General features: G+C 37.7%; 3 protein-coding genes and 1 pseudogene across 7 annotated transcripts; all 4 read right to left on the bottom strand.

The window, feature by feature from the left end:
• Positions 1-3,399: 3,399 nt before the first annotated feature.
• Positions 3,400-13,020, bottom strand: LOC118609929 (dynactin-associated protein-like). The gene is made up of 3 exons (XM_036229028.1): positions 12,964-13,020; positions 8,956-9,087; positions 3,400-3,858 (listed from the first exon to the last, which is right to left on the bottom strand). The coding sequence occupies exons 1-3, from the start codon at positions 13,018-13,020 to the stop codon at positions 3,400-3,402; spliced, it is 648 nt and encodes a 215-aa protein (XP_036084921.1).
• A 12,364-nt stretch (positions 13,021-25,384) lies between these two features.
• On the bottom strand, positions 25,385-106,713 carry LOC107502171 (mucin-2). Of its 4 annotated transcripts, XM_036230058.1 has the most exons (6): positions 106,294-106,713; positions 105,268-105,490; positions 43,425-43,626; positions 42,260-42,861; positions 35,335-35,499; positions 25,385-32,700 (listed from the first exon to the last, which is right to left on the bottom strand). In XM_036230058.1, the coding sequence occupies exons 4-6, from the start codon at positions 42,314-42,316 to the stop codon at positions 27,724-27,726; spliced, it is 5,199 nt and encodes a 1,732-aa protein (XP_036085951.1). In that variant the 5' UTR covers positions 42,317-42,861; positions 43,425-43,626; positions 105,268-105,490; positions 106,294-106,713; the 3' UTR covers positions 25,385-27,723. The 4 variants fall into 4 exon arrangements, with proteins under 4 accessions (XP_036085951.1, XP_036085952.1, XP_036085953.1 ...); XM_036230059.1 differs by lacking the exons at positions 105,268-105,490; positions 106,294-106,713 and adding an exon at positions 99,770-100,589; XM_036230060.1 differs by lacking the exons at positions 43,425-43,626; positions 105,268-105,490; positions 106,294-106,713 and having other exon boundaries at positions 42,260-42,943.
• Positions 84,141-84,257, bottom strand: LOC118610383 (annotated as a pseudogene).
• A 5,585-nt stretch (positions 106,714-112,298) lies between the features above and the next one.
• On the bottom strand, positions 112,299-127,221 carry LOC107502173 (legumin J-like). Of its 2 annotated transcripts, none has more exons than XM_016129088.2 (9): positions 127,016-127,221; positions 125,622-125,837; positions 124,919-125,125; positions 121,859-122,089; positions 120,812-120,965; positions 119,175-119,284; positions 118,502-118,615; positions 117,088-117,234; positions 112,299-114,165 (listed from the first exon to the last, which is right to left on the bottom strand). In XM_016129088.2, exons 1-9 carry the CDS (start codon positions 127,097-127,099, stop codon positions 114,031-114,033), a joined length of 1,398 nt encoding a protein of 465 aa, XP_015984574.2. In that variant the 5' UTR covers positions 127,100-127,221; the 3' UTR covers positions 112,299-114,030. The 2 variants fall into 2 exon arrangements, with proteins under 2 accessions (XP_015984574.2, XP_015984576.2); XM_016129090.2 differs by having other exon boundaries at positions 125,622-125,833.
• Positions 127,222-144,179: the final 16,958 nt, after the last annotated feature.

The raw sequence follows: 144,179 nt of genomic DNA, 5'->3' as shown, positions 1-144,179 counted from the left end.
TGGGTATCATGAACTCTGTAACCCTAATATGCATGGTCATGTATTCTTCTCGAAGAACACTCACTTGTTGCGAGGGAGGGTTACAGAAGACAGGTGGTTTGACTAACCCGAATTATGGCTTTCTAGGAGGACAATGGAAGAAAAGGATCCAGCTATGCTTAGAGTGAGGATGCTGGTCTAGAAATAGATAGGCAGGGAAGTGATAATGCCTGAAGGAGGAGGAGTTTTTGGGGAACACAAGGGCATTCATGGTCTTAAGGAAGTCCGGGAACAGGTATAATGGCAATCAGAAAATAGAACATACAGAAAAGGAGGCATCTATGATCAGAATATAAAATTGAAGTTTAAACTTTAGGTGGGGGAGTTGTTTTTGCACATGACAGGGTCTAGGGTGGGCCTATAGATTATTGGAGGCTGACCAACCACTAACTACCCAAAGTTATGGGCACTGCTGTTAAAGCAGTCAAAGAATTATGAGACAGCAGGAATTGAGTAGAAAAAAGGACTGAACAGGTCTCAAATGAGAGTGACCAGGAGCTGAATAATGATGCCACAAGGGAGGGTAGAAGGTAGAATAGCCAAATAGCAAGAGCCTCGAATAGTATGTGTCTTAGCGAGAAAAGTTAAGTACTGGTTTGCCAGCAATGATGGAAAACTAGAATGTTCCCCTTCCCCCTCGCTCCCCACTGCCACTCCCAATCTTTCCAAAACATGCTGCAAATGATGCCGAGTAATGAATAATAGTCACTTAAGAAGACAAAGGGAAGCACTATCCTATGGGAAAAGACAGCATTCATTAAGGCAAAAAGATGGTGGAATTACTGTTGAAAGAGACTGGAAAGGCAGGAGAGTTTTTTTATTTTGTAACAGGGATTCCACAGGGCTCAGCGGGAGAGTTTAGGAAAAAGGAAAGAAAATGAAGAGTGAACGAGGAAAGAGGAAGTAGAGAGCAAGACGGGCATGAAAGTCAGGTCAAGGGTCGGTGGTGAGAAGGGTCTACTTCCCCTTCAGTGATAGGCCAGGCAGAATTTGGAGACCTCATTGTTCCAAGAGGCACTTTGGTTAAAGTGGTTTTAGCACAACACAAGCCAAGGCCTGATGTCTCAGAGTTCCAAATCATGAGACACTGACAGAACGAGTCAAGGGTATAATTCAACACTTTCAGCAAACATTTCTTAACCATGTACTATGAACTTGGCACTACACTTAAGCACTGGGGATTAAACATTTGTACAGCTCAGGTTTAGAACTGTAGGAAATATTAGCTTGTAGTCCCAACATGCTCGCTGAACACAATTGCTGATCTCCCTAAATTTGGTTTTATTCCCAATCTTTAGAAGTTACTCAATTTGCCCAGAGGTGGAATCTCTGAGAAAAAAAAAAAATTAAAGGATCTCATTAAAAAAATAAAAACAAAACCCTTAGACTCTCCCAACCTGCCTGCTTTACAGATTCTCCCTGCCCTGTTGGAAGTTTAGTTCTCATAAACAGGCTGTTGAAAGTGTACAGAGATAGAAGCAAAGGTATGGAGAGCCCACTGATAAAAGATTGAGCGAACTGCATTTCTCACATCATCTTATTTCAACTCTTGAAGAATGAAACTACTTCTACCTCAAGTCCAGGATTTTTCCTAAGTGGTTTATGTGGGGACTGCGAGTTCAAACCCACTCTGCTACTTACATAAAGAAAAATCCAGAAAAAACAGTAGTCTTTTAGAGTGCATATTGCATGTAACACTATTTGTAAGAAACTGGTAATAAACCCATTGTTTCTTGGTAAGTTTTCAGTTTAGGCTATGAAAACTGTGTTTAATTTGAGACAATAGTCTAAGAACTGAGCTAAGTCCTGAAGAGCCATCTAGAAATTGTTCTCCAAAATCATGTATTCTAGCTCCTACCTGGCTATGTTTATACTGTGGCCACCCCCTCTCTAACTGACTTTGTTTCAAGACCACACCTGGTGGATCTGTGATCTTCACTTTTAGATTCGGTTTTACTGGATGCTGCTGTTAACTCTTTTTTCTTCATCTGCTTTGGTACAATTTTCTGGTTTTCTCATTTAGGTTAGTATTTTTGGCAACAGTCTTAGATATTCTTGGAATATCCTTCTTCTATTTCCCCTTCAGATTTGGATTGACTTCTACCCCACTTAATCTTGGCCCATTTCTATTTATTAATTTAAGATGACGTAAATTAAGATGACTTCTCAGCCATTTGACAAAGAAGAGGCAGAACGATCTGGTGGCTCATCACTGAATAAGAGTGATGCTCCTTCTGTTTGCATAAGACAGGAGCCCCCTGTTGTGTATCTTCTACTTCCTCCTCCCCTTCGCATGGCTTTCAGAGTGATAAGATGATAAACCAAGATGACCATTTCCAAATAGTTTAGACAAAAACTTCCAAATAATGTTCATTAAACATGAATGAGAACAAAAACAAATGCTGGGAACAAAAATAAATAGAAGCATTGCACACAGAATATTCTGTAGTTGTGGATGTATTTTGGAATGACGGTGGTACTGCAGCACATGAGAGATTACAAATTTTAAAATAGAGATTCAAATGTACTTACAGTACTATTAATGCAAGTAGAATATGATTGTTTAAAAGGTAATTGTAGTCTAATGAGAAATTGAAAAAACATAACTTAAAGGAAACACTTATTATTATTGATTCTAAAGTTTTCTCTCCATAATTTTTAAAAAAATCTTCCTCATATGAAATTTCTGTTTGCTTGCATGTAATTTGTGTACAGAGGAATACAATATTCTTAACTGAAACCAATAGATATTAAAATCGAAATGGCTAATTTTATTATAAGGTTTATATAAAAATTTTAAAGATTTTCTAAAAGAACAAATTGGGTTACTTTTTCTATATGAAATTGTATTATTTGAAACTATAGAACCAAGAGCAGATTCTTGATAGCTCGAATATTCTGTTCTTTAAGAGTTTTAATACTTTTAGACGTCTTCAGCGTTGATTCAGTGAAAATCAAAATAATTATTCAATTATTCATTGTCTAAGTTATTGTTATTCAGGTGGTATTATAGAAGCTGCAGATAATAGCAATAGACATAGACTCAGCTGCTACAGTTGGGGGAAGAATTAGTTGGGGAGAATGATTGTAGGTGAATTTGTTGTGATAATAACTAAAGGTTAACTTGCCATAGAAGAGAACATTTTGATGATTGATGGTAGTTCTATTACCTAAAGTGATAATGGTGCAGATTATAGATTATTGAAGGAGACTGGTGACCATTGTTATTGTAGCTAAGCAGAAGTTACAGTCATTGTAGGTTGAGTGGCAGGTGGCAGTGGTTGCAGATTCAGTTGAAGTGAATGTAGTTGTGCATTCAGTCAAAGAGATGGTGGGAGTGGTAATTGCTTTGGTTGTCAGCTAATGAAAAGATGTATTAGAATTTACTGTTGAAACTGAAGAAGTTATAGAATCTGTTGAAGTGGGGGCAGCCATGGTTTGACTTGAAGTGGGAGTGGAGGCTGCTCCAGCTGTAAGTTCAGGTGAAGGTGTGGAGGCTGTTCTTGGAGGGGTGATGGTGGCTGTTGTGGCTGGAGGGCCAGTGGATGCCGCAATGGCCGTAGATGCTGCTGAAGTGGCTGTAACTACATTTGATGTGATGGTCACTGTAGGTGGAGAAGTAGTCGTGGTTTCATGAACGGTAACTACAGGCTCCCTATCATTTGAGAGAAGCTTGACAACAATGAAAGAGTCATTGTTTCCTCTATTATTCACCAGGCATATTATGAGGACTCCAAATGCTGCTGTGATCACACAGGCCAAGAGACAAGCCAAAAAGACATTCCATAGAGACCAGTTATAGTAGCCATTTCCTTTCACCTGAGAGTGTCAATGAAAACATCAGTAATGAAAAACAAATTGCTCGCGACTTATCTCTTTTGTGTTGTTTATAACTTAGTGTGTTAACATCATCTGAATCCCTATATGTCTCTGAAGGTACTTAGGCTTAACGTCCCGGTTTTAGGTGGAAGTAATTGCATGCTTTCTCTAACTTTAGAAGAAGTTAAAATCTGCCAATATCTCATCTTCTTTTATTCTATTTTCCAATGATGGATAATGGTTTCTTCATCTCTTCATGTAAACAGAACAGCATTTTAATGGTAAATTCTGTTAAACACCTGATCCTCCACCAGACGTTGTCATTACTAACCCAACTGATCCAATTCCACAATCACTTCCCCCAAGAATCCTGTGCTCTAACCACCTTCTCCTCTCCTTCCATCTTGTTTGTTCAAGTATCCCCGCAACTACCTTTCTTTAGTTTTGTTAAAATCTTCAACTCAGCCGCCCTTGCGTCACTTACATTCCTTCTTATCCACCTTTTTGTTCTATGGCTCATTATTTTAGTAATTCTTCCTAATCCCCCAAAATCTCTTGTAGTTTCCTCTTCTCATTTCCTCCAGCTGGCAAGTATATGATGACCTCCTTTCTCTGGACCTGCCCTTGAGCAGCCACACTTTGGGGGAAGGTCAAGCACCTGGGTTGATGAGGGTCAGTGTAAATGTATGATCACTACCCTTGAATGGATTTTCTGTACTGCTCTACTATCCTCTTATATTCCTCTGAATATAGACAGATATAGATAGATATAGATAGATATAGATATAAATATAGATATAGAGATAGAGATAGATGATATATAGATATAGATATAGATGATATAGATATAGATGATATATAGATATAGATATCTTCTCTCTCCTGTAACCTCCTGTAACCTGTAACCTCCACCCAACCAAAAAAACCCTCACACACAGATTGTCCCTCCTCATTCCTATCAGATGCCTTCACCTCCTTCCCAATGAAACAATTTCATTAGGAAGCTTGAAACCATCTAATGGAAACTCTTTCAAGCCCCCACTAGGTACCAAACCTGCAAACCTCTGTCTTTCTGGGCAATATTTTTCTTTTGATTACTCTTCTCTTAGACCGAATACTTAACTACTTTCTTTTTAAATGGCTTCTTCTTTTTAACATTTAAACACACCTGAATCTCTCTTCATCTTAAACAACAACAATAAAAAAAATCTCCTTTGATAGGGCATCTCCCTCCTATACTTATCTTTCTCTGGAAAATGAAATTTTCTGATAATTTTCTAAATGTAACATCTCTGTTTACACACTCTTCAGTCTAACTCAGTCTGGCTTGGCTTCTGCTTCCATCATGCCATGAAACATCTCTTGATAAAGTCATCAAAGACATTCATTAAAATATAAGTGATAAATTTTAGCCCATGTCTTATTTAATCCCTTGGTAGCATCTGCCACTGGAGACCATTCTTCCTCCTCTTTTGAAAAATCTCATCTCCTTACTTCTGTGATATTCCATTCTCAGTGATTTCCTCCTAACTTCTCAGAATCCTCTCAATTTCTTTTAAAGGCTCACTATCCACTTTTAGGGTGTATTGTTGACATTCTCAGACTCTTGTCTCTTTTCACTGTAGGTCTAGGATCAGCAAACTTTTTCTATAAGGGACCAAAGAGTAAATATTTTCAACTTTGTGAGCTATATAGCTTTTGTCCTAACTATTCCAATTTGCCACTATCATGTTGAAAGCAGCCATAGACAGTAAGTGAACAAATGTACATGACTGTATTCCAATGAAACTATTTGCAAAATAAGTGGTGAACAAGATTTCATCACCATGCTTTTCCTCTAATCTTTTTCATTTATAGCTATTTTTATTACCATCCATATCAGAGTGACTTTCAAGTTTATTTCCAGTCCAGTTCTTCCTTCTAACCTTCAAATCCTTACACGATACCACATCTTGGATCTCAAAGATGCCTCAAACTCACTGTATTCAAACCCAAAGTCATGAGCTTCCCAGTGAACCCTGGCCAGCTCACACATTTTATTGAATAGTATTACCATCCATTCCATTCAGTTCCAAAAGCTGAAACAAAGGAATCATCCTTGAAATCTCCCAACTCATTACCAAGCCCTGTTAACTTTATCTGCTAAATATATCCTAATATTGTTGATTTCTATGTCAGTTGATACCACGCCAGGCCATACTTCTTTTATCCCTGTCTTGTACAAGTGCAATAGACTTGGGCTGCACTGACCTCCACTATGTTTCTTCAGTGTGTCATGCTTACTTCTACAGCAAGATCTTGGGACAAATGGTTCTGTTGGTTGGGAATGCCTTTGCCACCATTAATTCTCACCCAGAAGAAAACATGACTCGTCCTCAACACGGCATAGTCTCTTCAGGCACCTGGTTTCACACCAGGACCTCAGTATTGGTCAGTGATTATGTTATCAGGAGAGGAATGAGACACTATGAGGTTTTCCCACAATTGTTCTTAGCGAATTCCCAATTTTTAAGGTAGTATATCAAGCCTGGTGATGAATTGACTCCTGATAATAGCCCTTTATATTTCATCATTCATCATGTGGGTAGCTGCCTAGGACCTCGTATGACCAGAGGGACCCAGAGAATCCACCTGAGTGCATTTGCTCCTTCCTGGATTTATTACCTGAAAATGCATAATGAATGGAGCTCCCTAGAAGCTTTCCACTGCTTATTTTCTCACTAATCCTTACCATAGATCAGTTTATTTACTACCATGGCTTAAATATATATATATATAATGTGGAATTAGAAACTCTGTGTTAGAATCTACGTCTGCCTAAGTAAATTACTTAACTTCTCTGAGTCCCTATTGTATTGTTTATGAGCTGGTGATAAAATGGTTTCTGACTAATAGGATTACCTTAAGAAAAAACAAAACTGAATTGCTTTGTTATTTCTAAAGTGGTTTTTTTTTTTTTGCAAGTATTTATTGCTAATATTCTTAGACAGCAAAGCAAAATGGAAGAGTGGAGTGTTTTTAATTGAAAAAATGTCTTGAAATTTCAGGGCTATGAAATGAAACAATTTCTTACCTTCTCTGAGCCTCAAACCTCCTTATCTTGAAATACAGGGTTAAAAATATCTATTCTCAATAACAAATTGTTATTGAGAATACTAAAAACAATATACATAAAGTCACTGTTCTCAAAAATATTTTTATTTTGGATGCAGTATAGTGTGGGAATCAAAACCAAGAGCTTTGGAATCCATCAGACCTGGAGTGGAATTGTAGCTCTGTCACTTTATTAGTCATGTAGCATTTGGCAAATTTATCTTTCTAAGCCTCAGTCCCCTCATAAGACTAAAGATACCTACCTAATAAGAATGATGATAACATAATGTTTGTATCACACCTGGCACAATGTTGGGTATGTAAATTTTCAATTTTCCAACATTATTGATTATTTTATCGTCACCTGCATAAGATCAAGACTCTCAAGGAATGGAATACAACACTCATACCTTATAGACAGACTAGAGTAGATCTTAAATATTACAAAATGTGGGCCGTGGTATTTGTTGGAAGGCCAGGGTTTCATGCAAAGTGGGGCAGCACCAAGGTAGCAGGAATAGGATGAAGGCATGGATCACCAAGGCCAAGAAAATGAGGGCCACTAAGTTCAAGTTAGCCCTATAGAACATACCTTCTTTACCTTGACCGGAGACACGATAAAGGAGTCTCAAGAAAAGAAAGTGGCAAAAGGCTTATGCACATCTGGGAGGAGTCCACAACACTGCCTTTAAAAGAAATTATAAAGGAGCAGCTTAATAAAATACAGTGCATGTGATCATATAATAGGACATCTAGGTTTTCCTGTTTTGGTCACCACAGGCAAAAAAACTATGTGAGTTCTGGCAAATTTCTTAGATTTCCTAGACCATATGTGTCCTAACTATTAAATGATGGAATGGGACTAGATCAGTCATTCTCATCACTGGCTGCACATTAGACTCACCTGAAGCTTTTAAAAAATATTGACTCATGGAGCCCACCCTCAGAGTTTCTGATTTTATTGGTCTGGGGTGGGGCTCAGACATTGGTACTTCGCAAACAATCTCTAGGTGACTCTAATTGCAGCTTGGGGTAAGAACTACCAGATTAGATGTTATCTAACACTTCTATCAGATTTATGACTGATATAAATTACTTTGCTTCTTCAAACAAGAAGAAACATTTTCTAACTCCACCCTGTGGAACTCATTCATTCTTTCACATTGCCTCAGCAACAGTATAAACAGTTTATGTTTTTTAACCTAGAATCAAGAAACAAGATCCAGACTCTTTCTACTGAACCTCTACATCAAGATTAAGCAATAGAGGGCAGGAATTCCAGAGTCAGGGGAACCCAACCAAACTTCTAAGCACAATAAGTAATTTATAGTCAAGGTCAAGTTTCTATTCTAAGGCTGGAGATGTAGAGAACAGTCCTGAGGGAAAGTTAATTTAGCCTATGGATAGGATCTATAACCAAGAAGAGCTGGGTCTGGTCTCCAAAGCTAGTGGAGAAAATCTGGAGAACAGAACCAGGTTTCTACATCAAGGTCATATGCATCAGAGGTCAGAACCAAGAGAGCTAAAGAAAGTGCACAGACAGGCTCACAGGCTGAAAAAGTGTAAGAAAATATAGTGATCACCAATAAAGCGAGACCCTCAAAGCTTTAAATGTGACCCAGTCTCCCACTGGGGTGTAATGAAAACCTACATTGCCAACATATTTGCTCCCTTGTCCCTCTCCAACTTTGCATTTGAACTTTACATTTATTCCTTTTATTTTCATATATGTTCTCTCTGTGTGTGAATATTTGAGCCCCAACGAGAATATGAGCTCTTCGAAAGCAGAGACTAGTAAATATTCTTCTCCTTGTGTATTGCTTCACAGTGACTTATAATTATACGGAGAGTACAGCACGTACTTGATATAAATATAGGTGAATGAATTAAATGCTGAAATACATTTCCTGGGGGGAAAAAAATGAATAAATATCTCCCTATACAGAGCACATGCCAACCTGGGGAGAAGCGGTATAGCAACATTACCTATGTATGTGGGTGTGCTGAGTGTGCGAGAACGCCTCGGCTCACACAGACCCCAATTAAGTTGGACGAGACATCATCGATTATGTCATTGGAAGATAGATGCCAGCATGCAGGGCTGTGAGCCTCTTGGTCATTTGAACACGTGATAGGCTATAGAGATAAGACATAAGTGAATAGGGAGCCATGGTGTTGAATTTCTAAAGTTAAAATTTCTATGAAAAAAAAACAAGAGTGTGATTTTTAAAGGGCGTAAAGAAAGACATTTATCTATAAAGATAGATGTACTTTTGTGTTCACTGCAGCATTCTTCACAGTGACCAAAACATGGAAACAACCAGTGTCTTCGATACATAATTGGATAATTGGATAAAGAAGATGTGGTACATATATACAATGCAATATTATTATTCAGCCATAAGAAAAGATGAAATACTTCCATTTGGGACACATGAATATACCTTGAGATTATCATGCTAAGTGAAATAAGTCAGACAGAAAACATTGAGAACCATATGATTTCACTTACGAGTGGGATATAAACTGAAAGCAGTAAACAAACAAGATAAACAAATAAAAACTCATAAACACAGACAACAGTTAAGTGGTTACCAGAGGAAGAGAAGGGTGAGGGTAAATAGAAAAGAGTAAATGGGGTCAGATACATGGTAACAGAAGATTTGACTGTGTGGTGAACACACAATGCAATATACAGATGATGTATTATTGAATTGTACATTTGAAACCTTTATGATTTTAATAACCAATGTCATCCCAATAAATTAATTTAAAAAGAAAAGACTTTAAAAGAATAAATATTCTCTTATCTTCTGAAGACAAAAAAAAATCTAGATGGATTATTATAAATCAATTTATTATAAATCAATTTTAACTAATTTTATGTTACTGATACTCCAAATCAGGAATACTTGTCATCTCATCTTCTCCATCATGCATGTATGAAACACCCCTCATGTTGCAAGCTGCTGTAGGTGGGGCGTATATGTATATTAGGAAGCCTCTATTCATATAAGGAACAGAATGTTAGAGCTGAAAAAGCCCTTGCAGCTTATCAGGTGAAACCTGTTCAGGTCATTTTGGAAATGAGGATATTGAAAGAAAAAGAGTTACAGTTATTATTATTATCATAATTATTAAAATTATTGATATTATTGTTCCATAATGATACAATAGCAAGCCCTGGAGTCCAGATCTTCCAGTGTTAAAGTCAGAGTACTTTCCATTCCTCTATATATGGTATAGTGTTATATTAAACTATGGTAATATACTAAAATAATGCATGCTATACCACACTACACTAATGAAAAATTCTCATACAAAGAGACTTTGCATCTCCATATCATGCTCTATGCAATGGAACTTGCAAGCCATGACAAGGACACAGAAGACAAATCATTTGTCTAGTTCGTGATACATCTTTGCTGCGTTCCTCTTGGACATACAGTAGGATAAAAGCTGTTAACAACAACAGCAAAGGTCTCTACTCTTAGAATTTATATGCAAATAGAACAGGGAGGCAAAACAGATTTGTATATAATTAACAAATAACACAATAATTGCAAAATATTGTTGAGAAAAAAGGGCTGATAAGGGTTGAACATGGGTGAAACCAGTGCAAAAGATTTGAGAGAAGAGGTATGTGAAAAGAGGGGAAAGAACAAGATAAAGTGAAAATGAGAGAGAAATACGTTCAGGAATTTATGGATCTTGGTCAAAAGCTTTGTTACATCTCAAAAATAATGTAGCATCATCTGGGGCTCTTCACCTCATGGGCTGACAATGCTTACGTTTTGGCTGTGAGTTAAGGACTTCTTTGCCACTCCTTGTTCATCTTCTAAAGGAGGACACTAAAATTCCCACTTATAAATTTTCTGTGAGGATTTATGACTAAATAATTGCAAAAGAACTAGAGCAGTGTCTGCATAGAGTGTGCACTCAATAAGTATCAGTATTGTTATTGTTATTGTTAGCATTAGTAGTCATGTTTTTATTCCTGCCGCTATGACTACTAGTTGTCCTTGATCATGTTCATTTAATAACCCATTACTAAATAGCTATAAAAATCACTGTTCCATCAACCAGTGAGTTTTATAAAACTGTCAGACTAAAATTGTATGTGGTCATTGGACCATTAGCGACTATCATTAACAATACAAAAAAAAATGATTGTTATTAAATATAGATAAGATAGAATCCTCTTGCCAGTAATGAGTTTGTGAAATTAGATTTTTCTGTAAGTGTTATTTAAAAGAAATGGAGAAAAAGCCCTATGTTGTATTGAATTAGATTAAATGAAGTCCATTTCATTTGAGCAAAGTTGGACTTACCTTTAATAACCTTGCGTACTTTCCTAAGTGCTCATTCCATTGCTTTAGTTATTACCCAGTCTACCTGCGGCTGGTAATATTTTAATGCACTTTGTAAGCAAAGTAAAATTCACTCACCAGGCCTGTTTCCCAGAATATTTTAGTCATTTTAGAATCCCAACCCTTTTAAAGAATGAAGATGATGGGTAGCATCTACACTAAGGTGGAGAACCTATGATCTAGGCTCAGCTTCTGGGTAATATTTCAGCCCAAGTAATAATATTTACTGTCTTGGGTTGCTCTGGCTCTTACCATAGGTAGAGTCTTTATACAAAATTGGAATCATTGGAGAGCTGTGAATAATGTTTAATCCAATGTTCAGTCTTAGCTAATAAGAGCCATAGGCAACTGAAGTGTATTTATTTGCTGGAATTACCAAAATAGTTCTGTAAGTTTTCCCCTAACTTTATAAAGATTAACTTAAGATATCATATACCCCAATGGGAAAACAAAACACCAACATATATTTTCTTTTTGTTTATAATTTTTCAAATAATTCTTAAATTTCACTTAATTTTGGTCATAAGAGAAAAATATTTTTATAACTGTGCCCTAAATTATCCATAATAAAGTAAAATATTCAGTCAGCTCTCCAGATACATGCTGTAAAAGTAACTTTAGACAGTATGTGTGGACATCTTCAAATTTGCTGTTATCTAGAGAAACTATAAAGATGACGAATACTTGGCTAAAGGGATGTTTTTCTTGCCATCTTCATGTTTTGGCATCCTGAAGATGCCATTTTAGAGTCTTGAACTCAGAAGTGACAAAAAGAACATCCTGAAAAGAGTCCTTTGTTCAATCACTCAAAAAGAGAAACTTCTCTTTTGGTGAACCAAGAATCGTCTGTGGGGTCCTTTTATTCAACACTCACTGAGCAACAGAATTTTCTTCTTTGGCTTATCTTAAAGGTGATTAATATAGGCTGATTGCCAAAGCTCCAACTTGCAAAAGCAAAGTAGTTCATTTGTTCTTCAGGAGATAAATTTTTACTTACTCTTTTAATTTTTAGAACATGCCCACCCTTTGTTCTGATATCAAAGATTATTATTTGAGACATAACCAGATGCATAGAGTACTTATCACTATGTAGTTAAGGCTTGATTCTTGGTGGAAAACATTTTAAAATAGACAAAAAGATAATATTTTTATACAAAGTAGTGATTTTCAGAGGATTTCTTTCTTTGGCCTAAAGACAATATCCAGGGAGCCTAAAGACAATATCCAGGATTAATGTCAGGATTTCTAGCAGGTCTAGAAATCTGAGTTCTGACAGGTTTAGAAATTATACATAAAATCTAAGAAACAAATTGTAAAAATATAACTTCGAAACTAAACCAAAGTTGGTGAATGAAGACAGTAAACGTAAAAAGTCAAATAGATTTAATTTGTATATCATTTAGTCATAGAACTATTTCTAATGCTTTGTCAGTAAGTATATAAAATAATGTCTTAAGTATAATATAGTAGACTCTAGCATGAAAAATTGAAGTAAAAAAAATACATGACTACTTTTCCTTTTAGATGAGAATGCAAAATTATGACATTGACTACAGAGTAGTAAAGAAATGAAGTTGCTTTTACATACTGACAATAAGACTGTCATACAGGTAAAATATTAAAGCAGGGCAACGATACTCACTGGCTGGCTTTCAGAGTGTTCAACATTCACTCCATACTTTCCATGCTTTGTGTCCATTTCTGAGCTTGCAATACCACAAGCTTAACTCTAAGAATAGTTTTCAGTTCATGCCATTTCCTTTTATATCTGCAACTCTGAAAAAATATTTAAAATGACTTTTGGAAAAGCAACTGTGATACGTCAGTGCAGGTGTGGATTAAATGAAATAATAAATAATTACTCACTAAGCTGGGATACACCTTAGAAGGAAGTGAGGTTTTAATTAGAAAGACGCAAGAAAACCCCTACTGTCTTCGAGTGGCACTGCCCTCGAAAACCCTCCTGACAGAAAGGAACTCTGAAAATCTTACATAATTCTCCCTTTTTATTCCTTCGGCAAGGCAAGGATGGTATTGCCACCTGGAATCAGATCTGCCCACAAGGACAAAGACTACTGGAAATCAGGCTCCAAATAGCAACAAGGACCGGACGACTCCCAGGGTGGAGACAGGGCTCATCATCCATGCTGACTCTGAACCTTCCATCCAAGCGTCAGACAAATGGTCAGATGAGAGCATCTTAGAGGGCCACCGAGCAAGAATCAGCAATCAGTCGTGCAGACCCTATATCTCTCTTTGAGGCAAGCAGAGCCCTAAATCTGGGAGCTGAGGTTCACTGAAGAGACTACAATCCAAAGGGATGGGCGCAAAAAGAGTAAGGGCTCCAGGCCTCATTAAGGAATGGCAGCAAATAGACTGGTTACCAGAATGGGAACTCAGAATGGAAATTTAAGAAACTTGCAGGTCTACAAGGGCAGGGCAAAGAGAGAAATAGGAGGTCGTAAGGTCCAGAACCACAACTGGTTTGTCAGAAATAAGGCCCTATGGAGGATTGGGATCAATCTTAAGCCTAGGGTCGAATAAGATACAAGTACCCAGTAGTGGAGCAATGTAGGCCTGCTCGGGCGTACAGTAGACAGTGCAGGACCTAGCAGCCCCGGAGACCAAAGGTTGGGCTTCTCTTATTTCATCAAGTTCACTTGCGGTGGAGGGTGGAGTATAAAAGATGGGGGATATATGGGGTTGAAGCTGCTCATAAAACTTTTATTTAAGTCAAGTTTAAATCTGGGACAATGATGGCACCTGAAGCAGGACGAAAGGAGGTTACAGTGAATTCAGTTTTGAGGAGCAAACGGGGAGAGGACAGCTAGGCTGGGTAATGAGGTGAAACTGAGCATAAACCCACTGGAAGTGATATCCGAAATATCAGGAAAGCCGAGTGCTCTTTGAGGGGTGAAGCTGATCATAGTTTGCAAGAGGCAAGTTTTGATCCGGATCTTAAGTTCCTCAAGCACCAGGATGCATAGAAGGAAAAGGAAGGAGAAATCGTAGAAGACAGCAGTTAAAACAAACGGAGAAGCAGAAAGAGGCAAGGCGTTAGAGGGAAATGATAAAGAGTGATCTGGATGTAGCGAGAGGCTATTGAAAAATAGAGATATTAAATGAGATAGACAAAGGGGAAAGTTAAATGTCAGGATGTGAACTTTAAAATGAGAATTGAGAGTGAACACAACAGTAGTATTTTGTGTAAGAAAGTAAATAAAAATTACATTTGGAATAATTAATCTCATAGCCATTAGCGTCGGTAAAAAAGGAGAGATTACAACTATCCCTGAACTCATTCCAGTTATAATACTATAATTCATATTGTTGGCTGCCTTATATGTCCCCTACTCTGTACTAGATGCTGAAATATGAATAATGATCCTATCATCTTCCTTGAAGAAAACCACACATAACAGATCTCACAACTCTCATGTGTGTGACCCTTCAGTTTATTCTTCACAAGGTGGCCAGATGCTCCTTGCAAAATGTCCATCTGCTTATATCACTGTCCTGCTCACAAACCCTGAATGGCTCCCTATTCCTCTTAGGATAAAACCCCAAATCTTTTCCATGGCCATTGAGTCTCCAAACTTTCTGGCCTTTGCTCACCTCTGAATCTTCCTTCTGCACGATTTCACACATTGCATGCCATGCCCCAGGCACACTGCTTAAAAAATGTTTGCAGTAATATTTCAATTCTATAAAAGGTATAGAGAATAATCTGGTCAATAGCCAAATTCCCATTCTCACCCAGCTTAAGAAATTCAAAGTTGCTTTTTCACCCATAACATTTCTAAAGACAAAAGTGTGAGTGTTTTCCATACCGACCAGTTCTCCAGCTTTTCGGATACCCTCTGAGCGTCCTTAATTTGATTCAATTCTGACACTATCTACCCAGAATTAGCATCAGATCCCACAACTAAAGGGCTCAGTCCCACAAAACTGCTCAACTTCAGACACCAATCTCAAGTCCCAAACCACGTGTACTTCTGACCAACTGACTATAAATCACACGTTCCCCTTCTCAGGTTTGATAATTGGCTAGAATGGCTCACACAGCTCAGGAATACACTTAACTTACATGTACCAGTTTATTATAAAAGCTTTTTAAAACATGCAGATGAACAGCCAGATGGAGAGGTATGTAGGGCGGGGTCTGCAAGTGTCACAATTGCAGGAGCTTTTGTCCCCATGGAGCTGGGTATGCCGTTGTCGCAGCAGATAGGACATATTCGCCAACTCAGAAGCTATTGAAACCCCATTGTTTAGAGGGTTTTACAGAGGTTTCATCACATAGGTGTGTAAGTTATTAACTCAGTTTCCAGTCCCTCTTCACCTCCCCAGAGTTTGGGAAGTAGAGCTGAAAGTTGCAGGCTTCTAATCAAGGTTTGGTCTTTCTGATGACCAGCATCCATCCTGCAGTTATGTAGAACCTGCCAAGAGTCTTATTAAAGCAGAAGACACACCTTTCACCTCTATTACTCAGGAGACTACTAAGGATTTAGGAGCTCTGTCTCAGAAACTGGAAACTAAAATCAAATAGTTATAATATTGCATAGATAAAAAAATTTACATATAATTATGGCCACCTCCATCCTTATTCCTGATCATATTCTCCTTCCTCCCTTCCAACTAGAGGTAACCACTCTCCTCAATTTGATGTTTATATTTCCCATGTGTTTTTTAATACATTCCAAAAATATACAATATGGCTTGCATGTTTTAAAATTTATGTAATATCTATTAGGCTCTATTTTTTCCAAAATATGTTTTAGAAAATTCAACTGCACTGACAGCTGTAACTCTATTTTATTCATTTGCACTGTTTTATAGCATTTAATTGATGGACTACAACATAATTATTAGTCTATTCTCCTATTGATAGAAATTGAATTTGGTTCTATATTTACTATTATAAGCAATAATGTTATGAATATTCTAGTATATGTCTTCTTAAGAATATTAATTAAAATGTTTCTGGATGCATAATTAAGAGTAAAATTCCTGGATCATAAGATGTGTACATTTTCAAATTTACCGTATATCTCCAAAATTGTTTCCAATGTTGTATAATTACTCACTCCAATAACAATATTTCCATTTTTCATAAGTATTAACACATTGCATTGTCAAACATTTAAAATTTTTCTAGCATGTATGGTAGAAAAAATATTCACCTTCCTTTTTCACCCTGCTTACATGTAAATGGGAGCTTATAGGCTTCTTTGTGTTCTACATTACATAATAGATATTTCTTGTGGAATTACATTTTGTTTACTCTTTTGTTCTTTGTATGGGTTTTAGAAATAAATGCAGAGAGATTCAGAAGTAAAGAGCTGTTTTCATGCTACAGGAATTGGAAAACTTTTTGTCATACATCTTTTGAATTGTGATCATGTTATATATACACAAACATATAAGTATATTCTTTTTCATGTACCATTTAAGCATATGCATTTGCCCCAGTAATTTAAAGTCTTCAAAACAACACATTTAATGTCAATGTCAGGGCGACATGCCAGGTATGAATTAGTTGAGCTAACCTTTTAGCTTGTTGTATGCTTTCAATTATGAGTAATACTGGAAGGTGTTATTATCTATATTTCAAGCTATTTTCCAGTGACCAAATCCCAGAGAATGGGATTACGCAGCTAAACAATATTGACAGAAAGACAGGAAATGTGTGTGCAAATATATTCTGAGGGTAATGGTCCAGAGAGAGAGAGAGTCACCACATTGGATTGGGCTAAATGTAATGATGTAGCTATAGCCAGTCAATGTTCTGAATTCAACATACTGGCTTGAGAGGCTTGGAGCTGCATTAACAGAATGCTCATTCGGTTGCATAAAACCAGGACAGTGGTGGATTATGTTTCATGGAGCTAAAATGACACAACTTCCTTGATATAATATAAAAAACAAATGAAAATTCCAAGGCTTAGGAATAGATGTGTTGCACGGGATTTGTCATGTGTTTCTCACCCACACCATGATAGGATCCAGAGGAGAAGGTATTTATCATGCAGTAAAAAGCCGATCAACGAGGGCAGCAACATGATCTCTGGAAAGCTTTGTGGACACTGCCCTCTGGAGGTGGGAAAATACACAAAGATAACATTCTCAAGTGCAAGGCAAGTTGCTTTATCTTTTATGTCTACTACGGTAGTGCATATTGCTGGGTGAGACTTTTAAATTTGGGAGGCAATGTATGCAATTTTTTAATATGTTTCCCTGACTTATTTATCAACCCATTAGTAACCCATCAGGCTGTCATCGAATGGGTGTTACCTGGTCCACCGAGTCACTGAAGTTGGGAGAGCGAAGCAGTGAGCGCACACTTTCAAGGGAAGTTACTGCAGCTGTCCCAAATGGAAAATAGGTATTTGCAGAAGAAGACATGCTATTGTCTAATAACCCTGGGTTTCTGATTGCGGCTTACCAGTCTAGATGCCACATCTGTTTTCTACAATCTCCTGAACCTCTCCTGGATCCGCTGGGTCATAATACCCAAATGGCATATCTTCTTTCAGTGAAGCCTGGGACAGCTGCAGTACCTCCTCTCAAAGGTGTGTACTGCTGCCCATGCCCAACTTCATGATTTGGTAGGTCAGTTCATAACAGAGAGCTAAGGTCATATAGTTACTTGGTGTCCCATGGTCAGACTTTTAGTTTGTTAGGGCCCAGAAACAACTGGGATACCTTATGCAGCTCACAGACATAATACTGAGTTAAAGGAGTCAGACACAAATACGTACTGTATAATTCCATTTATGTGGAGTTTTAAAATAAGCAAATTGAAGCTATGGTAATAGAAGTCAGACAGTTGTGATCCTTGGTGGAATACAGACTTAAGGAAGGCACAAGAGAACCTGTATGGTCTTATTGTTTAATGTTCTAGGTCTTGATCTGGTTGACGTTTATGTGGATTTATAAACAGAAAAAAAAACAATGCATTGAGGCCACACTTAAGTTTTGTATATTTCATTTAATGTAAGTTATACTTCAATTTAAAAAAATATGAAAAAAAGAATTACTATTAATTTAGTGGGGTGTAGTCATAGCATTTTGTTTATGTAAGAAAAATGCCCTTACATTTTGAGATGCACACTGAAGTATTTATAAAGATTAAATGAATACTACTTCGGTTTCATTGTTAGTAATCAGTCTGTTCAGATTCTCTGTTCTTGGAGGGTTATATGTTTCTAGAAATTTATTTCTTCTGGATTGTCCAATTCGTTGGTGTACGACTGTTCTTAGTATTCTTTAATAATCCGTTGTATTTCTGTGGTGTCGGTTGTGAACTCTTGTCTTCCATTTCTGATTTTATTTATTTCTCTCTTTTTTCTTGATGAATCTTGCTAGAGGCTTGTCAATTTCATCCTTTCAAAGAACCAGCTCTTAGTTTCGCTGATCTTTTCTATGTTTTTCTATTCCCTATGTTGTTTACTTCCGCTCTGTTTATGATTTCCTTCCTTCTCTTTACTTCGGGCTTTGTTTGTTCTTCTTTTCCTAGTTCCTTTAGATGTAAATTTAGGATTTTTCTACTTCTTGAGGTAGGCCTATATAGCTATGAACTTTCCTTTTGTAACTGCTTTTGCTACATCTCATAAGTTTTGTGAAGTTATGTTTTAATTTTAATTTGTTTCTGGGTAGTTGCTAATTTTGTTTAATCTCCTTTTTGATCCATTGCTTTTTTACAAAGATGTTGTTTAATCTCCATGTATTTGTGTTTTGTCCAGTTTTCTACCTGTAGTTGATTTCTAGTTTCATATCATGCAGTCAAAAGATTGCTTGGTATAATTTCAATGCTCTTGAACGTATTGAGGCTTGTTTTGTGGCCTAGTGTGTGATCTATCCTGAAAAAAGTTCCGGGTGCCCTTGAGAAAAACATGTAATCTGCAGTTTTTGAATGAAATGCTCTGTAAATGACTACTAAGTCCAACTGATCTCATATGGCATTTAAGGTCATTATTTCCTTATTAATTTTCTGTCTTGAGGATCTATCCATTGAGTTAAGTGGAGTATTAAAGTCCAACTATTATTGCATTACTGTTAATTTCTGCCTTTATGTCCATCAATGTTTGTTTTATATACCTAGGTTCTCCTATGTTGGGTGAATAGATAGTCAACAATTGTCATCCCTTCTTCTACAATTGACCCTTTTAAAATTATGTAATGTCCTTCTTTGACTCTTTTTACATACTTTGTTTTAAAATCTATTTCATCTGACATGAGCGTTGCTACTTCAACTTTCTTTTTGTTTCTCTTTGCATGGGGGTATCTTTTTCCATCCCTTCACTTTGAGTCTGTATGTGTTTTTTGTTCTAATGTGAATGTCTTATAGGCAGCATATAGAAGGTCTTGTTTGTTTTTTAATTCATTCTGCCACTCCATGTCTTTTGATTCGAACATTTAGTCCATTTACAGTTAAAGTAATTATTGATAGGTATGTGTTTACTATTATGCTAATTTTGGGGGGGTTGTTTTGTTCTCTGTTCTTTTTTTCTTCTCTTGATCTCTTTCCTTTTGATTTTTTTTTTTTTTAGTGTTAATTAGATTTCTTTTTCTTTTTTTGTGTGTGTATTAGTATGTTTTTGGTTTATGTTTACCATGAGTTTCACATTTATCTAACAGTATCTAGAGCAGTCTATTTTTAGCTGATAAACATTTAAGTTCAACCACATTCTAAAAGCACTGCATTTTTATTCCCTCTCCACTCTTTGTTTCTGACACCATGTTTTATATCTTTTTATTTTATGTATACTCTGATTATTTATTATAGTTATACCTAATTTTGCCACTTTTATCATTGAACTTTCATATTAGCTTTGTAAGAGATGATTCACGGTGTTTATCGTCTATTTCCTTTACCAGTGAGATTTTTTTCCCCCCAGTATTTTCTTATTTCTGCTTTTGGTCCTTTCTTTTCTGTGAAAAGAAGACCATTTACCATTTCTTGTAAGTCTTGTTTAGTGGTTGTGAACGCCTTTAGTTTTTTAGCTTGTCTGGAAGACTCTATCTTTCCTTCAGTTCTGAATGATAACCTTGCCATACGGTATTTTAGGCTGTAGGTTCTTTTCTTTCAGCACTTCATGTATTTCCTGCCATAGCCTTCTGGCCTATAAAGCTGTTTCTGAGAAAGCAGATGAGGGCTTTATGGAGTTTCCCTTATATGTAAGTTGTTTTATTCTTGCTGCCTTCAAGAATGCCTCTTTATAATTAACTTTTGCCATTTTAATTATAATATGTCTTGGTGTGGGTCTCATCTTACGGAATCGCATTTTGCTAGTTGTTGGGTGATTTCTACTATTCTGTATTCCAGGTCACTAATCTGTACCAACTAATGTCGATTTCTTCTAATGTATTCTTCACTTCGGTTATTGTATTCTTTATCTCTGATTCTTTATTACATTTTTTATCTGTTGAGGTACTGAGTTCCTCTATTCTACTCTCAAGTTGTTGAACATCCTTATACTGTTTCTTTGAATTCCTTATCAGGCAATTATTTATTCCTCTTTCATTATGGTTTTTCTCTGGGGTTTTCTTGTTCCTTCATTTGAGGCATATTCTTCTGTCTCCCCTTTTTTTCTTTATGTGTTCATTCCTGTAGTTATATAGAATAGCCATCTCTCCTCGTCTTGAAAAAGTGGTCTCTGTGTAGACTGCGTGTTGGAGAGTTTTGGCAGGTCAGCTGTAGTAGGGGTAGGCATGTGCAGTGTTTGGTGCTTTGGCTGGCCTGAAGAAGTGGGTTCCAGGTGACACAACCTGGTGTCTGCACTCTTTCTTGCCCCTCTGACCTAGGCGGGGCTGCCTGGTGGGCAGGGTTGCTTGGTTTGCGCTTGGCATTCCCTGTTGCTTTATCTGTTGCCAGAGCAGGGTCTGAACTGGACTGCTTTGAGTGTTAGTGTCTCATCTCCCTTCTAGCTCAGCCCTTCCTCAGGGTGAGGCAGTCTTGTGTGCACGCACAGCCACACTGCCTGGGCAGTGCAGCTCCATGGTATGCATCGGTGCCACACTAACTCTGCATGGGGCAGCCCTGAATATGGGTATCACAAGTTCGCTGGCTCTGCACTCTCCTTGGGAGGGGCAGCCCCATGTGCTCATGCAGCAGTGCCTCACTATCTCTGCACTTTTTCCAGACAGGGCAGTCCTCTGGGCAGGTACCACAGCATTTTACTAACCACACTCTCTCCGGTGGGGAGCCCCATGTGCTTGTACAGCCTAGTGGATGCACAAAAGCATCACACTGCCGTAGCTGCTGGATCAATCTCCTGGTGTAGGAGAACCTTGGACACATGCTATGGCACCCTCCTGTTTCTGTTTGATTTTCTCCAGTAGGGGCAGCTGAGGACATGCTACAGCAGACCTACAGGTCAGCCATAGAATCTCAATGGAGCTCCCTGCTGCTATCCACAAACATGGGAAATGTAAACAATGGAGCTCACCAGTTCCTCAAGTCCCGATTTGTTCCTTCAGCTTCCAGAAAGCTCTCACAGTTCTCCAACCTTCTCTATGTAGTGTCTCTCTCTCTCTTTCTCTTTCTCTCTCTCTCTCTCTCTCTCTCTCTCTCTCTCTCGCTTGTTGTGCAGAAGCTGTTCAATGGGCTCTCAGCTGTCTCTCAGGAGGAACTGCTCTAAATGTAAGTGTAGGTGTTTGATATATTCTGGAGGGGGAGATTAGCTCAGCACCCACCTATACTGCCTTCTTGGACCTGCTTCAAATTGCTTTATTTTTACCAACCCCAACACACATACACACACACACTCCTCCTTTGCTTAAATGTTACTATTGTCTGATGACAATTAAAACAGCCACAGTCCACCAGTTGGCTAGACCAGTATAATAATTCCCCTTCTCTGATTTTTGGCAATTCTTAGGCAAAGGGATTATTTTAGTTCATCATTTTAATTGTTTGATTGACATAGCAACAAGCCAGATAGAAGGTTCAAAAAAATAGTGGTTATTGATAATTGTATTTCTAGTATTATTCAATTAATTTAAATATATAAAAAATCATCATAAAAATACACAGGAGGTACTAAAAAATGTTAAAGCCCTATCAAAACTGATACTCGATTAGTGTTTTGCATAAATTCATTAACTGTATAAGTTCTAAAATAGGAAAATGCTACACATTTTTTCTGTGATCATAAAAAATAAGGATGGTTAAATTTTTACTTCATTCAACTTCCTGTATCTATGAAAGAATATCATTTCAACAAATTAATATTAATAAAGGATTATTATGCAAATTATAAATTGAAGAATAATTAGAATGAAAGATTATTTAGATAACATTTTGGATTAACAATAATTACTCAAAGGGAAAAAAAGCAAGTGTTTGATCATATTGATGATTTTTTTCTAATTCCACATTACACTAGATTCCATTGAGTCTACTTAAAAATGTCAAATGTGTTTTTATTCATAGAATATTGGGGTTTTTAAATCATCGAGTAAATGTTTACAGAGAATAAGACACTTTTACTCTGGGCAATGGGGATTTACAAAGCAATATATAAAACAGACAAGCACTTATTTTGTTGGAGTTGACTTTCTAGTCTTATTACAATTTGTAATACATGTAATATTTGACTTGACTATAATTTCCAAAGTTCATTTAAATAATAGTTGTGTTTTATTGTAAATAATACTCTGCTGTTATAAATTGATAAAATTATTTTTGAGCTAAGAGGACCCTAGACATACATTTAGGTCAAATTCCAATAAATGAAAGTGAATGAACTCTTTTTACTCCAGCTTCTGTGTGCTACTTACAGTGACAGGAAGTTAGTCCATTTTCTGGGGTTCAGTATTCCTTTCTGGGTTGACTCTCTTGCTAGATCACTGTTCTCTATGTGAAGTCAGTGTCTTTCTCTCAGGAACTTCAACCTGTTTACCCTGATTTTGTTTTCTATGAGAGATACTCAAAATCAATCACATTCTCCCTAATAGTAAGTCTTAATTATTTTTTGCACCACCATCATGTTCCTCAATAAGGCTTTTTTAATGCTACTTCGTAAAAGACTTTTACCTAACTCCAATAATTATTTTTAATGGGTGAAGTAAAATAACTGATTAATTAAAAAATATATATATAGCACCATAGCACCATCTGTTGTTACAAAACGCCACTGCAGTCTCCTTAATGGGTGTTAACACCTGAACAGGTGCTACTACATATCCACAAAAATGACTACAGTGAAAAAGGCTGCCAAAACCATGTTGGTGTGAATGTGCTATAACCAGAACTCTCACATAATGCTAGTGGGAGTGTAGGTACTCTGCAATCCTTTTGAAAAACTGTTTGGAAGTCGCTCCTAACATTGACATTGTCTTACTCTATAACTCAACTATTATTTTCTGGTAAAAGCTCGAAGTGTAATATGCAGACCAAAAGATACACACAACAATTTTGCAAAAAGCAACAATTTTAGTAAGATCCAAAACTAAAGATAACCTGAATATCTACCAACAAAATAATGGATAAATAAATCATGCCATAGTAATACAATCAATTAGTATACCATGATCATACTAAAGCACCCCTTAGTGTAAGCAAAAAACATGCAGGAAACTCACAAATCAAAGGCTGAGCTAAAGGTGTCAGACATAAAAGAGTACCATTCCATTTCTACTACATTTACAATTAGAGTGTTTGTGGTGTTAGAAATCTGGGCAGTGTTCACCTGGGGGGAAGAAAAGAGGAGGTAGTAATAGGGTGTGCACATAGGGACTTCTGAAGTGCTGTTACTGTTCTACTTCTTGATTTGGGCATGGGTGTGTACAGTTGGTGATAATTCATTGAGCTGTAACTTATGATCTGAGCATTTTCTGTACATATATTGTACTCGACTAAAAAATTTAGAAAAATAATACTAACTAGAATAAGTTAACATAAAAAGTATATTAGAAGATGATTTAACAGTATAATTCCAATTCTAAAAACTTCAGGTTAGTAATAAATTCTTATAATTGTTGTTTTATTTATGGAATAAATATTTATTACCTACTAGTTGCCAGGTACACATACTGGTTAAACAGAAGACATGTCACTGCAAAGATGTGGAACTGGAAAATAGTAAAAACTGTGTCTTAACAATAGAGAACAGTCCAGTCAGTGATACATTTAATAAATAATGCAAAGTATCACAAAAAAAAATGAAATAGAATTAAAGGGTTTTAATCAAGTTTTATTACATTCATTGTATATAATTACAGTAAGCAAACGAAATATAGGAAAGCATCTCTGTAGAACTGACTTGAAAGAATGTTGAAAATCATTTCTAATTAGCATCATGGCTATTTAAATATTTGTTTAAATTGCATTAAAATACATCTTTTTCTTTTGGATAAGAAAAGCATTTTCCACCCACTCCCAACCACATGCTCATGTGTCTATATACTACACAGCCACCTTTGGTTTACAGGTCAAATTAACACCAACAAATGGCATGGATGTTTGTTAATACTTAAAAATATATTTCCTGATGTCTATCAACCTCGTTAACATCATCCAAAAGATGTAACAACTCATGATGCCCTTCTGGGTTTAATGCTTCATCCTATGGTTTTCAATCCTATGTGCATACTTTTTGAAAAATATTGATTTATGGTCCATCCTTGATGATTCCGATTCAGTGGGACTGCAGTGAGTTGTAAGTACCATAACACTAATTTAAATCTGTCAATTACAAAGAATTCTAAATAACAGAATTCAAATTTGTAGGTTTCTTACTACTTGCGTAGTTATTTCCTTTTTCTGCATATTCTCTAATATTTAGGCAGATAGCAGGCACAAGTAAATGTTTATTGAAGTATTTAATAGAGAGTTTTTATAAGATTACTGTAAAAATAGTAGAAAACTAATTTATTAAATTGAAAATAGAGATAACATATTTAAAATACGACTTTAAAATCAAAATGATTTAAAGAGAAAATGAAATGAAAATCATTTTACACAACATAAAAACATGGTAATAAATATTTAACATACCCTCACCATATAGAATGTCTTTTCTCTAAAACATACAGAATTTGTGTATTAAGACCAAAACTTTGGAATAACAAATGATTTATTCACATTTGGTAACATTTTAATAAATAACAACAGGTTTCCAACATAAATCAATAGATGGATTTACTTTGTATGGAAATTGCATTATTTAAAATCTCACAAAGAATGAGACTCTCCATACAAAACTGTTAAATCTAAATGTTATTTTAGGGGTAAAATTCATTATCATTATAATAGTGGCACAAGTCACTAAGTCATTCTTGATAGTTGTTGCAGTTAAATGTTAGCAGTTATTGGCCATGAAATCATCTATAGTCCCAAGGTAGATATAGATTCTGCTGTGAGAGGAATGATAGTGGATATTAGAATTTAATTTGCAAGCATCCTAACTACAGTTGCAATGGCAGAGGTCATTATGAATTTGCCATTTAGGTCAAGTGTGAGGAATGATGTGACATATTGGATTTACATTTAATAGAGGCGGCATTTGGTTCAAATGAAAGGATGGCACTAAATAGCATGTCAGCAGAAGTTACAGAGCTTACATATTCAGTGAGGAGGTTGAAGGGTTTAGTAAATTTTGTATGTTGCAGTAGTAAATACAGTAGAAATGATGGTGCTGTAAGAATGATGATGCATAGAAATGGTACCATGACTGACGAATCGGTCCCCACTGTAAAATAAAGTACTAGCAATACTTTGTTGATGTAATGCTGTTGTGACAATGGAGTCATTGAAGGGACAGTATAATTGCTACCTGCATTGTGATAATAGATTACTTAGAAGGTGATGTTAATTTTCTAATAATTGGTAATGGCTGTGCATATTATAAATATATTTGAAGTCATTATGGTGTTTGATTGGAAAGTCAGTTGAGTTGGTAGCATCTATGTTGATTTTATTTTTACCTGAGGTGGTGGCAGTGCAGGCTGAAGATGCTTTACTTGTGTAAGAAAACAGACTAGATTCGGTCACTAAGATTATGTACCCACTAAGGGTGATGTATATTAAATGAAAGAATAGCAGTATCTGGAGATTCTGTTAAACTGATGCTATTGTAGGTTCTTTTGAAATAGGAATTTTTCAGATTTGAGTTGAATTTGTTGAATGATTTGATTTATAGTCGTAGCATCATCTGGAGAGAGGGGTTGCCATTGTGGATGAGAAAGAGTTGACCTGGTATTGTAACCTCATAATGAGAGTCATTTAAGTAACTGTAGTTATAGATTCAGTAACATGCACCTGGTATTCCTGGTAAGGTGCAAGAGAAAATATAAGTGCAGTTGTAGTGATGCAGACAGTGGAAAGGACAATGCTTAGACTTTGCAGTAGTAGGTTCACATAAAGATGGTGTCCACAGTTGGGCTTGGGAGTTCAGATGAAGTAGTAGCTGCTATAGTGCTTGCAGATTCAGTAGAAGCAGTTGGGGTAGCTGTGGTGATCGTAGCCTTGATGGTAGTGCTGGTAGCTGTGTTGATAGATGATTCAGTTACTGTAGCTGCTTAAATGGTGGCTGGAGGTTTGGGAGAAGCAGTATTGGTGTCCTTTGTGGTTGTAGCCTCATATGTACTAATGGAAGTTGTAGTAGTTGGTTCTAGTAGCTGCAATTTGTTATGGTAGTTGGTGCTGTTGAAGTTGTGATGGTCGTTGTGGTTGCAGGTTAAGCGGTGGCTACTGTGTGCTTGTATCTTCTGTAGAAGGGCTAGTGAAGTCCATCGTGGCTATAGCAGCAGTGGTAGTACTGGCGGCAGCGGTAGGTGGTTCAATGGAAGTGGTAGCTGCAGCTGTGGTTGTTGCTCCTGTAATAGCCACGTGATAGACGTTGTGTTTGCAGACCTAGTGGTAGTGCTGGCGGTGGTGGTAGGTGGTCCTGTGGAAGTGGTACCTACAGTTGTGGTTGTGGCTCCTGTAGAAGCCACAGTAGTGGGCGTTGTAGTTGCAGACTCAGTGGTAGTATTGGTAGCTGTGGCAGATGGTTCAATGGAAGTGGTGACTGCTGTTGTGGTTGTGGCTCCTGTAGAAGTTACAGTGGTGAACATTATGGCTGCAGGCTCAGTGGTAGTACTGACAGTTGTGGGAAGTGGTTCTGTAAAGTGGCAGCTATAGTTATGGTTGTAGCTACTATAGAAGCTACAGTGGTGGATGTTGTGGCTACAGATTCAGTGGTAGCACTGGCAGCTGTGGTAGGTAGTTTTGTGGAAGTGGTGGCTGCTGCTGTGGTTGTGAATTCTATAGAATCCATGGTGGTAGATGTTGTGGTCGAGGCTCAGTAGCAGGGCTGGCAACAATGGTAGGTGGTTCTGTGAAAGTGGTGGCTGCTATTATGGCTGTGACTGTGGTGGTAGCCTCAGTGGATATGCTGGAAGCTGTGGTAGGGTTTTATGTAGAAGTGGCAGCTGCTTTTCTGGTTGTGGCTCCTGTAGAACCCACAGTAGTAGACACTGTAGTTGCAGGCTCAGTGGTAGTACTGGCAGCTGTGGTAGGTGACTCTGTAGAAGTGGTGGCTGCTGCTGTGGTTGTGGGTTCTGTAGAAACCATGGTGGTAGACGTTGTTGTTGCTGGCTCAGTGGTAGTACTGACAGATGTGGTAGCTGTTTCTGTGGAAGTGGTGGTTCCTGTTGTGGTTGTGGCTACTGTAGAAGCTACAGTGGTGGCTGTCGTGGTCGTAGCCTCAGTGGTCGTACTGGCCTCTGTGGTAGGTGACTCTGTGGAAGTGGTGGCTGCGGTTGTGGTTGTGGCTACTGTGGAAGCTACAGTGGTGGGTGTTGTGGTTGTAGCCTCAGTGGTCGTACTGGCAGCTGTGGTAGGTGATTCTGTGGAAGTGGTGGCTGCGGTTGTGGTTGTGGGTTCTGTAGAAACCACAGTGGTAGACGTTGTTGTTGCGGGCTCAGTGGTAGTACTGACAGATGTGGTAGCTGTTTCTGTGGAAGTGGTGGCTGCGGTTGTGGTTGTGGCTACTGTAGAAGCAACAGTGGTGGCTGTTGTGGTCGTAGCCTCAGTGATCGTACTGGCCTCTGTGGTAGGTGACTCTGTGGAAGTGGTGGCTGCTGCTGTGGTTGTGGCTCCTGTAGAACCAACGGTGGTAGACGTGGTCGTTGCAGGCTCAGTGGTTGTACTGACAGCTGTGGTAGGTGACTCTGTTGAAGTGGTGGCTGCGGTTGTGGTTGTGGCGACTGTAGTAGCTACAGTGGTGGGTGTTGTGGTCGTAGACTCAGTGGTCGTACTGGCAGATGTGGTAGTTGCTGGCTCAATGGTAGTACTGACAGATGTGGTAGCTGTTTCTGTGGAAGTGGTGGTTCCTGTTGTGGTTGTGGCTACTGTAGAAGCTACAGTGGTGGCTGTCGTGGTCGTAGCCTCAGTGGTCGTACTGGGCTCTGTGGTAGGTGATTCTGTGGAAGTGGTGGCTGCAGTTGTGGTTGTGGGTTCTGTAGAAACCACGGTGGTAGACGTTGTTGTTGCTGGCTCAGTGGTAGTACTAACAGCTGTGGTAGGTGACTCTGTTGAAGTGGTGGCTGCGGTTGTGGTTGTGGCTACTGTAGTAGCTACAGTGGTGGGTGTTGTGGTCGTAGCCTCAGTGGTCGTACTGGCAGCTGTGGTAGGTGACTCTGTTGACGTGGTGGCTGTTGCTGTGGTTGTGGATTCTGTAGAAACCACGGTGGAGGACGTTGTAGTTGTAGGCTCAGTGGTAGTACTGACAGATGTGGTAGCTGTTTCTGTGGAAGTGGTGGTTCCTGTTGTGGTTGTGGCTACTGTAGAAGCTACAGTGGTGGCTGTCGTGATCGTAGCCTCAGTGGTCGTACTGGCCTCTGTGGTAGGTGATTCTGTGGAAGTGGTGGCTGCGGTTGTGGTTGTGGCTACTGTGGAAGCTACAGTGGTGGGTGTTGTGGTCGTAGCCTCAGTGGTCGTACTGGCAGCTGTGGTAGGTGATTCTGTGGAAGTGGTGGCTGCGGTTGTGGTTGTGGGTTCTGTAGAAACCACAGTGGTAGACGTTGTTGTTGCTGGCTCAGTGGTAGTACTGACAGATGTGGTAGCTGTTTCTGTGGAAGTGGTGGCTGCGGTTGTGGTTGTGGCTACTGTAGAAGCTACAGTGGTGGCTGTTGTGGTCGTAGCCTCAGTGGTCGTACTGGCAGCTGTGGTAGGTGACTCTGTGGAAGTGGTGGCTGCAGTTGTTGTTGTGGGTTCTGTAGAACCCACGGTGGAGGACGTTGTAGTTGCAGGTTCAGTGGTAGTACTAACAGCTGTGGTAGGTGACTCTGTTGAAGTGGTGGCTGCGGTTGTAGTTGTGGCTACTGTAGTAGCTACAGTGGTGGGTGTTGCGGTCGTAGCCTCACTGGTCGTACTGGCAGCTGTAGTAGGTGACTCTGTTGACGTGGTGGCTGTTGCTGTGGTTGTGGATTCTGTAGAAACCACGGTGGTAGACGTTGTAGTTGCAGGCTCAGTGGTAGTACTGACAGATGTGGTAGCTGTTTCTGTGGAAGTGGTGGTTCCTGTTGTGGTTGTGGCTACTGTAGAAGCTACAGTGGTGGCTGTCGTGATCGTAGCCTCAGTGGTCGTACTGGCCTCTGTGGTAGGTGATTCTGTGGAAGTGGTGGCTGCGGTTGTGGTTGTGGCTACTGTGGAAGCTACAGTGGTGGGTGTTGTGGTCGTAGCCTCAGTGGTCGTACTGGCAGCTGTGGTAGGTGATTCTGTGGAAGTGGTGGCTGCGGTTGTGGTTGTGGGTTCTGTAGAAACCACAGTGGTAGACGTTGTTGTTGCTGGCTCAGTGGTAGTACTGACAGATGTGGTAGCTGTTTCTGTGGAAGTGGTGGCTGCGGTTGTGGTTGTGGCTACTGTAGAAGCTACAGTGGTGGGTGTCGTGGTCGTAGCCTCAGTGGTCGTACTGGCCTCTGTGGTAGGTGACTCTGTGGAAGTGGTGGCTGCTGCTGTGGTTGTGGCTCCTGTAGAACCAACGGTGGTAGACGTGGTCGTTGCAGGCTCAGTGGTTGTACTGACAGCTGTGGTAGGTGACTCTGTGGAAGTGGTGGCTGCGGTTGTGGTTGTGGCGACTGTAGAAGCTACAGTGGTGGATGTTGTGGTCGTAGACTCAGTGGTCGTACTGGCAGATGTGGTAGTTGCTGGTTCAGTGGTAGTACTGACAGATGTGGTAGCTGTTTCTGTGGAAGTGGTGGTTCCTGTTGTGGTTGTGGCTACTGTAGAAGCTACAGTGGTGGCTGTCGTGGTCGTAGCCTCAGTGGTCGTACTGGGCTCTGTGGTAGGTGACTCTGTGGAAGTGGTGGCTGCGGTTGTGGTTGTGGCTACTGTGGAAGCTACAGTGGTGGGTGTTGTGGTCATAGCCTCAGTGGTCGTACTGGCAGCTGTGGTAGGTGATTCTGTGGAAGTGGTGGCTGTGGTTGTGGTTGTGGGTTCTGTAGAAACCACGGTGGTAGACGTTGTTGTTGCTGGCTCAGTGGTAGTACTAACAGCTGTGGTAGGTGACTCTGTTGAAGTGGTGGCTGCGGTTGTGGTTGTGGCTACTGTAGTAGCTACAGTGGTGGGTGTTGTGGTCGTAGCCTCAGTGGTCGTACTGGCAGCTGTGGTAGGTGATTCTGTTGACGTGGTGGCTGTTGCTGTGGTTGTGGATTCTGTAGAAACCACGGTGGAGGACGTTGTAGTTGTAGGCTCAGTGGTAGTACTGACAGATGTGGTAGCTGTTTCTGTGGAAGTGGTGGTTCCTGTTGTGGTTGTGGCTACTGTAGAAGCTACAGTGGTGGCTGTCGTGGTCGTAGCCTCAGTGGTCGTACTGGCCTCTGTGGTAGGTGACTCTGTGGAAGTGGTGGCTGCGGTTGTGGTTGTGGCTACTGTGGAAGCTACAGTGGTGGGTGTTGTGGTCGTAGCCTCAGTGGTCGTACTGGCAGCTGTGGTAGGTGATTCTGTGGAAGTGGTGGCTGCGGTTGTGGTTGTGGGTTCTGTAGAAACCACAGTGGTAGACGTTGTTGTTGCTGGCTCAGTGGTAGTACTGACAGATGTGGTAGCTGTTTCTGTGGAAGTGGTGGCTGCGGTTGTGGTTGTGGCTACTGTAGAAGCTACAGTGGTGGCTGTTGTGGTCGTAGCCTCAGTGGTCGTACTGGCAGCTGTGGTAGGTGACTCTGTGGAAGTGGTGGCTGCAGTTGTTGTTGTGGGTTCTGTAGAACCCACGGTGGAGGACGTTGTAGTTGCAGGTTCACTGGTAGTACTAACAGCTGTAGTAGGTGACTCTGTTGAAGTGGTGGCTGCGGTTGTGGTTGTGGCTACTGTAGTAGCTACAGTGGTGGGTGTTGCGGTTGTAGCCTCACTGGTCGTACTGGCAGCTGTGGTAGGTGACTCTGTTGACGTAGTGGCTGTTGCTGTGGTTGTGGATTCTGTAGAAACCACGGTGGAGGACGTTGTAGTTGTAGGCTCAGTGGTAGTACTGACAGATGTGGTAGCTGTTTCTGTGGAAGTGGTGGTTCCTGTTGTGGTTGTGGCTACTGTAGAAGCTACAGTGGTGGCTGTCGTGGTCGTAGCCTCAGTGGTCGTACTGGCCTCTGTGGTAGGTGATTCTGTGGAAGTGGTGGCTGCAGTTGTGGTTGTGGGTTCTGTAGAAACCATGGTGGTAGATGTTGTTGTTGCTGGCTCAGTGGTAGTACTGACAGATGTGGTAGCTGTTTCTGTGGAAGTGGTGGTTCCTGTTGTGGTTGTGGCTACTGTAGAAGCTACAGTGGTGGCTGTTGTGGTCGTAGCCTCAGTGGTCGTACTGGCCTCTGTGGTAGGTGACTCTGTGGAAGTGGTGGCTGCGGCTGTGGTTGTTGCTCCCGTAATAGCCACTGTGGTGGCCGTTCTGGAGGTAGCCTCAGTGGTCGTACTGGCAGCAGTGGTAGGTGATTCTGTCGAAGTGAAGGCTGTTGTGTTTGTGGCTCCTGTGGAAGGCACTGCGGTTGACTTTGTGTTTGTTACCTCAGTGGTAGTGCTTGCATTTGTGGTAGCTTGTTCTGTTGAAGTGGTCGTGGGATTTTTGGAAGCTGCAGTGGTAGCAATTGTCGTTGTACCCTCAGTGGTAGTCAGGCCAGGTATTATAGTTGGTTCTGCTACAGTGCTAGCAGTGATTTTAGAGATGGTTTTATCAGTGGATGTTGTGGCTGACTCAGTTATGGTAGTGGAAACTGTAGTTTTAGTGCCTGTTGTAGATGAAGTTGTCCCTTGATTTGAGGGAAGTTGTGTGACAACGGATGCATTATTATTTTTCCCATTAAACACCAGACACACTATGAGTACTCCAATTGCTGTTGTTATCACACAGGCTAAGAGACAAGCCAGGAAGATTTTCCACAAAGACCAGTCATTGAAGACATTGCAAGTCTCCTGGAAAGAATGTATATAAAGTTACTTGAGATGAAATAAAAGGTTAAAAAAAATTAGTGCCATTGATAATCCTTTATAAATATATAAAAACATGTATACACATATTACTTCACTGTAAAAAAAAAGTATAAGCATAAAACACTCTCTTAATAGCATCTAATAATAAATATTGACTCAAATGTAAGGTTTCAATTAGAAAGGACTTGGTCCTTGTACTATCTTTAATATAGGAACATAGAAATTTCCACTGACATCTATACTTTCTATTCATATATATGTATCTCAAACTAAAAAAAAAAAAAAAAAAAAAAGTCTTCTTAGAAACTCTTTGTTCCTCCCACTACCATAGAAGTATCTGTACATGTTGGGTGACAGCTGCACACAGTGATCTGAGTGACCCAAAAGATCAGCTGATTAAATTTTCCTCTCCTTCTGGCTTGTCAACTATCAGAAATTTGGCCGCCTTGGAGTCTTCATTCTAACTGGGTTAATTCATGTCTTGTGAAATTTTCTGGCTAACTTTCATACTGGTTACTATTTGGCAGCATGAAATTCAGAGTGTAAAAACATTTGTTAAAATCCAGTTTATCCTCCCAGTGGCTATTTCCACTGGGTAAGATGCTTGCCTCCTTGATCCTATTCTTTCACACACAACATTAGAATAAGGATTAATGTCAGTTAAATTACTTTTTAAACTCTAAAATGTCATATATAAACAAATTACATATATAAGTATCTATGTAATTTATGTACATAAGGTATATATTTATCTATATATATAATTTGTAATTGTAGAGAAAACATTGCATAGTGTAAAATACGTAAGTCTTGAGATCAGAGTCTTGAATTTAAATCCCTTGCCATTAATATTCTGAGAAAATTTCTTAACTTGTCTAATTCTCAACTTGCCTTATATCTAAAGGAGGATAATTGTATCTACCTCTAAGTGTGTGGAGGAGATTAAAATAAGAAACACCCTCCATAATTAGATTCTTGCAGAAGGCAGTGCATTGTAGTAATTAAGAGCACAGGCATGAAGTCTAACAGATTTAGGTTTAAATTTTTACTCCACCTTTCACTAGATGGATGATGACATTAGGAAATTTGCATTATCTTGCACACCCTCAATTCCCTCATGTGGATAACATTACCTATTGCATAGGATTGCTGTAAATAGTGAAAAAGGAAATAATATTGGTAATGTTTCCCTATGCTTACTAAGTATTCAAAAAAACATTTGATTTCAGTAATCACCTCATTATTATCCCTTTTCTTATTACTGAAAATAGATCACTGAAGGAAACACACACACAACAGATGTCTTTGGAGCATGTAGAGTAGCTCTTAAATATCCCCAAATATGGAAGATGATCTTAGTAAGCCTCAGTCTGGGTGTTGAGAGCAGCACCCACTAGGCAATCAGAAGCGGTGCAGAGGCCTTGGGTACTACAGTCAAGGGAATTCAAGGCACCGACTAAGAGAGCCCAAAGACAAATGGCACCTCCTGCCCCATGTTATCCGGGCCTTAGAGAGAAGCCAAAGAGTGGAAGAACCATACTCACATCTCAGATAAGGGAGGTAATTACCCTCATTTTTGGTTTAACTATTAAAAAGAAGAGCAAAATTAATAGAAACACATCATAGCCTGACCTCAGACCTGTGCTCCAGTGCTAATACTGCCACTACCTAGCTGTGTAAATCTTCAAAACAAAAACTTCCTAAACTGCAATGTTTTCCATCTGTCTCTAAGTAAAGACATCTAAAATAACTTTCAGCTCTCTGACTGGTCTGCCTTGTTTGAGGTCATGAGATGTATTCTCTAAATTAGTCCTGTCTATCAAAAGCATCCTTCCACACTGGCTCCTGACGTAAAGGCTCTATCATCTCTATTTTCTCAGTCTCTCCAAACTGTCTCTACAACAGGGGTAACCAGAGTAAGGGTGTGTAGATCAGAGCTAGAAGCATAGAACCAAACCTGTAAGCCAATCAGACAAAATCAAGTTTCCACCTTGGAGGGAAAGACTCAGAGATTAGTACTTAGAGTAAGAAAAACAAAATAATAAGGAAAAATGGTCCTGAATACAGGAAATCTGCTTCTGGGTCCCAAACCATGGTGCTACTAAATGGTTTCTAAGTCAAGGTTGAAAATACATGAGTTCGCAACCAGGAGGGCTAATGGAAGGCCCACAGTTGGCTCAGAGGCAGGAAGGGAAGGAGAGTGAGGCAGATCGCCCATGGACGAGGGCCACAGGACGTAACACATGACGTCATCTTCCACCTGGCAAGGGGTACAATGTCATTCACTGCCGGTGCATTTGCTGTCATCACCCACTCAGTTGTCCTAAAAAAAGGAACCCCAAAACTTATTTCCTTTATCTCTTAAATATGTTTTCCAAATTCTGAATGTTTTTGTCTTTCCATCATTACCATTAACTCCTTAACTAAAAAGCCCCATAACTCTCACTTTCTTGCATTTCCTCTCAGTGTCTTGACATGATCAAAAGATGCTGCATATTTTCAAAAGAACAACGTTAATGTTATTTGACTGAATGTTTTCTTCCAAAATATTAAATCAAGAGCATTTCCACGTGCATTACATCATAACCAGAGAAACAGTGTTGTTCCAAACATTACCTGATGATGTTGTAATTCTCTGTTAGCAAATTCCGAGCATCCAAGGGTCCCTGTATTTGCGCAGACACTGGTTAAATTGCTACCAATATCACTAGTTACATCAGTTGATGGTGGAAACTGACATGCTGAACTGTGAGCTTCATGGTTTCTTGTGCTCAGAAACAGCTTTATATACAAAATAACAAGAAAAAAATGGCTAAAGTAATATAATTCTGATAAACATATATCAGGTTGTGACATATTATGACATATTTGATCAAATAAAGTCCTCTGAAACCTGACTAAAAGAATGAATACATGTATTACATTTCTTCTCCAAACAAGGATTCTAAATAGATCATTATAAGTTACAGTTAATTATGTTACATAATTATTGATGTTAAAATCTAAGAATAAGCATTATCTTTTATATTCATCATATTTAATGCATTTGTTAAATGTCATTATGTGGCAAGCTGGTATAAGGAGATTATAAAAGAAAAAATATCTCACAGTGAAACTTCTAGAGATCTTAAGGCTTATCAAGAATAATTTTGGGGGGTCATATCAAAATGAGAAAAACAAGATCTAAAGAGTTCAAGGAGATTCTGGATATAGTAAATTGCAGTAAGCCACTTCTCCCATTGCAATCAATCAATCAATCAATCAATTAAATATATAATTAAAAATAATTGAAGAGCTGTGAAAGAAATTAAAATTAGGTTACTTAAAATTTAAAAGAGGGAAGAGCTTTACCAAAGTGATCTAACAATCATAGGCCATTTATTGGTTCTGAGCATGAGCTGAAGTTCTGACTACCAAAATAAGTCAGTGAAATTTTGGTTTTCATTTGAGGTGGATAAGACAGATTGGAAAACAGAGAAGCAACAACCACGAGGCCTTTGTAATGTTTGCGGCTAGCTCAGGAGGCTGGAGGCCTGGAAGGGGAAGTCACAGGAAAGTCTCTAGCAGCATCATGTCATTAGGGGATAAAATCCTGCTAGAAAAAAGGGACTTAACACAACATACACCGATTCCACCCTGAGGACATTTGTTGGATTTTGAAGCTGCCTGGCATAGTAAGCTAAAGAGATGAGATTGAAATCTCCTAAAGTCGATCTCCCAAAAACATAGGTACAAACTTTCTAAACAAAGAATAGCAAATTAAAACCAAAAATATATTAAAAGGTTAGAAAAAAATCATGACCAAGTGAGGTCTACCCTAAGAATATAAGTTTGTTTAACATTCAGAACAGTTAATATTTTTCACCACATGATTCCTATAGCCTTCACATCACTGACGCCATCCCTTTGTCAACAGAATTAGGGGTTTGGAGAAACATCGCAGAGTGAGAGATGTCTCCGGATCTCTCCCCTCAAAACAATAGGCTGAACATCTAAAACTCAGCAAAAAAACCACCCACACTGCACACCAGAACGTCTGAGAGTGGGATGTGCACATAAGAGCTACCATAGGCCAGAACCCCCAGTGTCGGGTGGTGACTGGGAGAAAGAAAGAAGCTGCCTTCACAGCCACAGCTCCCTGTAGGAGGAAGGGGAGAGGAGAAGGTGTGGCGACTTCCCTGAACAGTGCTGTGAGTTCCACCCAACCCACGGAAGGGCCAAGGCATCAGGGCAGAAAGCAGAGAAGTGGAACCACACAGAAACAACAGTTGAAGCAGAACCACACAGAAACAACAGTTGATTTTTACCAGCTGCCATTAGAAAACTGAGGCTGAGCCGCAGCCCCCAACTCCTAAAGCAGAGGGGCCCTCCCCCAACACCCTCTGAGACAAACTACATGGAGCCCCAGGGGAATCTGAAGAAACGCTGCTGAGACCGTCGCTGACACTGACAGGGACTGAAACTGAGAGTAGTGAGTGTTATTAAATATTTACCCAAAAATAAAAAGGCATTTTTAAGACTTTATATAAAGCAGGGATCCAAGAGGCTTAGATGCCACCTACTGGAAAGAAACCAAAAGAAAAGCACCTTCTTTGCAGCAGGCTAAAGAGACACCTTTATATAATAAATCTTTCTGGAAAAAAAGCAGAATACACTTCCGTTAATGCCCAGGCAGAAAATAGTCCATTAAACACCATGAACAACCAAAGTGACAAGGCATCTCAGAAAGAAAGAGAAAAATCTTCAGAAAATAAGCCTACAGACATAGAAATATGCAACTTAAATGGCAGAGAATTCAGGATGGTATTTCTCGAAGAACTCAGTAAGTTCCCAAATGAGTCATATCAACAATTTCAGGAACTGAAAAAACAACAAGATGTGCAGAGCAAGGAGACTGAAACCCTAAAAAAAGAACCAAATAGACCTTCTGAAGATTAAAAAACAAACAAACAAACAAAAAAAACACACACTGCAAGTTCAAAAAATGAAATCACAAGCTGAGAAATAGAGTTGACCAAATGAAGGAAAAGATAAGTGATATCAAAGACAAAAAGCTAGAAATAAATCAGAAAGAAGAGAGAAAAATTGAAGAATGAAAAATAATGAAAGAGAAATACAAGAACTAGCTGATATCATCAGGAAGGAAAGATTAAAATAATGGGCATTATCAAAGGTGAGGAAAAGGAGCAAGTACTAGAAAGCATCTTCAGACAAATAGTGGATGAAGATTTCCTAAATTTAAGAAATGAGCTGGATCTTGGAATTCAAGAAGTCAATAGAACACCCAATTATCTCAATGCAAAAAGGCCTTCACCAAGACACACTGTATTAAAATTATCAAAAATTAGCAACAAAGATAGAATTCTTAGGGCAGCCAGCGAGAAGAAAACAGTAACTTACAAAGGAAAACCCATTAGATTATCTTCAGACTTCTCAGCGCAAACCTTACAAGCCAGAAAGGAATGGAGTCAAATATTTAAACAATTAAGTGAAAGGAACTACCAGCCTAGAATAATGTATCCAGCTAAGCTCTCCTTTAGATATGAAGTAGAAATTAAGACCTTTCTAGACGTACAAAAATTGAGGGAATTCTCCACTACGAGGCCTACACTACAAGGAATACTGAAAGGGATCAGCTCACCTAAAAGAAAATGACAAAAAATAATAATAATAATAATTATGAGTGAAGTGACTATCAGGCTAATAGAAGTAGAGGAGTGCAATCCTTACTAAGAACAGGGCATTATAAGCTTAAATAATAAGAAGAGAATTGTTATAATGAGATAGTAATGAATGTTCAGCATACATTGAGACAAACTGAAATAAAAATGACTGAAAAGGGGAGGATTCAAAGATCCAAATTCACAAAGGGGAATGGAGATAAGGCACACACAGAAGAGAATGGACGATTGTATATCTATAACTACCCTTTACATATTTGTAATGGTTACCACAAACCAAAGATTCAGAACTGAAGTATATAACATAATACAAGAAGAACCAGAGGCAAAACCCACAAGAGCCAACCAAAATAAAGAAAACAAAAACACAAGGACAAGGAAGCAATGGAAACAATGAGCTACCAGAAAGCAAAAGATAATATGGCTATAAGAAGACCTCATATTTTGATAATCGCCCTAACTGTAAATGGATTAACTCACCAATAAAAATGCACAGAGTTGAAGAATGGATCAAAAAACAAAATCCGACTATATGTGGCCTCCAGGAGACATATCTCAGCTTCAAAGACAAATACAGACTCAAAGTGAATGGATGGAAAATGATATTTCAAGCAAATGACATTCAGAGAAAAGCAGGAACAATGGTAGTAATATAAAATTAAATAGACTTCAAAATAAAAAAGGTAAAAAAAGATACTGAGGGACACTTCATAATGATAAAGGGAATCATGCACCAAGAAGACATAACACTTATTAATATCTATACTCCCAATCAGAGAGCCCTTAAATATGCAAAACAATTTATAACAGAACTAAAGGGAGAAACAGACCAAAACACTATCATAGTAAGGGACCTAAATACTCCATTGTCTAATATGGACAGATCATCCAAAAAGAAAATCAATAAGGATATAACATCCTTAAATGACGCATTAGACCAACTGGACATAATTGACATTTACAGAGCCTTCCATTACAAAACAGCTGCTTACACATTCTTCTCTAGTGCATATGGAACATTCTCAAGAAACGACCATGTACTGGGACACAAAGATAGCCTCGACAAATATAAGATGGCTGAAATCATGTTAACCATATTCTCTGATCAAAATGCTTTGAAACTAGAGATCAACTGCAAAAAGAAATCAGGAAGAACCATAAATACATGGAGATTAAACAACATGCTACTGAATAATAACTGGGTCAGAGAAGAAATAAAAAGAGAGATCAACAGATACATAGAAATGAATGATAATGATAGTACAACATATCAAAACTTTTGGGACATGGCAAAAGCAGTCATAAAAGAAAAGTTAATAACATTACAGGCCTATCTCCAAAAACAAGAACAACCCAAATAAACAACCTAATGCTTCATTTTAAAAAACTAGAAAAGAACAAATGAGGCCTACAGCCAGCACATGGAAAGAAATAATTAAAATTAGAGCAGGAATAAATGAAATTGAAAACAAAACAAAAACAATAGAAAAAATTAATGCAACAAAGATATGGTTCTTTAGAAGGTTAATAAAATTGACAAACTCCTGGCTAGACTCACTAAAGAAAAAAGAGAAAGGACACAAATAAACAAAATCAGAGATGAAAGAGGGAAAATTGCAATTAATGTTGCAGAAATACAAAGGAACATGCAAGAATACTATGAAAAAGTTTATAATACCAAATTTAATAACCTAAAAGAAATGGACCAGTACTTAGAAAAATACAATCTTCCTAGACTAACAGACCAATTAGCAATATGGAAATTGAAAAAAAATCATCAGAAATAATGATGGAAAACTTCCCTAACCTGGTGAAGGAAATGGACATAAAACCCCAGGAAGCTCAGAGAACTCCAAAAACCAGGGCTCTAAAGAGGCCCACACCAAGACAGATCATAATAAAAATGCCAAAGGTTAAATACAAAGAAGAAATCTTAAAAGAAGCAAGAGAAAAGCAAATAGTTACCTACAAGGAAACACTCATAAGTCTGGCAGCTGATTTCTCAAAAGAAACTATGCAAGACAGAGGGCTTGGCACAAAATATTTGACATTATGAAGATCCAGGATCTACAACCAAGAATACTTTATCCAACAAAGCTATTATTCAGAGTCGATGGACAGATAAAGAGCTTCCCAGACAAAAATATGCTAAAAGAATTCATCACCGCCATGCCAGTATTACAGAAAATGTTGGAAGGACTTCTTTAAGAAGAAAAAAACAAGTATCAAAAACAGGAATAAAGAATGGTCGCAACTACTTTCCTATCAATAAGTACCTCAAACAGAAAAGAATTAAGTGCTCCAACTAAAAGATAGAATGGATGAATGGATAGGAAAACAAGACCCCTACATACTGCCTACAAGAGACTCACTTCACATTAAAGGACACACACAGACTAAAAGGAAGGGGATGGAAAAAAATATTGCTTTGATGAACCTAGAAGGTATTTAAGCCAGATGGACAAAGATAACACTATATGATTTCACTTATATGCAGAATCTAAAGAATAAAAAGAACAAACTAATCAAAAACAGACTCACAAATATAGTGAACAATTTGGTGATGGACAGAGGGGACGGGAGTGAAGGGTCTGGGAGAACAGACTAAAAGGCTAAACAAATTAGTAGCTGATGGATGGTCATGGGGATGGGGGGCATGGCATAGGGAATGCAGTTAGCATTAATATGTTGGCTAGGTGGAGGGTAAGAGGAGTGAAGGAGCAATTGGGGAAATCATTTTATGAACTATATAGATGTCTAACCAATGTACTGTATACTTGACACTAATCTAAAAAAAAATTTAGAATTATCTTGTTCTAAGAGATTAAATATCTCTTCCATCTTCAAAAAAAAAAAAAAAGAATTCAGCATTGTTTAGGAAAATCTTCAAGGTGACTAATTTCTTACTAAAAGGACCTTTTAATCTGGATATCATGACACTGTGAAGACACAGTGACAGTGTCTCAAGGCCAGAGGAACCATGAAGAACATCTTCAGGGGACGAGGATGCTGATATAGAATCAAGAAAATAATTTCTCTGCCCTGTAACTTCCTTGTTAGGCATGGAGACAAAACTATTTTTCCTCACAAAATCTAACTGTCCATTCAATCTTATACTGATTTCATTCAGCACATTTTCATTTCTATTTTCAATATCAAGGACTCTAGTCAGACATGCACAGTTATATAAAAGGCAATCATAAAACACACAATACTAAATTGTTTCTTTTAAAAATATACACAAGTCGAATAATAGTGTATATAATTTAAATCTAATAGTTCACCTTAATATAATTCTTTAACAACAACAAAAAAGACCTAAATAGTTAAGTAGAGGACAAATTAAAGGGTTTGCCAGATAATTTGCTTCCTAAGCCTACTAAACTTACAAGATTATCTTCTGACTTTCAAAAATATGTAGAAATCTTTGCATTCTGACAAGTCTACACATTACACTAAAAAACTAAGCAGTGAACACAAAAACCTATATATCATGATTGAAAACATAATTTGTTTGCAATCAAATGCAGATTTGTTGGCTTATATTTGAATTATGATACGCACAGAGAATTATTTGAACAGGCTATTAAACTGTTACCCAAAATAGCTAATATATTACACTAGTAAGTATAAAAATAAATGTTTCAATTATGCATATGCTACTGGGCAGAAAAATTTTAAATAATTCTAATAAATAAGTAGTAATAAAATAGTTAAAAATGTCTTCCATGTAAAACTTTAAGAATTCCTTTTAGAAAAGAATCATGTTGTAATAAAAAAAATATTACAGTTGTATAAATATTGAAAACAAGACTCTGAGCTATCAGAACATATGTCACAGAGGCGCCACCAGTACTCACCGGCTGGTTTCCAGAGTGTTCAATATTCACTACGTATTTCCCATGTTTTCTGTCCATTTTTCAGCTGCCACTATCACAAGCTTAACTCTCAAAACATTTTTCAGCCTGTTCATTGCCCTTTATAGCTGCAATCTTGAGAAATAGTTGTGTCGATTAAATTAAACCTACTATGAGACATCGGTGCCAGTGAGGATTAGACTAAATAAATAATTATTCTTTATGTGGGATCCACCTTAAAGGAAGAAGTGGGGTGTTAAGGCAATTACATAAGAATATAAGAAAATCAATTCCACCTCTGTGATTACACTCTTAGTACTGCTCCACCAAGCAACCTGCCTGGGAGAAAGAAACTGCAAGCTTGTGACTCTTCCCTCTCTCCTATCACCTCATTTCACAGAACCCTTCCTTCTGGCCTCAGCAATAGCCCAAGGTCGAATTCAAAAATACGTGAATGTTGCTGTTGCTTCTTTATTAATCAGACATGAACATCTTTCTTCTTATTGGCAGCATCTTTTAGGCGCTCATGACCCACTGCTCATCAAGTTTTGAAATTCTCAGGTTCCTCCTCAGCATTAAAACGTCCCCAGTCAACTCTCTCTCTGCTGTTAAAACAAAAACTCATCTTACCTAACTCATACTTCCTCAAGCCCCAATCCAATACAGATGGTTAATCTGATGAACACATCTCTTTGAATGTATTCACCAGGGTCCCTTTCTTGTCCCTTCTTGTGGGATCTATTTGGCATGGTGATCCAAATTTCTTCTCATTCTGTTTACAATTCAGTAACAGAACACATGGGTGGCTAGGGCTCTTCTAACTTCTGCAAATTTTACTCAAAGGACTTTTTCTGTAGAAATCTTTGGCAGGATCTAAAAGACGGTTGGCAAGATTTAAAAAATAACTTTTTACCTTAAATGAAAAGTTATCAATCAGTTCCCAACACATGTATTCAGGGAATCCCAAATAAAATTGGTGCGGAAAGTTGTTTGTGAAGAATGGTGCTTATATAAATGAAAAGTCTAAAAGTCTTTTGAGTAGTAATTAATCTACAGATAATGTCTGGCAAATGAAGCAACAAAGACAAACGACTTACTTATTTAAAATGTCTCTTACAGCACATTTTATCTGACCAGATATCAAACAGGTTTCAAAGATAAGAATTACCTGATAATAGAGCTGCAAGAAGTCTGAGAGAGCTTGTAGTTCAGCCTCATCATTTTAAGGTTGAAGAAATCTATGTCCAGAGAGGGGAAGTGATAAACCAGTTGTGCAGCAGAACCCAGTTTCCTTTTCAGTCTAATATCCCCTCCATAACTATTGACTTTGTAGAAACATGGGCAGCCCAGTCGGAAGTCAAGCAATTGTCCTTTTGAAAATAAAGTAAGATGAAAATGTCAAAGACATAGAGTTGGAAAGGATTCTAGATGGCATGCCTAGATGGAGTGTCATATACCTGGACACATTTGAGATGTTCTGAAACAGACTTTTAGGTGCCGGATCTGAGAGTCTGACTTTTTGGGCAGATGGCAAATAATCCTCATTTGAACAATGTTTGAGAAATACTTTAAGAAACAATATATCTTAGGGTGGTCGTGGAGTGTCTTCATATCTTTAGGAAGACAACTGTGTATGTGAAGAAAGCTCCATTTTCTTAAATTTAAAAAAAATGGGTAAGTTTTTAAGTCGCTTATTCACTCAACAAGCAGTATTGAATCTCTTCTATACCCAAGCATTATGTAAGGTGTTGCATGTTCACTGGTGAATAAATGAGTCAAGATCCTGCCCTCCTGGAGCATAGTAAAACATAAATGGATCATTTATTGAAACATTTCTTGATCATTTCTTCAGTTCTATTTCAAATTCATTCTTTAGCTAAAGGTTTCCATTGCCATTCCATTACTCACTAGAAGCAAAGTAAAGTGGCCCTAGAGTCTACGGAACATAAAACACATGAAAAATCTAGGGAAGGGATTTGTTCTAAGGGCGAATAAGACACAGACAGTGCTTTACCACTCCATACTGAAACCAATTCAGTGAAACTGAGACTTCTGGGACTGTATAAGCAGAACTAGCATATAATTTATCACTCCAAACCAAAATACTTTTGTGAACAAAAGGAAGCAGTATCAATCCCATGCAAGTAAGGGCATGTGGTCACTTCGCTATGAGGAACCCATGTGAGTTAGGAGATTCACTAGTACTAACCATGACCACTGGAGAACCCAATTCATTTAAAAATCAATTTCATATCTCTAGTGAACACATATTTCAATTGAAAAGAATATACAGATTTCACTTGAAATTTTAAAAAATCTGTTGTGGCACTGTGGCACTAAGACACATATTTAAATTTTGAACTAGAATTTCATAACCATTGAGCATGTAAAATTTCACACTATCATTAAGTCGCCAACAAAATAACATCATACTCCATCCTCACTATCATTGAACTGATTAACTGTTGCAAGAGCCAAAGTAAGAATAAACAAGTACATTACCATGTACTTGAATTTTGAACTTTCTCTATTATTCCAAAGAACCCTTTCTGTGCTTTCATTCCACCACTGGCCAACAGCTATAGTAGAGTGTACATGGATTATTACAATGTGCAAAGAAATACAGGTTACTCTCATTGGTATGCTAAATACGCTCTTTGATATGTACAGAATTTTTAAGCTAAAAGGATTTAGAACTCTATTAATTGAGAGTGGCTGATAGTCCTTTAACAACTGGTCATTTTTTGAGCCAAAACAATGTGAAGTCTGGTAACATGTTAACCGATATAAAATGAACCACACTGTAGTATAAAGATTACAAAAATTAATTTATTGATCAGGTTACCCACTTCAAACACTTCAGTGGCTGAAATTTCACCAAGATATGATACTAATCAAAATACCATTACATTTCTGCTTTGTCTTTTAGTGTGATGATAACCAGTTTGACAGCTATAGGTCTCTAATCTCTAGAAAAGTTTTGAAGCCAGAACATTATTAGAGTTCATCATGTTGTGTTAAGTGACTGAAATGAAAACCAAACAGACCAGATTTCAAAGACTTCAGTACAATATTTAGACTTTGTGCTTCTTATTAATTTAAATTTGATAAGATAATATTCCATGATGCACAGAAGCTGTAAAAAAAGTTTTGAAGTGTCAGGTCCAAATCGAACTAATGCAATGATCATGCCAAAAAAAAAAAAAAATAGATCAACATGGGAAAGCGAAAAAACTATCTGCAATATTTGTTCAAAAATCCACCAATCTTTCCCCTCCCAACAACAACAAAAAAAACTTCAATAAATTAAGGGCTTGTTTTCCCTCCACATCAGGAAAAGGCTTCAGGAGATTAGTTCAGATGTAGCTGAGATGTAAGAACAAAAAGTTTCATCCCTCATTGAAGAATGTCACTGGGCACACTAATGGGCGCTACCCTCATCTGGGTGGCTTCTGACTCAGCCACATCTTGTCATTAATATTATGAACATTTCTTGTGAAGGGGTGCCCCTTCCAGTGCATACCTCACTGATCATATCTAATCCTCCTAACACCTTCCTGAATTAAGTATCATTACCCATTTTTCTGATGAAATACCAAAGCATTTAGGGACACTTTATGAGTTCCAAGATAAGTTTGTGACTCCCCATTCATTCACCCAAAAAAAATGGTTATTAAATACTTACTATATTGACTATGTCCAATTAGATGCTGAGAAAAAAAGGAGGGGTTGATGGAGGAGGGGAAAGTTTTTAGAAACTTAATCTCATGGATAGAAAAAAAATCAAAAACTACCTAGAGACTCTGGTGACATGCCTCGCGATACATCATGGCAGCATGGATTTTTACTGGCAGCAAAAAAAGAGTAATCCTAATGCCTGGAGCAGATTTGACTACTAGAGAGAGGATACTAGAATTTAGACTCAAATTACATCTCAGGCTTAGAAATTCCTGGGCAGAAGTCAAGACTTTCCAGCCTGAATCTCTGTTTGGGGCTCAGGCAAATGATTTGCATGAAAGAAATCTAAAGAAAAACATCACAAATTCCCAACAGGTACAATTCATTTGGAGAATAATCAGGAGTTTGAGCATTCACTGCCATCTATGTCATGATCTCCCTACAGGCAGCAGGGCTCTAACATCTGGATAGATAAGATTCCAGTCCTTAGGGATAGGAACCAAAAAAAAAAAAAAAAAAATACTTCAAGCGCTATTCAGGGACCAGGGGAAACAAGCTGATTACTAAAACAGGACCTCAGAGAGGAGACTCAAAATGAGTTATAAAGAGGGACTTAAGACTTTTAAACTCCAATTTCATAGTTTGGTTATTGGATCTGGGGCATCATTGACCACAATGAAAATACTAGTCATTCATGCTCTTTGTCAATGTCCTAGCTCAAACTCTTCAAAGACATGATAGAATTGTACTTCCAGTCCTCCTGCTCAGTCTCCTTGAATTCTAATTTATTCTGGCCAGAGTTGTAGGTAGAAGAGAGGTGTGTCACTTTGAGACTGGACTATTTAATGCTAAGACAACTCATAAGCCATGGTCAATGATAATGTCCTACAAAGAGGCCAGGTTCCATTAACCTGAGTCCCAGAATGAAAACAATGATAAATGGAATAGAGCCCATAGATGGCTGGTAATAAGCAAGTATTATAACCAAAAAATAAACCTCTGTTGTTACAAGCTATGGCGATACCCATGCTATTTGTCACTGCAGCAAAACCTAGCCCATGCATCTAATAAAGGGCTCCAAGTGCTCAGCAGTGGGAAATTATACGTCATCTCAAGGCTGCAACATTAGATATTGGGGCATAGTAGAAGACGTTAGACCTCAGCACTGTAATGTTAAAAATTGGGGCTTTAACTATCTGGTGTGCTTCAGTCATGGTGTATCTGGAATTTAGGAAGAATGGAGGTGCTTGAGTGATGTGCCTGAATAGACTCAATTAAGAGGAATATGGTGAAACTGAAAATAAACATGCAGAGAGTGATGTCATTCAAAATATGCATAAAGCAAAGACAGTGACTGATGTAGAACCAGGCCTGTCACTGAAGGTTTCTTAGAGCTGTGAATATTGAGCCAGATCTTAAAGGCTACTGGAAGTGAAGGTAGGCATCATAAGTGAAGGGAGCTTGTGAAAGAGAAGTAGAGTGGGGGAAAATAATATGTGTTATGAGAGAGATGCTGCAGAATAGACTGGTTGTGGAGAACAACAACAGACTTGAGACTCCCTACTAACTGTCAGGCCCTGTATTAAAGATTCTCATAAACCTCTCCTTCTGGTAATCACAGGAGCCTTGTTGTTAGCCTCCCCAGTGTGCTCTCCACCAAGGATTTAATGATCCTTAAATGCCAATCATATGAAGCCATACCTTGTTCAGTACTCTAAAAGATTCCTAATATATGTAGGAATAAATCTCAAATCTTTGACAAAGGCAAAAAGGCCCTGTAAAATCTAGCCCCATCTACCTCTAAACCTTAGCTTGCACTGCCATTCCCCTCCTTCACCCCCCTTCGAACACATTCTTTTTTTTTTCATGAACTTGATGAAAACCTGTGGCAAGGTCTTTGTCCACCTGTGTTATTATCCTTGGAAAGTCATCTTTCACCCTAACCCCTTCCTCAACCTGTTTTTACCCATCTGTGGCAGGCAAAATGATTACCTGCCAAAGGTGTCCACATCCTAACCCCCATGGATAAGTTAGGTTACATGGCAAAGGGGAATTAATGCACAGGTGAAATCGAGATGGCAAATTAGCTGATGTTAAAACTGGAAGATTATTCTGGATAATCCAAGTGGACCCAATGTAATCATAGGGTCCTTAAAAGTGGAAAAGGGAGACAGAAGTTAAGAAGTGAAAGAGATGTGACTATGGAAAAAACGGTCAGGGAGAGATGCACTTATGCTGGTTTTGAACAAGACTCTAGAAGCTGGACAAAGCCAAAAACAACAACAATAACAACAAAACAAACAAACAAACAAAAAACAGGTCGTTCACTCCTAGAGCCCCCAGAAGGAACCTAGCCCTGATGACAATACCTTGGTTTTATGCCAGTGAGACCCAAGTTGGATTTCTGATCTTCAGAACTGTAAGATAATGAGTTTGTATTGTTTCAAGCCATAAAGTTTTACAGCAGCCATAGAAAACTAATACACCATCCTCAGTTTAAATCTCACTCTCTGATTTTAAGTTGGTTCCCAGCACTGTGTTCTTTCTTAGTACTTATTATAGTTGGTAATTATATATTCATTTCTGTGAATATTTATTTAATATCTATTATCCCTTTTGGACTTAAATTTCCACAAGGATGAGCACTATGCAGTTTTGATCATAACTGCATCCCCAGCACCTGACATGTTGCTTTGCACATGGCAGACCCTCAATATTTACAGAATAAATTCAAAGAAGAAATCCAAATGTGTGCAATGCATCTTACAGGTTAAAAAAAAAAAGTTCAAAGAGGTTCAATAATTTACCTAAGGCACATAGCAACTAAGACTCAGGTTGCACCTGCATAGGTCTTTGGCTGGGTCATTCATGATCCATTTCTTAGCAGACCATTCATAAAAAATCACACTAAAATCTATAAGATGGAAGAGAATGAGAGTGAGTCAAATGGGAGATAAAGTGAGTAAAATAAGAGAAGAGCCATGCAAGGACCAATGATGATATTGTGATATGCACTGAGGAGTAGGATTCACCCAGGTCTCTGTATCTACATGAAAAGAAAAGAAATAAACATGTGGGGACAACAATGAGTATAATGAGAGCAACAGAGTGAGAAGGGAGCCGACAAGGAGATTTGACCTCAGGATAGGCCAGTTTGAGGCTAAATGAAGGATGCGCGTTGAAAGGAGACAAGCAACAAGAATGAGCAGTTCAAGTCAAAGTTCATTTGTGCAAAATTGAAAACTCTGCCCTAGGCTCTAAAGTAGATATCAGGTGGAAGGAAACGCAAAGAAACTGAAGCTTCACAAGGTTATAAAAAAAATGTTAAGTGAAATAATATTTCTTAAAACCATCTAGCATAATTCCTGCTCTGGAAATTATACTGCCTAGGTTCAACTTTGTACTCAGAAGTACGTGACCATTGGCTTACTACCGTGATCTAAGTCAACACTTTTCTCATTTGGTGTTAACACAAGGTCAATGTCACTATTTGAAGTTAGGAAGTCTGCAGGTGTCCAGAAACCTAAAGTGCCTGAAATAAAATGAAGAAAAAGTTTTCTGTCCCACCTCTTCTAACCCACAGGCTCTTTGCTTAGCACTGTTGAAACTAATTCTGGTATAAAGCCAACAGCTACCTTAAAAGGGAGACTAGATAAGAAATATAGTTTAGGAAGAAGCAGCATAGTTGACCTTGTGTGGGAGGGAGTGAACTGCAGGTGCCAGGAAGGGGATGAGGCGATGGGATAGATTAATAGCCCCAAAGTGGATTTTCAAAAAATAACAACAATATAAAGTCAAGTTTCAACAGTGCCTAGACTGAGAGGGAAACAAGGAACAGAGAAAAGAACATACTATGGTAACAGCTGTGCGTAGGAGGGGATGCCAGACTCAGGAGCCCTTCATGGACCCAAGGGAGAAGGGGAGGGCCATATGATCCATCATCTGCTTCTCTGCGGACTGCGTTAGCTCCCCTCCCCTGATGGAACAGGTGTGAGAAAGACAATAATGAAAGGTATATGCCAAGCAACCTGAGTCCTGGTCCACTGAGCCCCTCTGCATGTCTGGGAGGCCCTAGAACAGATGCAGGAATCCTGCAGGTCTGGGTGTCTTATAACAGTATTAACATAAGGAGCAGAATCACACCTCCTTCATATCTGTGAGTAGTAGAAACCGTTTTTACACTGTAAGTACACAGAACTGTATTTTGAACTTATAGCTTGCTCTCCGGAAACCAGGGAACCATGTGCAATGAAAAGTGAAAACGTTCTCAGAAAGAAATAATAATAAAGGTAATTCCTCTTTAGCTTCCTTTATTCCTATGTGTTTTCAGTCCATTCTCTTATCTTCTATCACCTACGTATTCAAAGTAAACAGTATAACTTTGCCTTTGCAAATAGACTAGGTATTCAAAGTGATTCTTAAAGCACAAATGTACTATAACCTATGTATCCAAATGAGTGTTATCCTTCTCAAAGTGATGGTATTGACAGTTCTCAAACACATCAAGTCAACGTATTGAATGTATTTTTTAATATATGAAAAAGTAAATTACTCACATATCTTATTTATCGACTGTGGTTTAGAATTCTAAAAACCTAAAACAGTGGCAATTCCAAGAACACAGCCTTTTACTCTCCCCTTCTACCTCACAGTGACCCTCAATTTTCAGGTAAAAGGCTCGCCAGCAGAGTCCCAAAGGTTCAGATTTGCACAGATGATGTCATCCACGGGGCCTTTGTCTCCAAAGTAACAGAGTAAGCCAAGAAAAACGTCATGATCTCTCTAAACTTCGTGATTCTAAAATTCTAAGTATTGTTGGTCTTTTTGTTTGCTTACTTATTCATTTGCCTGTTTGTGTAAAAGAAAAAAAAATACCTCTCCTTTAAAAGGAATCTACCTCTGACAACTTCCAAATCAGGAAGGTGATAAAAGCCCTGGACTTCTGGAAGGGTATAAGGAGATGTACACTGGGTGGTCACCTGACTCATGCATATCCTTCCAAAATGCTATACAAGTACTTGGGGCTTGCATCCTTCAGTGAGTAAAGAATACTGGATGGTCAATGGAGTAAATGGCCACTTTTGCAAGACAATGAAGAAAACAAGCTAGAATCTGTTAGTTCAACACTTGGATTTCATGGTAGCTGCATAGAAAAAGAAAAATGGCTAACTCCATCTAATATCCACGAGACAATATTGGAAAGTAATTGGAACTGAGTAACTACCCTTGCAATTCTAAGTGAACGTAAGCCCATATATTATATCTTTTTTTAAAAGAAATAACCTGGGGGAATATTTAAATTTCCATCACATCAATGAATATATTTATTGCATCTCACTCAAGATGCATTATACATTTTGAGACACATGGAAAAATGTCAACACCTTCTCTGCCCTCTGTCCCACTTGGGAGAGAAAAGATACGAGCATATAAAAAGGTAAACCCTAACAGATTTAAGTAAATCTTGAGACAAATCAGAAAAACTGATACAAGGCTATGTTTGAATGGTTAATTTTATGACTAGCACTTTTTTCTAAATTTGAGGGAGGGAGAAAGAACTTCAGATGGCAGTGACTTTTATAGAAGTGGCAGAATTTGAGATGGAACCTGATAGAAGAAAGAGTATGAATTAAGGTAACACTGTGACTAAAAGCTATATACACAGAAGGGTATCTTGAAGAATGTGATGGATGATACCTGGAAATCACTGGCTTCTTTTACTTTTTAATACAGCCTAGGTAAACCCTCAGGACATTCTGGCTCCATCACTTACTATGTGACCTTGAGTAAGACATTTAACCCCTCTGTGCCTTAGTTTCTTAATATGTAAAATGAAAATTATAATAGTAATAACCAACTTAAAAGACTATTTGTAGGAAAAGAATGAAATAAAATATATAACATGTGTAACATATGTTTATTGTCTGGTAGGTATGATATTACTGTTAGCTACTGTCATGGTGTTACTATTAATGATGGCAATGATCATGATGATAATGATGATATAAGGAAAGCATTTTTTCAGTGCCTAATACCCCTCAGAGGTTCACTCTCCCTTTGACGTACCCAGACGACCTAACTAGTATCCTATTAGTTTTCTATTTCACTATTTTCTTGTTAAAAGCTATACATGTCTCCATGTTTGTAAATCACTACTTTGTCATTTGGCTTGCTTTTCATAATAAATCCACAAAATCAACACCAAACAATATTGATCTACTAGTGTTTCATTATTTTTTCATGTCCCTATATGGTGTAGATTATCACACAAGGCTAAGGAATGTTTCACATATGAAGATGAAAAGTAACTCTACACACCTACCCAAGAAAAGAGTTAAGAAAAAACATTTCTGAAGGTTTTATATGTGGATGTGTTTACATGAGAAATGTTGGATCACACTATAACTTTTATAAGTTTTTTTCAGTCTAAATATAACAATATTTAATTTTTTGTATTGTTCCTTTTTATTTTTATTTTTTATTAGTTTCAAATATACAGTACATTGGTTAGACATTTATATAGTTTATGAAACAATCCCCCTGATTACTTTATCTTCCCTCTGGCTCTACATATAGCCATTACCTTACTGCCGTCTGCACTCCCTATGCCATGCTCCCTAGCCCTGTGTCCCTGTATCAACTACTAATTTGTACTTCTTTAACCCATCACCGCTTTCTCCCAGCCTCCCCACCTCACTCCCCTCTGGCTGTCACCTGATTGTCTTCTATATTTGTGGGAATATTTAAGAATACTCAGTGTATTAAAACTTCTATTTTTTTTTCTATTTAGCTAGCATGTGTTACTAATATAGTTATCATTTATTGAATATTTATTACATGCCCTGCACTATACTAAGTTTCTTACCTACAATATTTCATTTGCTTTTCATAGCAGTGCATTAAAGAGGTTTTATTGCCAAATTGTGACAGGTAAGGAACTGGAATACAGAAACTTCTGTACAAGATGAATGAGTGGTTAACTCTGGATTCACACAGACATGTAATACTGCAAAGCCTATACTTGTTAACATTACACAATTTTATTCAATCAGATAATGAATAATTTTATTTTTTAATTTTTATTTTCAATTAGAGTTGACATTCAATATTATTTTATATTAGTTTCAGGTGTACAGCATAATGGTTAGACATATAATTTACAAAGTGATCTCCCTAATTAGTCTAGTACCCACCTGATATTATACATGGTTATTATAACATTATCAACTATATTTCTTATGCTGTACTTCACATCCCTAAGACTACTTTGTAACTACCAATTTCCACTTCTTAATCCCTTCACCCTTTTCACCCAGCCTCCTAACCCCCCTCCCATTTGGCAATCACCAGTTTGTTCTCTGTATCTATGAATCTGTTTTCATTTTGTTTGTTCATTTATTTCATTCTTTAAATTCCACATACAAGTGAAATCATATGGTATTAGTCCTTCTCTATTTGACTTATTTCACTCAGCATAATACCCACTAAGTCTACCCACGTCATTATATATGGTAAGATTTCATTTTTTTTTTTATGGCTGAGTAATGTCTCATTGTATGTATGTACCACAACTTCTTCACCCAACTGTCTACTGATGGGCACTTAGGTTGCTTCCATATCTTGGCTACCGTAAATAGTGCTGTAGTGAACACAGGGGTGTATATATCTTTTCAAATTAGTGTTTTGGCTTTCTTTGGATAAATATCCAGAAGTATAATTGCTGGGTCATAAGGTAGTTCTATTTTTAGTTTTATAGGAACCTCCAAACTGTTTTTCATAGTGACTAAACCAAACTGCAATCCCACCAACAGTGAACAAGAGTTCCCTTTTCTCTACATCCTCTCCAATACTTGTTTTATACTTATTGATAGCCATTTTGACAGGTATGAAGTGATATTTTATTGTCGTTTTAATCTGCCTTTCCCTACTGATTAGTGATACTAAGCATCAATAATTTTATTTTAACCATTAATAATATTTAATGCTTAAGGTCTTTAAAATATTTCTAACAGTATAAGATAAAGATGTAAGTTCCTCATTATTTTAACATTTAATGTACTATATCATTAGGTCTGTGTCAACATTAAACTGTCGGCAGTTAACATTTGTAACCACTACAAAAACATTTTTGTCACTACCTCTCCACTAAACGTTTCTATAAAAAATAATTGTACTAGGAGTTTCATTCCACATTTGTTCTACTAATAAATTGTTGCTTAGGTGGAAAAACAAAGAAACACAGCAAGAGAGAAGAATGCAAATATTGAAAACAAAAATAACAAACTATATTATATATGTATAAGATTTAATTATTTCTCCAAAAACTTACTGGCAGTCTTTCAGTTGTCTTATACACATGAAAATTTCTCTGTAGTTCTTGTCCACACTCAGGTCCTGAATATGTTGAAAATAATTCTAGAATTTGTCATTTTACACTAGAATGTTTAGGTTTGGATGTGCAGAGGGCCGTGTTTAATTGGATGTCATCTGTTACAAAGCATCTAAGCAGATATGAATTAAGTAAACAGATTAAGTGGATTAGAAATCATTCCATATACTGGATACCATCCTTCAAAATGGATCTGCTGGTTTTATCTACTTCCTTCCAGTTATAGATATTTTAGGGCAAAATTTTCTTCTCTACTACCACCCTAGTTACAAATAAGATCACATTCTTGAGGACTTCAACATATGAATTGAGAGGGTGGAGCATAACTCAACTGATAACCTTCAATATCCTTTGCCTAACATCTTAGCTGGCCTTCAATTTTAATATTCTATTACACTACTATCTGTCTTTAGGAAGAAGTCATGATGAGAATTATTACCTCATTTCACCATTTATAAGTTGTAGGTAGGTCCTTAATGAAGGTCTATAAACTTGTCATTAGCCAATTATACATGAAAAAGAAGCGGAATCGTTTCAGCCTTCATTAAAAAGTGTTACTCTGTCCCATTTCAATGCACGGCCAAGATCTGATATAAATCTAGAAATGAAAATAAACTGGAAAACAAAGTCTTGTCTCTTTCCTGATAAGTTGTAACATGTAACTATCTAAAAAAAATTACATATAATTATATATAATATGCAAAAAAGCAGCAGCAATGTTTAAGAATGCTCTGTGTTATCCTAGAGAACAGAACAGGAGAAGACCAACAACTTTGGAGTCGCACAGAACTTAGTTTGATTTATAGTTCTGCCATCAAAGGGTATGTGCATGTCTCAATTTTTATAGATTTCACCAAATTGATCTCTATAGAGTTTGTATCCATGACACTATCAATCTTTCCATATTTTGCAAAGCTGACAGGTATAAAATCATATCTCATTGTAATTTTAATTCGTGTCTTTTTAAGAGAAACTGATAATAACAATATTAGAGGGATCTTGGCCATTTGTCATTTCTTCCACTGTAAATTGTCTATTTATATACTTTTCTCATATTTCTGTCACTTATTTCTTTTATTATTTATTATTATTAACTTTTTTTACATGGCTGTGAATCCTTTGTTTTTTCTTTCAGCATATTAGTTCAGGACAAAAATTCTGGTGGAAAAATGATGAAATAAAATTCTATTTCTGACATTTTTTAACTGTGTTTCTGCTCAAGTTACTTAATCTTCCTTTGCCTATGTTCCCTCATATGCAAATATTGATATTAAGAATACTTACCAACTAGAATGTTGTGAGGATTGAGAGAAAGACTATAAAGTGCTTGATCAGTACTTGGTACATAGCCATCACTCAATAAACACTAGCTATTAATTTGTTTCAAAAATCCTCAACCTGGTTCCTCATCTATAAAATACAATGATAATAGCTACACCTTAGAGTTATTGTGGAGATTAAATAAGATAAAATAAGAGGCTTAGGACAGTAAGAGACCCTAATAATAAAACATCTGTTTTCATCATCTTGCCTTAAAAATTGTTGTGTAACAAAGAATGTTATAGCTTCTGGCTATATGCTGCTATTTGCACCTGCTACTTAAATAATAGCGAGAACTTACATTTCTTGAGCACTTCATATATGCCAGGGATCAGACTAACTGCTTCATGCATATTGTCTCATGTAATTCTCAATACCTATGAGGTAGATACTGGTATCATCTTTGTTTTATAGATGAAGATACTGGGATATATATAAATGTAAAACTTACCCCAGGTCACATGTTGGTAAGTGGCAGAATAGAAAATGAGACTAGAGAATCTGACTCCACAGCTTATAACCTTGACCACTGTACTATGCTAATCAACTGGCCGTAATAAAACCTAAAAGAGCTTTGTCTTTGCTTTTAGAATATAGTGTCCAATTTTAGGTATAATTTAAAAAAGAGGAATAAAACATGTGAGATTAGGTTAAATTTTCTGTGGTAATTGGTAGTCTGCCCAACATAGAAATGTAACAGTCTTTCTAAGTTAGATTAATTTGTGACCTCCCATAAAATCTTACATGATTATCAATTATCTTTCCCATGATAAGTCTACCAAATAACAAAAAGTAGAAATAGAAAAAAAACACAACAATTTGTTTATAAATAATATTTATTTAGAAATAAATTCTAAAAGTAATTCTGAGATTGAAATTAACTATCAAAATAATCTGCCTATATATAGGATCTGGGGAATCTTATGTTGTGTTAAAGTGCCATCTGCAGCAAACATTGAAATATCTGCACAAAATGTGTTTGTGGAATATTCCTTTCCATGTTTATTTCAATAGCAATGCCTTACATTAAGCTCAACTCCATCAGCCACAGTCCATTTTTACTCTGTGGTTATTTCCATTCATTATTAACAGCTTCTGGAATGCAGGGACTATTTTTGAAAGGAAATGAGCCAGTCAGACATATCTGGAGGCTTCACAGATGGCATTTTTTAGAATAGTTTTGTTTTCATTTTGCTATTGAAAAGTCCTTTTAGACCCCTTTGCAACATGCAATAATGAGCTCACATTAACTGATACATGATGTGTGCTTCTGCTATTTTTCCTTTGCTTCACTTGGCAATTAAACACATGATTTCCCTGCAAATGACTATAATTTTTTGCTTCCATAATATTTATGTCAACTCCAGAGGAGCTGGGAGTTGGCATCCTGAAAACCTGACCATCTGAGGCAATGGCAGCAGCTTGCAATTTCATCTGTATCCACTAATTACTAGATGATCAGAACACCAGAAATAAAAAAATCATATGCTGAAAACCCATAATGTGTGCCCTCAGCTGGCTAAATCAGTAATTTAAAGCCATGTGCAAATAAGCACATAACTTTCTGAGTGATTTATTGCTGTTTTGGGAATACATACTGAGCTTTGAAAATATTTCATTTGACCTGAACTACAATCTTCAAGCACCACATATATTTGTCAAGAGGTCTGCTGAAGCAGTCCTTTCTTGTGCCAAAAGGTATGATCAGAACGCAGGTTCTGTAGAACTGTCAGTGAGGTTATCTGAGAAAGGTAGCACTCAGTTGAAGACAGAATTCATACACTGAAACGTCTGTGGTTCTTTGTATTTCTGCATTTGAGCATCATAGAAAGAATATAATGTGGGGTTTAAGCTTTCGTTGCATCCCAGGAAGTGCCAACTCCCTCTTTTCACACTCTAAGTTCACTAGGCCTTAAAATGGTGACCTAGCCCAATAGCCTCATTTTTGCATATAAGAAAATTGATCTCAAGAGAGGCGAAATTATTTTCACCCTAAATTACATGCTTAAATAGTGGCAAAGCTGAGCTCGATCCCGGCTCTATCATTCTTGAGTCATTTCTACCTTACTACCCAGGGGCCTTGCTGTGATTATGGCTGTCTCCTTGCCTCGGTGGGGAGAGAATGACCTGGCTAGTTGTACAGGGCTTCCCCCACATGCAGTGATTCCCCTGTCCACCAAACAGATCCCCAGGCTGTGGCCTAACAGAGCTCTTCCCTGTCCTGCACTTTGTCCCACATCTCTAAGTTTCATCGAATTTTTACAATTAGTAGCTATGGACTATTCCACTAAATAAACATACATTGAAATTTACACTCTCCAGGCCCTAGAGATATAAAAACAGCATACAGTCAATTCTTGTTATTCTCAGTAGTTATGTTCTATAATATAACTGCAAACACCTAATTAGCGAACACTGGACAATTGCTTCTAGAAGAAATAAAGGGTGAGGTTTCTGGAAGCCTGTGGTGACATTTTTAACAACTAATCAATGCATAACTTTGTTTTATATTTGTTTAAAGATATTTTACTTAATATACACTGTTGACTCATTAACATTGAACTCATGGCCAACGGCACTATAATTCATGCCTGGACAAAGCTTATCTAACACATGTACTTTGTCCATAATGAGCATCATAGCCTTTCTGAGCTTAAGAATGCTAGATAGCACTTTAGCACTGCACTTGGGGGACATTTCAAACAATATAATCACCAAAAGAAAAAGCACAAAAATGCAAAAAAGATGATGGCACTACATAGAACATGGAAATACTCTTGACAGTTTGATGAATGAAACAAGAAGGCGAAGTGTCTCCTTGCTCCATCTCAGCTACAAACATGCACATCAAGAAACCAAAATTTTCAGCACTCTGCTCATGTCCATGAATGACTGCAAAAGTGCTGTAAGTGCTGATTTGGGATCAGAAATAAATTTTAGTGAGTAGGTAAATGTGCATACAGGGAATACAAGAATAATGATAATCTGCTGTAGTCCCAACTACTGATGAAGCCACAGAACTAAGGGCTGTAAGAGTCAGAGGACAGAAGACAAACAGGAAGTAAGAGTAGCCAGGGAAAATGCTGGGCGGTGGTGGGATTGGAGGGGAACTTAAGATGGTTTCATAGAACTGACGGGTTCTAAAAAGACAAGAGAGGATAACCAAGCTGATTGTTTGGTTTTTTCCTCTTAACTCCCTAGTACAATGAGATGATCATGTTTTCTTTCCTCTGAAAAATCTTTGTTTTAAGGGTCTTGCTACCTTAATACAAAGATGGAGGAGTTATTAGTGCAGGGCCAGTGGGGAATGTAGTTTAGAACACCTTTCATCTTATATCATATGATTAATAGAGCAAAATATATTCCCCTGAATGTCAAATGTAGCAAGGACCATAGAATAACCTCCACTGTAGCAACCACTAGCTGAACTGGAAAAGTATGAAAAAGTGGAGCCTCATGGTTATTGTCTGAGAGTTAAACAACAAAAGGATGTATATTTGGATAACCTGGGGTAGGTCATGAGATGCCACAAAGGGGCCCTATAAACCTTATTCATGAGTTGAAACTCAGAACCATCTATACAACCCTTTTCCAAAAAATAACTCAACCATTAATTAACTACTAGAAGGCCCCCATATATTATTGATATCAAATTTGTAATTGAATCATTAGACCAAAAGCCTGTGCTCCTTATGAAGACCCCTGTCACTAGTGGGCTGTTAAATAACTATCACTAGCTCACTGTACTGGATACTAAAATCCTAGCAGTATTCACTGAATTCATGATTATTCCAGGGTTAGCTAGCCAGACTGATGATTGCTCAGACACTTCTAAAGTCCTCCTGCCCCATGCAGAAAAAGAGAGAAAAGACTGAAATTATTATGTTAGTCAAATGTATTACTTATAAGCTGATTTTGTCAGAATTTGATGGAACTAAAATTCAAAATTGATAGTCAAAGTGGAATTTAGAAGCTATCAATCAATGTTGACTTACCAAACTACTTCCTTCCCTGTACTCCCTCCCTCTTTCTCTTCTCTTTTCCTCTCTACTCTTAATACTAAATCAAAAGTAACATTTAGTAGTAGATGTAGAAATCCCATTATATATCCTTTTAAAATTTCTTTATCACTCTGGTTATTTTGGGTTAAGATATCTAAAAAGTGTATCTCTAAAATAATCCCTTAGCTTAAATGTTCTATATACTTGAATAGAGTCCTAAGAGTAAATATTATAAATATATCAGCATATAATTCAGAACAAAATCTAAAATGTATCTGGAGGAATAAATGATAAGAGCATTAAAGTTCTAAAAAAAATTTTAATAGGCACTAAAAGCATTTGAAACCATAATTTAGAAAATATTTTGCATGCTGCTCCCAAATACAGAGATTTAATAGAGCACAGTGAAGTCCAGGAATAGACCTAAGTATATATAACTTAACACATGACAAACAGGGAATTATAAATGGCTCTATTTCAATAGATAACTGCTTGAAAAAATAAATAAGTGAAATTCTTACCTCATACAATATGCTAAAATATAACAGCTAAATTGCAAAGTTAAATGTAAAGAAGGAAATCGCTGGAAGAAATATTAAGCCTGAATTTTATAGTATGTGAATTATATCTCAATAAAAAAGGCAATTACAGCAGGGGAAAAAAAAAGAAATATTAGGCCTGTACAATGAGAGACAGCATCCACTTGACTCACATGGTTGACTATACAACTCAGAAAATCCCTCCCACTACAAAACACCAAGAAATGATTTATAGAATGGGGGCAGTGGAATAGGGAGACTCTAGGCTAGAGTAGAAAAAAGGCATTGAAGCCACAGCTTCCATGAAGGGTGAAGGCATCATCTTGAGTTGATTGATTTTAATGGCCTCAGTGAGATCAGAGTGAAAACCGAAGCGGGGATACAGGACTGAGATCCCTACAAAAGCGCTGGGGTTGGGATGGAAGGCAGGTGGTCAATGTGATTAGACTATCTGTGTTTGCTAATTGGCAGTAACTGAAGTTAGGTCTGAGAGGTAGGGATGCTATCTTTCTTAATGATGATATTTCAAAGGGATGGCTTCCAGGTCTCTGAGACAGACAGTCCTGGGTTGCGCAACTGGCAAGAGGTTGGGAAAACATTTCAGAGGGACAAAAAAAAAAAATTTAACTTGAAAGCTTTCTAAAGTAAAGGCTCTAATAAAAGGGAGGTCAGGGACCTATAATCAGTCAGAAAGTCTGTCTAAAATTGTCAGCTGAGGGGAATGTTAAGGCCATCTTGGTCAGGTATGATGGTATGGTTAAAAACTGGCTCTTGGAAGAGGGGCCTGAACTATAACATTTCACAATTTACAGAGTGTAAATATTCCCACCATGGTCAATTTCATTTACCAAAGTGATGTCACTGAATGCAGATTTGGGAAGACTTGGTGACAGCTCTTGTGAGCCAGTAGGAGACATATTAAGTGAAAATTGCACAATGTTAAAATCCAGAATATTATTGTATTTTTAAATATGTATATGTTTGAAAAAATTTACATAAGCATATTCACAAGCATGAAGAAAAGTGTAGAAGAATACACAGCAGATGGTTAATAGTTTACTCAACAGGATGGGAGTGAGGAGATTGCCCTTATTTTTTTTTAATTTACCTCTATGTTGCTTTTCTAATTATAATGAGTATATACTGTTTTATAATATAAGTTTCATGATTAACGAGAATATAGGCTCTTCCTTCCTATACTCTCCCCCTTTTTCTCCTAGCCTAAGGGGACATTACCTCTTTGATATTAGAACTTCGTTCATTTTGGCTGTTGAAAGAAAACAAAGCAAAACAAAAAGATGAAGAATAAACAATAACAAGAAAAAAAATCCCCTTGAAGACTTTGATTTAGCAAAATCTGTTAATCCAAAATTTATATTCCTTAGCTAGAATAAGCAAAAAATAAATAAAAATAATAATAAATCACTGATTAGTTATTTTCTCAGAGTCCTTACATAGCTCCCAATTAAGGACATTGTTTCCCATGTCAACTGTCCCCTTCCAGGTGCTCAGGCCAAAAACCCTCATATCATCACTAACTCTTCCATTTCAATCACAATTCATATGTGATCCACTAGAAAAGCATTTATGGTTTTTTCTCCAAAATACAGCTAAAATTCTGTTTTAACTTCTCACAGCCCCATACCACCACCATGGTTCAAGACACCATCATTTCTTATCGGCTATTCTCCTCCCTTCAGTCTATTCTCAATGCAAGAGCCAGAGTGATTTCATTAATAGAGAAGTCATAACATAGCACTCTTCTGCTCAATGGCTCTAATTGTCTTCCCATCTCCCTCAAAGAGAAACTCAGAAGTCACTAGAACGGTATACAAGGCTCTGCAGAGCCTTGCTCACTTGCTACCATACACTCTTTAACATCGGCTCTTATACCTTTCCCAGACACTCACTCCACTCCATCCACATTGCCTTCCTTGATGCTCCGGGATCATGCCAATCATATTCTAATCTCAGGGATGCTGCGCTCACTATTTTCCACTAACTATATTTATTACTTTCTCACTTCCTTGAGATTTTTCTTCAAAGGTCAGTGTCTCAGAGAGGACTTCTCAGACCTGATTTAAGATTGAGCATGTAAACACATACACAAACATGCCCCTTCATCTGCTTATCTGTTTTATTTTTCTCTAAAGCAATTAAGCAGTTTCTTCCTGAGAGCTTTTTGTCATCTATTGGTTAAACTGAAGGCAGTTAAAAAAATTTTTTAAAAGCCTGTGAATGGTTAGATTTTAATATTAAGTATTGTGCTTTGCATCTTTATGCATCTTTATTTGGCTACTACTAGTTCTATTAGAATCTACACAAACTAAAAATTATTTTGTGAGTCCCTAAACTGTTCTTTTCCCACTACCCTCATTTCAACCTAATGGTTATAATTGTTTCTAATAATAACCATAATTATCCTTCATATTTATATTGGTTTTTCACACATATTATCTTGTTTGGGCCTCAGAGCAATCTCATGAGGTAAGACCAGTTTATCGGGGAGGACATTCAGATTCCCACAGGGTTCAGGAGCTTATCAAGGTCATACAGCTTGCTAAGTGGGAAGAAAAAGTCAGAACTGAAATGGGTCTTGGTTTATGAAAACATGTAAACCAAGATCTTCCTGAAGTGAATTTTCAGCTATTTTTGGTGTTGGTGTTGCTTTTTTTAGAAAAGTGAATTATGACATTATTGATACATTATTGTGAGAATTAGGCTTCAAGAGCATTTTCCTATGAAATTTTCTTGGGTTTAAATAGCTTTGTATGCTTACCAAACAAATAGACATTTAAGTCTCTCTCCCCAAGTTAGCAAAGGCAAGGATTGGGAATTATTCAAGAATGAATAACCCTGGCTTATTGTCTGGAACACAGTAAACAGAAAACATACTTTGATGAATAAATAAAGGAATGCACAGATTTGTTTCTAGCCTTTTCAAATACCTTTATAGAGGCAATGAAAAAAGAACATGCTATAGAAATTACTTGTCTTATTTTATTGAAGAGGAAACTCATGCACAAAAAGTTTACCTTGGGTTAGCATTGTCCAGTAGAAATATAATACAAGCCACATGTCTAGATTTTCTAGTAGCCACGTTTTTTTAAAAAAGTAAAAGGAAACAGTGAAATTGATTTACATGATAACAGTGAAGTCAATTTACATGATATATTTATTTAGCCTAACCTATCCGAAATATTATCATTTGAATATTTAGTAGATATTTCGAAAACTGTTAATAAGCTAGTTTGCATTTTTTCATTCAAATCTGCTGTATATTTTATATTTATACCACATCTCAATCCAGACTAGTTGCATTTCAGGTTTCCACCAGCACTGTGTGGCTAGTGGCTATTGCATAAAGAGCACAACACAGTCAGGGTGTAGCACAGAAAGGACTTCAGCCATCTTCTTTTCTCATTCCTCACCACTCGACAAATATTATTAAGCATCCACCATATATCTGGTATCAGAAATAAAATTCAGGGGAAAAATCACATTGGCCCTCAAACTGTCACATATTTGAGGAACACTGAATCAAAAGACTGAATATACAAATGGACCAAGGTCAGACCATATATGACAATATGACTCTGACCCATAACCTTTGGCAACAACTAGCCGGGGCAGCCAAACCACAGTCATCCTAAAATGGTAAGGACTTGGCCAATGACTGACAGCTTTCCTAATTTTTGCCCTTTTCCGATTCAGAACCAATTAGAGAAAGCCAAATATGGTCCCCAAACTAACTACACAAGACGACATGTTTCCAGTAAGCCCCCCTCTAGCTTCCCCATGCCAACAGGGCATACCTGAAGGCTTCCTTTTTTTCCACTATAAAACTTCCCCACTCCTTGTCTCCTCTGAGTCTCTGATAAACACAGCGATGGCGGCTTATACCCTTGCTACAGTGAATTCTGAATTAAGAGCCTCTTTGTTTTCATATGGGTGGTCTTTGTTTATCTCCAAAATATCTTTGAGGAATCTTCTTAATGACTAAAACAATCAAACATCCTTTGTCAACTTTCTCTGGGAGTTCAATTTTTTCATTTATTTGCATCATTCATCCATGCAATGACTATTTGCTGTGCCCTAGTGTGTGTAAGCCACTATGCTGAGTCTCAGAAACAAAGTAAAGGACCAAGATTCCATCTTTTCTCTCAGCGAGCTTAGAATTTAGCAAAAGCACACACAAACAAATGTTTAGCAACAGTTCTACTAAACACTACAAAGGAAGTCAGTACCTCCAAGAGATATCAGTGCTTTCATGTTCACTGCAGCATTATGCACAATAGCCAAGGTATGGAAACAACCTAAGCATCCATCAGTGAACGAATGGATAAAGAAAATGTGGCATATACATACAATGGAATATTATTTAACCATAATAAGGAAGAAAATCTTGCCATTTGCAACTATGGATGAACCTTAAGGACATTATGCTAAATGAAATAAACCAGACACAGAAAGAAAAATACTATATGATCTCACATATTTGGAATCTAAAAAGGTCGAATTCATAGAAGCAGGGAGTATAATGGTGGTTACCAAGAAGCAGGGAAGTGGGGAAAAATGAGAGATGTTTGTCAAAGGGTACAAAGTTGCAATTATATAGAATGAATAAGTTCTAGAGATCTAAATGTACAGCACAATGACTACAGTTAGTAATACTGTATTGTATACTGGAAATTAACTAAAAGAGTATATCTCAGATACTCTAACAAAAAAAAAAATGTAACTGTGAGGAAATGGATATGTTAACTAGTTTGCAGCAATAAATTCACTATGTATACGTATATCAAAATATATATATATATATGTATAAGGGGTACATTGTACACCTTAAATATGTATAAATTTTATTTATTTTTTTAATTTTTAAAGAAAAAATGGACTACAAATGAAAATACATAATGGGACCTCAACATTTCAATTTTCATAAGATATGAGTGCCACTTCTTCCCAAGACATTTATTCTGCTATTTATTTGAACCTCAACAAATTTTAGGAAAAAGAAAAAATACTATTTTCCCAACAGATTTTCACATTGAAGATCAGACACATTTCTTTACCTCCTTGTTTCCTTATCCCTTTTGCTCATTTCTTACTTTACTTCAGTGGACCCTCCTGAGTGGTTTCTGGCACTCCTTCAGCAAGAGATAGAATGAAAGAGACAAAAAATTTCCTACTAACTAAAATAACTATGGGTTCCTCAATGGTAGTTTAAATAATTCTTCTCTAATATCATGTTTATTAATAGTTCTCATTTTATTCAGACAAAAAAACTGTGCCAAGGTTTGAGCGCATTAAAACTGAAATAATTTTCATTCCTGCTGAATTTCAGGTAGTTCAGAAACCAGAAGTATTTCCTCTTCATTTGCACACTAATTAATATTTATCTAAAATTCTTTTTAAGTCGTGAAAACTATACTTATATTTAACTTTACATCTTTTGAGTGCCATGTGTTTTTCAATGGTTCTATGACTCAATGTACTTTAAATTATATGGATTTTATTTGGCTAAGAAAAACTAAAATAATTAATGGGAAATTTTGGTAAAATAATGTCTCAAGTGTTCTGAGATCTGAAGTCTGCAACTACATGCACCCAACTTAATTTACCTTCATTACAAGTTAAGCAGGTTGCCTGAAAAATTACTTCAGAAACTTTCTTACTTATTATTACATGCATGCTCTTATTCTCTTTTTGTTGCTTATATCCTCGGAATTCTCATATTAAGCAGTCTAACATAAAATCTTGGCTGACTCAACTAATTTGAAGTGAAGATAGAACAGCATATCTATTGACCTCACTTAATGACAGAAAGTCAAGTTTACCTTTCAAGACCATTATTTAAATAGAACATTTTAAATTAATTATTTAAATTAGAAAATTTTAACAGCATTTTATAACATTCTAATGTATATTATCAAATAAAATATGAATATTTTAATAATGTATATTTCTTAAAATACAACTATGAAAATAGAAACTTTTGGATTCTTCCAAATAAAATAACATCAAACACCAAGATGCTATTATTCTCAAAAGAGACTCTGAATTGCTGGATAATTGGAATAAAAGCTATGCTCCAAACAATAACTGTCTGGGAAGAATCAGTTTGAGTTTATATTGTATCATGTTAAAGATAAACTTTCATTCAGAGCTTGGCCACAAATCAGATACTTCTTGGTCCCTGTGAGTTTAGATAATTTTATATCCTCTGAAAATCATTCCACTTTTGTAAAGCAATATGTCACCCTCCAACAATGAACAGAAAACAAATGAGGAATTTATACTGCTATAATCTTCTCTTAGTTTACTAGTTCAAAGAACAATTTATACCACACCTATCTAAGTCATTGTCATAATTGCAAGGACTTCAGTGCAGAATAAAAAGATCATCTTTCCTGGTAGTCTGTCTGGGTCTCACACAATCTTAAAAGGGTTCCCTCGGTTGGGCCTGAGGAGCAAATTCCTGAAGTATGGTGTAACAGAGCACGACAGACAGACAGAGTATAGTTATTAATCCACTGGAGTACTAAGGAAGGAACCACAGAGATCTGAAAAGATTGTCCACAGGTAGCATACATATATGTTCCCCTACACGCTAATATACAAGCTCCCTTTTCTCTCACTTCCTCACAAAAACAATTTGTTTTCCAGAATGCCTCTTCTTGAGAGATGGATCATAAATTCATGAGATATGCATGCTCTCCATCGGTATGAATTTTAATTATTTTTTCCTCCAACTCACTTAATCCTCACTTAGGCTGCTTCCATGACCCCTTCAATCTTGAAGTCTCTGCTTACGTAGTTTTGTGTAAGAGTGTGTGTGTGTGTATCCTGCTATGTTTCTCCTGATTACTTTTAACGTATACGGTGCTCTCCCTTCTCTAAATTTCAATAGTTCTTGCTATCACTGCCTGTCCTCAGACATGTAACATATACTGTTTTGTATTTTTTTCTGTGTGCTTTATCTCTCAAATTGGCCTGGGAACAGAGACCATTACTGCATATTTAGCTGTTACACACAAGAGACCAAAAATAGCTGCAGTGGTAAAATCTACCAAAACAACATTTTCCCGATCCAGAAAAGGGGGAAAAAATTGCATGGACTTACACTGTAGAATTTAGGCTATTAAATTGTACTGCATTAGTTAACAAAATTATAAAAAAACTAAAAACTTTTATCGGAAAGATTTATAATGGATTTAATAAGCTCAAAAGTTCTAAAACAGCACCTTGTTTATGAAGAAATATAGTACCTGAAGAAGCTAAGAGTTCTAGTCTAAAATATATAAAAGAACTTTGTCATTTGGACTATGGGAAATTTTCAAGAGACATTTCAACAAGTCCAAGATATAGTATGAGCCTCAACCAAAATGGACACCCACTTCTCCATATTCTCTTGTAATTCTCTTGGAGCTCTTAGGAAATTTGATTATTCAATCAAGTCCTAACCAGCACTACATCACCAAGGCACAAATTAAGACCCAGAACCCAACAGTATCTTTTTTTTTACACATCCTTGTTTATTCAACCTACAAGGTTAGACAACCCTTAAAAATGAAAAGAAGTCACAATACTTCAAAGAGTGAAAAGATAAATATCCTTTATACAAGTTAGAGGGGGTTGATTTTTAGCAAAAAAAACAAAAATTACAGTAATCAGCACTGCTGAAAATAGCAACATTTTGAGCGAAGACTCTGGCCTTTGGTGTGACCCAACACAAGCTGTTTTACCTCATCTTGCTCATGTGTAAAATGGAAGTACTGTGTAATGCCTCAAAGAATTGCTGCAAGGATTAAATGAAGAACTGATCACATGTGCAAAATATGCTTTAAAAACAGAAACCCATCATTTATTTCTGACCTGTTAAGCCTATCGAACACACTCATGCAGCATATGTCACCTACCAGTTAGTCTTACCACAGACATCCCAAAAATTTTCCTAACAATTATATTTATCTCCTTTTGTTTACTTCCAACCTGTGAATGGAAGCCCCTTTGGCTATCAGAGGTAGGTAATCCAGCCTGTCCTTTCCACAGCAACCATAAAAGCTGGGGCACAGACTTGTGTACAACCTCCCTCCAAGGAGAAACTGGTGACTTGGAGCAGATTGGAAGAAGCAAGTGGAAGAGGTGTCCTCCAGTTTTCCTGGTTTCTAGGGAGGATCACAAACTGGCCGTAGGGTCTATATAATTAGAAGCCTGGCCCTTAGGAAGAAGCTTATAAAGAATGTAGGTAGACCACTTTCAGGGGAAGACTTAGAGAAGGGCAATTTTGTCTGCTCCCCCTGCACTGAGCCTGAGAAGGATAGCCTTGGGGAGTGTGACTGACTCAGTAAGAATTACTTCTTGACTTGCAATAGTCTTGGGGGTTTTGGGAACACAAGCCCTAACCTTTCAGAGCTAGGTGTCTGGGGAGCTGTCCTTCTGGGGAAAGTCATAAATGTTATTTTGGTAAATTAAATGTGCTCCTCAAGGAAAAGCTAAGAGTTGGGGACTCTCCCAAATGTATGGTGCTGTGTCAGAAGTGGGGTTTATAGCATGTCTCAGCCTTTCCTACCTGTTCTGATATGGATATTTTCTCATTTGTCTGGTGTGTAGGAGTCATTCAGCTAGTTTCTGGATCTCTTTCAGAGGGAACTGCTCCACGTGTAGCTGAACATTTGGTGTCTGTGGGAGGAAGGGAGCTCAGGAGCCTCCCATGTCACCATCTTAGTCAACCCATCTTATTTGGGTTATGGGGTTTTGAAAGAATATCACAAAAGGGAAAGCACACTTCTCATCACAGCACCTTGGAGATTTGGACCCAATCTCCATAGCAGGGGTACCTGATATCACATGTCATCATTAAGGATATTAATGTAGTGTTGGTCAGGTTCTTCACTGTAAATTTACTATTGTTCCCTCTAATCCTTGAAGATGTGTCTCTTACATTATTTAGAAGCAGGAAGATTTAAATATGCTACAGAAAAATAAAGGAGAAGCAACCAGAGAGAAAGAAAGAAAACCCCGAAAGAGTACTCTTGATGTAGACAAGAAAGACAAAAGGATTTCAGGAATGAGGGCATGGTCAACAATGGGAAATGCCAGAGGAAGTAAAGTAAGATAATTACTGAAAAGTGTCAAATTATAGGTTGTGATGACTCTAATAAGTCTAAGGTTAATTGTTTAATGGAGCAAAGCCTTCGGAATGCCATGGGCTGGGCTAATTACAGAAAGTAGACATAACGAGTAAATTATATATTCTGGAAGCTTGACCGTGAAAGAAATATATGGTAAGGGTAATGGTTACAGAGATAGTCATAGGGTCAAAGGATGTTTTTGTTTATCATTTTTTTTTAATGTGGAAGAGACGAGAGAGAGAGGTGGGAGTTAAAGATCTAGGCAACTTGACTGGGTCAAGTAAGTACACGTGGGGTATATCACCAGGTGAGGCTGAGTCAGTGTTCATTAAGTAATATTGTCCAAATTATTGCTGATATGTTTGTCAAGAATGCTCAGAGCTTTAATGAGATAGAGACTACCAGGTCAGACAGCACAGTGTATATTAATAACAACAGTAATAATAATAACGACAATAACAATGATATTTCTTAGATGTGTCCAAATCTCCAAGAAGCTATTCTTTCAGACTTTTAGTTGATACTCTCAAAATAATTAGTAATTACAAAGGCAAAAATATTAAGTTTATGGTGGAGAATCTTAGCAGGCATTACCCTAGTCAAGTGATCAAAGTTAACACTGGATATTAATAAAAAATCAGTGGACACCCTGATATGATACACTGAGAAAGGCATGTCATTTCTGAGTTAGTCTTCCCAATCATGCATAACCTCAATCTAATCGTGAGAAAACAACAAATTCAAACTGCTGAATACTCTAAAACACAATTGACCAGTATTCCTCCAAAGTGTCCAGGTCATGAGAGACGAGGAAAGACTGAGGAATGAGATGGGTAATATAATGACTGAAGACAACAGGCGACGCCAGATTGGATTGTGGAACAGTCAAGGAACATCAGTAGAAAAACTGTGAAATAGTATAAAGATTTATTCTTTAATCAGCAGTATTGTACCAAGGTTAATTTCTTAGTTTAGATAAATGTTTTATGGTTAGCTAAGGTGTTAATATAAGCAAAACCTGGTTAAAGGGCCTGTGGGAACTCAATTTTGCAATTCTAAAATTATCTCTCTCAAAAAAAAAGAGAACACTGCAAGTCAAGTCTCTACTGTGCTCTTTGCAATTCTACTCCGGTCTCCTCTTGCACTCCCTCTAAAACTTTGAGGGTAAGATTCAATGTTCTTAACCTATAAAGGGACCATTTCATCCTGGTGCCAACTTCATCTCCAGCTTTCCTCCTGTCACTCTTCAACACTCAGAGTCAGAAAAACAAAAACACTGAATATTTCCTAAGTGTTTCAACGTGCATCATGTCTCTGCACCTTCATTCATACTGTTCCTTCTGTATAGAATGCCTTTCCATGCTTACATGTACTTATTACACTTCCAAAAAGGCTCAAGTGCCTTCCACGAGTATCCTATTTCCTTAGAGATTTCCTTACTCTGTTCTCAGAACATTTTCTATGTTCTGATATCATAACACATCACACCGTATATTATACTGAAATTATAGATTTATTTGTCTTCTCTACTAAATTATCACCTTCTTCAGAGTTAAGTCATATTCAACTTAAGGATACATTATCTAACTCCTAGAAACCCTTAGGACACACAATAAATGTTCGATGAAATGAATGAATAAATGAATAAGTGAATGAATAGTCCTGCCAATCAACCCAGATTGAACTTGAGTATCTGAAATTATGTAACCATATTTATAAGTTCTAACAATAGCCATAGCCACCTACTTATGTTCGATCAAAGCGAGAGGATAGATTTTTAATCTCTTTTCAAACCACGAAGTACACTATGAAATTTAAGTAAACATCAAAAATTTACCCAATCCAATCAGAGAGCAAGAGAGGTTAAAGCGCTAGGAAAATATTTCAAAATACATAAGGCAGACAAAGGGTTAATATCCCAAACTATAAAGAGTAAGAGTTTGGTTTCCTTGAGGGTAAGGACTGGCACATAGAAGGAAGGTATCAGTGTGATTATAAATTGGTACAAGTTTTCTGGAAAACCACTTGAAAGGATACAACAAAAGTCTTTTTTAAATGTGTATAATCTTTGACCCAGCCATTCCATTTCTAGGTATTTTTCTTAAGGAAATACTTGGACAAGTAAACAAAAGTATATGTATAAGGCAGCATTTATGTTAAACATTTAGAAAACATTCCAGGTACCCACTATATGCATTGATTAAGTAAACCATGACACATCCATTAAATTGTTAGTAGTCATTAAAAATAATGGTATGAATACTTTTTCCAAGATATGCAGCAAATCAATGGAAACTTTTGTAGTAGATGAGTGATTTATTTTATGGACAGTTTAGGGGAAACAGGTTGAACTTACTGTATACTTTCACACACATGAAGGCATTTGAGCCTCACAAGCAGCGAGATACAAAGGAAAGGGAAGCTCTTTTTCATTTGAGGAAACTGAGGTTCAGAGAAGTTATGTTGCTCATATAAGACCTCTCACTGAGTAGGCATTAAAGCTCAAACTGAAACTCAGACCTGATTCCCAGTTCCGAGGCCTCTCATCCACAATAGGGCATCCCAAACAGGCCCAATTGTAAGAATTGCCTAGGGTGCTTGGAAAAATTTCTGAATTCTCAGCCAGCCGTTTCCCCGATCATTCTAATTCAGCAGGTCTGAGGTAGAGTCTGGAAATTTGTTTGGTTTGTTGTTGCTGTTGTTGTTGTTGTTTTGGAAATTTGTATTTTTTAAAAAGCTCACCAGATAACTTTTATGACTGGATCAGTTTGAGAAATGTTAACAGTCACATATATACCTTATATAGAGAAATATTTATAATACAGAGAAATACTCATTCTGTCACTACTGGGTTTTTAAATATCAGGATTGACTAAGACTAGGGAAGAACTTCTGTATGAGAACTGGCCTGTTCCACTCCAAGCAGGGTACACTTGGGCTATTTTTGGTATGTGCAGTTGACCCTAGAACAATGTGGGGCCTTAGGGGCTCCCCTCCCCTCAAGTAAAAACCTACATATAACTTTTGACTCCCTAGTCATCCCTCAAAGTTCAAGACTGGTCACAGGACCCTCATAGACACCAAAATCCTTGGATGCTGAAGTCCCCTACATAATGCTGCAGAACAATGCATACAGTTGGCCCTGTGCATTCCACAGATTCCCAACTGCAGATCGACAACACTGCTTTTGGTTCACAGGTGGTTGAATCCATGCATGCGAACCTGAGGATATGGAGGGCCAACTGTATATTTACTGAAAAAAATTCATGCATGAGTGAACCCACACAGTTCAAACCTGTATATTCGTTTACCTCTGTTAGGGAGCAGAAACCACACCTCTGGCCTGACAACTCCCTTTCCTTAGCTGGTTTTATCTCCCCTCTGGCTGAGTCTTCCTTATGCAATGGTCTCCTCTTCTAGTTTCTTCCATCTCTCCTTGGACTCTAGTGTATGAATCTCCATAATCCCTGCCACAGAGACTGACTCACAAGCTGACTCAGCTTCCTGTCCAAATTAGCAGCAGTTCAGCCACCAAAGAATATCTTCTTCTCAACAGAGAATCTAGAAATGCAGATTCTGACAACCCAGGATTTATGAAGCTGAACCTCACCTCACCACACATCAATCTATTAGTTCCTTTCTGATGAACAAATGAGGTGCTGACTGGACTGTTCTCTGTGGAGGCATGCATGACTGACTGAAAACACTGATGGGAAGCCAGTAATCCTCAAAACAAAAGCCCTTTTCAGGGCTCTGAGGCTGCCTACTCACCGAGTGCTGAGGAGCCTAGCTGTGGCTGCTCCCAAGGGGTGGGTCTCTCTATACTTGTTACCTAGCAGTCCTTGGCTGGGCCGTGTTATGAAAAAGCTGCTCTCCAAGCCCATCCTCAAGGCTCTGTCCTTGTTTAAGTCACATCCAGCTACTTTACCAAATTTGAAGTCAACACATAAGAAGTACAGATAAAGTGCTTTGGTTGTTACAAGAAGGCGGTGATCACTCCAGCCAAATATTTAGAAAAGCTGTTTGGATTAAGGTGCACTTGATCTGGACCTTAAAGTTTGAGTTAGATTTGGACATGCGGTAATGTCTGGAAGGACACTATGATGGAGGAAGAGAGCATAAGCAACCACAAAGAAAGGAGAGGGGAGGTTGAGTTTTGATTATTTCGTGATTCCAAAAATTAATTCTTAGCTCTTTGGTTTTTAATACAGTCTGATAAGCTGTACTACTTTTTGTAAATCCAAACTTGTGAAGAACTTTAAAAAAAAACTAAAACTAAATTAATTAGCGAAAGAGAAGAAACTGATAGTTATAGAATACCTTCTATGAGCAAGTCATCCTAAATGATCTCACTAAATCTTCAAAACAACACCTGGGAGATGGGCATTCTCCACTCACCCATCCCATTTCACAGATGAGAAAAATGAGGGATAAAAAGTTAAGGTAAGTTGTCCAAGGTCACATTATTTACCAATAAAAAAAAAAGTCAGAGGAGGTATTCAAACTGAGTCTCAACTGCCCCTAGATCTTACATGGTGCCTACTAGACCCTCCTCCTTAGGGTGACATAGAGAGAGTCACAGCACCTTGCAGGGCACTCCTCACCTGAGATCTGTGCACCTGGGCTCTGAAAGTTCTCATTACAAGAGGCAGTTTAGTTTCAGGATATAACATCACTCATCGCATTAAATTAATCATGTTCATTTGAATTTTGTTGGTTTTAAAGTATCATTTATATTTATTTTGTAAATTAATTTTGGTCTTATATATTTGTTTAATAGCTAAGAATATAAGAAGTATATAAGTAGTGTTATATTTGTACATTTTGAGTAACATTAAAATAAAAATATTTTCCAACATTCAAAAGATGTAAGATTTTTTTCCACTAAAACGTCTGTATGTATTACTCAGTTGTGAAAAAGGTTGTATTAACATATTGTTCAAAAATAACCATTAGCTATAACGTAGACTTTTTCAAGTCAATTCGTCTCTAGAACAACAGTATAACTGCATCGTGCAGAGCTGAAACTTTTCTACAACTTTATCTTCATTCTTTTGCACCAGGCAGAAAACACAGCCCAGGATGGTGTGTCGTGTGAAAACTCTAAGCATTCCATTCATGTCTGTTCACTGAAGTCAAAATCAATTGCGGAAGAAACTTTTTCTCCTTCAAATTTTTACGACTTTTTAATTTCGAAATTTTACAGATGTTTAAAGGCCCTGGATTTTTTTCAAGTTCTTCCTCTTGATTAAAAAAGTAGGTATATAATTCCTTTACTGTTGATCCCAGAAACACTATAAATACAAGATACTTTAATCACATCAGTTAACTGAGAGATGTTCTTCCAGTACATGTTTTACATTTCTATGATACATTTTATAATGCACATATTTTAAATATTGGCAATTTATAAGTTCCCTTTTCTCCTTGTTCTCTTTCTTACTTCTAATCTGTTTCTTCTATTATGATAAATGAAACTGGATATTTAAGAGAAGATTCCCTCTTTTTTAAAAAAGAAGAAATCATGTCTTTTCTGGAAAATTTTCAAAAGCAAGAAACAGAGAAGGCAATGACTTCATCTCTAGATTAGGATGAATAACTTTAATTACTCAGAGGGCATAACACTGAACACATGCTTTAAATCCATTATTCGGGCCCTTAAACCCTGTGACTTCTGACCCAAGTGACACATGCATACATCACATAGTTAACACCTAATGAAAGTTCCAGGAAACTCAGCCCTATTTGTGAACAATGTCTTAACCCCTCTTACCTCATTTCTGCTTTAGGCTCTTACTTCTAGCTATGAAACTCTGGAAAATTCCCAACATTTGCCCCTACTAACTTCCCACCCCTTCCTGATTACCAATTTGACATATCTAGTTCTGATCCTAGATGCCTTCTTCAGATCTGGTTTTGTCCTTGTCTTTTGGCTCCATCCTCTTCTGGCTACTGTGGATGACTCACACCCAAAATGCTGCCCAAGTCCCTGCCCTGTAACCTACATCCACCTATGTGACACTGACAGGAGTAGCAGCGTGGCTTGCCTGGCCTCCCTTAATACAAGATGTAAACATTCAAACTTAAAAAATTTAAAGAAAAAAATGTTTAAACATGAGCCAGCGAAAATATAACCTTTCTATTTCATAGGGCAGGAACAGAATGATGTACATAGAATGAAAACCTCCCAGGTTGTCTTTGTATCAGTAGGCCTGAATGTAAAAGTATGAAGGACAGTTTCTGTGAAGAGATCTCTGCTTCCACTTCCATTCGCCTCACATAAAGATATTCCCGTTCAAAAGAAGAACACAGAGTGACCTGTTTGTCTCATTCGCCATTGTATTCCACAGAGCCTAGAACAGGCTTCTCTAAAATGAGAGGGACTTTTCATCCATGTGTCAAAACAATTACTTTTTAAGAGCTTTATAGACAGACATGTAGTTGACATACAACTGCAAATACTTAAAAAGTATGGTTTGCATTTGCCAGTGAAACCATCATCGATATCAAGACAACGAACATATCCATCGCCCCTAAAAATTTCCTTAAGAATCTTTTTAATCCCTCCCTTCTGTTCCTTCGCACATTGCACCATTCCCAAGCAACAGCGGTCTGATTATTATTACTACAAATTAGTTTGTATTTTCTAGATCATATAAATGGAATCATACCTACATTTTTATCCTTTTTCACTAAGTATAATTTTTCAAGATTCATGTCATTGCATGTATCAAAAGTTAATTCCTTTTTATTGCTGAGTAGATTTAATTGTAAAGATATACTATAATCATTTATCCATTTATCTGTTAGAAATGTGGGGTTGTTACCAGTTTGGGACTACTGCAAATAAAATTGCTAAAATATTCGTGTACAAATCTTTTCATATACATATGCTTTCACGTATTTCGAGTTAATATCTATGAGTAGCATGGCTAAGTCATATAGTAAGAATGTGTTTAACAATCAAAAACTACCAAACTGTTTTCCAAAGTCATTGTAGCACAAGCAGTGTGTGAGTTCCAATAACTCCACAACTTTGACAATCGTTGGTATAGTAGGTGTTTTCGATTTTATATTTGTTTTACATTCTAAATGGTGCAGAGAAATATCTACTAAAGTGAAAATCTCCTAATGAGATTTTAATCGGGATTCCATTTGAGGGGCACTCACATCTTAAAAAATAGAATCTTCATATCTGTTAAGTGGTATATCTTGACCTTATTCTTAATTTCTCTCATCTGTTTATTCTAGAAATTTTATTGACCAAGCAGTATTTTTAAATTTAGTCCTAAACTATGAGAATTGCTATTATGAATAAAAAAAGGTGATCTTGGTATGCTTTTCTACTTTAAAAAGTAACTTATAGTTTTCATATCTTATCATATAATTGATCTCCACAAAGTAAATGTATCTAATTTGAAGCCTGAATATGCCAATAAGTGCTATATAGACATTACTACCATATATTCCCTTAATTCTGTCAGTTTCATTTTAGTTTAAAAAGAAAACAGAAGAAACACATACACGCAAAAGCAGAATAAGAATAGGCTAATGGCATTGTAGAATAGAAAAGTATGCCATCCCAAAATATGAAACTTTGTCATTTAGATTATTTTGAGCTGAAGGCAACTGAGAAAAGGCAGAGGCAAGAAAAGCTGACTGCCTTCCTGCTATTTGCCTAAAACATGACCTAAATTTACAAAGGTATCCCTCCTCTCCTCCCAATGAGGATGAACAACAGTTAATCACCAGACACAACTTTGCACCCTTATCAGCTCAGAGATGGTACCAGAGAAACCTACATACAAAGTTTACTAACTAGGCCTTGTCTTCCATTAGTTTTCTATGTTTACCTTCCTACAATTTGCTGCCCCTAGAGACTCAAGGTCCCTTCCTTGGTCTTGTCACTTCTCTAAAAATGTATTGTTCCTTTGCTAAAATGCTAACCTTGAAGTACTCACTTCTAATACTCTCATGTGATACATACGCGATACACATGTTAATAAACACCTGTTTGGTTCTCCTTGTTAATCTGCCTTTAGTCAGTCTAATTTAGAGACACAGCTGGAGAACCTAAGATGGATATGTGAAGAGATTTTCCCTCCCCTTCAGCATCAACTATGTAGAAATTAAAATGGCATTTGTGGTAAACCGCAAGTATTTCTGTGTCAACAAAAACTTATATTTCTCATTCCTATTATGTTTATGCATAAAATAATTATTCATAAATATTTTTGTTTGGTTGGTTTGTATGTTTTAAATTTCATCCTGGGGAAAAAAAAGCATAGATGATAGAGGCTTTGTTCATCCCTCTGGCATCCAAATGAAAGTTGTGATGGAAAAATCGCCTGGGATCTAGATGAGTAATCCATGTAGTCAGGGAGAATCCCAAGAAAGCACCCTGCAACGGCAGAAGGTAGGACGAGGCGAGGACGCGATGCTGCCGGGCCCCGAGCTGCTTCGTGAGACTGAGGCAACGGCAGCGGCAGACACCTCTCAACGGGGCTGCGTCCACAAGCCGATTTTCGCAGGGACAGACCTGCTCACTCTGAGCACCAGTGCCCATTCGACTGTGCACAGGGGGCGCCAGGGACTTACAGGGGAACACTGAGTTGTCAGAGTGAGGGCCAAGGCGAGACTCGCTGGGTACAGAAGTGCCGGTGGTATCCACTGTTCCTTGTTGAGCTCTTCCCTGTCTCAGTGTGTGGACACAGCACCACTATAGCCAAGATATCATCAAACTGGATAACAGAAGTCACCCAACCCAGAGGATTCCCTGAAACCCCACCTACCCCAACTCATGGCCCCACCCAAGCCACATCCTAGTGTGTCTTCAGCGAGTCAGACACTCCTTGCTAGGACTCACACTGGTAGAGGCAGCTGACCTTGGTTTCTGGTGTGACCTTTTGAGGCAACTATAAGCACAGCATCTGTGGACTGCTTGCTGAATCTGAACAGGTGGTCCTGGAGGGGTAGAGGCTTGGGCTAAATTTGTCCTGCAGCTGAACTCCTCTCAGGACTATGCCACTGGACACCCACTTCATAAATCCACACTAATAAGACCAGGAGTCTTAGGAGCTTTGCTTAGTACATAGAAACAGACATGGAAAGGCAGCCAAAATGGGAAGAAAAGAAGTAGAAACTATATGAGAGAAAAGAACAGAGATCCAGAAATAATGGAGTCCAATAATCTAACAGACTCAGAGTTCAAAATACTGGTTATAAGGATAATCAATGAACTTTTGGAAGTGTAGATAAATTCAGTGAGAACTTCAACAAAGAGATTAAAAAAAAAAAACATAAAAATGGAAATGATGAAAGGGAACCAGTCTGAAATGAAGAACACATTATCTGAGATAAGAAGCATATTAAATGGAATGAATTGAAGAATAAACAAAGTGAATAAAGAAAAGGATCAAATGACCTATCTAGAGGATGGGAAAGTCAAGGACACTCAATCAGAATGGCTAGAAAAAAGATTCCAAGACTATAAAAATAATTTAAGGAGCATATGGAACACTATTAAAGGTCAAAACATCCATCTGATCGATTTACCAGAAGGAAAACAAGATGTTGAACAGCTATTTGAAGAAATAATGATGGAAAACTTCCCTTCACAGAAATGGACATAAAACCCCAGGAAGCTCAGAGAACCCCAAAAACCAGGGATCCAAAGAGGCCCACAACAAGACACATCATAATTAAAATGCCTAAGGTTAACTACAAAGAAAAAATCTTAAAAGCAGCAAAAGCAGCTAGTTACCTACAAGGGAACCCCCATAAGACTGACAGCTGATTTCTCAAAAGAAACAGTGTAGGACAGAAGGACTGGCACAAAATATTCAATGTAATGAAGACCCAGGATCTACAACCAAGAATACTTTATCCAGCAAAGCCATCATTTAGAGTCGATGGACAGATAAAGAGGTTCCCAGACAAAAATAAGCTAAAGGAATTCATCACCACCAAGCCAGTATTACAAGAAATGTTGGGGGGACTTCTTTAAGAAGGAAAAAAAATGTATCAAAAACAGGAATAAAGAATGGTAACAACTACATTCCTGTCAATAAGTACCTCAAATGGAAAAGAACTAAGTGCTCCAAGTAAAAGATAGAGTGGATGAATGGATAGGAAACAAGACTCCTACATGTTGCCTACAAGAGACTCACTTCAGGTTAAAAGACACACGCAAATGAAAAGGAAAGGGATAGAAGAAGATATTGCTTTGATGTACCTAGAAGGTATTTAAAAGTCAGATAGAGAAAGATAAACACTATATGATTTCACTTATATGTGGAATCTAAGGAATAAAAAGAACAAACTAATCAAAAACAGACACAAATATAGTGGACAATTTGGTGACATTGACAGAGGGGAGAAGTGTTTGGGGGGCTGAGAGAATGGGGTGAAGGGTTAAAAAGTACAGATTAGTAGCTAATGGATGGTCATGGGTATGGGGAGCATGGCATAGGGAATGCAGTTAACATTAATATGTTGGCTAGGTGAAGGGTAAGGGGAGGGAGGGAGTAATTGGGGGGCTCATTTTATGAACCACATAGATGTCTAACCAATGTACTGTATATTTGAAACTAATTAAAAGAAATTCTAAAAAATAAATAAAACAAATTTCATCCCGACTTCTAACATTTAAGAACTATAGCCAAGAGTAATATATTCAAGAAGGGCAAGCAAGATATTAGGTAAAGCAAAAAAAAATGGCAATAGCAAGACTATTCTAGAGAACAGGAGTGAGGATATACCATCCACTGTGGATTTTTAGAAATTGTATCATAGAATAACCATTAATTTTTAATTTTTTTGAATTGTTTTATCTAGATAACTCTTTTAAAAGACACAAATTAAAGGACTCATTGAAAAGCATACTGGAATTTTCCTTAAGCCCACTATAAAAACAGGATATCACTTCATGTCCTATCTGTCCCATATTAATTTATTGGTGAGCTGTACAAGGAACAGTGTCCCTTGTGCAAATAAATTGTCTTTATTTGAATTGTTTTAGAAAGGAATAAGTTTCTAGGATTATCCTTTTCATAAAGCCTTGTGCTGTGGAGATGGGCTCACCACTTAAATTCTCTCGTCTTCTTTGTCAGTTCTAATGATGTGTCTAGACATACAGAAGGAAGTAAAAAATTGAAGCAATCAACAACATAATTTTGACAAAAAATCACATACAGCTGAAATATTGAGTTGATTGGGTAAAATGAAATAAACTTCCTGCCAGTCCTCACTTTTCACTGCCTGCTCAGACACTATTCTTATCTAGGATGCAATAACTGGGCTTAAAATTGACAGAAACAAATATTTTAAAAATCTATGCAATCCATCTAAATTATTGGTATTAAGTTCATCTTCATCATTGAAATTGGAATGACAAATCACAACAAAATAAACCACCAGTTCTCCATGGTTACAATTCCTTGGCCAGAACCTAACTTTGCATGTATATTAACCCCAAAAAGATAGAATAGGAATTGGCATTTCAGCCAAATATGTGAATTTGATGAACATACAGATATGTCATCTGTTCTTTGAATTTTCAGTTTCTCTACATACTTACAAAATATCTATATTAACTAAAAATTTTTCTATAAATATTGAAGCAAAACTGAAATGTTAAATACTTGAGTAGGTTCAATTTGGGGAGATAAGAAGAAAAGGAGGTGTCAGGAAACCTACATGTAAATTATCTCATGTAACCTCACAAAAATCCTTCATTCTTCTCTTCAACAAAAAAAGACTAAGGGCCCACTACAGCAACACAGTTAAAATGGAGAGGTGGCCCTTCCTCTTCACAGAGCCCACAGGGAGGTTGACACTGAGCAGATAATCATTGCTGTGCTCTAGTGGAAAGAAATATAATTCTATGACAGTATATGACAAAGGAAGCTGATCTAGACTAAGGATCTCTCATTTCGGAGATGAAGCCACAGGAGCTCAGAGAGATTAAGAAATTCGATCAAGATTATACAGATAAGCAGTCGTGGAGGGATTATTCCTTCCCAGTCCTGCTTGACTCCAGAGCCCTTGCTCTTTTCCTGGTTTCTTGGGCTCGTTAAGACAACTGCATGAGATACAGGGGGCAGTCACAAAGCCAAGAAGATTCTTTGCAATGGATTATGCCTCCCTTTCTTTAAACCCATACAGTTTAATATCTCCTACAAAGCCCCTTCAAGTCTGAGGAAATGGTTTACAAATCCCTGCAGGACTGATTAATCATGCTTTTGTTTATACATTGCTGAGTTGACCCATGAATTCTTGGTTGGTAGTTATTGTTCACTATTATATGTTACAAATATCATACAGGGGGGGTAATGATAAAAACACCCCTGAGACAAAGCAATCAGAGGTTCTGTGGTGGGCAGCATGGTTACCACCCTTTGGTGTAAATTAACATTGAGTCAAAGTTTGCACTTCCTATACTAGTACTATTCGAAGTGGCACATATTGACTAACTTTTTCACAGGTTGGTATGTCACTCTTAGGGTGACCGACTGGTCCAACTTCTTCCAGAACTTTATAGATTTTAAAATTAGAAGTCCTGATCCTGAGAAAGTACTTGTGCCCAGGCAAACAAGGACAGTTGGTCACCCTAGTCACTGTGCTGCTCAGAGATCAGAGAGTCATACATTTTAGAAACACAAATATATCTATTTGGTACTATTGCATTAAAATACAGAGTACTCAATGACATACACGAAAATTCAATTCATTGAAATATAGCAATGCATATTTCACTACAACGTACAAAATATATAGTGCATTAATCAGTATTTCTATCAATCCCTGGATGTACATATACATATACATCTACAATGCAGTACCTCAGATGACTTGTACCTTTGGTATTCATTAAACAAACTTGTGCCTTCAGTGCACCCGGAAAGAAATAACCATAGGCTTCATGTTTGGGAGGCATGCATCCTACTTCACACAGCCACATGGTCCAAGGCAATTTTCGCAGACATCATCCCCCAGTTCCTTCACTGCTCCAGGGAAACTTCCCCTAGCAGTCAAGTAAACTCATTACTTGGAGTCTTGACAGTCAAATATAGTGTGTTTTAGACTTTATGGCTACACTACAGTAAAACTCCTATTTTTCAGGATGGTGTGAATCCAGGGTAGTACATATGATGGGTTTTGTTTCTTTATTTTTATTTCCATAGATGGAGACCAACTGACAGGGAAAGTTGTTTGTTTTTACCTTTTTCTAGAGAATATAAATTTAAGGGATCAAAAGTGATACACATTTAATTAATGATCTCTGCTTAGTTTATTTTCACCAAGAAGGTGCAAAAATGTTGAATACCAAAGGCAAATTGTTTTAGTAGTGGATGTTTACAGCCTTGACAAATTGAGAATCAAATTATCAATTTCTTCCAAAGCAAAAAAAACAACAAAAAAAAAACTATAATTATGACACAAGGAATTCTAACAGATGAAAGGCAATTTTATATGTAGTCATGCTACAGTCCATCATCTGAGTCAATTTCTATTCTCCAATCAGCACAATTTCCACATTCAATTTGTATATGTTGAGGGCAAAATTTAGCTTTTGGGAGTATTAGCACACCTATAAGATGATCAAGAGAAATTGTATGCAATTAACGAAGGACAGATTTTGAGCAAAAGTAAATAATTATTCCAGGGTGTTACAGGAAATAACCCTACGGCCTGAAAAACATGTTCATCGTGGTTATTATAAGTAATTAAAGTATTTTTCTCTCTTCCTTATGAAAAAAAAAAGTGAAGTGTAGCTATGGCAATAATACAATGTTAATTTCTTAGTGTTAAGTTATTTTCAATATTTGATATAAGCAAAACCCAATATTTAATAACTTGCTATTAAAAATAGGGTCAAGCCTCCATCGACCAGCTTCATCGGGCAGAGAGAAAGCTAACCAAGCCAGAATCACCTGAGAAGGAAGAACCAGCTTGTTTTGCTGAGGGTGCTGTTCTGCTTGCTATGAGAGGGCCTGTGAAGGCTCATTCATGTTCTGCACACTTCTAGGCTAGCAGAGCACATACTGTTGGTTTTGTTATTAATTCAACAGCCACCATTTATGAAATATTTAATGGGTACCAGGCTTTGTCTAGGCTGGCTACACAATTATAAATCCTTACAACTATGAAAGGTAAGAGTCGTTTTTTAAAATTTTACAAATAGGAAAAGAGGCACAGAAGGGTTGATTGTCTTTACACAGATCACCCAGCAGGAAGCAGCGGCAACAGGCTCAGAGCACAGATGTGTCGAATTACGTCCATACACCCCATATATATAGCACAATGCTTTGAAGTGTTAAAACATAGCATAAACCAATATTTTTTCTCCTCTCAGAATTCTTTTTTTGAAAATAGAAAAGTTCTTAACTTTGTGAAGTTCTGTTTTGTTTTATAAGTGGGGCATAAGTCAGTTATCCAGACTGGTTTTCTGGGATATTTTAAATATTTTAAACATTAACACTAGAATTAAAAAATAAATTATACATGTTACTGACCTATAAACTGATTTTATTTTTAATACATATTCTATATTTTGTTTGGATGCATATTAATGTCTATGAAAGGCTCAGTAGCTAGAGGACGTAAACATTTTCTTGTTACTATTTTGTTTTCATTATCACCATCTCCTTGCAAAAACCAACTGAAGCTGATTAGAATGTTAAAACCCAACTAAAATAAGACAACTAATTTTATTTATTTATTTATTTATTTATTTATTTTAGGCAAGGCAACCCTTGGTTGACCTCAGGGATTGCAAGGACCTTGTCAGTTTACGATCCCTTATTTTTTATTTTTTATGCCTAACAACACCTGGTCTTCCTAGTGGTCTCCCATCCAAATACTAACCAGGCCCAAACCTGCTTAGCTTCCAAGATCAGATGGGATCGGGCTTGTTCAGGGTGGCATGACTGTAGACAGATACTGAATTTTTTACAATTGTAAAATGACTAGAAATAGATGTGTCAAGTATCTAAAATAAGATAATTATTGAAGTTATGCACTAAATTTAGTTTTGAGTTTCTATCAGTTATATAACATAGGTAAACAAGTGAGACTATAATTCTCATTATTTATTTTATTAAAAAACAAACAAATTTATTAGAAGAGTCAAATATTTTTCTGGCAATAAATCTTAAAAGGGATTTTTAAAAATTATTCCCATTCAGTGACTGCCCACTCTATGCTAGGCCCTGGGCTTGGCAGAACACATACATTACCTTTTAAGAACAAACAATTTTTATCCTTCTAATAGGCTCATGAAATAAAATACAATTTCTTTGACTACTGTTTTGCAATTATTTTGGGTCATTCTTCAAATGAATATTTCTTATTGGCTTTCTATTAAAAAAAAAAATAGCATTAACCATTAAGGCATGAAAAGCATTTCAGGAAACAGACAAATAAAAGATAACATGACCTGACAAGTTTTGATTCCTAAGGAGTTGGCCAAGCACAGGAATAGAATAAAAGAAACTAGAGAAAGCAACCAAATCCTTTCACCAGCTGTTAAATATCAAATACCTTAAATAAGCATTTGGCATTTGCAAGACTGCAGTCAGTTTACAGATGAATTTCTTAATATGTCCCTGTTCCATGGTACTCTTTGTTGCCCAAAACAAACAAATGACAACAACAAAAACAACACCTGATATGCAAATAAACCATGTTAGAATTCTGAGGTATTGCTAAAAAGTCCCATTTGTTTTAAATAAGCCAAATGCATATTTTGTAACTACTGAAATAGGTAACATTCACTTTAGAACTTGCAAATATATACTGTTTTTACAATGGGAAATACAATTATTTAAAATGCAATTTACTTTACTGCTATAGGTCAACTTTGAAATTTACTTTCGTATTTTATATTTCCCTTCCAGGTTTTCTGTTTTCATTATTTGAGATAAGAAATGTCTACTTTCTGCCATTCTTTTTGTTTGTTTGTTTTTTACAGTGAAATGAAGCAATTACTAATAAGACATTTTCACTTTTTATATTTTTTCTATTATAACATTTTCGAGTTTAGACCCACCCAATTCAGTCATCCACAACAATACTTGGAAGGACTCAAACTCGGAGTTTTATGAAGGTCCCCAAATGGATTATAAGAAAATAACTGAAAAATATACTACCCTAGAATGTTAAATATATACATTTACAATGCAGTTAACTTATACTCAGCATACACATAATGAATGTGATTCAAAGGGTCTAGTTCCTGGTGATAAATAACCACGACAACATCTTTGCTCTTGGGCATTACGGACATCCTTTCCTGGGCTCTGTGTTTTGTGCTCTGTGACTCAGTTCTGCACTTGCGTGTCTTGCTCTTGTAGTAGAGCTCTTATTACGCAGGCAGAAAACACTCAGCTTCTCATTATGAATTTGCTCAAAACTCATTTCAGGTCAATATTTGTAATTTATTTTGTGACAGTTTGCCTCTTCCAGAAATCACAATCAAATACGTCCTACCACTTATTTAGGAACAAGGTAGTTTGAGGGAACTGAACACTAACCCAGAGCAGCACTGTGTCCGTGAGCTCATTTCTTCACATCCACAAGTCCACTGCCATGGGTCAGTGTTTCTCAAAGAGTGGCCCACACATCAGAAACTCCTGGGAAGTTTACTAAACATACAGACTCTGGGCCACTTCTTAAATTAGAATCTCTCGGGGTGGGGAAAGATCTGATTTGTTTTTGTTTTTGTTTTAATTCCCAGGATGAATCCCAGTTTAGCCATTTACAGTGTGTCTTCAGGAAAGTTATTTAAACCCTCTCAGTCTCCCTGAGCTTTGGTGTTATCAACTGCAAAATGAGAAGAATAAAAATTATCATCGGAGCTATTTCATGTAGTTCTAATACACGGTTTATGTTTAGCTTGATAAATTATAGCTGTTATTTATTTTTATTTTTTTATTTGATGGATTGCTGTTGGGCTTGGGGTTTCAGAAGGTTTTCTGGTAACTATGAAGCAGTTCATACCCAGTAGCCTCTGCTGCCTGAGAACAGAAATGAAAAGGAAAGAGATTAATAAGTATTCTAAATTCCTCTACGCACGATGAATATTTTAATTATATTTTACTTATTATTGAAAAGAAAACAAGCACAGAGGGTTCCTGTTTTAAGCTTTCAAATGAGCTAAGCAGGAATCATAAGAGCAGAGCATGTGCTGGCATATACAAAGCGGCTGGTTTAGATACTGGCTTTTAATTTTATGTGTCCACCTGGCTGAGCCATAGGGTGCTGAGATAGTTGGTCAAATTTTCTGGGTGTTTCAGCGAGGGTGTTTTGGGATGACATTTAAATTGGTGGACATTGAGTAAAGCAGACCGCCCTCCACAATGTGCATGGATCTCAACCACCCAGTTAAAGGCCTGAATAGAACAAAAAGATTAGTTTCCACTGAGCAAGAGTGAATTCTCCAGCACACTGCTTTCGGACTTCATCTGCAACAGCAGCTCTTCCTATTCGATGGCAGAATGCCTTCAGACTCAAACTGGAATATCAACTCCCCAGGGTCTCCGGCCTGCCAGCCTATCTATTAGAACTGCAGCACGGGCAGCCTGCAGGCCCACTCTGCAGATTTAGACTTGCCAGCCTCCATTATTACGTCGGCCAATTCCATAAAATAAACTAAACAAAACTGCACTAATATGTTATGTTTATTGCAAGCCATAAACAAAACCTTGGGGAAGTACAGTGATGGATGAAACACTACCCTTTCCCTAGTGGAGAGGGAGAAGCTAAAGGGGGCTCTGGAGTCATAACATAAACCGATTTTTAATGGGAATTTACTGTTCTAAGTCTTTACCTGCAAGTTTCATTTAACTAGGGGTAAGTGGCATTATTGCCCTCACTGTATGGATATTCAGCTAAGCAATATACTAGAAAGATTTATTTGGTAGCCATGTGCTAAACAGAATAAAGGGAGAAAGTGGTTAGAAGTCTAGTTAAAATAGAACACCTTTGCTAACAATGGTTTTGTCGACAAAGGTTTATTGATGAGAGGGCCATGAAAATAAAGAAAATGAGAACAGCATTGGGGAGAGACTAGAGTGTCAGCCTCAAGAGAGCAGGGCCTCATCTGTCTTGATCCCATCTGTCTTGATGCACTCTGAGCACCTAGAATAACTGTTAAGACTTCTCAAATTTTCTGAAACTCCATCCAGTTCTCCTTAAGCAAACTCCAGTTCCTCCATCTAAACTTGCCACCTTATATCATAATTTTTTCAGTATTACAAATAGCTGTTGACTATTTAATATAATTACCTTTAGGTGCTCCCTAATTTCTTCCTCATTCTTCAAAAGGTGTCCTAAATGTTTGAAGTGTGTAGGGCTTAATGGAAAGATAAAATACCCAACCATCGCAACTGTAAAATTCTATTATTGTTGCTCATGTATAGCTTCTACAGCTCTCCATATTTTTTAAAAATAATTTAGTTATATGTGAGTATGTTTAACAAATAGAAACTATTCATGAATAGAACCCTCTGGCCAAAGACCTAATATCTTTCATTCAACATGTTTGCTATACAAATGACTTATTTTAAAGTACATAGGAATCTACTTCTGCCCTAGAGATAAGTATTTTGACATGCAAATACCTAAAAAAAATTTTAAAATGAAAGGATGTACTAACAAAAAAATTCTCTGGAAACTCAGCTATCATAATATGCACTGAATTCAAGTGAGTTGTGTTAAAATAAATCTGACATATGTTGTTTTTACACTTTATCTTTTCAAGATCTCATTTTATTGTTTCCTTTTTCATTTCTTTTTTTTTCCCCTCTTCTAATTGTCACTTACATGTGAGTTTAGGACTCAAGATTCCAGTATTGTCACTCTAGAGAATCTTTAACACAAAGAAAAGTACTAGTATTTCTGGGATATTGTCTTTATTGATAGCTCCAACAGTGAACAAACAGATTGTCACAGGTATTCTCACTTTAAATGAAATAAAACAATGTTTCTGAATAAAACTATTCTTAAGAACTCTGAGTAATCTACACTGTATAGTGTATAAATTTCATTGTTAGCAAAGGTTAAGAAATTAGATATATTTCTGTGATTTGGTGGCAACAGAGAAACAGGTTAAGTGTGAAGCCCTGGAGTCAGGCCATCTAGGTTCAGGTTCAAATGCAGCTCCTTGTGCTTAATTTCTCTGTGCCTCAGCTTCCTCTCTATAAAATAGGGTACTGATGATAATAATGGCACCTACCTCACAAGACCCTTGTGAGGAATAGATAGGTTATATAAAGTGTGATGATGCCTGACACTTATTATCATTCCTTCCTAAAAGACACACACCCAGTATACAAGCCATTTTTGAGAAATCAGAAAGGTAAGAAGTTTTACTGGTCTGGAATTTAACAGACATTAGATTTTCGTGCAGAGAAGCTTATCTGTATTCTCGGGTTAGGATGGGAATTGTTTACAACTATAATATATAAAGTTCCAAGAAAAAAAAATTAAATGAAAGATAGATCTGGGTTTGTTTTAATAGACTTTAGAAGACTTGGTAAATAATTGGTTTTTATTTACTTTAATTACATAAGATTTGAACAACATACAAAAGTCTGGCCCTAGCTCTTTATGCTGCCACAATAAACCTTTTTAAAAAGTTTTCCTTTGCTAAGTGTCCTCTAAGTGTTTCACATATCTTAGTCTTGTCCTCATCTGAACTGAAAGTTCACTGAGGACTAAGTCATGTTGGGCTTTTCTGCATTTCTCCTCCAGACCCAAGCACCACATTTCAGGCTCTCAAAACCTTTGTTTACTGATTGTTAATAAAGTCTTAAATTTGTGTGGTACTTTATAATTTACAAAACACTCCCACATACACTGTTGCATTTTGTCCTCACACACACACAAAAAAAATTATCGGTATTTTTCAGTTTAGGAAACTGGGGTTGAAAAACTTATATAATTTTCCAGAAATCATAAGAGCTATTTAAATATTGAAAACCAAACTTTGAGTCTAGGACCTCAAAGCAAGCCCAGTGTCCTTCACATTACACATTTCCCGCGACCAGCTCCCCATCCTTAACCAGCACGATTGGGGAACTCTCAGATATGCCAACACCCCCAGTTTACATACTCAGGAGTAAAATGGCTTATCCAAGGCCGAGGTTTGAAATCCAGGTCCTGGTTCCCTGTCCGGGGCTCTTTCCACCAATGAGATGTTGGTTGGATGTGGAAGGGAAAAGACACCTGGAAAATAAAGTCAGTGACTCTCTCTCCACTCACACCCCAAACCATGTCCCAAATGATTTTCAAACCCCTAGAACTTCAAAATATGTACATTCTCTAAAAGAAACCCAGAGGTTATGCAGAAAACAAAACCCTATATATTTACTGATACTTTTTACTTTTCTTCCCCCTTAATACAAGAAGCTACACACAATTTCTGCTTTTATTGGGGCTTACTCAAACATTTGCCTTTGGTGTGAAAGATCAATATTTTCTCCTCAAATCAATTAGCCATGAATTCATTCTAGTAGAGCAGCTATGAATCTCAGTCCACAAGCTCAGGTGTCCAAGAAATATTGCTGTTTTACTGCTTCTTAATCAACTTAATATGGCACAGAGCCTGTATATTCATCTCAGTCACTATGAGCACCCCTTCCATCCCCAGGTTGCACCAGAATTGATGAGGTCACATGGAGTGCAGAAAGGATGGAAGAGTCTTAGGTGAAAACCCTTATTCTCCAAGCCCAGAGTGGTCCTGCAAGGGCAGGAGCCCTAGTCTCCTTGCCATTAATGTGCATTAGAGATCTTTTCCTGAACTGGCAGTCCAAAATCACACTTCCCCTGGGTACTATTTTTCTAGGGCTTTCCCAACCCTCAGACACTGCCAAGACATTGCATTTATTCTTACTCCCATGAGACTTTAAACCTCTTTCTTATCAGTTTAGGAGAGAATCTTCCACCTTAATTTCTCTAGGTCCTCAAAGGCCTTATCTATTTCTCTTCTCCTAATAGAACATTCCCATTAGCTCTTAAAATCATCAAGTCTTTTCCAAAGAATGAAACTATAAATAAAGGAAAAAGGGAAGAAGGGTGGGGGGAGAGGGGAAAGGAGGGGAAGGGAGGGAAGAGAGGAGGGGAGGGGAAGGAGAGGGGAGAGGAAGGGAGGGGAAGGGAGAGTTGCTTCTCCTTGCCATCCCACAAAAATCTCTGAGCCAAAAAATCAAAAATAAAACCCGAGATAAGGCTACAGTCCTCTAATAGAGAAGGAGGGAAAATAATAAAACAATCAGTTAATATTTCAGTCATTTATCCTTCAACACTACTTTTGCTCCTAAGTCTTGGAAATAGTAAGACACAGATGCTAAACTATTTCACATTAAACAAGATTTAACAAGACTGGATCCTCAAAAGGATGAAAAGTGGAAAGCATGCATTAAGAAGCATTATGCAAATACAAACTTCCAACAGGCCCCGCAGTCATGGTACAAAGCTGCCAGATAATAGGATTTCTCTCCTGGGAGGGAAGCCGGCCAGAGGTGATGACGGCTGAGGCCTTGCTTAAAAAGAGCAGAAATCCCTGACACACCCACCATCTTCTTTATCCCAGATCCTCTCTTGATCCCTTTCACACCTTCGAATGTATTCATCTTTTCCAGGGCTCACCAAAAATAGGAATTGAAACAGCGTTTGGAGAATAAGACACATTTTTCACTTTTGCAAAATATTTGTCCTTTAGCTAAAGAATAGTTTTTGAACACCCATAAAATAATATTCAGGAATGGTAGTGGGGGCTAAGGATGGAAAAAAAGAGGAAAAATGGCATTGTCTACGTTTACTCTCGTAGAGGTCAGCAAAACATAACTACGCCAGCCTCATTTTTCTGAGAGGAAAAAAATAAAAAGACTCAGCCAAAACACTGTATTATAGAATTACAAGCTTAAAAATCATTTAAAACAAAGGTGAAAAAACTTCAAGGGTTCCCCTTTCCAAAAACAGAAAGTCATCTGCGTTGTTTTAATGGCTCTCTGAAGAGAGAATGTCTCCCTCCCACATCCCTAACCTCTCCAATGTTAACCTGTTACCATTAGGTGTTAAGATTTCTTTAGGATGTCCTGGGTTGTTTTTTAATTACTGCTTCTTTTGTTTACCATTAGGCGCTGGTTTGACCTAGGACTGAAAAATGTACTGGTCTTTGGAATTATCTGTGACTCTTCTGTACAGGAAATTTGCTTAGTCTCCCTCCATTCATTTCTTAATCAATTATGTATTTACATCAGCATTGATATTTATTTTATACTTCGAGTTACTTTTTTTTAAAATGTTACCTGAATTGTTCCAGCATTATAAAATAGGTTTAAAAAAATAACTAATAATTTTTAAAACAGCAATATAAAGACAACCCTATAAGATAAAGACTATATTATCCCCATTTTATAAAAGAGAAACTAAGGTTCAGAGATGTTAAAATTTTTTCAAAGGGAATGGTTTGAACCCTTAACTACAAGGCTCCAAAGCAAGTATAAATTTTACGTACCACTGCCTCCAATGGCCAACAGAAAACAACTAGAGAAAGGCCAAACTCAATGTTGTACTGTATTTAAATGAAAAATGAATGGTCTATTCAACCAGACTACTATAAGGCAGAAAGGCAATATGAGCCAAAACACAGTTGTTTAATATTATTCTATCTGGACATACATCAGAACTTACCAATTATTGAAGAGCAAGCAGATGTAGAAAAACACCAAATAAGTCTCTACAAAGAGAAAAAATACCTTTGGGGAGAAAATTGAAACAGTACTAACACTATTCACCCAGGCGTCACTAGCTGACGCCTTGTCTCCAAATTTTAACAGATCAAGTGACCAATTTGAATTTCCTCTCTTGTCCTCCACTTCCATCTGTCCCATTTTTAAAAGCTCCCTTTAAAATCCTTGGATTGCAGCAGAGACGTAGTAAACCAAAGGGTACAGCTGTGAATAGTGGTTTAGCAAAATTTAGAAGTCCAGGTCAAATTTAAGTCTCCCTTGTCTGAGCAGAAACTGTCCATGGTCCCCTGTCGTGGTCCCCTGGCAGAAAGGCTCAGAGAGAAGAGGGCATGGGGAGAGGTAGGGTGGGCCCAATCTGCATTTTCCCAGCCCCTCAGTGCACACAGGGCTACCCAAGCAGCTCTAACAGGAGGATGCTTGAAAGAAGGGAATTCAAATTCTATTCTGGCACCTGGGAGCCCTCCAACCTGTGTGCTTTACCGAAGCACATAGTAAATCTAAATCTTTATGGTCAGAATTTTACCTCAGAGGACTAGAGTAGCAGAGCCCGCCCCTGCGCCGTGTCCCTCCTGCATCTACACACTTGGGCAGTGTCCTCACTCCTCTCGCTCATCTTGTCGCCCATCCTGCAATGCACCTGTGTCTTACTTCATTTTGGATCCAGAGGGATTGGAATTTCAAGTTTATCTCTAGTTCAACCTGCTCCTCAATGCTACTCACCAATTATTCTATCAGCCTGGCATAAGTGCTTTTAGAACAATTTTTAAATAAGTCAGAATTGCATCCTACCAAAAATAGCTCTATGAAAGGTTGAAAGCAGATTTGCAAAGGTGGCTGCACACTAAAATTAGCTATTAAATCCTGAAGCCCTGGGAGTAAGTCAGGCCCTGGCATTTTAAACATTCCCACGGTGATCCTAATGGACAGCCGTGTTTGAGAACCACTACGTGGACACTCAGAACCTGCTGCCAGGGGCTGGGCAGGGTCAATATTCACTTCCGCTTTGCTTCTGAAATGGAAACAGCTGACGATGTAAAGCAGAAGACCACTTGGACAGCATTTGTAACACTCATGTCTGTTCAACTTGTCATTTTAAACACAAATAGTATCTTTTTAGATCCGAATTATCTGTAAATTCTGAAAATGTCATTGTAGTTAAATGTCTCATTTGCTCAGAAAGGAAGAAGCAAAGAGAAAAGAGAAAGGAAAAGAAAAGCTGGTAACTTTAATAATTGTCACAAGTTTTATATTTCTATATAATATTTCTACCTGAGATATTCGTGCTGATTCTAGAGGGGAACTTCTGAGGAACAGAGTTGTTGGGGGAAGGCAAGCCAAGGTTTTAGATAAACTATTTAGCAGCTAACAGGACGGATGCAACACGTTCTCTATGAGAGCTGAGAGCGGAGCTGGAATCCATGGTGGCATCGCAGATAGAAGTAAGTGCAAAGGACGTGTCAAAGACGGCTGCATCGAACCAGAAAAACTATAATCCCTGGAGGATGCACAAGCTTAGCAAATGCCCACATAAAAGAACATTAATCAAAAAGAAATAGAAATATAATTGTAACTACCACGCTCACTCGGATACTATGGTTTACTTTGAAAACAAGTAAATATGTCTGTTTTATTTTATTATGATCTTATTAGATTAGCTTAGGAGACAGGAGTACACTCATAGAGAAAAAAGTGTAATTTCAAAGCTTCCTGAAACAGCTGAACAGTAGTCCTTAGGGACAGATGGCCCTAATGTTTGAAAAGAACAATGAGTCACCCAGGAATAAGGAAGAGCTCACACTACTCCTATGAGCAGCGGTGTCTGTGCAGATGTGAACCTTAAAAAGCATCTCTTTTCATTAATTTGGACTTAGAGTAGGTCGAATCTAAGAATGATTTTTGTTCTTATGAGTGGGATATGAGTGTGTGTATGTGTGTGTGTGTGAGTGCCCACATATATCTTATTAATTATGATCTGCTAGAGAATGAAAGGCACAACTGCATCTCGACAAAAGTTAACCCTGGAGTTTTCTGCTCATGTCACTGTGGGTAACTCTAGGACGAACACCCAGAATTTGCCAAAGGTCTGGCTGCAGGTTATTGCATTTGAAGATAGTGCTGGAGGAGGGATCTGAAGGTGAGAACTACTTCTGTAGAAGGGAGTACACGGTTTCCTTTAAAAGAATGGAGATATGCACTAGTCTTCTTCTCCCCTCCCCCTTCTCTCCGTTCCCCTGTCTCTCAGAAGAAAAAGGCACACCTGACATTGGAAAGAAAGCAAAGATTGTAATTGGACAATGTCTGTTAGGGAACAGCATTCCCCTCAAAGAGATTTTAAGTTTGGTCTTTTCTACTAGACTCTGAGAACCATATTTATCATCTAAGTTTTCTAGTTTTCTCCTGTGCTATAATTCCTTCTGAGGCAGAGATTGCTAACTATCCCTCAATATTCTCCTCTTTTCATAGTAATAGACCTTTGCATTTAAGCTTGCCATCTGGCCACCCAGAACACAAACAACATTTCCAGCCTCCGTTGCAGCTACATAGGAACATGTGGCTATGTTCTGGCCAATAGGATGATTATTAAAGTGATGCGTGCAACTTCCAGGCTTTCCTTTAAAAAACTACTGGAATGTAGATATGATGGTGTGCCAGCTAGGACCTTATGTGCAGCTGCCCATAATGGCAGAGCAACAAGGTAGAAGAAGTCTGGGCCTGTGTTCCTGTCACGAAGGAGAGCCACCATAAAAGCTTAGATTTTTATATGGTAGAGATACAAATTTCCATCGCAGTGAAGCGTTATTAATGTCAGGTCTCTGTTTCCACAACTAAACCTCCATCCAAACTAAGGTCATCTCCAGTTTATTCCTTCAGTGATGTTTCATGTTGGTGATGTGGTAAAGAATTAAGTAATAGAGCAGTAAAAGATGCTGGGTCCTTCTTCATACCACTGTTCTGCTGAAGCCAACCTTAGTATAAAAGCGTCATATCATGAGGACAACAGTTGTAGTGTCCAGGCACTATGAAACAAGCAGAATCCTAGGGCCAAGCTGAGAAAAATGAGTAAGAACATGCGCTACAGAGAAATAACTCAGGAAAAACATGAGATAAACCCACCTTTCCCTAACTATGCTAAAGGAATAGAAATCTCAAAGAGAGATTAACACTTAGGTTACATCTAGGTTTAGACAAACTGGGTTGGAAACAGATGGGTTAGTGCACACACTTTTGTGATAGAGGACTTGATATCAAGTGTCTACTCTAATACTAACTAGCTGTATGACCTTGACCTCCCTTAGCCTGAGTGTCCACATCTGGAAATGTTAATAATAGCTACTTCATAGGGCTACATTATGGATTTAGTTAATGATGCATATTAATAACTGGCACAATGCCTAGCATATAGTAAGTGCTCATTAAATAATCTTAAAAAAAAATCCTCACTAAGGCCAGGAAAAATAAATCGTTATCTTTCCTTAAAAAACAGACCTTATTTATTCCTGCTTTGGGACACAATATACCTCCACTCCTAAAGGACTTTCTTCTTCCCCTTCCTGTAGTCGAAGCCTAAACAGAACCTGACCTTCCTCCTAAGGTCATAGCTGATCATTCTCTCCCTCCTCTGGACTCTAGAGATGTAGTGTCTTGTCTGTATTACTCACTGCCACCTGATCCCAGTCTGTTTTTCATTATAACTTCAGATTTCACATAGATTAGGTCTGTCTTCCACTAGAGTCTAAGTTTCAGAGTACGTTCTTTTCCTTTGGATCACAAGTCCTATTCAGCCCAACATGGTGTGCTCCCAAAATTCTCATTAAAGGGATAAATGATACCCTTCAAACAAATGTGCATGTGTAGCTTACAGAGAGCCAAGCAGAATAAATGTCATTCTATTCATATACTTAGTAACCAAATGGCAGAATACTTTAAACTTTAAAAATCAAATTAATGGAATTTTGACATTTGCAATCATACACAAAGCCAATACTATGTACTTTAAATTTTTCCTTGACAGGAACAGTTCCCTCCCTAACAGCAGGTAAGTTCTAGCTGCAAACTTGGCTCCCTGCACAGCTGTTTCTCCTGCCATTTCAAAGCCGATCATAATGCTATATTTTGTTGGGCTCTAATCAAGTAATATTCATTAATTTATTTCTCAGACATTTATATGATAAGTAACACTTGGGGCATCAAAAATAAATAATTCAAGAGATTTCCAATCTAGTTAGTTTGCTACTCACCCACTTCTTGGTGAGCTTTAACATATGTGCCTTTTATCCCAAGAACAAACTTGGAGTAAGATGAGAGACACCCACATCCATTGTAGGTCTAACTTCATTTGAAAGTATTAACTGTTACTCTGCACAGGAACTGACTAGAATTAATGTTTTGCTTGCATTAGTCAATCTATGCAAATTACTTAGAATATCCCTGGGAAATATGGTAGGTATACTTGACATGTATTAGTTACTAGTGATAGTATTCATATAGTTAGTATTACTTAGATGTTAAATCACAATATTCAATGTAATGCCAAAAATAATTCACGCCCAGCCATGAATATCAACATCTAAAACCTAGAAAAGGGTGCAGGTAAAAAGAACAATGTGATGAGCTTGATGCAGTCGTCCATAACTGGGAACTTATCACTTAAGCCTTTCATGATCCAGAATTAATTATGAAAACAAAAATTAAAGTGTAATGAGTTTATTATGTAAATTTATTCCTGATGTTTCTATTTATCATGTATTTCACTTTCACAAAACAGCAAAAAGGAGGCAAGAATTTCCAATTGGATACATTTACTGAATAATACACAGAGCCCTATATATTTATGAAATAGTAGAAGTATAAAAATAAAGAAATGTATTTAGATTATTTAGTTCAAAAGGCTGGAGATTTTAAAAGGATATGCAATGGTTAAGATGGTAAATTACATGTTGTGTGTATTTTATGATAAAAATTTAAAGGGTACACAAAATAATGCATATATTCTCAAAAGGGACAACAATCATGCTGATACCTATAAATTTTTGTAACTTAAATGTAAATAAAGTTTATGCAAAAATGTTAGCAGTTAATCACAAAGGAATTGATTTTTAAGCAAAAGAAGACTAGGAAAATTTGCTTGCTTACAAACGTAAAAGGAGAGAAACTTACAGGTGCACATTCAAGATTTCTTTGGTTCTTAGAGGAAGTCCTAAACTAGGTGTATAACTAACTGGAAGCTTCTGTTCAAGGAAAAGGGTACTGAGTGTGAAGATATCTGAAATATGAAGTTACAATATGAAAACATCAGCTATTCAATCAAAGCAGCATCTATTCAATTGTGAGATGAATGGTGCAGGTCCTAAGCACTGTAGGAGCTGACATGCAGGGGACCCGTGCTGGTGCTAAGGGCCTGGGAAGCCTTCCTTAAAGAGGCGGGCTGTGAGCTGTGTCCTTTAAGACCACAAACAGGCAGGAATAAGCAGTGACACTATTCTTCAAAGAAAAAAGATGAAAGACGCAAGATACTAAGGGACAATGAGCACGTAGAGAATTAACAGATAAAGTTTCATGCTGGTGTGACTGAATTAACCCACCCATTTTCCCCTTGAAGTTGCTTCTAGTGGTTATAATCAGGTTCACGTGGTCCTGGGAGAGCTACCAGTGTCTCAAGATTTCCACTGGGGTTCAGCCCTGACAACCAGCCCAGAGAACTAAAGAAGCTGAGAAAGAAAAGCAAGATCATAAAGTGAGACTCTTCTGTATGGCATACCTGCCACATCTTACAAACCCAACTGTCATTCATTGCTTCAATCAGTAATTTATTTAGATTACTTTTAAAATAATTAAAAATTGCATTATTAAAGTAACTTCAGTGGCATGATACACTGCAACAGCAAAGCAGAGAAGCTAGTGAAGAAGAAAAGAGGTGCTTTTCCGCGTTTAGAGTGTTTGTGACTAAGCTGTGGATCCTGCGTCAGTGTCTCCCACCTGCTGATGGTTTCCCAGCTCCTCCAGGGAGCCAGTTCTGGGAGCCCTCCCTGGTTATCCCTCGGTCACAGACCTGTTGGACTCCAGTTCATCTTTTCATATTTTTGTCCTCCCAAATAGGCTGTGAGTTCCTCAAAGGTAGTGACCCTGTTAATGCTCTCACTACTATTCCCTAGCGGTATGGCCTCAGGTAAACTACCTGACTTCTTTGGACCTCAATTTCTGATTCACCAATGGGGATTGTGAATCTATGAGTTAACACATGAAAAGCAATTTGAACAATCAATGTCTGCCCATAGTGAGCATCCAAAATATGTTAGCTGTCTGATTCATCCAGAGCTTAGCACAGTATCTGACATTTAGTGTGTGCTCAGGAAATACCTATTGAATGAATAAATGAATTAATTTGTTAATTCATTTCTTGGGCAGAAAAACTCGTATTCTCTGTTTCTCTCCCAGAACTTAGCACAGTGGTTGATTAATATATTTGTATTAAAAAAAAAAAAAAAAAAAAAAAAAAGGCTGCAAGGCAAAGATTCTACTTAAAATGAAGCAAAGCCATTGGGTGGCATTTCAGATCTCCATGAGAGATTTTTTTTTTTTGACCAGAGATCATATCTTTGAATTGTTCTGCTTAAGCATTTCTGTAGTTACCTACTTACTCCACCAACACATGAGATACATGTGAGATCTCTCTGAACTTTATCTCCTGCAAAGAAGAAGTAGCTCCCACTCCTACAAAGTAGATGGGAATGTGAAGAAATCCAGCTCCTACTCCTAAAATATTGATTTCTACAATATGTATGATGCTGCCACCACATCCTTCCTGAAGCTTTGGAATCACTCTTTAATAACAGCTCATAGAAGCATTGAAATTTTGGACCTAATCATTGGTTTGTCAAACATGCCCAAGAATCAGCGACTGGCAGGTATAAACCTGTCCCAAATTTTATGGGTGGAGTGTAGGTGGTATGGATAATTCTATTCGGATTAACACCAGTATTACTGAAAATCAACTTATCCCCTACAAAATTGTACCAGTTTTCTGTCAAATGTATAGACAGTACTTCACCTAAACATTCTAATAAATTGAAGAGAACTTCCATAAAAAATAAAGATGAGACTTTAATTCCTAAGATTGAAATACTGAAAAGACACTGGAGTAAAGGTAAAAAAAAAAAAAAAAAAAATCATTATTCTAGTTCTAGGGCCACTCCCTTATGAACCATAAGGCCAGGGACAAGTCACTTAATATTCCTAAAATGGAGCCATAATACCTGCCTGCCTACTCTGGAGGATCACTGTAACCATTTATTCATATAATAAGCACTTACCAGGTACCTACCATGGACCAGGCTAAAAGTAAAGTACTAAAGTAAAAATATACATTTGATGCAATATCCTAAAGAAATGTTAACATAACCTGCAAATGTTATAAAATGGATGGTATTATTACATTATAAACAGTTACATTATTTAAGGATAATAAAAATAAAAATCTTATAGCAGGTGCTCATGGATTGCTTCCTAGCCTACTCCAAAGGAAGGTATTTACCTTCATCTCCATTTCTTCTGTATTTTAATTTCACTTCCCCAAAAAGGCCTTCCCTGACCACCCTAAGATATCCCTCCCCTCATTGTTATTTTTTTTAAACCATGGCACTTGTTTGTTTCCTTCCTAATGAAGATTTGTGATTACCTATTATATCTACTTACTTGTTTATATTTAACTCTGCCACTAGACATGCATTCCATGAAGTCAGAGATTTTGTTCTTCTTGTTATCACGCCTTGATCTCTCAGCAGTGCCTAATACAGTGCCTGGAGTATATTAGGCACTCAATAAATATCTGTTTCATAAAAGAATGGAAAAATAATCATATCATTAAGAGCCACCCCAATTGAAGAAAAACAAATGTGATGGCTTAGAAATAATGAAACTAAAAATGAATCAATGAAGATTTCGGACTCATATTCTTGGTGTTAGTTTGCATTTGTTGTTTATTTAGAGATATTGGTTCACCATATTGTTCGATTCTTTTGAAAACCACCTTTCCGAGTATGTATTGTTAATTTCATTTTACAGATAAATAAACTGAGGCTCATAGAGGGTAGTAGCTCAGGTGGTAAGTGGCAGCGCCTTTCTCTTTTCTTCACCATTTCATCCCTACAGACTGCAAATGGAGACCCCAAGAATAATAGAGAGCAAACAGGAGGGGAGAGATCAAGGCACAATAGTTCTTGCAGAGCAAGGTGACAAGAGTTGACAAGACATAGTAAAAATTCACCTCCCTAGAGATCTGAAACCACTGAGGCAGGGTCCTCATTCCATGTATGAAGAAACCAAGGCTCGCGCAGGGAAAGTGATTTACCCAAAGTACTTCTACCCTGGGTTTCTAGAAGGTCAGCAGTGATTCTCAAGTCCAGATAACACCCCCTCCCTCTAGTTTTCTTTCTCTGGAAGGAAGCTGTTTAAAAGGCACAAAGACCAAGCCGGAAAAGACAGTGTCACTGCATTCACAGAAACAGGATTTAGCCTTCAGTATAGCCTGAACTAGGTGCTTTACAATCAGGTTTCCATGCACGTGTATTAAACAAACCCTTCTTTGTTTTGGCCCAGAAGTCTACAGGAAATCAATATGTTGCAGAATTTCATATAGAGCCACAGCTATCCCCTTTGTAAAACAGAAACTTCAGACTAACACAGTTTGCAAAACTCTGGTGGTGTGTGGGCGCCCTCTGATGCCCAGAGGCAGGGTGGCTTCAGTCTCAGACCTCTGGCTTCAGATATATCCTAACCACAAAATGTCATCGAAATACAGAGCCATCCACTGGGATGCCACGGATTTCATCATCAATAATGCGTAGCCAATAATGAACATTACAACTGCTAAAAACCTCAGTTGTAAACTTGATGTTTCTATTTTTCTTTATATGAATCTCGTTCTATACTTGTGGCCTGAGTCTTATCAAGGCATAGCTCATATATTTATTTTTATATTATGTCACGTTCTATTTAATTTATTCAACTAATATTTTTTGAACACCTATTACATGTGACACCCGATTCTTGATACTGCCGAGAAAGCAAAAACAAATAGTAAGAAGGAAAAACCTACCCCAAGGAGTTTCTGCTCTTGAAGTAGAGATAAAACATCTTGACAGCTCAGAATAAAGTTGTCTTACAGCTCTCTAACAGCTGAGAGGATTGAAAAGATTTTATGAAGGTGAGTAGGAACTCACTTGGGATGACTACTGCCTTGTAGGGGGATGGGGGTAGCATTCCTCTCCTTGAAACTGGTGGACTCAGCAAAGGGAGGATATGGTAGGTATAGATCAGCCTGATACACTGAAGCCTGGCAGCTGGGGGAAGTAGGAAGGACCCAATAACACAGAGAGAAGGATAAGGCAGAAGAACGTAACTCAGGAGCAAAAAGAATTTCCTTCTCTTGTGATAGGATAAATCCCCAGGTGCTGATGATGGGCCCCCACCCTCCTGCCACAAGCCTAAAATGACACAAATATCTACGAGCTCCAGCTCTGGGCTCCTCCCCCAGCAGATTCTCCCCCCACGTAGGCTGTGAGACCATTTAACTTGGGCTTTAAATTTAGGAGTGCCTCACTGAGAAAGAACCAAGGCCTCGAACCTCTGCACTAACCATGAACTTAAAAGAAATACCTTCTTTCCACTGCTTTCTAGCTAGTTCATCAGTGGTCTTTTAACTGGGTACAAGTATTCTAGGGCGCAGGAAGATTTTCAGGGGATACATGGGCCTAGATCCTAGATCCTCAATTTCCATGTCTTTTTCTAAAAGCTATCGCCCTAGGCAGGCCTCTGATGTGGGGCAGGGTCACCTGCCACCTCCTCTTTCATAATTTTCCTTTCCGTCCTCATATAGAGATAATTCAGCCTTCACCCAATCTTACTCTGGAGCCTTACCTCAGGTTGGAAAACCTCCATGTCACTGGACACAGAGGCAATCTGAGAAAGCATCTCCCCTGAGGAAGAATCCTGTGAGGGCAAAGCGAAATAGGAGGGTAGGAAATATTGAAGAAGGTAAAGCTTTACTCATCCAAGTGACACACTCAAGGCAAAATTTTGTCCTCCAAACCTTTATTCTCTCTATATATCACTTGTGCTCTTCTCTTTTTCCTTCCACTTTAGCGTTAGAATTAAGAAGTGGGTGGTTGTCATAGAAATGAAAAAAAGATGAAGAATGCCAGTTTTTGTCAGAAAGAAAGTCTGATTTGACAAGAAGGAATGGTTTTGTTGATTAATTACATGGTGGGCATATTTTATGAACAGATAACAAACCTGAGGTTTCAAAAATACATTTAGAGCACATATATGATACACAATAATCTGGCAGCTACATCATTTACAACTATGTAAGTTTATGATTAAAATGTTTTAAATATCAAGTATAAATGTGAGAGAGGAGATATGTTTTCAAATTATATGAAATTAATGCAAGTAAAAAATCGGGAAGGAAGAAGCGAGGGAGGGAAAGAGTGAGGAGGGATGGGTAGTGGCAAGGATGAGCAGGGGGAGAGAGAGAGAAAGGAATACTATGCTAGTGAACCGAAGTAAAAGTTACCTAAACCAAGTCCTGGTTATCATTTTCACAGTCCTCAAACCTGGACCAGCATTGTATGACTTTTGTGCCTTACATGACACTCAATTCTTAACAATGTGAACAATCCAGCTCTTGTGCCAAAGTCCCCAGGGCTCTGGAGGATCAAGGCGATCCAGAATCTCCGTTATCTCATCTCTCCCCAATCTGAGCTTTGTTGATAATTTATAAACACTTTCTACAGTGTTTATTGTTTCTTCTTTTTTTTTTTTTTTTGCCTTCCTTTTATTAGTTTAATGTCCTTTACTTGGATACCAGTTATCCATGCTTTCCTCCCCCTTCATATTGGACAGTGCTCCCAAACTACACTCCAAAGAGCATGAGAGCTGTTAATAGGTGTTCCTTCAGAAAGGATTCATGGCATAAATTTGAGGAGTGCTGAATACCCTTCCTCCTAGAGATTCATAATCTATTAGTATTGTCTCCCCTTCTAGACTGTGGGGACCATGTTTGTGGTATCGTACCTAGTTCACCTGGTAGGTCTTCAATGAACATGACTTGAATGGATCAAGATACCAGAGACCTTGAATAAAAGGATCTACTAAGAATACCTGTTCAATATTCTTTAACCCACTGTTCCTAGATTATTTCACCCAGAACTTGTGCGTGCGCACGTGTGTGTGTGTGTGTGTGTGTGTGTGTGTGTGTGTCCCACTAAAATCATTTGAAATGCAGAGAGAGTCCCAGAGACAACAGTACATTGTCTTGCTCTGCTAGGGTTCCTGTGGCCTATTTAAGAACAATTTCTTCATTTGGTAATCCTTGCTGCCTCAAATACACTCTAGTTCATAAGTACACCAAAAAAACATAGGAATACCCACCACCCATATTATGCTGGCTCCTACATTTACCTGTCCCCTAAATCCTTCAAACCCTCCTATGCATTTGAGAATCCCCATGAGCTCCCTCAAATGTACTCACAGTCAAGCCCAGTCAGGTATCACGTGGAGTCCCCCAGCCACCATCTCTTCTCATGTCACCATACCCATTGGGAACTGCCTCCTCTAGAAAGCACCTGTGTCATTTCTTCTAGGCCTCCAAATCTCTCCAAATTTTAGATCTGCATATTCAACCACCCAACATACAACTCCATTTAGCGTTCCGCAGCACTTTCAACTTAGCATGTCCAAATCTGAGGCCATAGTTCCCTCCCCAATCGCTGTTATTCCTATATTTTCTATTTCCATTCGTTTACTTAGAACTCCTTTTATGCATATATTATCCAGTCTCCCCAACAAACTCATGAGAGGGTTACCATTCATTTCCATATTTTCAAGGGTATTAAACTGAAATTTAGAAAGGTGACAAAAATTTTCCAAAGTCCAACAAGCAGTAAGACACAAGGCCAGGGTTAGGCTGTAGCTCTATTCACCTCCAAAGCCCATACAATAATAACGGACTAGAAGAGCCTGGAAGCTGCGGAGCATCACCATAACCTTTGCATACTCAGTTCCTAGTACAATGCCTGATGCAAGGAAGGTCCACATCAAGTGTTTGATCTTTGAATTATTAAATATTTGTTTAATGTTAAATATGTGCACGGTAGTGTGCTAAGGATCATAAGAGAAATGCTAAAAGAACAAACATGGACCATGCTCTAAAAAAATAGTCACTATCTTATTTAAAGAAAACAATACAGGCAAGATTCTGAAAAGGGTAACATCATCACCACTGTTCTTTTAACATTACTCTATAAATGCTAACCAAAGCAATAAAATGCAACAACTAAAAAGAGGGGAAAAAATATTGGAAAGGAAGAAAATTCATCACTATTTGCAATATGATGTGTATAGCTGAGAAACCCAATTTTAAACATTTTTTTTAAATAGAGAATTCATAAAGGGTCAGTTACAAAGTTAATATATCAAGGTCAATAGTTTTCTTAAATAGCAAAAATAATCAATTATAAAATATAACAAAAATCCCATTTTAATATTAAATTAAAAATGTAAAAGATTAATTTAATAAGAATGGTGAAAAAGCTAAGAGGAAAACTAAAATTCTGAAATATATAAAATATTTAACTGATTTAAAATATTGTTTCTAGATAAGACAGTTTAATATTTTAAGCATAAAATTAAAAAATATTAACATATAAAATTTTTTAATTTTATGTTTAATACCACCCCAATCAAATGCCCAACATATTTTTTTTGAAACATGGGAAAATAATACCAAGTTTATCTGGAATAATAAAAATACAAGAATAACTAAGAATCGTAGGAGAAATGAGTACTGAAGTGAGACCTATCCTTCCACATGTTGAAACATATCATTGAGCAAAGCTATTACATAAAGGACAGGCAAATCAAGAGAATATAATGGAGAACCCAGAGGCAGAATCAAGACAATATATTTGAAATAAAAGTGACATTTCAAATCGGTGGAGGAAAGATGAACTATTCAGTAACGATGTTAGACCACATGCTAACCCTTGGAAAAATAGAATGGGATTCCGTATTTCATATCTCAGTTACCTTTTGCTGCAAAATAAGGCAAGCTCCAAACCCTAGGGGCTTAAAAACAACCACCATTTATTCAGTTCACTTTTCTGTGGGTCAGCAATTTGGACTAGACTCACCAGAGCAGCTCTTCCTCAGTTCTTGGCTGGGCTCATTCATGTGTCTGCTACTGTCAGCTACCAATCACTCAGCTGATATTTTTGGTAGGGACCAACTGTTCTCAGATAACCTCACTCACATCTCTGGAAGTTAGCTTGCTGTCTCCTTGAGTGATTGAGAGCAATAGGGTCACATGCATCTCCTCGCCCAGCAGGCTTCTTCACATGGTGACCCTGAAGGGTTCTGAGAGAATGAACAGAAGGAAGAAGGGTCTGTTAAGGTCTAGTCTCAGAACTGGCACATTGTCACTCCCACTCCGTTCGATTGGTCAAAGGGAGTCCCAAGGCCAGCCCAGGCTTAAGATGTGGGGAAACAGATCCCACCTCCTGGTGGGGAGATCTGCAACTGTCATATTGCAGAGAAGGGTGCATACTGACAAAGGTGGAGAATTATAGCCATTTTTGCAACCTATCACACATATTAAACCTATACACTCCATGTTACATAAAAAGTTCAATGTAATCATAAAATCATAGAAAACTCAAAAGAAAATATAGATAAGTATTTACACGAGGAGTGAGAGACACTCTTCAAAGCATTTTTTTAATAGCTGACTACCTTAACATTTAAAACTTTCACATGACCAGAAAAACACCATCAAAGATAAAATACAAGTACAATGTGTAATGCTAAGACCTGGTTAATTCCTAAAGAGGTTTTATAATTTGACAATTTTTTAAAAAAGAAAAATAGACAAAGGACAATTTATGGAAGAAAAAAATCACAAATTATCAATAAAGAGGTAAAAATATGTTCATCTTCAATAGTAATCAAAGATATATAAATTAAAACATTAATATATAATTATTTGCCTATGAGAGTGGCAAAGTTTGGGGAGATTTTTGTTTGTTTTCTTTTGTTTTGTTTTAATGATAATGCAGTGTTATCAAGGGTTTGGAGTAAGGAATTAACACACGGTTGATGAGAGTGTAAATTAGCGACTCCAGATGGTGTTTGGCAACGGCTGACAAAAACGTAAGCGTTACCTTGAACCCAACTCAGACAATCATTTGTTCTAACGCCTCATGTTGGCAGCTATTTCCTGTCCGACGATCCTGTCCAGAGTTCTCCCTCCTAAGATGTCAGTCTGCGACTCCATCATGGTCCTTTTCCACCATTCGTAGCCTCTCCAAGGCTCGGCGGACCCTGCGGAGCCGCGCGCCCAGAACCTCAGCTGCTGTGGCTGAGCACGACGCCATTTCTCTGACATCCTCATAGATGCCGGTCACCGAATGGGCCCCAATGCTGCCCACGAGGGACAAGGGCTGAGCTGTGGGAGCAGCTCGTGCGCAGAATCAGTTCTCATAGTAGGGAATAAACTCTTGCCGAGCCAGCACCCATTCCGGGACTTGCAATTTCTCTGACTTTCTGAGGAAGTTTGCCGTAGCTTGGACCCACTCCTGCCCTTTCCCGTCTTTTACAGCAACTCCAGGTCCCACGACCTCCCTGCGGCCTCCGCCAGCGGGAGCAAAGGGCGCAATACCGTTTCCCGGCATACAGTTCGGGCCGTGGATCTCGCGAGAGTTCCAAGCATTTCCTCCAATTATTCTAGATCTAGAAATATTCCTATACATATCCATATGCAAAAATGGGTGGGGAGGGACATGTGAGGGGTGGCAGGTATTTTTTTTTCATTTTATCTAGGATGATTATTGAGGAAGTTGACATTTAAGCAAAGTCCTGAAGATAAGAAGGGGTTAGAAATTTGGCTGGTGTGATCCATGCAGAAGGTACCACCAGTCAAATGCCCTAATTCAAAAGCATGCCAAGGAAGTTTGAGGCTCGGGAAGGAGACTGGGGTGGAGTGACCTGGAGCTTAAGTAGTTGCGATGAAGTCAAAGATGTCATGGGAGTGACACACGGAGGGGGTGATCATGAAAGAGGAAGTTCGTGGAAGGGCATGTGACCTGGCTTGAAATGTTGTGGCTTGGGTATGATTTAGAGGAGTGGCTTATGAAGGGGGTGGGGAATGAAGGGGAAAATCTTTTTGCTTCTCTGAGCAAAATAGGGAGCTCCTGGAGTGTTTTAAAGAACGGACGACAAGATCTGACTTATTTATAGAAAGCATTGCTCCGACTACTTTGTTAAGTATAGACTGAAAGTGGTTTGCAAAGGCAGAAAGAAAACAAAACAGGAGAGAAATGATAGTGGTTCAGACCAAGGTAGTAGCAGCAGAGTTAGTGCGAACAGGTCAGATCCAAGATTTGCTGAAAGTGTGGGTGGAGGGTGTGAGATAGAGAAGAGACAAGAGTTACTCTGAAGATTCGTGCTTGAGTAATTGGAAGGAAAGAGGTGCTATTAACCAAGAGGAAAAATGCTCAAGTAGAGTTGATTTGGGAGATATCAGAAATTCACTTTTGGGCATGTTGAGTTTGAGATGCTAATTAGATAAGCAAGTGAAAATAACACCTAGACAGTTGCATATAAGAGAGTTTTGGGGAGCAGAGTGTCTAATAGAGAGATGGGTTTATGCAGTGAAAGCTGGAGGAGTGAAAGAAGGGATCTGTAGCACCATCAAAAGTTAAGAAGCAGTCATCCAGGAATTATGGAATGTGGATTAGACATGTTTATGGCCTTCTCTATGGGATGGGAGGGAGCTGTGAACTAAAGAGAAGCCTAAATGAAAGGAACAGTCTTCACCGTAGTACCTGTGTTTGGCCTCACATTGCCATGAGGAGCATTTTTTTCCTGAAACAGTGTGTACAGCTCTCCAAAGCTGTGTTCTAAAAATGTAGAGAATCAAAAAAAAGTGACGATCACATCCTTGAGAAGGTTAAAATTTCCCATAGAAATTAAAATTTTATAAAGTTATGTGCCCTTTTACTCCCTCTTCCACAAGTGACATCTGTGTTCCAGTTTCCAATAATCATCAAATTTCTAGAGCACTTTTATCACTGCCGCTCTCATGCCCTTTGTATCAAGAAAGTCAGCTCTTCAGGCCCCAATTTCCTTATCTAGAAAGGAAGGATTGGATTAAGTCATTGCACTTCAAACTTTTTTCTTTTTGTTGAAGCACGGCAGGGTGAAGGCTGGTAAGGGCTTTGAGCAACTCCGTTTGGCTCATCCCTTCTCCATGTTCAAACCCTATGGAGGCTACTTGGGGTTCCCATAGGAACAAGCTTGGACTTCCTGAACTACGTGATTTATATGGTCCCTTCCAAGCTCTGAGGGGTCTCTTTTCTCTTTCTGCCTTCCTGAGTATTATAGTACTGTGAGGTCAAGGATGTGGAAGGCAGGAGTACAGTGGCACATAGGGGGCCTTCGGTGAAGGAAGTGGGGTCACTATAAGTAGGGAGTCTTTAAAACACAGTAACAGACCGTTTGGCATTCTAGATAGTCAACATAGCAGGTGACAGAGTAATCTGGCCTATAACATGTAATGGGTGGGTTTTTTCTGTCCTTTGAAGAAAGACTTCAGATACTAATTCGAATTCATATTAATTTCCTACATGCCTACTGTGGTTGGAGCCCCAGCCCTGCATCCAGTTCATCATTCAGATCAAGCTGCCCTTACCAGCATCTGTCCCAAAATACTTAAATTCAAATGTTTCACCCATATTCCATTCAAAACATGAGTATACTGTTGTGCTCGACCTTTATGTGTTGGGTTTGGGAAATTTGTAGTGCCTGTATATAGAGAATTTTTAATATTTCATGTTCCAAGTAGAAATGGTCCACATGCCGCAAGAAGAGGAGAATGGAGGGGACCCCACCAAATGAGTCATTGGCTCTAGAGTGGCTTTCCCAGAAAGGCAGCCAGTGTCAAGGAATGGAAGAAGGGACTTGCCAAAAGGTTTTACCACTCCCCTTGCCCCACATTCCACCACTCTGGCACCCCTTCCTGCAGTCACTGCAAAGTTACAGGAGGGTCTGTATCTCCTTTACCATCTCAAATGACGGCAACATTGCTCTGCGTCTTCCCACTTCCTCTAACATCCACTTTCAGCCTAAATTTCTCCCAGTGCTGCCAACGCCAAGGTGCTGGTTGGATGGGCATGTTCGATTTGCGACAAGCTTACACTTGTGATGTATGCACTTTTCTCCATGGATGCTATATTTAAATAAAAGGTTAAAAGTTAAAAACCTAAGGGGTAGTAGCCAAAGATATGGGCTGAAGCTGGCCATGCTCAATTAGAAAATTATTCCATAAAAAAGCAAATATTTTATGGAGAAAATTCAAGCTCTCCCATCGGAAGAAGGTTCAAGAGTTCTGCTCCAGCCCTTGATCGAGTCATAGAATTTTAAAACAAAAGTTAAACTCATAGTTTTTCCTTTTCATTTGTGTGTTTCTAACTCTCTGAATCTGCAGCTGTCTGTATAGTTAAGAATTCCTTTCCACACCCAGGCCAGGTGGGATCTCAGTACTATAAACTGTTGCACTCATCTCCCACGGCTTATTTCACAAGACAGGAGAAAGTACATTTGAAAGGACAATCCATCCTGGCTCACAGAACAGTTTTCTTGTCGGCTTTTACTATCTGTAACTCCTCATGAACAGAGACAAAAGCATCTCCAAGGACAATAATAGAACAGTGCACATAGTAATTGTTGCGTTTTTCATTGAATTTATTCCTGATGCTACAAACATCTACTGCACACTGTACCCATAATACCAAAACAAAAAGAAATTAAAAACCCTGCCTCTTAATTGCCCAATTTCCTAAAAAGAGATTTTAAAAAAAAAAAAATAGTGGTTACTAATTACTTTGCATTTTTTTTTTCTGAGTGACAGTTTAAAATTTTTAAATCTTTTCATTGACCTGACATTCAAAGTAGGTGTTTTCAATGTCCGCTAATGCCTTGCCTGACTTCCCCCTCACTCCAGTCAAAATGGTACAATATCCCATTCCACGTGCACATCTCAACTTACTTCCCTTCAGCAGGAGCTACTCCACACTCTGAACCAAGGAAGAATCTGCATAATAAAATGATTAAGTTGGGCATTACTGAACTAACAGATGTGAAGGACACCTGTAGAGGCCATTCAAGGTTTCTTGTTAATATTAAAACAAAAAACAAAAAACAATAAACAGAATTCAAACACTCTTATATTGTCCAGGGACTAGAATGAAACCTCACCTCAAACAAAATTAGGGAAAAAACATTTTATGAGAATTATAAAAAATCTTTGAGAGCTAAAAACAGAAACTACCTAAGGGGTTGTGTTTTGCCTTCTCTGGAAATATGAGGGCATAATGTAGACTAATGGCTTTATTTGTTTTGTTTTTTTTTTCACATTTGTTGCTATGGCCTCACTAACATAATCTGAATTTTAAAAAAGAATTATTTTTGAATACTCATCATAAGGGCAGAGTTCATCCAGGGAAGGGGTAGGGAGATAAGAGAAATACAGCATTGAATTAGTAACATTTACATTAAAAATTCTGAGGCCACATCTTATGTTTCTTGGATACTCTAACTCAATGCTAAGCACATAGTAAAAGCATCATTTTTAAAAATGAGCAAGAACCTCATAAAAAAAAACAATGAGTATTATATTATTATATGATTCCATGTATATGAGGGAGGTACCTAGAATAGTCAAATTCATAGAGACAGAAAGTAAGTAGTGGTTACCAGGGGCTGTGGACTAAAACACAAGCAGCGAGCACTTGACTAGATATGAATATAATGACCTGTGATCTCAGGAGGCTCTGACCACCCATACGGAAAGCAGCTGGGACCTGGGCATCCAGTATGTGGGAGGCCCAGCAAAGGAGAAGCAGTGCTGTTGGGGGGACTGCTGATTTGTAGGTAGCAGAAGCCACCTCTCCCACTTGAACACAGTGCACTTTCTAGTATATTCTGCTTCATGTAAAAGAATCTCTCATATACTTGAAGACAGTAACCAAAAATACACTACAAGGGAAGGGAAGACACCTTAAAAGACCTGGACTTTGGTCTCGAATATCTTACTTGCCACTTACCCTTTTGAGACTCATTTCCCATTTCTGCAAATTAAAACAATGAGACTAAATGATATGTGGCCTCTACCAGCTCCAAAATTCTATGGCCATCTCTTAACTTCTTTTTTCCAAACAGTTCCAACTTCAGTACAATGAAGGAAAGAGTTTCCATGTTGTTAGCCACCACTGTTCTTTTCTGGGCTTTCCAGTGTCTTCCAGCCTTGTCAGAGGACAGTGATCCAAAGTGACCATGCCAGTTTCAATAAGCTTTGGTGAGTACAGGGACTGGGGGAGACATCACTTGTATCTTCAAATTATAGCACAAAATTGCTGCAACTTTTTTTTTCTTTTCTTATTAATTTCTTAAACAATAATATTATACTGCTGAATCACTTTCAACCGTTGAGAAATTAGAATCATTGGGAATCAAGTTTTATAGTAACAGTAACTATCTTCCTTTCCCTAATCAGTTGGGTGATAAAAAGCAGTCCGATTACTATTCAATAGGAAAGGATGAGAATATGAACAAAAAAATGTTTTTACAACCACCTTCCACTATTTAGAAACAATAAGGGACATTCGGTGGTTTTCTTAAACTGTACTTCCTCTACTCAAATCAAGTCATTCCATTCAGTTATTCAAAGCTGCTGTTAAAAGACAGTTCTTTTTAAAGATTTTTTAAAAACATATAAAACATTTAGTGTACAATTTATATCATCTCGACTGAATCAAATGTGGGCATCTTATACTGTATGTTTAAAATGGTTAATGTGGGTTCAATTTTAAAGGAAGATTTCAGTCAAATGTGTGAGTTTTGCCTAAATGATGAGCAGTAAATAATCAGTCTGATTGCAAATTCACTCTTCAGTCTACTGATCTGGTAATAAAGTAAATATACCAAAAAGTCTAAAAACATTTGATTATTAGTGGACTAAGCTACTCTAAAAAAAAAAAAAATGGTAAGAAAGCCAGAAATCAGCATCCCACAGAGGGTAAAAGAACTGAAATTAGAACTAAGTGAAAGTTAAGAACATATCTTCCCATAAAATAATATACCAACAATGTTCCAATTAAATTATCTCCATTAGATTTTTATTTTTAAGATTTTTATTTTTAAAATACATGGTGGATTGAATTCCTAAGACACATTTCAAGGATGCATAGAGGGAATCCAATAATGCTTCAAAAATGTAAAACCGTAAGAACAGATTTCATTCAAAACTACAATGGCAAAAAATACACAAAGTTGTATAAAATCTTTATTAAATGACCACATAGTAATCTGACACAATACTTCCTGATACAAGAAAATGGATTATTAACCAGTGTATAATATATTTAAAAATTCCCAAAGTAAAAAAAAAAAAAAAAAATTCATAGACAACATCTGTCTACACACATTGCCATTTACCTTTTATGACTATTTCCCCTCTATCTGGATATCCTCCCATACACACTTTGCCCTGTACTGTTCCCTGCATCTTCCCCTGGACCCACTCCCTACGGTCTCTTCAAAACACCACCAGCACAAAACTCATTTTGCTATCAAGCTCTGATCTCGGCTGGCTCCCCCAGAAAAGGGTAATAAGGTAAAACACTATAAGGTGGTTCCAAGAGATAACAGGCCTTTAATGATCTGACTGTGTATATTATGCAGGCAGCTACTCTCCATGCTAAAAGTGAGCCATTCTGACACTCACTGAATTCTGTACTTGTAGTCAACAGAGCTAGAAAGAGATGAGAAGAGAAAGGAACATACAGGCTCTTTTTAGCCTTGGAACAAATATCCTAAGACATCTAAAAATCCCATTAGGCATCCAGGGAATACCTGATAAGGGATGCTGGTAAAAAGCATTAAAAATCAGCTATACTGACTTTAGAATTGTGTATAGGGTAGCGCAGAACTGATGGTGGTACCCAAGGCACATGTGAGGGTACCAAATGTCTGTTAAAATAAATTGTAAGCAAAAAAAAACAAAGATTAGATATAACTGAATTATTTTCTACTTAAGACTCTGGCCCCCAGCTTGGAGACCACCAGTCCCTGCCAGCTTCCAAGTGATAACAAGTGGTCCTTGGATCTATATACATAGCCAGCATTGTATATAGAATAAACCACATGCTTCTCAAATAAAGAGATGGCTATTCCTCAAATTTAAATAGTTGATGTAATTAAGAAAATCCAAATACATTCAAAGAAAGTATTGAATTCATAATTAGTTTACCAAGTATTTTCTCAGCTAATATACAATAAGTATACAACTACTCACAGGAGTTAGACCTTGAAAATTTGGGCATTAAAAAAACTATTTTCATGTCAACCAAAGGGTTAGGAACCACCGGCTTAGGGTTCCATAATAAACTCTCCATACAAGGTTCGATATATCTGGGTTCCAGTGCCTCAATATGTCCACATGTAGGCTGACCTACTTCCCTTCACAGTGAAGAATAACAAAATACATGCACGGTACTAAGACTTACTGCACAAAAATAATGAATTTTCATTTGGAGTAACAAATTTGAAGTAACAAAGGGAAAAATAAACAAATATATACACATATACTAAAATCCACACCCAAATATAATTACTGAATTTATGAGATCGCTTCCATAGATCTAATAATCTACACAGAGTGTACTAAATGTTCCCTTAGCATGAACGACCTACAGTCGCTATTGGCTAAATGAGCCCATAAAGCTACTTAGTTTTCGCCTGTCCATGCTGTGAAGAGCTAGCTCCAGGTTCATTAGCCAGGTTCATTTAAAACAATAATAACAAATGAAGAAGGTATAACAAATATGAACTCATCAGCAAATCTAAGGCAGGTTGATTGCCTGGTCCTCCTTGAACTTGGGGATCTTCTTAAACTCACTTTGTTTCTTGAAGAAAAGCTGGGCCAGAATGTGGTCTGCTGTGGCCTGGAGATAATCGTCCATGTCAAGGGTTTGCAGCTGATGATGGAAACCGAAAGATGCATCAGCAACAAACTACTCAGGTTCCTACAAAGACCTTGCAGCCATTGAGGCACTTACAAAACCATGGAGTACTTGGCTGTGTAACTTTGCACAGCTATAAATTCCTGTGAATGAATGGTCGCCCTGTGTGCCTGTTCTTCCCTTGCCTGGGGAGCTCACCTTTTAAGCTATGTGAATAAGGAAAGTCTGACTGACGGTTAGATGTGCTGCAGCATCTGAAGCTTCCTTTAGAAGGGACCCCCATCCTACTGGAAAAAAGAGTTCTCTTTGATGAGGGAACAGGACTCTCTGTCTTCCTGTGAGCAAGGACTAGTGACAAAACAGCTTCTCAGAGCACCATGCCCAGGGGCACATGATAAAGGCGAATCTCACTGCCTGGTAAGTGGTCCTCTTGCTCCAAAGCCAGAGAATGGCCTCTCTGCTGAGTCGATAACTTCTGCCTCTCTGGCCTGACTGTCCAGCCAGGCGGGTGTGACTGTTTGTCCTTGTCTACTCTCCCTACCACTGTCGTTGTCTCTCTCCCCTTCTCGTTCTCTCTCTGACGCCACCTCTTTCCCAGCAGGCTCCCTCAATTTCTGCATCGGTGTGTTTCTCTATGTATCTTTCTCACTGTGTGTTTCTGCCTCTCTTTATGTCTGTGTGTGTGTGAGTCTTTCTGTGTCCCTCTGTGCACAGGACTGCCTGTCTGTGCATATGTATGTGTGTGCCTGTGTGTCTCTCCTTCTCTGTCTCTGCTTCTGTCTCTCTAGGAATGTCTGTCCCTCTTTGTATGTATGTCTCTGCGTCTCCTTCTATTTGTGGGTCTCTGTGTTGTATGTTGCTCTTTGTAGATCTCTCTCCCTCTGTCTGTGTCTGCTTCTCTGCTTGTCTTTATTTCTGTGTATGTCTCTAAGCATGTCTTTTTCTCTCTGTGCATCTCTCTTTGTATCCATCTGTGTGTGTCTCTGGGCATATATGTCTCTCTCTGGATCTCTGTCTCTTATTCTGTGTTTCTCTCTGGGTATGTGTTTGCCTCTGCCTCTGTCTTCATACCCCTTATGCAAAACATATCCCCACTAGAAACATTTTCTACTACCCCTTTTGAGAGAGTAGTGGGGGACTAACCCCTCTCAAGGGGGATATCAGATAATCCGAAGGGTAGGAGTAGAGGTAAAAAAAAATTCCTCCTACCTAAAATTCTGATTCATTTCTTTCTTCCCTGTGTGGGTCACTCTCTTAAATTGTTTTGTGGGGGTTTTTTTTCCATTTAAAAAAAGAACTTATTTCTATTCTTTTAAAAAAAGATTTATATTCTTTAATTTTTGGCTTGCATTTAATGGGTTTCAATTGTTATTTTTATCCTTTCATATTTTAAGTTTTAATTTTTTGGTATTAGCCTTTCATGTCACATTAACTCTTATTTATTTTATCCTCCATATTTATTTAATTCTTAAGTGTTTACCTTCGGAATACTTTTACCCTTACATAAAATTTATATTGTGCTAATTTTTAAAATTCTCTTTTCTTATTCTTAACTTTTTAAACTCTAACTTGCTATTCACGATTTGAGGGTTTTTTTTCTTTTTTCCTATTTATATTTTACTTGATTTGATTTCACACCATGATTTATCCATATAATAGCTGTAGAGAATGGGGAAGGGGTGGCAGTATCGGTGAGACCCACACCAAAAGTAAGGAACACTGGATTCCTTCTCCCCGCAACCCAACAAAGTCTACAGCTAGCTATCAACTCCATCTCTTCCTCACCTAGCTCTCCACAAACTTCATCTAGGTACCCCCAGGAAGACTGGGAGACCCAGGCAGGGAAATGCTGGAATTTTCCAACCTCCTGTAAAGAAGGTAGGTGTCACTATAGGAAATGAGCATGACAGAACCTCCCTCCAGGGGTGAATCCTACTGATGACACTGCCAAATTCATGCCACACTCTCCCCTGGAGATCTTACTGGGCCTCACTCGTAAGAAGAACCGTGGCCAAGAGAAACATCTGTCAGTTCCTGGATTTGCCCCAGAGAGGCCCAGGCAGATTGTTATCGTTCTCACTGCTACGAGTCTCAGAAGGGAACCTAGCCCTAAGGATTTTTAAAAATCTAAACTCTACTGTTTATTCCCGTTCCACAAACACATTATTCCATCTAATTAAATAACCTTGGGTGAATTTCTAAAAGCAAATAATTATTTAATGCAGTAAGTAATTCTGCCTAATTTATGTATTAATGTATTATGTATTGTTATAATAAAGATCATCTTATATCAGATTTGCTTAAAAATGATAGGAAAAAATACTACTCCTACGTGGTAGCATTGTTCAATCATCTTCGATGTTACTTCACTATTCTCAAAGTTTCTTTTCATATACAAGCGCTTCTATTTCTCTCTCTCCCCACCAAGAAAATTCTGGAAGAACAAACTGGGCATGCTCAGTTCAGCACCTCTGTCTTTGGAAGCTGGCAAAGCTTCAAAGAGCATGCTCTGTTTCTTTATGCCATAAGGTGTGCAAGGGCCTGCCTCAGCTTGGGAAGGCCAATCCAATTTTGGGGATTGATATGAAGAAACCTACCTGCCCACAGGAATTAGTTACATTTTCTAATATCTGCTTTCTTAATAATGAGAATGACTTCATGGATCTCTATATACTACTCTTTGCCATTTTTTCTTAATTGTTCAGAACTTGAGGAATTAAGAGGGAATGAGATATATTGGATCCTTTTGTAACCAAATGGAAAGATTACTTGATTCACCTTCTCTTCGTATATTGGTTCTGCCAATTCATTCATTTATTCGTTCATTCAACATATATTTACTGAGGGCCCCTTTGGTCCAGAAGTATCGGTCAACCAGCAGAGTACTCTGCACATCACTGGCACTCAGCAATCTCTCTTAAGTGCACTTATTCTCACCTGGTCTCCAGTGCTGAAGGCAAGAATGAAAAGCAAATCCTCATCACATGCACTCTTAATGTAATGCTGGTTTCCAATGGGAAAAAATATCACATCTCCAACGTGAATGTCAAACTCTGTGGTTCCCTGAGTATTAATAATGCCCACCTAAAGAAGAAAAAATTCTGAAGTTAAGCAAATAAAATCAAATATTCATTAAGGATAAGTATTAGTAGTGAAGAATAGAGGAATAAAAACACATGGTTCTAAAGGGACTTTTTAGTGAGGGTAAATAGCAGAAGACAGAGGCCTTCCTTCACATAAAAGCTCCTATTTCTGATACACAGTCCCACAAAAATCAAGAAGTACTCTAAGTAAATGTTCCTCGAAATGCCATTAGTGAGTTCAATAATGCAGAACATGATACAAAAAGAACCTCAATCACTATGTTCTAATTAAGGGTTATAAATTACCCTTAGGTAAGTATCTAAGTAGGCAAAGGACTTAAAATTCAATGTTTTATTACTCCCATGCCTTCCTTTCTTGTATTTGGGAAAATTCAGCCTTCTATGAGAACAGCATCTTAACAGTCTTCCTTAAAAATGTTAGAGACTAAATGTGCACACAAATGCACACATGTGAGGACACAAGCACACCAAAAATAAAATCTGATCCTTGAAATACATTTGTGAAAAATTACAATGTCTTTTTCCAATTTACTAAAGCCTTCACTTCAAAAAACATAAAACAAAATTTTTGCTATGGATGACATAATAGGTGAATTTCAGCCTGGTTTGGTTCTGTCAAGATTGAGACAGGCACAGGCTAGAGAAGCCCGTTTTATCTGTGTATACCATTATAGATTTCCCCAAGGGGGCCCCATGAAAGTCCAGAACCAATGTCAAATCACTATAGCAACATGTTACTCAGTTCTGCTTTTATTACGGTAACCATATAATTGAACATCCAAACCAGGACTCTCTGAAGAGTCAAAGTGGGCACTGTTAATAGTCGGGAGGATCCAGGATAAACTGGGATATATGGCCAATCTACTGATGCTTCACACCTCTCCACCCACCCACCCTGACTCACATTACACTGACAGACAGTGATTTCACATTCTCGTTGGGCAGAACCTTAAACCCTTACATTACCTGAGGATGCGAAACTCTGAAAACGTAAGCAAGTGTTCCAGACCTTTCACAGTAAGTGATAACTCTTTATTACTTCTGAAATGTTTTTAGCCTCTTTTCACACTAAGATCAGACTTGAAAGCTGTCTAGCAGGGTATCTTCTGGAAACTGCCCAGAAAGCCATTAGCACCAAGTCTTCTTATGCTACCAACAACTGAACCAAGATGAAGAAATATTTTCCCTTTGCTACTTTCTGCATTAAAAAATGCAGAAGTTCAAAAAACTGTTCACAGAAAAATTACCTTTGCACATCCACTTATTACGTATCCCATTTCGTTTGCATTAAAATGGAAATGTGGCTGTCGTAATCCATTGTTGTATATTCTGAGCGTACTCAAAGCAAGGGCATTTTGGTGCTTGAAAAAGAAAAACAAAAATGAAATACAGTTATTTAGCCAACATCCTATTCAGCAACTTAACAATTCATTTAATCATAGCTAATATTTATGCAGTCCTAAGACATGCAATTTTTATATACTTTACATTTATTATGTTACTTGTTTCTTATAACAACCTTATAAGGTTGGTACTATTATTCTCCCCACTTTACAGGTGCTGAAATTAAAATCTAGGTTGGTTGAGAAATGTACCTAGGATCACACGGTGGCAGAACTGGGATTCTGAATCAGAGAATTTGACACCACAGCTGTGTTTTTAGTCATTACACAATACAGCATTTAAAACAAATGAAAAGAGAAGACTCACAAGCGTCCAGTCTTTTCATTAATGTAGCCATCCATGCCAAAAAATTTAGTTCCCAAATCTACATCGAAGCCTCAATTAATAGTTTACTTTAACCAAATCGACAAATGTTTGACTTGATGTTTTCTTTTTATCCAAAAGAAAGTTAAATCCTATCTAAATCTCATATTTCATTCATCTTAACAATCATCAAAACATTTTTTTCTCAATTACCTGATTCAAGAATGTACTAAAAATTTTTTCATTTTTGCTTAGTTCACTTCCATTTTTCCAATATTGTGCCAGTTGTATTATTCCTCCTGGAAATCGATATTCTTTTGAACCTGAGTCAGATAAAGTTTGAAAAACAAAATAAGATAAAATACTTCAAAATGGCACTGCAAAAGGAAAGTCAAATATAGTCCCAGTGAGGGACACAGCTCTTTCAGTCACAAAAACTTATGTGGTGGGAACTGATAACACCAGATCCTATGTGCCCCCAAGATACTGACCTGATGTGGTCAGATATATCCGACCTTCCAAGCTCTCCTGGAGTTTCCAACATAGGGCAGACTCTTTAAAATAGACTGTTCAATCAGGAGGCCTGGCTAGAAAACTTGAGACTCGTCCTAAATACCCATCTCTACTCCACGCTTCAAGTCAGCCCAACCTCTTTAAATCCTCTTTGTTTTGCAACAGTTCTCTCTCACACACTACTGTCATAGTGTGGGCCACCACCACCCCTAGTTGAGGGACTCTGAGAGCCCCTGACTCAATCTTCGTTCCTCTCATCTGGCCCCTTCCAATCCATTCTCCACAGTTCAGTGGGATTGGTCACCATTTCAAAAAGCAAAACTAACATTAACTCAGAAAGATCTCTGCACCCCCACATTCATTGCAGCATTATTTACAATAACCAAGATATGGAAACAATCTAAGTGTCCATCAACAAATAAATGGATAAAGAAAATGTGGGGTAATATATATACAATGGAACATAATTCAGCCATAAAAAAGAATGAACTCTTGCCAGTTGTGATGACATGAATGAAACTTGAGAGCATTATGCTAAGTGAAATAAGTCAGACAGAGACAGACAAATACTGTATGATCTCATTTAAATGTGGAATCTAAAACAAAAAAGAAAAGCTCATAGATATAGAGAATAGATAGGTGGTTGCCAGAGGTTGGGGGTAGGGGTGGGCAAAATGGGTAAAAGGAGTCAAAACGTACAAATTCCAGATATAAAATAAACAAATGATGGGGATATAATGTACAGCATGGCAACTATAGTTAATAATATTGTATTGCATATTGAAAGTTACTGAGAGAGTAGATCTTAAAAGTTCTCATTGTAAGAAAAAAAGTTCTGTATACATGGTGATAACGTTAACTGACTTATTGTGATGATCATTTTGCAATATATATAAATATCGAATCATCATATGTGCACCTAAAACTCATATAATGTATTTCAATTATATCTCTCAAATAAACAAACTACCTAATTGTATCACTCTTTTGTTTAAAACCCCTTAATTGTTCCTCTTGTCCAATAAAATAAAGTATAAACTTGTTTGCATAAAACCTGCATAATTGGACCCCTCTTTTCTCACCAGCCTCTTCTCCTGCAATCCCCTCCTCCAGCCCCCACACATATCCTAACACTTTGAAATCTTTTGCCACATTCTCTTTTGCCTCTAGGCCTTTTCTCACATTTCCTACCTACTCTGTTGAGAAACTGTTCAAACTTCTCTTGACTGTGATCACTGTCAAAAATAAAAAACACTTTATACCTCAATCCAATGCACCTATATAATCACATATATAAATACTTAGCTAAAAAGGCTTCACAAAATAACACACGGTACCTTTAAGGTCATAAAAGTATCTCCACACAAGGTTATCTGGAGACTGTGTATAACTAGCATTTGTAACCAGTTCTGCCAAGTTGTGAGGAAGGTTGACCCCCTGATCTTCCTTTTGTTCATGGAATGTTCTAATAAAATTAATTCCACCTTCTGGCTGAAACACATAAGAAATCATACATGATATTTGTGAAACATTCTACAAATTTTAGCAATAGAATAGTCAGTGTCAAGGATAGGGTAGTATCAGCATCGGTGTGGTTTTCGGTGGCCCAGTCAAAAGTGCTGAACTCGATTAGCTTAAGACTTGTGATATTTATGAAAATCCTCTAAGTTTTCAATGTATTTTGGTACTAAATGTGTTGATGTTCTACGGTCAATAAAAACTCCTACAAAAACATACGTTGGTTTCTATGTTTATCTATACTCTCCCTAATGACTCATTTCTTCTACTTTTCTCTATAAAATTAGACCAGGATCTGCTGCAAAATAGATCGTAAAACCTAACTAGATAGATTCCTAAATTTACCATGGAGCCACTTCCAATAGCCAATCATGGACCATCGCCAGTTCTTCTGATTACCTATTCACATTGTCACATCTACATCTGACCCCTCTGCACTCAGCATTATCCGCAATCCCTCCAATGATATAAATATTTGAAGAGACCAAAAGTAGCTGTTGTTCAGAAAAGGTGTGGGATCCTCTGCATTAGATTAAGAAAACACAATTACATTATCTGTAGCAAACTTCTCCCTGTACTAGCTTATGGCTTTTCAGAAATAAAAATTACAGCGACTTGTATTAACTATATCATAACCTTTCTATCAAATTCATTATAGTTTCCTATAGAAGTCCGTCATAAAGGAAAACACAGAACAAACGATCTCGACAAATTTTATATCTTTAATAAAAACACAAGGTTTGTTTCTCAGTCCATTATCCAACTGTTACCCTACTGACTACTGTTTCAGAAACATGAATTCTCACACTTTCTTTGTGCCTAAGCAATGCATACCCTCATGGTGAGATTCAGTTTTCAGTACAGACCTTAAGTGACCTGGAAGCAATGTCCTCAGGTGTAGAAAAAAATACATCATCAACATCCAGGGTCTGAAGTTCATCATGTGTGGAAAAGAAGAGCAAGAAAAAGCAGTCTTCATTCCCCACGTTCTTTATCCAGTGTAGTGTATTTTTAGGGAAGAAGATCACTTGGCCAGCTGTAACATTGTATGTGGTAACTACGTGACCATCATCAACCACCCCAATCCATGCTGTCCCCTGAAATGTAAACAGAAAAGCATATCCAATCACTTTAGAGCAATGTTTCTCAATACTTTTTTTTATTACCTCACTTCCAAGGTACCATTTAGACATTTTTTTCTAACCACTACCCTAAGAAATTTTAAAAATACAAAAGTACTGTATGTATACATATACTATTTATGTACTATATATATGTCTATGCTTTTCTCATAAAAAGAGAGTTTCTTTTTTTTTCTTCCAAGAACCAGATTTTGTCCCCTTGAAGAGACTGCAAGCACATGTGTGTATTCATATATGGCTGCACAGACACATGTTTTTGTGTGTATGCATACAGATGTACATGTATTCTCCAGTTAATAAAATGCCTGTATACAATCTTAACAACAATAATACCACTTACTACTTTTACTGTGTGTCCAGGTATTCTTCTAAGTACTTTACCTAATTAACACAATTATTCCCTACACCAATCATATGAAGCAAGTATTGTTATTGTCATTTTACAGATGAGAAAACTAAGTTCAGAGAGACTATACAATTTTCCCAGGGTTACTCAGCTAGTCAATGAGGTAGTCCAGCTTCAAAGTCTATACTTTTTTAAAAAATTATAGTTAAGAACACTTAAAAGTAGATCTACCTTCTTAACAAATGTTTAAGTGTACAATCCAGTATTATTAATCATAGATACAATGTTATATAGCAGATCTCTAAAACTTAATTATCTAGTCAAATTACTTAGTTTAAATTATTTAATCAAATTCTCTAGAAACAGGGAGTAGAATGGTGGTTGCCAAGGACCGGGAAGAGTTTACACTCTTAAACCAAACTGCACTATACTTTGATTCTGCCGATACAGAATGATATCCTTTCTCTCGGTCTCTAATCTGTTCCTTAGTGTTACCCTGTGAGGTAAGTAGAGAAGGAACCATTATTTCTGTTTTACAAGAGACTTACGGTCACATGGTAGAACATCCACAAGGGTGGATGAAAAAAGAAGTCTTTGTTCTGCCTACACAGACAATACGCACGATTCATATCCAGATGGGTATTAAAGATAAAGGGGGAAAGTGGACCTCTCAGCAGCTCTCTCCAAGTCCACATGTGGGGAACAGCAGAAATATGCAGCTACCCATATCGGGGCATCGACTGCTCTAGAGCAGAGATAGCACAGTAGCCAATAGGTACATTCAGTGCAGAGCCACACGTGCTGGTCACCCCAGCTTCCCTTCTCCTCTCAGGGACCCTCCTTCCAAAGCTTCATGAAGACATACAAGCAAAAGCGATCTCCGTGGGTGAGTGTGCAGTGAGGGGACTTCCTTCACACCTTATTGGCTGGTTCCTTACCCTGATAATGAGAATGAGTGATCCCAGAATTCTCGGATCTAGAGAATATTCTAGCCCACATTATTTCTTATAGTTGGATTATTTTGTATGTTTTTAATTAAGATATAATAGACATATAATATTATGTTAGTTTCAGGTGTACAATATAAAGTTTCAATATTTGCACATATTGTGAAATGATCACCACAATAAGTCTAGTTAACATCCATCACCACACAGTTGTAATGTTTTTTCCTGTGATGAGAACTTTTAAGATCTACTCTCTTAGTAACTTTCAAATAAAAAATACAGTACTGTTAACTATAGTCACCATGTTGTAAAATAAATAGGTCATCACCCTGACCAATGTTTATTTTGGAAGTGGTCATCTGGACCTTCTAGTCCCCATTTCGAAGCTCAGATTATAAAGTCTCTCTGGAATTCCAGAACAGCCTGCCCGACCTGAGCTAGATCTCAGGCCTGCTACCCACTGGAATACGCTCCAGACTAAGTTTCCTGGCTCAGAGTTCGTTTTTTAGGGCGTCCCCTCCAGGAAAGTTCACTTAATTGCCTTTTCTCTACCTACTGCTCTGCCACTACTTAGACAAAGCTATGAGAATTAACCTTTTGAAGATTATTCTTTTACATATTTTATACACGTGGAAAAAGAAAATGTCAAAAAAACATGGACTTTGTCCCAGTCTAGCCAAGAACTACAGTTTGTCTTTAGAAAAGTCACTTAATCTTTCTGAGCTTCTATTCTCTCTTGAGAAATAAGAAGTATTTTGTCTCATATAGGTGAAACTCTCACCTCTCTTCCTGTTGTTAATCCTAAAATTGAGTGAATTTTCAAGAATAAAAAAGGAGTTCAACAACAACAGAAATATGTCACATAAAATTGGCTGACCTATTAACAAAATCATCACAATAAGACCAAACTCTGAAAGTTCTGTGAGGTTTAGTCACTGTTGCTTCCCTCAGTATCTGAAGTACAGAGGGTGACCAATAAATACTTTGTAGAATTCATGAATTATTTGAAATTCGAGTAAGTATACTCATTTCACCTCCAGGTCTCTCTATTTCACTTGACTTCCAAAAAATTCTGAAAGGTCCGAATCACAAAAGGGCATCCAATTGGACTGATCTTCGGGACTCCCAGCTGAACATCTGCAAACTAGTTTGTTATTCTGGTCTCTGCTTTTTCCCTAGAGGAAAACTGCCATCTCTTTGATCATTAGATCAGAGCCACCAGTTTCAGCTTTGGCTCAAAGGATGGAAGAGTGATCTTATTTAACAAGAGTATGAAAAATAATTTCATGCTGAAGAAAGAAGTTCAAAGTGATGCCAAGAATAATTAAAACAAACAGGTTAATGCTTCAAGGTACAGCTAACTAATCTAACTACATAGCCAAAGACTAGACGTTGTCTATCACTTAAGTAGGTTTTACAACAAATAAAATAATAGCCTGAGGACACACCGGTATAAATGCTTAAGTGCAGAATGGGGCAAACTGGTTATACCTGTACCAGATAGCCGTGTTCATTAGCATTGAAGTGCCAGTGAGGGGCCCGGAGGCCATTGCTTTTTATTCTCAGGGTCCCCAGAGTCATCTGCGATCTCTGACTGTTCAGGCTCCTGCCAAAGGCCTCTTCTTCAGTGCTGAGATAGTCTTTGATATTGTTCCTGTACCGGGCCCACTGGATCGTACCACCAGGAAACTCAAACACCTGAAAAGTCATAAGCAAGCAGCCATATCAGCATAGAGGCCACCACAGCCTACAGAGCCAGAGGAAGGCAATGTAGAAAAGGCAGTGGTGGCGAGATGACTAACAGAGTTCCAAAAAAGAAAAGGAAGAACAGGTCTGCAAGACTCGAAGAATGACAGCGGTGGTACACGCAGTGAGCACTACCAGTCTAGTCCCTGTCTGACGAAAAAATAAACACCTGTCCTGACGAGAGACTAGAGGGCTTTCCATTTCTCCACCTGCAATTCTACACACCAGCCACACACAGAACTATCTGCTACAGAAAATTTCTGCCCTGGGCCAATATCAATCCAACTTTCCCTCTTCTCTGTCCCTCACCTCCCTTCCTCCAGGTAGCTCACAGCTGCTTCCTTCCGATGAAGAGCGAGCAAAGCTTAGTGAAAACAGAATGGAAACCCTGTTTTGAAATTGATGTTTTAGAATAGATGATGCTTGTCTTAATCTATTTGATTCATACCTTAGATTTAGGTAAATGATTAAGAAACCGGAATTTTGGATCAACAGCTTTTTGCAGTATCGGAATTGTAGTTGCTTGCAGCTCAGGCTCTGGATGGAGCTGAGTGTTGTTGATATAAACCAAGGAGAGAATCAGTACTCCTACCGCCGTGGTAATGGTGCAGGCCAAGAGACACACCAGGAAAACACTCATCAACGACCGCTGCCTCTTCTCTTCCTGGGAGAAATTATGAAGCCATTATTCTCTATTCCCGATGCATTAATAATATTGCCTCCTTTCTCAATTTGGTTTATTTTCTCTTTTATTTTAAAAAAAATACATTTGTAGGATAAATATACTCAGTAAAATGATATACGTGTAAATATGAGTGTAAATAAATACACGTGCCACATTCCCTTCCATATCCTTTACTGACATCCAAATAAACAAGGATAAAAAGAAACAGATGAGGAGCTGGGGCACATACTATGTTACTAGAAAATTAAGTAGCCAGTTAAGTTTTTATATAAAATGCATTCCAAATAGGTCAAGTAACCTCATTTACCAGTTTCTTCACCTGAAAATTAAAGAGGTTATAAAGAGTATTTTCCAAGAATTTTTTCACTCCGGAATGTATATATACATTTACATATACAGGTACATGCATGGGAATAAGTAGCACACTTATAAACAACGAGCCTGACAGGTCTAGCCTCTCTCCCTCCTTGCTTCATTTCAAAGCTTCATTAAACTACCTCCCCGCTCCATGCATTACCTCTATGAGCTACTAACCACCTACCAAGTCTGACCACAGTATTTCCATGCATTTCTATGTATTTCCTGGTTTCACATCACAAACATATGCTAACAACGTTATTTCTTCTGTGAGTTACCATCTACATTACTGAATGTTGCGAAGAGAATACACACCCTAATCTTTGGACCAATTTGCCCTCATTCCTCCGACCATTAAAATGACATTCATAAGCACTGATGTCAAGCTCTCCTGTTCCACCTCCCTCTGAGTTCCTGGTCTTTCTCTCTGAGCAAGCGTATCTTTGGTCACTAATAACACAGATATTCTTTGTACTTTAACATTGTGAAATGGCATATGTTGCATAGCATAATCATTTATCAACATACTCAGCTTAAGATTGTATAAGGGCATATATTGAACAATAAATAACTCGATAAGACTACGAACAACAATTCATAGAGAACTGGGCCATTAAGAACTAAAGGAGGTGTGAGCTAAGAGTTTATGAGCAAGAAAGCAAATCAAAAACTTTTTAAGGGGATGCTACTTGGCAGAACAGGGTCACTCGAGGAAAGCTGGTCTCAGAGGGATTCTTTCCTGAGCTCTGCATAAAGCTTTTGGGGGAAAATTAATCTCAAGACGTAAAAGGCCAACTTACCATTCTGGAGATGGTGTTCATCTTCCCCACAAATGAAACGTGCTGCCTTGTGCCTTCATGCATTTCAAAAGCTGAGTTGTCCATTGGCAAAAAGGGGCAAACAATTCACTGAAAAAGAAAAATGAATTGAAGCTTTAGCCAACGGGGAGATCCCAGAGATCCAAGACAGGAGAAGAATGATAAAACTCTTAAGTAAAGGAGCACTTTTATAGACCTGAAAGTTAAGGAAATGAAACAAGGAAGCAGTCTCTTCAACTATAATCTTGGTTAAAAAAAAAAAAAAAAAGAATCCTAGAAATAATTACCAAATGAGAGGCCCATAAAACACTTCCTATGGTCTCCAACTCTGTTCATTGATGACGCATCCACAGACAATAGTAACAGCTAAGATTTATTTCCTTCTCTCACTGTGTGCCAGGCACTATGCTAAGTGCTTTATATACTTTATGTGATTTTATTCTTACAGTGATCCTAGTAGGTACTATGATTATTCCCATTTTGTAGATTAGGAGACTGAGGCGCGGAGAAGTACAGTAACTGCCCAAAATCACATGGCTAGTTTAAGTGTCTAAAGATTCTTCCGTGACATGAGTTCCCTGCAGCGTTTTCATGGTGGGTGCTTAGTCTAGTACAATCATGCTTTACCCAAATCCGGTCTGCCTCTAGATAATGTGACTGATTTTCCTATGTGGTTTTATTAAATAATTTTGTTACCTGAAAGTTAAATATTTATTTAAAATTCATTTGCGTCGCATTTCCTGGTGATGAGAAGTGGCCTGAGAAATCTAAAAACGACTACTAAAAATCCATAAAGCAGTCATCCTTCCTGCTTTCCTTTCTACCGTCCTCATTTTGTCCCTTCCATAAACGTGGTTGAACGCCTGCTCTATTCCAGCCTGTGTGACACTCATGCACAGCATTAAGAGGACTTTAAGTAGCTTATAATCTAGTAGGAGAAACAGAAAGCAGATTATTATCCCCCAAACATGCTGTGTTACGATAGATGTACAAGGTCCTGGGAGGACAGAGAAGGGAGTGATTGTGCCTGAGCTAGGAAGAAAAGGCAAGTCATAATTTTGAGTGGAGCCTTCGATTTTTAACACAGCTTCACTAGGTAGGCACGTCGATTATTGTTTATTCCAGATATCTGGCCTGTCTATAAGCAGCTCCGGAACAGACCGTGTGCTAATGATGCAGGCCCTGTGCGCGTCAGGCAGCTCAGGTGCCAACAGAGCTGCAGGTCAATCTACGCTCCAGTGATGGGGAGTTAAACTTCATGACTTTCTGCCATATCTCATCAAGTCTAAGACACATCAGTGTATGACATTGTTTCTGAGGTAATAAAATACTTTAACTGTTTATCTATGGAGCCAGTAAGGTGATTTCCTCACCTTGTTATCAGGGCACCATAAAATATAATTTTCCTGTTTAATCTTCCTTGTGCATTTGTTAACTGGAATGTGTTTCACAATGAATGGTCTCTAAGACTCAAGGAAATACAGCATGCCACTTTGCTTTGGTCTTATCAGCAAATGGTACTATATGAATTCTCAAAGCAAGTTTTACACAATATCATTTTTTGCTATTTTTCTTAGAAGTATAAACCTTCTGTCAACACCATTACCTGGGAGCTAGGTTTAGCATTTATTTAAATGACAGAACAAATAAAGCATTAACCAAACATACTAAAATTTGCTTTATCAATGAATCAAAGAAGGCTGCAGCTGGATGAGGTCCTTTTGATCTTTGCAGATAAGAAAATGGAGGGCCACAGAGGCTATTTTCCTCAAAGTAACACAGTAAGTCACTGGTAGAGGTTTTTAAAAAACGTCTAGCTTTTCACTTTCAGCCAGAGCTTTTCCTACAACTCTTTGCTGCCGGAGAACCTCATACCTTTGATAGACTACATGTAAATAGTTCAAGGTAAGTTGAAGCAGAGATATTATCAAAATCATTTTAGGGTACATGAATATAACTATATGGTGTAGCCCAGAGACCCCCGAGTAATGGGTATGCCAGCCATTCACAAAACCCTCAGAAATGCAGTAGTGTCTATTAAACTGGAAATGCTTGGAAGACTAGGAAGAAAATAGGCAGAATTGTAAACTGAACCAGATTCTACAAATAGCAGCCAAATCACCCAGCAGATGCCAGACTTACAGAAAGAGTATAACATTAGTGACCCATTTAGATTTCTTTGTAACACACCTAATCATACACCTAATCACTTCTAAATAAGAACCATCTTACTTATATCTAACTTACGAATATGGGTTAATGCCTCGAAATTGGTAACAACGATCAACAAATACATGCCCAATACTTTTCACTTAAAAATGTTTAAGCTATTGTGCTTCCAATCTTAAATATAAATACCTGAAAATGTTTTCTGAGTTTTACTTAGGCTGTCAACTATAATACTTGCTCAGTTCAAACATAATTAGAAAGTACGAACAATATTTAACCACTCATAAAGCACCAGCACTGAGCAGTCAGAATAGGAGTAGTTGGTGTGGCCACACCAGAGTGAACTAGGTAAATGTCAATACAGCCGGTCACTGTGACCGGGGCACAGGTTTAAAGTGGAATGGTTAAGAATGCAGACTCTGAAGCCAGACAACCATGGTTCCAATCCCAACTCTGCCACTTATTAGCAAGTTATTTAACCCTCCTGTACCTAAAGTTCTTCATCTACATAATGGGGCTAATAATATCACCCTCATAAAGGTGTGAGAGAATTAGTTAATATATGCAAGGCACCTTAGCACCTGCCTTCACACAGTAAATGCCCAACAAATGTTAGCCTTGTTCCTTTTTAATAAGCACAAGCAGACTTGTTGCCTTAATGATACCTAGATTTTAATGTGGTGTAAGGACACCCTGAATACTTAAACTACCTATGAACCCTCCAAGTAATTCAAAGTACTATATCCTCACCTATTACCTTGAATGACTTATACAATTGCCCTTATTTTACAGATTAGAATATTAGAATAAAAAGACCTGCATATATTAAGCTAGTAGAATTATAACTAACCCCTAGGTTTTCTTACTACTATTTCAAGGAGCTTCCTGTCTGGACCGTACCCAGGCACTACAAAGCTGAGACAGTATATCCCTTATCTTTTCACCCCTTTATCATCTTCTAATTTTCCCTCTCACCATTTAGCATCATTCAAACTTATGGTCACTTTAATCTCTAAAACAGGTGGCAGTGGGAGGAGGGCAGGAATCCTTAACATCTAGGTAACCACAGGATGTCCACTGAAAACCTATTTTTTAACCCATTTCCCTTTTAGAAAAAAAAAAAGTGCAGCCCGCTGCCAACATTAATTTAATTTTACATAAACACGTTCTTTGAAACTGAAGCAAATCTGATTGGTTTTCAATGTGAAAATAAAATATAAACACTGTCCTTGGAGTTATTTCGAAACAGAAATTGTCTCAAATCCTAATGTAACAGAAATGTATATGATGATCAGTATCTGATAATCTGTGTGTGTGTGTGTGTGTGTGTGTGTGTGTGTGTGTGGTAAATTTCCAAGCATGGAACAACACAAAGTGGAATATCACATTCCGCACAAAAATACCGTGTCTCTCTCCAGATCTTCTCGCTGTCCCTGTCCTGCAAGCAGTAAACTCTGCAGTGACCAGTTGGATGCTCTTCCCCTGATGTCGGTGGTGTGCTGGTGGGGGAATGTATCCGAGACAGACAAAGAGGTGTGACATCTGATGCATTTCCAGCATTCTTTCAGTCGACACCAGTCTGAAGTTTAGATGGCTGATCGTGTGCTCAGGGCTGTCCTTTTTGAACAGAATGTAGGAGTTCAGCACTGTAATGTTGAGAGAGGGGGGGGGAGAGAGAAAGGACAGATGGGTGGATGGACAGATGGAAGGACAAGAAAGACAGGAAAGGGAAGGGAAGGGAAGGGAAAGGAAGGGAAGGGAAGTAGGGAAAAAGGGAAAAAGGGAGGGAGGGGAAACAGAGGAAGAGAAGAGAGAAGGCGAGAAAGAAAATAGCCCTTACTCGTTTTTCCTGGGCACACAACGAGTTTATATTTCCCCATATCCCAAGCAGTTAGTTGTGGCCATGTGGCTGAGTCAATGAAATATGAGCAGAAATGCTACGTGCCATTTCCAAGCTAAGATTTTTTTAAAAAATAAGCCCCTACCATGCCCCCTCCCCCTCTCACCAGCTGGGTGCAGTGATGCCCTGGGGCAGGGAAGCCACCAGGGAGGAGCCTAGGTCCCCAATTCACAGTGTAGAGAAAACCCACCTGCCAAACAAGGACACCCACATCATACTCTTGCATGAACAAGTAGTAAAGTTCTGTTGTATTGCACCATTTTACATTCGAGCTATTTTTTTCAAAAAACCACAAACTAAAATAAGCATGTCTATACTCTCTCTAGCCCTTATTTCCACTAAGGTATGCTGCCAGGTTTATTCTTTGAAATGTTTATCTCATCACAAGGGCTAGGAATACACCAATAATAAACTTGGCAAGTGTTAAGAGCTGCTGATTTTAATCTCTCTCGAAGGGAGTTTGTTTTCCTGAAACACATCCAATCAAAAAATAATACCATTTTCCTTAGAATGACTGAGCCAAGCAGGTCTTCCCTTTATGCTATTCTGGAAGGGGAGGAAAGGCAGTGCTTCTACATTCCAGTAAGCCTAGGTCCCCAATTCACTGTGTAGAGGAAACCCACCTGCCTCACCGATCTCTACGTTACCTGCCTCCCATGACTATTTAGGTGGATAAGGTTGATGAGAAAATGTTTAGCAATTCTTCCTGATTATTTCCTTAGACATGTCTACCAGTAACAAGACTGAATAATGCTCTCATTATGTAAATATTTCTTATCTATTGCTCAACTTACAGATGACCAATGGATGACAGAGATATATGAGAACATACTATATAGAAGACACTGGGAAGAATTACCAAAATTGTAGAAGGCATACACACACCCTTGCCTCAAAGACTTTACAATGTAATGATGCATGCCAGTTAACAAATGCACACGGAAAATTAAACAGGAAAAACATTATGTTTTATGGTACCCATATAACGAGATGAGGAAACTACCTTATTGGCCTCACAGATAAAACACTTACTTAAAATATTTTTTACCTCAAAATCAATGCCATACTTTTAAATTCCAGATCTTTGTGGGAAAAGGCTCAATAAACATTCCCGCCACTCCCATCCCCCACCATTACTCATTCTAGAATGTTCTCAGGAAGAACTCTAACACTACAGGTATTATGTGGGTATGGCTCCTAAGATAAGTGTCAGAAAACACTAGGAAGGAGCTCTGAACTTGTGAAGCTAAGAAAATGAAAATATTCTATTCATTCAGCTCTGCCTAGCAATCTGATCTTGGACTAGTTCCTTAACCTTGCTAAGTCAGTTTCCTCCTGTATATAAAATAAAACCGAGATTAAATGACCTTTAAGACTGCGTAGCTCTACTCACTTGATTTGGGGATATAAATATGTTGAGAAATAACATTCAACTGCTAGTTTCCCAACATATCCATTTTTTCAAAAGTCCATGGACATAATTCGAGTTAGTCAACATGCTAGCTATTTATTCCCCCAAATAAGTGCTTCGTGTGTAATTTACAGTGCCAATCTTACAGCATGTTAGATGAGAAGAATAATTCCAGGAAGCCTGCTAAGTGATACAAACAATTACCTTGATCGCTTGTTTATTTTGCTACTGCTCACATGCATTCATTCAACATACATTGATTGAATGTCCACTATGTACCAAGCATTATTCTAGGTGCTTGGGATATATCGGTGATTGCAATAGACAAAAATTGTCAGCCTAAGTGCAGCTAACATTCTAATAGAAGAGTCAGAAGAAACAAACAAATAAATAAAAAGTGGTAATTTGCATATTAAATTACAAAGTGATAAGTGCTATAGGGAAAAAAAGCAGGAGGAGGAAGCAATTTTAATAAGGTAATCAGGAAAGAAATTGGGTAAATATTCCTAGAAAATGGAGTTTTATGCTAGCTTCAGTTTTATTGGTGATAAGCTATGTGCTTGTAGGCAAGGAATATAATTATTTGTCTTACTTATCCTTCAGGTAAACAGGTAAATTCTTAAGCCCTTTCCAACAATCTATCCCAGAAGGTTCAGATGTGCCATACTTTATGCTTCATGTGGCTCCACACATCTGAAATGGTCTCTTCCTTTGACACCATCTCCTAAACTTGCTTATCATAGACTAAAATTTTTAACAGACAAAAGCAAAAACCACAGCATTAAGAATGAAGCAACCGAGTAAACCACCACGTACAAGAATTAGTCCATGGACACCCTTAGCCTGAAACTGTATAGTAAACCAACCAACCAACTTATACGCATAAAGTGCTTGTTCTATTATAAGCAGTGTGCTGAGGGGCTAAGAAAAATATTGGAAAACATACACCATGATTCCTACCCTCAAGAGATAAACTGATGAAACTATTATAATATTGAATGTCAAATATAATTGAAAGAAATTAAAATTGAAAAAAAGAAATAAACTAAAATTTTCCATTTTCACAGCAGCTGGCCTGAGGAAAAAAATAACATACCCTAAAAAACTTCTGTACCATCCCAATGCCTTGTGGACTAATGACCCAGGAATGTAATGTGAGACCATGGGAAATGGATGCTGCATCTGAGGCAATCATACACATTTGGGGGGACTTATTTTAAGCAATGTTAGCACATATTTGCCGATAAACAAGACTGCTGGTCACCATGGTGGCATGCATATTCTCACCTCTTTTGCATTCATGAAGCTTCAGAAGAAAAGTAATAAATTATTTCTTTTAAAATAACAAACCATCAGTAACTACAATTTCATCTCCGATTTGTGTGAGACCTTAAATGTCTCCAAGTACAGCAACTTCCTTCTGAACACGATTCACTGTTCTTTACTAACCACCTGCCACGTGCCATTTCCTTGCTCCCATATATCCAAATGTCGTAGTACCCCAAGACAAGGTCAAGTGCTCCTACAATACATTCTCAGGACACTCTGCATGTTTTAGTTGAAGTCCTCATTTCAGTTAATTGTAAAATTATTTGTTACGTGAATGCCTTCACTGCCAGGTTATAGACCACATAGGACAGAAACATCACCTTTAAAGCTTAGCAGAAGGCCTGGCGCTTAGTAAATTTAAACAAATAAATGGTTGACTTTTACGTAATTTTTACATTCAGTACAATCACATCTCTTCCCTCAAACCGTTACCAATTAGTGATCAATGCACCCAGCCGTCATCACTCTCCCTTTATCTTACCCTTTCCAGAATAATTAAATAGGAGAAAATCTAAGCGATCAATAAAATCATATAAAGAAACCGTTTTTTAAATAAACAAGTGTGATATAGCAATGTGACGAGTTAACTAAGAAATAACAAAGTGAACTTGTGCAGACATTTCCAGCTCTGTCACTGCTAAAAACGACACCTGCAGCAGCTGTATGTTTGCCCTCCACCCACTTTTGTGTGCTTCTCTAGTGTCCAGACTTTGTCCTCTAACATAGTCCTCTGCCGTGAGGATCAAGAACTCCTGGTTCCTTGGAAGGAGGTTATGACAGGAAACAATCAGGAGGGTTTGGAGCATCCTGTTGTTTCCAGATGCTTTTAAGAATGTCAACACCAAGGAGGTTTTCAAAGGCCCCACAGCCCGACTGCTATAATTTGGGTTTCAAGTAATAGTTTGATTATGGTTAATTGGAATATATTAAACCTGTAAACAGCCCTCAGTTGAAAACAGTACTTAAAGGATAAAAGGTAATATAAAGTATTGATAAAGTTGTAATATAAAAAAATAAGTACAATAGAATATATTCTATATTTTAATAAAAAGAGTAATACTGTATAGAGACCTTATTTCTTCTACTAAAGATATATGTTTAAATTACATATATTCTATGTACTTATCTCTTTATATTACGATTACTCTTATCAATACTTTATATTGCCATTTATCCTTTAAGTACCATTATATATATATAGTAATAAACATATATATAGTAATAAACATATATATATATGTTTATTATTATAAGGATACCACCACAGTAAACATAGGGAAGGAGCAGCGAGCAAGCTGAGTAATCTGGGAAAACAGTTACCGGAAGCACACCAGGAAGGACTTGTGGAGCACGAAAGTTCATATCTAATAACTAGCAGAAAGAGGAACTCAACGATTAATCGGTGCCTGTGATTGCTACCGAGCCAGTCCTCATCTCTTAGAAGAAAAAAATTCTAGATGATCCTACCAATTATAATAAAATTCTTTAAGGAATACATACATTTTAAAAATGCCGATACACCAGGTGAATAAAATCCAATAACAGGACAACGACTCAGGCACTGCTGGCCATGGAGAACTTAAAGATTAAATCATTTCTGGGATAAATGTCAAGTTTCAAAAGCTAAAATCTGTATGAAAGATAAGTACTTAAAGTCTCATGATATAAAAGGTAAAATTCATGATTTAATTGTGAAAAAAAGCTACTCCATCTAATGCTCCTATAATCGGGTTCAACATTTCAGCCAATAACTTTTGATACTCAACTACTGCGACATCACACAAAATTGATAATACCCTGGGTAATAATCAAAATATTAAAGCCCTAGAAAGCTATCAAAAGAAGTATAACAATAACTCCTGGAATACAGAAATAATGAATTAAAGTTATGGTGTCGATGCTTTAGGTTTATCCTTAATTATAAAAATATTTTTAAATCATTGTATTTATGTATACTTTATCTGCCATTTAAAATAGCCAAAAGAATCAGAGATACTACCGTGAAATTGCAGCTTAAATTACTTCAAGGAATTTAGTCAGTTTGCAATCATTTAAGTACTTGGGAAAATTAGGTTTTAAAATTTGACAGGTTTACAAATTATTTGTTATTGTTCCTCTCCGAGTTCAAAAGTCTCTGGAACAAAAGATCTATCAACAAGAATTATAAATATGTAGAAAACTTCAAGTCTTTGGCTGCAGTTGAGTTCCTACAGGGCTACAGGTATTCAATATACATTCCTGCCCTGTATTTAGAGGATTAGTCCTCAATCACATATTCTAAGAATATTCCTATTGAGCAGGGGTCAACCAAATCTTCCTGTAAAGGCCCAAATAGTAAATGTTTTAGTTTTTGTGGTCCAAGAAGTAGAATCAAAGTTATTAGATAGGTATTATATATTGAGAGAAAACAAATTTCCACAAATGTTTTGATAAAAATTCAAAACATCATAATGAGCACTTTTTTTTTTTTTTGTAATACAAGTCTAATGAGAAAAACTGAATTTGGGGGAAGGTAACATTTCACTTAATTGAGATTCCAAGTTAGTGCTTTTCATTGAAACCAATGACAAATGTTCAACTGTTAATGCTCACCCATATGGGATCTTACATAATTCATCTTTCAAAAAGTCTTTTCATGCAGATAGCTACTGACAAATACTGATACCAGTCCACAAACGTATTATTTTAGTTGAGCATATTCATCATTTGAAAAGCATTTATAGAATTCTATTAGATTCTTTTCTTGCTTATCTGCCTTTTAAAATATGTCATTACATTAATCACCTCCAATTGAAGGTAAGGGAAAAACTCTTCAATTGCACAATCAAGTGGGTTTTAAAATTCGGAAAGCTCCTTTATACTTGCATGGAGGTCCAAAAAATGTGCTGAAACTAGTTTTAGCTTAGAAAATATATCCACTGCAAATTTGTGTGGGAGTGGACATCTGGATTCTTGTTTTAACATTTGAAAGCATGGCAAGTGTTTGACATTACTTAAGATTCAAGCAACATTAGTTGTCATCAAAATGACTTTACTACAGTTTAAAATTTACATAAAATTGATATTTTGCCACGCAATTTTAGGTTGAATTCATTAAGAAACATTATGAAGTCTGCCTCAAAGGCTAATTTTCAAAGCCATTCAGAGCTCCATTACAGTTGAGGCTGGTTCTTCCCATTAAGTAAAAATTCAATTTTGGCTCTCAGATTTTTAAAAAAATCACAATAAAACTTCGCCACTGCTGAGCCATCAAACTGGTATGTGGCAGGGCAAAAGAGAAGATTCAGCTTGTTTCTGACAAAAATTCAGAGAATTGATGAAGGTTGTTCACAAGAGCAAACGAAGTTCACCATTGACACTACTGTTTCAGCAACACAAAACTCAAATGTTTTCTGCAAAGTATCTGCTAATTCATAATACCATGAATAAACTTTAAACATCTTACGTTTTCATAAGACTTGTAAACTTGTGAACTAAGCTTTTTTTAATTTTTATTACTGTAAGATGTAATACATCTAAGCAGATTCTTCATGTTTGATTAATTTTTCTCAACCTCTTTGAAATATTTCCCCTTTAGTTGTAACATGAAGACTATTCATAGAAGCTAATTCCTTTTTCACTTCAAAGTCAGCACTGACTTTTGGAACAAAAAACAACTTAGTGTCAATAACCATCTTTTGGATTCATCAAGAGCCAAGAAAAACCATTGAAATCATTTGCCCTGATTTTTGATTCACTATTGATGTTGTTCCAATGTCAACTATTTGGTCAACTATTTCCCCCCCCCCCCCCCCCAAAGCTAATAATCCTTAACAAGTTTATTCTCTCTGGAAATATTCCTTCTGTTGGTGCAATTGACCATAATGGAATTAACCCACTCTTGGTAGTTTTCCTTATTTGGCTAACAAATAAGCCACTCAGAACTTCCTGTACCTTCAGCCTCATTTTTGTTCCTCATTTTTATCAAGAAATTCTGCTTTGATGATTAGAAAAAAATGTTTTCTAATCGACTGTCACTTTGCCGTGAATTGGAAATACATTGATGAGTACTTAGTAACGTTGATGTAGATCATATTTTTGTGCCATAAAATATTTTTCATCTTTTAAATTTTATTCATTTAAAAATGTAAAGTATTCTTAGCTTACGGACTATATGAAAACCAGCAGCAGGCTAGATTCAACCTGCGGGTCACAGTTGGCCCACCTCTGCTCTAGAATACAATATTTCTCTCCACTCCCAGATTCAGGACCTAGATCTAGAAAGGTGTGTGATAAGAATCAGTTAACCACCACTTACTGGCTTCTCTTCCAGGTAAGGTGGATCCTGTTTTGTTAAAAGTATGATTATTTTTACTAGATTGTTTATAATCTAGTTTCCATAGAACTAGTGGTTGCTCACTTTTAACTGTCTATAGCCTTTGGAAACCCCTTTAGTTATCTCTAATGTCACCCCTCAACTCTGCCAACATTAAAATCATTCCTACCCTTCGCCTTGTGTATTGGAAGTCAGAATACATGGTCATTGGACAAGATACTGTTCAAATTACTGAACCAACCCCCTGGTTTGGATCATTCTTGAGAAGTAAGGCTTTCTGACAGCCAGAGAGGCCCCTGATACACAGTTAATGCTAAGAGTTTGACCTTCATTTGAATCTGAGACCATGGGTCATAGAGAAGACTATGAAAAATCTATGCTATTAAATCTAGACATTTCTAGAACTGAGAACTGGGCTACTGGGACTCTAGCTCCTAGTTTTACAATTCAGGATTCTACAAAGATGACTCAGAGGAGAGCCCCCCATCCTATCCCCATTAGGCATTAGAGAATCCCTAGCATTCCAGCAATCACGGCAGATCCTCCACTCTACTCCTCACCCCTTTTCTCTATATCCTACCCATCTTTTCATGTTCGGAGGCTCCCCTTAGTGGCCATGACTCAGTGTAGGCCTGACATAGTAACCAGGCCCCTCACAATTGATATTCAACTGTATACAGACTGAAACAAGGGAGGAAACTGTAAATCGCATGCAGACTGGACCGTGGATGTTACAATACCTCCTGCAAAGTTACTTGGCAGGCATAGTCAGCAGGGGGGAACCTGAAGCTTCTACTAAACCATGACAAGATTAACCTAAGCAAGATGTTAGTTCAAACCAGTGATGTCATCAGTTTCTATTTCATCTTTTGTACCCCCTTGCTGACTTTCTTTCCCCACCTCACACCTTTTGTTGCTGACTTAAAATGAGAGATGTTGAGGAGGCTACAGCCGCTGGTTAGTCTAAAGTTGCTTTAATCATATGGAAAAGAGGCCTCAAGGATGAGAAGTAACAAGCGTACTTCTCTTGAACCTTCACTCCCAGTCCACAATATCTTGCTGAACACCAAAAGCTAATTATTCTTTTGAGGGCCACCCTTTTACAATGGCAAAAGTGTGTGCCAAGGGTCACTCTTCTATTATGTGAGTGTGGAGAGGGTAACAAGAAAGAGACTTGGCACAATGCAAGCCCTCTGGTGGTGTGAAGCATGCCGAAGAGAAGGAATTGGGATCCGAATCATAATGCCTTAAGTCAAAAAAATAGATCTGGTTTACCGAATGGATAGATGCTTCTCCCTCCTCAAAATAAAATGCAGTTATACCTTGATGTGGGGAAGCAGGGGGGAATAAGAAAGAGCACTTCTTAACATATTCCAGCACAGCCTTCAAGAGTTGTTGTAACTGGAGAATGAATGCCAGGGACTGAGCTCAAGACCAAATTAAGGGGTAGTGAGCCAACCAGGCAGTTTCTTATTACTGCCAAAGTAGACAGCACCCTCTGGTGGGAAAATATTTTAAACAGCTCTTAAAACATTAACTTGTACCTGTTTGTACAAAAAATCCCTATGCAGGCAGCTCAATGGCAATTATAATTAGCTAAAATTCTGAAAACAAGTACTGACACAATTGTACTTACCAATAATAGCTAACGGTGGACACTTATGTGTAAAGCACTGAGCTAAACAAGCATTTTGCAAGCATTACTTCATTTAATCCTCAAAACTGTGTGAGCCAGGTATCATTATCTGTGCTTTAAAATTGAAACTTAAAGCTGCAACTTGTCCAAGGCACCCCAGTTAATAAGGGGGCAAAGTATTATTACACTTAAATTTTAAAGCCTAAAAAATCTGACTCAGAAAACCAAACGCAGAGAGAGCAAGAATGACAGCAGAAATTTGGAAAGCATTTGCTACACTTTGCTTAGTTTTTAGAATAATGATTCTGCTTTAACTTGCAATAGTGAAATAAGTAAATCAGCTTCTGAATAAATTTTTTCATATTTCCCCTAGGTCTCTCTAAAAGAAAATGAAGACTTAAATGATTTAGGGGGCGCTGAATTAGTTTGTCAGGGGCTTTGTCATGTCCCTTCCAGCCCTGGCTGAGCCAAGTGATGCACAACATTCCACTCTCATCAGAGCTTCTGAATCCTCTTCCAAAAAACTTTTTTGCTCATTTGTTGTCTTATACTCTTGTCCACAAAACCCAAATTAATCATTCAGTAAATCCAGTACTGCAACCCAAGGCAAATCAACAGCGCTCTAATCATTATAAAAAATAAAGCCTACATTCTGGGAACTTATTTTACACTAAAATATAATAGGAACCTCAGTAAAAGTAGCTCTATACCTCTGAACTAAAACTAAGGCCTGCGTTCCAGCTTTCTTTACTACCTAAAGAAATTACTAGCATAATGCATTTACACCATGAAATCAGTTTTTAAGAACTAGTGAAAGGGAAATGATTTTGCTTTAGCATTTGGGGAAAAAGGTCAACTTGACTGCAACCACAAATCAACACGGTGACTAACAAAAAAGTTAATATCCGTTTAGGCTGTATCAAAACCGTTGGGCCCCTTTTGCCCACAGAACACAATACAAAAGTCTTAGCCGCGAATACCCAAGTGCCTGAGATAGGCTCCAAAGCCACTTTCTCGGCCTCATTCAGAGAACAAATATTTATGTAGCGATTTAAATCATTGCTAGGCACTATCCTAGTTCTGGAGGATGAAAACAATACCTTCAACATTTAAGTGAAGAAAAACAAAGTAGAAGTAAAGGTCAAAGGATAATGGTATGGGGAGCGGTGAGGGTCAAGATAGGCCTCTCAGACAGTGAGTGAATCATGGGGTATTTGAGGAAAGACTGTCCAGACGGAGGAACGTGCAAAGGCTTGGAGGCAGAAGCATGTTTGTAGAGAACAGCGAGACCAATGTGGCTGACTCTGGGAGCAAATGGATTGGGAGGAAATCTTCTGGTTTGGGAGTTGACGGGTAAGGAGAGGTGTTAGCATGCCATTTTTAGGCTATACTAGATTCACATTTACTCTGAGGTGGGGAAGCCACTGGAAATTTTGAGAAGAGATGTAACATCATGGGAACGTTTTTAAAGGATAATTCTTGGTATAGTGAGGATATCTGAATGGGGAGGCGCGAGTAGCAGCAGCCTTATGTCTTATTCCTAGCGCTTCTCCAAACTAGATGTATTACCATATTAGCAGGTCTTATTTACTGAGGTCTTATGTGCGAGGCATAACATCTTTTAACCCTTGAAACAAAAAAGCAGAGCACTTATTAAAAATGGAAAGGCAAACAAAAAAGATTCAGGCAATGTCAAGTATCTTGTTCGCAATAAAGAGCTAATAAATGGTGGAATCATAAAATCTGCCAGATACTAAAGAGCGGGTTTCTTCCACTACGACACACAACATACAAATCCTAAGTCAATAAATTCTGTATCGGACCTTTTTACCACTCAAATCTCTGGACGTATTATTACCCTCTGCCAAAAATAGATATCCTTCCAATTCCTTTGATGACAAACTTGTTCATTTTTCCAGGTAAACTCAAGTATTCCCTCCTGAGTAAAATGATTCCTGTTTGTTTTTTTTCCCCAGGCCACTTAGCTGGTCCATCTTCTGTGCCTTTACAGCAGTTGCTCCATCTTCATTTACCCAAAATGGCACCTACCTGGTTGTAGTGGAACTATCCATTTATACATTCCCGCCGCTGAGTTCGTAAGAGTCACGCCTTCTTATTCAGCATCACTTCTCCCTCCCATTACACCCCCTTCTCTTCCAGCCAACTTCACACACATCTAGCACAGTGCCAGGAGCCAAATACATGCTAGTTGAATGGAGTAAGAAATTATTAAAATGCAGAGTCCCATTTTACTCTCTGCATTTTGGACTTCTGGTGCCACATTTTTAAAAAATGAAAACAATTTACCAAAAAAAAAAAAAAGACAAAGATAAACATGAGATGATGGATATATTAACAAGGGATATCTTTTCATAATGTATATCAAATAACCATTAGAAGGGAGATCTTGGCCAAGTGGGGAAGGAAATGGACTGTCGCCTGAGGGAACAGCAGTTCAAATCACCATGATGTATACTTTAAAAATGTTACAATTGTCCATTATAGCTCAATAAAGCTGGAAAAAAAAATTAGCTAGAGGTGGCAGTGAGAAAAAAAATAAAGTGGATGGATGTTAACTAGACCTATTGTGGTGATCATTTCACAATGTATATAATTGTCAAATCATTTTTTTTTATACCAGAAACCAATATATGTCGATTATAACGCAAATGAAAAAGAAAAAAGTGTATATTCTACCTTTGCTATTAAGTAGGACTCTGGATAATTTAAAAATATAAACACCAGAACACTGAAAGCTAGAGAAAATCCAAAAAGTGAGACAATAATAAAGAAACATAAAACTTTGCCCAAAGAAATAATTTAGAAACTAGAAACACTTCACCCAAAAGGTGAAAGGGGCATTACTTTTGTTGGTTTCAATACTAGAAAGATTGAAATGCATGAGATTGTCTTGAAAGGCAAAATTAAGAGCAATATGTGGAAGACACAGGAAAGCAAACTTAACAAGGAAAAGCAAACTGTGGCTTAATTGAAGCAAGAATCAAGCGTACAAAAACAAAGCACTTCGACTGCCGGAAACATGCCATTTCTAGAAACATTCCTAGAAAACAAGTGGCCACCTTGATGAAAAGCAATGGAAGGAATACACTCTATTATCTCTGAGAGGATCATTTATAGAATTCCAGAGCACTTCTAACAGTCCCAGATTCCTAGTTCACAACTATTGTCTTTCACAAAGTTATCAGATTTCTTAGATTTTGAAAAAGGCCCAAGGTTTCTCACTGTACCTGTTTTCTAAATGAGCTGTTTGCTATCTCACCTTTGTGCTCACTTGGTCTGGACAGGCCGCATCGTATATTGCAAAACAGGGAGGGCAGAGGTAGACAGGTGAGGCATTTTGTATTTCTCTTATGATGTTCTCTCCCACCAAAACCTTTCTAGAACCTGATCAGTTTCTGTGCCAGTTATCAATTTATAGTCTCTCAGCTCCAAATTCACCGTGAAAGAGCTCTCCTTCTGCTTTCTGGTAGCTGTAGTCAGCAAACAAGGTGGCTATGAAGACATCCGGCACATACGGTTCTACTTGACTACCTCCCGGGCCAGGCCCAGGCTGGTGGTCACTTTCCTTCGACCCAACACAAATGCCTCATGCCAACAACACTGGGACTGTTCACCCCTGCATGCCCACGCACCGTCACCAGCTGCAGCTTTCCTGAACCTTGGAGAGCGGCTTTCTGCTAACCCCATTCCTGAAGACCAACTCTGGTCTGGGCAAACAAGTAAACTATGCCATCCAGTGGGCTGCGACCACCTCTTCGACAATGTCTGAACCCAAATCCGAGGACCCCTCTTCCTTGTCTGTCCTTCCTTCGGTACTCTCCCTCAGCTCTGGGGTACCATATCAAGTTCTCATATATCTTTTTTTGTCATAGTTCGAAACTTTATGTTAAACTTCCCTTCTTTAAAATTACTGTGGGGTTTCTGTTTCTAGATTGGACACAGACTGAGTTTCCCATCAAGCCAAGCTCAAAGCAGCAGCAGAATGAAAACCAGCCACCGACAGTCATCCTCAACTTAGATCTAGATGTGTAAAAGTTTATATCTGATAAAACAGAAAATATGTAAAAACAAATACCTTAGTTTTGAGGGTTCAACTGGTTAGAAAGCTCATTTTATTTGACAAAGAGCAGCAGCAACATTGAAAAGTAACCCTTCCAAAATAAAACAAGAAATAGCTAAATGAATGATAGGGGAAGGAAAAAGGAAAGCCGATCTACCAGAGTTTGGAAGGTTAGAATATTTGGAAAAGGAAATACAATACTCAGGGCTTTAAAAAAAAAAAAATTGCAGAATAAGCTTTAGGTAAGCAAAATAAAAGAAAATTGAGTGTTTCAAGTATGAGAAATAATATGCACTCTATATATA

This window comes from Rousettus aegyptiacus, unplaced genomic scaffold (genome assembly GCF_014176215.1).
Source record: "Rousettus aegyptiacus isolate mRouAeg1 unplaced genomic scaffold, mRouAeg1.p scaffold_m13_p_12, whole genome shotgun sequence".
NCBI classification, from domain to species: domain Eukaryota; kingdom Metazoa; phylum Chordata; class Mammalia; order Chiroptera; family Pteropodidae; genus Rousettus; species Rousettus aegyptiacus.
Note: the sequence above shows the minus strand (reverse complement) of the source record. Positions and strands in the feature narration are given on the sequence as shown.

What these genes read in the sequence shown, in the direction of transcription:
- LOC118609929 (XM_036229028.1), bottom strand. Translation starts at nt 13,020, where the DNA reads ATGGACACAAAGCATGGAAAGTATGGAGTGAATGTTGAACACTCTGAA. An exon ending in AACACTCTGAAAGCCAGCCA is followed by an intron (nt 9,088 to 12,963) that starts GTGAGTATCGTT and finishes TTATCTCTATAG; the next exon opens with CCTATCACGTGTTCAAATGA. An exon ending in GAGGCGTTCTCGCACACTCA is followed by an intron (nt 3,859 to 8,955) that starts GCACACCCACAT and finishes TGACACTCTCAG; the next exon opens with GTGAAAGGAAATGGCTACTA.
- LOC107502171 (XM_036230057.1), bottom strand. Translation starts at nt 35,574, where the DNA reads ATGTCACAACCTGATATATGTTTATCAGAATTATATTACTTTAGCCAT. An exon ending in GAGAATTACAACATCATCAG is followed by an intron (nt 32,701 to 35,334) that starts GTAATGTTTGGA and finishes CATTCTTTCCAG; the next exon opens with GAGACTTGCAATGTCTTCAA.
- LOC107502173 (XM_016129088.2), bottom strand. Translation starts at nt 127,099, where the DNA reads ATGGACAACTCAGCTTTTGAAATGCATGAAGGCACAAGGCAGCACGTT. An exon ending in TGAACACCATCTCCAGAATG is followed by an intron (nt 125,838 to 127,015) that starts GTAAGTTGGCCT and finishes AATTTCTCCCAG; the next exon opens with GAAGAGAAGAGGCAGCGGTC. An exon ending in ATCATTTACCTAAATCTAAG is followed by an intron (nt 125,126 to 125,621) that starts GTATGAATCAAA and finishes ATGACTTTTCAG; the next exon opens with GTGTTTGAGTTTCCTGGTGG.